This window comes from Nomascus leucogenys, chromosome 4 (assembly GCF_006542625.1).
Source record: "Nomascus leucogenys isolate Asia chromosome 4, Asia_NLE_v1, whole genome shotgun sequence".
Lineage (NCBI taxonomy): Eukaryota > Metazoa > Chordata > Mammalia > Primates > Hylobatidae > Nomascus > Nomascus leucogenys.
In genome coordinates this window covers 90,663,380-90,805,889 of record NC_044384.1, presented here as the reverse complement: position 1 = coordinate 90,805,889, position 142,510 = coordinate 90,663,380, and the positions used below count along the sequence as shown (strand labels likewise).

At 50.0% G+C, this 142,510-nt stretch overlaps 3 protein-coding genes and 2 pseudogenes across 6 annotated transcripts; 4 read left to right on the top strand and 1 right to left on the bottom strand.

The window, feature by feature from the left end:
* Positions 1–808: 808 nt before the first annotated feature.
* On the top strand, positions 809–5,203 carry LOC115834660 (annotated as a pseudogene).
* A 3,812-nt stretch (positions 5,204–9,015) lies between these two features.
* On the top strand, positions 9,016–10,510 carry LOC100601013 (zinc finger protein 195). Its single transcript, XM_030810158.1, has one exon. The coding sequence runs from the start codon at positions 9,037–9,039 to the stop codon at positions 10,480–10,482; it is 1,446 nt and encodes a 481-aa protein (XP_030666018.1). The 5' UTR covers positions 9,016–9,036; the 3' UTR covers positions 10,483–10,510.
* A 14,995-nt stretch (positions 10,511–25,505) lies between these two features.
* Positions 25,506–26,732, top strand: LOC115834659 (annotated as a pseudogene).
* A 5,023-nt stretch (positions 26,733–31,755) lies between these two features.
* Positions 31,756–80,444, bottom strand: NADSYN1 (NAD synthetase 1). Of its 3 annotated transcripts, none has more exons than XR_004029718.1 (21): positions 75,638–75,921; positions 73,882–73,942; positions 70,497–70,613; positions 65,292–65,345; positions 64,626–64,715; positions 60,984–61,035; positions 60,118–60,206; positions 59,804–59,921; positions 58,964–59,095; positions 54,667–54,741; positions 52,267–52,391; positions 51,745–51,793; positions 51,137–51,239; positions 50,254–50,422; positions 48,826–48,961; positions 47,614–47,720; positions 42,278–42,409; positions 41,349–41,418; positions 35,681–35,805; positions 34,760–34,936; positions 31,756–31,995 (listed from the first exon to the last, which is right to left on the bottom strand). XR_004029718.1 is itself a non-coding variant. In XM_030811438.1 (21 exons), coding segments are annotated over exons 3-21 (1,860 nt in total). In that variant the 5' UTR covers positions 70,499–70,613; positions 73,882–73,942; positions 80,165–80,444; the 3' UTR covers positions 31,756–31,944. The 3 variants fall into 3 exon arrangements, 2 of the variants coding, with proteins under 2 accessions (XP_030667298.1, XP_003278076.1); XM_030811438.1 differs by lacking the exon at positions 75,638–75,921 and adding an exon at positions 80,165–80,444 and having other exon boundaries at positions 35,681–35,809; XM_003278028.3 differs by having other exon boundaries at positions 35,681–35,809.
* A 193-nt stretch (positions 80,445–80,637) lies between these two features.
* DHCR7 (7-dehydrocholesterol reductase) lies at positions 80,638–94,754 on the top strand. 2 transcript variants are annotated; one of them, XM_030811437.1, is made up of 9 exons: positions 80,638–80,721; positions 81,310–81,434; positions 84,051–84,154; positions 84,790–85,012; positions 86,648–86,738; positions 87,558–87,771; positions 90,083–90,287; positions 91,223–91,354; positions 93,326–94,751. In XM_030811437.1, the coding sequence occupies exons 3-9, from the start codon at positions 84,057–84,059 to the stop codon at positions 93,788–93,790; spliced, it is 1,428 nt and encodes a 475-aa protein (XP_030667297.1). In that variant the 5' UTR covers positions 80,638–80,721; positions 81,310–81,434; positions 84,051–84,056; the 3' UTR covers positions 93,791–94,751. The 2 variants fall into 2 exon arrangements, with proteins under 2 accessions (XP_030667297.1, XP_003278078.1); XM_003278030.4 differs by having other exon boundaries at positions 80,651–80,731; positions 93,326–94,754.
* The last annotated feature ends 47,756 nt before the right edge of the window (positions 94,755–142,510 follow it).

Below are 142,510 nucleotides of genomic sequence, written 5' to 3'. Positions count from 1 at the left end.
ATGCTTGCAAAAAAAAAGAATGTAGGATTCTGTGATGTCACTGAAAGTGACGTTGGAGAACATCTGTTGGGAGCCAGGCAAGGACACCACAGTGAAGATCAGGCAGTTCACCCTGAAAGAGAAGCTGGCCAAGGAGACAAGATAGGGGCTTCCCAACGGGGTGAGTTGACCTCGAAGAGAGGCGTTCGTGAAGGATGAGAAGGAGCTCAGTTGTTTTTGCAACGTGACTCCCTTCAGCGTCATTCTGTAACGGCCAACTGTGAAATGAAGGATGTTGTAGCAGGCAATCCTATGATTTTATCAAAAAATTATGCATAAATTATCCAACTTGTGATTTTCTCTTTGTTGATTTCATGGAGAGTTACAACTATGTCCTAAATCTTGCTAACAATCATGTGACATCTGTTCATTTTTAGGGAAGTTTTTTTTTGTTGTTGTTTGTTTGTCTGTTTGACAGAGTCTTGCTGTGTCACCAGGCTGGAGTTCAGTGGCAGGATCTCGGCTCACTGCAACCACTGCCTTCCGGGTTCAAGCAATTCTCTTGCCTCAGCCTCCCAAGTAGCTGGGACTACAGGTGTGTGCTACCCCGCCTGGCTAGTTTTTGTATTTTTAGTATAGATGAGGTTTCACCATGTCGGCCAGGATGGTCTTGATCTCTTGACCTCATGATCCACCTGCCCCATCCTCCCAAAGTGCTGGGATTACAGGCATGAGCCACTGTGCCCGGCCGGTTTTGGGTTTCTTTTGATTTCTCTTCTACCCCCACAAGCACAGACAGCATTGGTTCTGTTGGGCCTGTTTCCAACTAATGGCCGGCAGCAGGCTTTTCTCTGGTGCCCATTACTGTGGTAGTGAGGCTGTCTTCGATCTGCAGGTCACTGGGTCCTGCCTGGGCCAAACACCTCCCCCTCTTCCCTGGAGAAACCTCTTCATCACACAGCAAGACATGAATTTACCCACAGGAGCCACAGGCCAAGCAAAGAGAATGCCCAATGAGCCAGTAGGGAGAAGTTTCTGGCGTCTTCTTCTGGATCCACTGACCCCACAGCAGCCCCTCCCGCCCCACTGGCCAGGCTGGATGCAGCCACTAACTCCCTACCTGCGGTGTGGTCCGCCTTCATGGAATCTTATCAAAGTGTACCCTTAAAAAGGGTTCCTTTCATTTCTGCTTTAATTGTCCTTTGCTGCTCAAAGGCCTTCTAAGTCTTACCACTTACCAGGTAGAACTGAGAACTCTGTAGCTCCCCAGGTTTCTCCAGGCTTTCTAGAACTTTCCTCCTGGCTGGCAAACCAGCCGGTTCTTTCAAGCTCACCCTGTTCTTGTAATGCTCTGATAAATGCCGCAGCAACGACCCACGCGGGAGTGGCATTGCGTTTTCTGAACTCTTCCCTCAGGGATACATGATCTGGGACAGTCTTACCAAATACATAATAATTACCTTTCTCGCCTCCGATAACTTTCCTTTCCACCCACCCCCTGACCAATAAACCAGGGCCACAATGCTATGTTTTTGTTCTGGTAGGTTTCTGGGTCAACCAGGATAGACCAATTACGCTGCCCACACAAGCCACCCCCACGTTTCAGTGACTTCACACGACACAGGCTTACTTCTTGTTCACATCACAGGCCACTGCATGTCAGCTGGTGACTCTGCTCTGTGCTTCATCACTCTGGGACTCAGTTGGAAGCAGCAGCCACTGCTTGGAAACGTTAGTGGTCATGGTGGGAGAAGAAGCAGAGAATGCAGAAAACTGCAGCAGGTGCTTCAAACTTCTTCCCACTGACTCAAGCAAATTACATGGCCACACCTGACTTAGAGAGGGCTCATGGAAGGGCCACCCTACCACCTGTCATCCAACCTGTTCTCAGAAGAAGAGGAGAACCAGGATGCCTATAAATAGCCGTAATTACCACCCCATTCTGTGCTCTGCATGGCAATGCTGCCAGTCCTATAGATAGGTTTTCGGCTAAATGAGCTTAAGTTTTTCATTTTTACTCTAACATATGCATTTAAGGCTATATATTTTCCACGGATTTGGCTGCATGCAGTAAATTTGATAGCCTCATTATTTCATTAGGGGTTACAAAATGGTGAGTTTCTAATTCTATGGTTTCTTCTTTATTTATAAACTGGAATACTACCTCTAATTTTGTTACCATAAGATAGAGTTTGTCTATCAGAGATAGAATAAGTGCCTGATTATTTTCCTTTACTTAGTCATCTTCAAAATAATGAATTGATTCCTAGAATCCTCTAAAGGCAACTAAGTTTTACATTTTGCATAGTATCTGTATTATTATTTTTTGTGTATGATTACTCACTCCTAGTTTAAACATACTTGATGTGTATCAGCCCATTTAAGAAACTGGTGTTCAGATTGTCCCAAGTCTGTCTACAGAGAATTTCTCCAGGTTTGCCTCTTACTTTTTTTTTTTTTTTTCTGAGACAGAGTTTTGCTCTTGCTGCTTAGGCTGGAGTGCAATGGTGCCATCTCAGCTCACTGCAATCTTTGCCTCCCAGGTTCAAAGGGTTCTCCTGCCTCAGCCTCCCAAGTAACTAGGATTACAGGCATGCACCACCACACCCAGCTAATTTTTTGTATTTAGTAGAGACAGGGTTTCACCATGTTAGTCAGGCTGGTCTCGAACTCCTGACCTCAAGTTATCCACTTGCCTCAGCCTCCCAAAGTGCTGGGATTACAGGCGTGAGCCACCTTGCCTGGCCGACTCTTTAGTTCTTTTGATGTGACTGCATTAGTCTTAGTTATCATCTCTGCTTTCTGGGATAACAAGATGTTCTAGATTTATCTTGTTCACTTCCAGCCCATTCACCAGAGAAGCCAGGTTTCAGGCAGATACAATAAATAACATTTAAAGACAATGGCCTTGGTGCTAGGAGTGTTCACTGCTCCAGGATGGTTCATTGTTTCTAAGTCTTTCAGTGGAGGAGGAAACTATTTTTATTTGGATAAAATATATCATGATTTCATATCGATATGTCTAATTCAAATTCAGGATGACAAGGTTTTTACTTAACCTCATCAGTTCCACGCTAAAAATTCTAGTTCTGATACCAACCTAATTATGCATTTGCTTTTTCCATACAGCATTCACAGCAGAATAACAACCGCACTATCACCACCACCACCGTGACTACTAAAAACAGCTTAGGAATTTTATTTTTGTGTTCTTTCTATGGACATATCCTACCAATAAATTGCTGTGTTTCCAAATAACTTGAAATAATTCAACTCTATTAGTATAGTTTCTCTCTCTCTCTTTTTTTTTTTTTTTGACAGAGTCTTGCTCTGTCGCCCAGGATGGAGTGCAGTGGCGCAATCTCAACTCATCACAACCTCCACCTCTCAGGTTGAAGCCATTCTCCTCCCTCAGCCTCCCAAGTAGCTGGGATTACAGACATGTGCCACCACACTCAGCTGATTTTTATATTTTTAGTAGAGACAGGGTTTCACCATGTTGGCCAGGCAGGTCTCAAACTCCTAACCTCAAGTGATCCGCCTGCCTTGGCCTCCCAAAGTGCTGGGATTATAGGCATGAGCCACCAGGCCGGCCCTTTCAAAATTCTTAAAGGCAATATTGGCTTGGTGCTAGGAGTGTTTATTTACAGAGGTAACAGGCTGTGTAACAACAAAGACAATCAGAGTAAGTTGGTTACAAAAACTTCCCAAAGGAAGAAGGCAGAGGCCTGACCAGGGAAAGGAGGCAAGTCTGAAATCCCCAGAGTTTTCAGCAGCGTCTTCTGCTTCTGTGGCCCTGGCCTGAGGAACAGTCCTGTCTCCATCATATCAATAGCTGGAAAGACCTAGGAAGACAGGGATTCTGAGAAAAGAGGGGTCAGCCAGGAAGGAGACGACAGGCAGAGGAGACAGCCAGCCCCATCTTAGCACCTTCCACCAACATCACCATCAGACCCACGCAGTCTGAAATACAACAAGAACAAGAAAACAATAGCCATAGCCATAGTAATGACCCCGAACAACACAGAAATCAGCAAGGCATGTGTTTCCATTTGTTGGCATGGTATTTTTATTAGTTTGCAACTTTTCATTTAAGATAAAGCAGAGCGTTGGACATGCAAAGCCACTCTGAGGAAGCCTCTTAAATGCCCACCTTGTTGCAGGTGGGACACTCATGCCCAGCTGCTCCAGCTGGAAAAGACAGGAATCCAAGTGGGTTCAGGAGCTCAGGCCTCTGAATAGACAAGCAAAGGCGAGGCTAGCGGGTGAGGGGTGATTCAGCCGCAGCTGCAGTTGACTTGGGAAGAGAATTTGTTAGGAGAGAATGGACATTAATTAGGGTGGACTCTCCTTAGGAAAAGGCAGGCAGATATGGCTTCATCTTATAGTAAGGAATGGATCTTGAGCAGTGGTTTGGGGCTCAACGATGAAGGACAGGTCACAGCTTTGGAAGATGGGGTAGCAGGGCTCACATGAGACCTGAGTCCAGAGCCTCAGATCTTGCACTGGCAGCACACGGGGACACAGCAGCTAGACTGGGAGCAGCAGGGCTTGCAGCAACTGGACTGGCAGCAGGATGACCCACAGCCTGAGGATGAGCAGCAGGGCTTACAGCAGCTGGACTGGCAACAGGAGGACCCACAGCCTGAGGATGAGCAGCAGGGCTTGCAGCAGCTGCTCTGGGAGCAGCCACAAGAACCACAGCCCCCCTTGGAGCCCCCACAGGAGCCACAGCCCCCCTTGGAGCCCCCACAAGAACCACAGCCCCCCTTGGAGCACCCACAGGAGCCACAGCCCCCCTTGGAGCCCCCACAAGAACCACAGCCCCCCTTGGAGCCCCCACAGGAGCCACAGCTGGAGCAGGAACAGGCTGGCACACAGCAGCACACGGGTTTGCAGCAGCAGACGGGCACACAGGAGCTGGAGCCACAGCCCCCACAGCCAGAGCCACAGCTTCCACAGCTGGAGCCACAGCCCCCACAGCTGGAGCCACAGCCTCCGGAACAGCCACAGCAGCCCATGGTTCTGGTGGATTGAGGGTGGAGTAGGTAGAGGAGCAGGTGAGAGGGAGGTGCAGGTGTGGAGCCCCCTGAGCCTGGGCTCTTTATATACCTGTCCAGAGGTGAGGCACCATACAGGGTCCCTTTCTTGTGACTGTTCACATTATTTTTCCAGAGCTCTGTTTTTTTCCTTTTTGCTAGCGACTTCCTCCTGGCTCAGTTGAGCATCTACTTTCTGTGTGTGCTAAATTTGTCTTTTTCCCCATTTGTTTTGGCTCCTGCAAATAACACCTCAGCTCCAGGCTGTCTGGTGCTTCCTGCAAAGCTCCAGGGTGCTGGTCACCTGCTCTCTGCTGACCACATGTGACCAATGGGCAACAGCCTCTGCCCATGTGCTCTCATCTTTCCTGTGTTGACTCCCCCAATAATATTAATTTTACATTTTTAGATTTCAAAAGTTATCCATGGTCTTTATATTTTACTCTTGCCAATCTCAGCTCTCCGGGTGTATTAGACCATTGTTTGCATTGCTCTAAAGAAATACTTGAGGCTGGGTAATTTATAAAGGAAAGAGGTTAGAATGGCTCATGGTTTTGCAGGCTGCACAAGCATGGCACCCACCCCTGCTCGGCTTCTGGGGAGGTCCTCAGGGAGCTTTTCCTCATGGTGGAAGGTGAAGTAGGAGCAGGCACGCCACGTGGTGAGACTGGGAGCAAGGGGTGAGGAGGGGCCACACACTTGTGAACAACCAGATCTGAGTGAACACACTCATCACCAAGGGGATGGTGCTAAATCAATCATGAGGGATCCACCCCCATAACCCAAACACCTCCCCGCAGGCCTCTCCTTCAACACTGGGGATTACATTTTGACAAGAGATTTGGAGGAGACATCCCAACTATAGCATTATCCCCCTGAACCCTCAAATCTCATGTCGTTACATCTCAAAATAGGATCATCTCTTCCCAGCAGTCCTCTCAATGTCTTGACTCATTCCAACATCAAGTCCAAAGTCCCAAGTCCAAGTTCCTTCCACCTATGAACCTGTGAAAATCAAAACACATTATTTACTTTGAAGATACAATGAGGGTAGAGACATTGGGTAAACACTCCCATTCCAAAAGGGAGAAGTCAGCCAAAAGGAAGGGGCTACAGATCCCACGCATGTCTGAAATCCAGCAGGGCAGCCATTAAATCTTAAAGCTCCAAAATAATGTCCTTGGACTCCCAGTCCCACATCCAGGGTACACTGGGGTGAGTGGTGGGCTCCTAAGGCCTTGGGGAACTCCACCCTTGTGGCTTTGCATGGTTCATCCCGGCAACTGTTCTCATGGGTTGGAGTTGAGTGCCTGCAGCTTCTCCATGCTCAAGATGCAAGCTGCCAGTGGCTCTACCATTCTGGGGCCTGGAGGATGGTGTCTTCCTTCCCACAGCTCAATTAAGCAGTGTCCCAGTGGGGACTCTATGTGGGCCTCCTACCCCACATTTCCCCTCTACACTGCCCTAGTATATATCCTCTGTGTGGGCTCTGCCCCTGCAGCAGGCTTTTGCCTGAGTGCCCAGGCTTTCTCGTAAATCCTCTGTAATCTAGGTAGAGGATCCCAAGCCTCCTTCACTCTTGTGCTCTACACACCTACAGGCTTAACACTACATGGGAGCTACCAAGGCTTATGGCTTGCACCCTCTGAAGGCAGAGTTACGTTTGGGGCCTTTTGAGCTGAGGCTGGAGCTGGAGCAGCCTATGTGTGGGGAGCAGTGCTCCAAGGCTGTGCAGGGCAGTGAGGGCCTGGGGTCAGTGATGAGAAGGGCTGTCTCAAACACCTTTGAAATGCATTTGAAGTCTTTTCCCATTGGGTTGGCTATTAGCACTTGGGTTTTTTTGTTTGTTTGTTTTTTATTTTTATACTTTAAGTTGTAGGGTACATGTGCACAACGTGCAGGTTTGTTACATATGTATACATGTGCCATGTTGGTTGGTTTGTTTTTTGAGTCATGCTAATATCTCTAGCAGGTGCTTGCTCTATAGCCTGCTTGGATTCCTCTCCTGATAATGCTTTTTCATCCTCTGCCACATGGCCGTGCTGCAAACTTTCCAAACTTTTACACTTTGATTCCCTTTTAAATATAAATTCCAACTTTAATTCATTTATGTGCTCTTGTGTGTGAGTATACGATGTTAGATTCAGTCAGGCCACAGCTTTAATGTTTTGCTGCTTAGAAATTTCTTCCACCAGATATCCTAAGTCATCACTCCTAAGTAGAAATTTTCAGAGCCCCCTAGGGCATGAAACACAATATGGTAAAGCTCTCCGCCAAGGCATAACACATGTGACCTTTGTTTTAGTTTTCAGTAAGTTCCTCATTTCCATCTGAGACCTCACCAGGCTGGACTTCATTGTTCTTATCATTGTAATTATTTTGGACACAACCATTTAACCAGTCTCAAAGGAGTTCCAACCTTTTCCTCATCTTGCTGTCTTCTTCTGAGCCCTCCAAAATCTTCCAGTCTCTGGCCATTACCCAGTTCCAAAGTCACTTCCATATTTTCAGGTGTCTTTATAGCAATATCTCACTCCTGGTACAATTTTCTGTATTAGGCTATTTTCTGTGTTGCTATAAAGAAATACCTGAGGCTGGGTAATTTATAAACCAAAAAGGTTTAATTGGCTCATGTCTCTGCAGGCTGTACAAGCATGGCACCAACATCTGCTCAGCTTCTGGTGAGGCCCTCCGGGAGCTTTTACTCATGGTGGAAGGCAAAGCGGGAGCAGGCATGCCACATGGGGACAGCTGAGAAAGAGACAGCCGGTGGAGGGAGAGGGGCCACACACATTTTTTTTTTTTTAGAGGGAGTTTTGCTCTTGTTGTCCAGGCTGGAGTACAATGGCATGATCCTGGCTCACCGCAACCTCTGCTTCCTAGGTTCAAGTGATTCTCCTGCCTCAGCCTCCCAAATAGCTGGGATTACAGGCATACACCACCATGCCTGGCTAATTTTGTATTTTTAGTAGAGACAGGGTTTCTCCCTGTTGGTCAGGCTGGTTGGTCTCAAACTCCTAACCTCAGGTGATCTGCCCATCTCAGCCTCCCAAAGTGTTGAGATTAAGGCATGAGCCACCATGCCCAGTAAGTGTTATACATTTTTAAACAACCAGATCTTGCTTGAACTTACTCATCACCAAGGAGATGGTGCTAAACCATTCATGAAAAATCTACACCCATGATCCAAACACCTCCTAGCAGGCCCCACCAACATAAGATTTGGAGGAGGCATCTGAACTATATTACTGGCGATCACTTTGTTAATGCTGAGATTCAGGCATTAACAAAAAGCCTCCTGCCACAACCTTTATAATGTGGCTTTCTCCTGGGGTTGTCTAAAACAAATTGGCCCAGATTCTAGAGGCTCTTAAGCCTGTTCTGGGTTGTGTCTTGTGTGGAATTGTGTGTGTATTTTTCAGTTTAAGATGGTTTCTCAGGTTTCTTTGTAGTGCCCTGTAATCACCCAATGCACCTGTTGCCTGGTGCTGCTGCTGCAGCCTTCCCACTGCTATCACGGGTATTTCCTTTCAGTCTCAGCAGACCCAACCTGTCACTCAGAGTACCACCATTTCTCTCAGCACTCTGTGTCATGGGGGGCAGAAACCATTCTTTGCCAAAGCTTCAAAAGGCCAAAAGTAAAAACACTTGTGCCAGTACTTTCTTTCTCTTTTGAAAGAGAACCCAGGAGTTGAGGGTGTACTCTTAAAGGCATTATGCTGTACTGCGGAGGAGCAGGGGCTGTGGGGGGTAAATGTAACAAACTTTTTTTCTTCTTATGTGGTTCCTAGCATTGTGCTCACCTGGAGTGCTGCAAAGTGTGAAGTGGTTTTTAGAGTTCAGATGCATTTTCTCACTAGGTATTGTTACACTTATATGTTTATAAAGAAAGTAGGGCCTGTGGTACTTTTTAATGCATTTTGCTAATGTACCCGGTATTATTTTATAGATTAGATTCATAAAGTGTATTCATCTGTGTCTAGTAGTCAGTTAACTTTTATTTATTTTTTTTTCAGCTATGTCTTCTCATTTTACCCAAGACGTTTTGCCAGAGCAGGGCATACAAGATGCATTCCCAAAAACAATACTGAGAGGATATGGAAATTGTGGCCTTGATAATTCACATTTAAGGAAAGACTGGAGAAGTTTAGATGAGTATAAGTTGCAAAAAGATTATAATGGACTTAACCAATGTTCATCAACCACCCATAGCAAAATCTTTCAATGTAATAAATATGTTAAAATCTTTGATAACTTTTCAAATGTACATAGACATAATATAAGTAATACTGGAGAGAAACGTTTCAAATGTCAAGAATGTGGCAAATCCTTTCAAATGTTCTCATTCCTAACTGAACATCAGAAAATTCATACTGGAAAAAAATTCCAAAAATGTGGAGAATGTGGCAAAACCTTTATCCAGTGCTCACACTTTACTGAACATGAGAACATTGACACTGGAGAGAAACCTTACAAGTGTCAAGAATGTGACAACGTCATTAAAACTTGCTCAGTCCTTACTAAAAATAGAATTTACACCGGAGGGGAACATTACAGATGTGAAGAATTTGGCAAAGTATTTAACCAGTGCTCCCACCTTACTGAACATGAGCATGGTGCTGAGGAAAAACCCTGCAAATATGAAGAGTGCAGCAGTGTCTTTATCTCTTGCTCAAGCCTTTCTAATCAACAGATGATTCTTGCTGGAGAGAAACTCTCCAAATGTGAAACATGGTACAAAGGTTTTAACCATGGCCCAAATCCTTCCAAACACCAGAGAAGTGAGATTGGAGGGAAACCTTTCAAATGTGAGGAATGTGACAGCATCTTCAAATGGTTCTCAGACCTTACTAAGCATAAGAGAATTCACACTGGTGAGAAACTATACAAATGTGACGAATGTGGGAAAACCTATACACAGTCCTCACACCTCAGTGAACACAGGAGGATTCACACCGGAGAGAAACCCTACCAATGTGAAGAATGTGGGAAAGTCTTCAGAACTTGCTCAAGCCTTTCTAACCATAAGAGAACTCATTCTGAAGAAAAACCCTACACGTGTGAAGAATGTGGCAACATCTTTAAGCAGTTATCAGACCTCACTAAGCATAAGAAAACCCATACTGGAGAGAAACCCTACAAATGCGACGAATGTGGAAAAAACTTTACCCAGTCCTCCAACCTTATTGTACACAAGAGAATTCATACTGGAGAGAAACCCTACAAATGTGAAGAATGTGGCAGAGTCTTTATGTGGTTCTCAGACATTACCAAGCATAAGAAAACCCATACTGGAGAGAAACCGTACAAATGTGAAGAATGTGGAAAGAACTTTACCCAGTCCTCAAACCTTATTGTACATAAGAGAATTCATACTGGAGAGAAACCCTACAAGTGTGAAAAGTGTGGCAAAGCCTTCACCCAGTTCTCACACCTGACTGTACACGAAAGCATTCATACTTGAGAAAAAAATTAACAAATATAAAAATAGGCAAAGCCGTTAGTATCTGCTCACATCCTACTTTACATCAGAGTTCAGACTTAATAAAGTTACTATAAATGTAATGACTGTTGAAAGACCTTTCATGAAATATAAGTTTCCAGAGGACCAAAGAGTATTTCTTCTGGAAAAAAACATTAGAAATATGTTTTATACTAGATGGAAGCCTTGCATCAGTTGCTTAAACTTTATTCAGATTCAGAGAATTTGTATTGTAGAGAAACCCTACAAATGTCATAAATGTGGAATAACATTTGTTCAAAAACTATAGCTTAGAAAACACCAGAGTTCAGGCCGGGCGCGGTGGCTCACGCTTGTAATCCCAGCACTTTGGGAGGCCGAGGCGGGCGGATCACGAGGTCAGGAGATCGAGACCACGGTGAAACCCCGTCTCTACTAAAAATACAAAAAAAATTAGCCGGGTGTGGTGGTGGGCGCCTGTAGTCCCAGCTACTCGGAGAGGCTGAGGCAGGAGAATGGCATGAACCCGGGAGGCGGAGCTTGCAGTGAGCCGAGATTGCGCCACTGCACTCCAGCCTGGGCGACAGAGCGAGACTCCGTCTCAAAAAAAAAAAAAAAAAAAAAAAAAGAAAACACCAGAGTTCATACTAAAAGATATTTTACAAATGCAGTAAGTGGGAAAAATAGGCAAAATCAAGTCTAAGGAAACACTGGAGGATTCAAGAGAGAAAGGAATAGGGCACGGACACACTCGGAAATGATGCTGAATCCCTGTGTTGAGTCTACAGAGTCATCTCGACTTAAAACAGATCATTCATCAGCTGGGCGTGTGCACCTGTAATTCCAGCTACTCCGGAGGCTGAGGCAGGAGAACTGCTTGAGCCTGGGAGGCGGAAGTTGCAGTGAGCTGAGATCATGTCACTGCACTCCAGTCTGAGTGACAGAGCTAGACTCTGTCTCCAAAAAAAAAAAAAAAAGGAGGATGAGATTGATCTTTAGTAGTTATAATTACATTCTAAATGTACTTTTTTGCATTGAAAGAATGTTAAGTATTTTGAAAAGTGCATATTGATGTAATTCAACTCTCAATTGATGCTATGTCTTCATTTCTAGTGCTGATGTGAAAACACATGGTCAATTCTTATTGTTGCATCAGAAATATGAGATATTCCTTTACATTAGGTGTGCATCACTGATACACTTGTCCATGAAAGGCGAAAGGCTCTGAAATGTAAGACGCATGAATAACATCTTGGTCAAGAGCCTCTTTGTGGTTGTCTTACATACTTGTATGTGGTGCATGAGGTAGGAAGATTCTTCTGCATTATAGGAAGAGGGAACCGTTTTGAATTTTATAAATCATTGGTTTCACCAGTATTTCATGAAGGTAATATACCATAAGTTTTTAAATGTTTTCTAAGATTCTGTGTGAACTTTGTTTTTTATTAAACACAATTGTGTTAAATGTGTTAAGTCTGGTGTTCATGAAATAAAGTGTTATCCTACCAAAAACCAATTCCATCTTACTTAAAGTTGTTGATAACAGGTGGTAACAATATGCTATTGGGTGGCATAGTGGAATAGCATCTCTGGTACTCTCTACTTCCAGTGACTTTTTAACTGCAAATAATTTGAAGAATATTGTTCCCATAGTTTTCTATACTTTTTTGTAACTACAGAGTCTTCATTATTGCTATAATAAAGATTATACAGGAATATAAATAAAATACATTCATTTCTGAGTATTTAAAATTTTTTGTCAGATGTACAACGATTCTGCCCTGAAAAACACACAGAGAGTTTTAGTTTTGATTTACATGGAGTTAAATATACAAATATATTACTGTAAAGATAAACTAGGCTGAGCATGGGGGCTCACATCTGTAATCCCAGCACTTTGGGAGGCCAAGACGGGAGGATCACTTGAGCTGAAAAGTTTGGGACCAGCCTGGGCAACATAGTAAGACCTTGTCACTACTATAGATTTTTTAAAAATTAGCTGGGTGTGGTGGTGCACACTTTCAGTCCCAGCTACTCAGGAGGCTGAGGTGGAAGGACCATGTGAGCCTGGGAGATCAAGGCTGCAGTGAGCTGTGATATGCCACTGCACTCCAGCCAGGCCAGCAAAGCGTGCACTTGTCTCAAAAAAATAGAACAAAGCAAACACAATAAAGATGAACTTTAGGTTTAAGAGAATTATGGAGCAAGTAATTGTGTTTGTATGAGTGTCGGTGTCTACATAGTTTGAAGGTACAGACAACAAAGAAAACAGCAAGATTGGATTAAAATAGTTAATTTTAATAGACATGATTATTTACTATAGAAAACTATAAACCTCAAAGATTTTGAAGGAAATCTCTGTTCTCTCCTTTTTATTGAATCCATTTCTGTAAAATATTCTGGCTCCTGGTTCAGAATCTCCTTATGCAAACCCTGTGTTTTTATTTGCCTCTTATTCATGCTGGACCTCACATTGAATGTTCCTATCCCATCGTTCATGAAGCACTGTTTCCATAACCTGCCCAGGGATAAGAAGAAGAATTTCCATAAAACTTAGTGATGCTCCCCAAATCATTTCCAGATGTCAGTAACTTGACAATGAGTGTATTAAGCACATTTTATATAACTAGTACATTTTATTTAGTTATTTCAATTAAAGCACCCAATTTAAGCCAATTTTTCTTTAGTTATTGTTCTTTTACTTTTTATAATTGATATCGTTGGTTTTATTTACATTATTGGGCCAGTTTGTTCAGGTAAACACTGGGGATGCTTCATAAGTTATTGGGCTGTTTTGATATATAAAAGAAATAAACAAATATAGTGCTATGTGAATAATATTCTTTATAATGAGAAGTAAATAATTCTGTTGAAGTGAGTTTGTGTCTTCAAGCTAGAGACTGAAAACATCCATGGTGAAGAAATGGTATTAATTTTGCATGTGGAGAGAGGACATCTGTTCCCAGGCTACACAACTGGCTTTCTCCAAATGTATGAAGAGGAATTCGCTTGTTTTATTTTCTAATAATCTTCAGCTTTCTGCTGTGTCTTTTTGTTCATCCCTAATTATGCACTGATCACAGCCCTTCTTTTCCTGTCTTACGGTGACAACTTTCTCACTGTTTTCCCCACCCCACATCACTCCACATAGCACTTTGCAGGTTCTGATGAGAGGTTTGGAATTTTCTAATGTGGTGAGAAATTGCTTTTCACTGGAGTGTTTGAGGACATTTATAGTCATGAATACAGCATTTGGATCACTTAATTGGGACAAGAGGTGTGCACCGTCTGCAGGCCAGAAAACTCAATCGGTCAGTTAGCATTGTCTGGATTTATTTGTAAAAGGTAGATGTTATCAAGTCCTAACACAGTGTGATTACTGTAACATTAGTTTGAATAGTAAAAGCATTAATACCAGTGGGTTGTATATGGTAAGCACTGTATTAAGAAACATCAAATTTTGAAATATCTTAAGACATGTCTTATATTTTGAAATAATTTTTAGGAGAGTTTATGGTAACTAAAAACTTTTACATTTTCTGTGAAATACTTACAGCATAATGTATGTTGTCATGCAAAATGTATTTCTGAGTGTGTGTAAGTGGAGCAATAAGAGAATGACCTCTGTGGATTTAAGATTTTGAATGGGTGGGGAGTGGTGGCTCACGCCTGTAATCCTAGCACTTTGGGAGGCCAAGGTGAGCAGATCACCTGAGGTCAGGAGTTTGAGACCAGCCTGGCCAACATGGTGAAACCCCGTCTCTACTAAAAATACAAAAATTAGCTGGGCATGGTCAGAGGGTGCCTGTACACCCAGCTTCTAGGGGGCTGAGTCACAAGAATTGCTTAAACCTGGGAGGTGAAGGTTGTAGTGAGCTGAGATCGCACCATGGCACTCCATCCTGGGCGACAGAGCAAGACTCTGTCTCAAAAATAAAAAAATAAAAATGAAATTTTGAATGACCTTTCCTTTCCAGATATTGGAATCACGGAGAATTTTTCAGTTTCACATCACAATATTTTCCTATAGTTCCTGTAGTTCACAGTTTATAGTCCTCATTCTTGGTTACCTAACTGTAGCTAACTCGTTGGTCATTCTTTCTAGATAAATTTCTGGGGTCATGGCAGCTTCTGAATTTAAATATTTCTCTGTGAGTTGGAATGTAAACCTGTTTTCTGTGTTCACAGCGTAGCTAGTGGTGGGACTGTTAATGCTACCTGCGTCTTTAGTATTTTCCATTCCATCAACATGAGTACCAGAAACTCTAGCAGTCCTTGGGTTAAAGGCGCCTACTCTTTTCTGTGCTCTGTGCTGGGTCCTGCATGTGCTGTAAAAATATAGAGTCCCTATGCTTATGGCTGACAAATGGCAGAGGAAATACTTCACAAGGCTGGGCGCCGTGGCTCATGCCTGTAATCTCAGCACTTTGGGGGGCCGAGGAGGGTGGATGACTTGAGGTTGGGAGTTCGAGACCAGCCTGGCCAACATGGCAAATCCCCGTCTCTACTAAAAATACAAAAATTAGCTGGGCGTGGTGGTGCACGCTTGTATGCCCAGCTACTCAGGAGGCTGAGCCACGAGAATCACTTGAACCTGGGAGGCAGAGGTTGCAGTGAGATGAGATCATGCCACTGCACTCCAGCCCGGGCGACTAAAAACAAAACAAAACAAAAACAAAAAAAACAAACAAAAAACCCAAACCTTCACAAAAACTATATATTTTTGATACTGTTTAGCTAAGCTTATGACTAAGAAAGTGATCCATTATTTGGAAGATTGCTAGCATTCTATAATGTTTATTTATTCTTTTAATTGACATACAAGTGTATGTATCATGTAAAACATGATGTTTTGAGGTACATACGTGTCAAATGCTTTATTCTGGTTAATTATCATACATTTTACCCCATATAATTATTTATTTGGTAAGAATAAACATTTGACTGTCTTCACATTTTAAAAAACACAATATATTCTAGTTAAGTATAGTCAACATGCTGTACAATAAATCTCTCAAATTTAGTTCTCCTATCTCACTGTAATTATGCCTTATTTGACAGTCATCTCCCCAAACCTTCTGCCATCCTAAAAACCCCCACCTCTGGTAACCATAATTCTACTCTCTACTTAAACAGGTGAACTTGTTTAGATGTCACATATGAGAGAGAACATATGGTATATTTCTTTCTTTGCCTGGTTTCTGTAAATTACCTCCCTTTCCTCCCTTCCCCTACCTTCCCCTCCCCAACTGCGATCCCGCCCCTATCCCCACCCCCTTCCCCTTCCCTCCCCCAGCCCAAAGCCACCCCCACCTCTGTCCTGGCCGCCTCAGGGCGCCCTGAGAGGACCAGGACACGCGGCTGCGGTGGCTGCCCTTTTAGCTCCTCGTGCTGGGGTTTCCCAGCCATCAGTCCAGCCATGTGAGTAGACAGTGGACCCGCGGGGTTCCTTCCTTTCGTTGGGCTGTCATGGGGCATGAAATGACACAGCTCACGCCTGTAATCCCAGCCCTTTAGGGGGACCAAGGTGGGCAGATCACTTGAGTCCAGGAGTTCGAGACCAGCCTGGGCATCATAGCGAAATCCCACCTCTACAAAAAATTTAAACAAAAAGAAATTAGTCGGACCTGGGGCGGGCGCCTGTAGTCCCAGCTACTGGAGAGGCTGAGGTGGGACGATCGCTTGAGCTCAGGAGGTAGAGGTTGCAGTGAGCTGAGATCGCCCCACTGCACTCCAGCCTCAGTGACAGAGTGAGACCTTGTCTCAAAACGAAGTGAAATGTCATTTGAGTTCTGTGTCATCTGGTTTGATGACTTTCTAGGAACTTCTGAGTCATCTGTGTCTTCTGCTCTCGGGAGCTGCCTCCAGGGAGTCCGTGTCCAATCAGAGGATGAAGCCCCAGAAGCCCATCAGATGGGAGAGAAAAGGGCTGCATCCTGCTGGGATGTTTGCAATGCGGAGTCACCAGGAGTGACATAACCAGGATGTGAATGAGGACTCTATTGTCCTTTGTTCTGTAAAATGTGTCTTGTGCAGATCGTTGATTTACCCAAAGCAGAAAGGGTCTTAAAGTCCCCATCTATGGTGGGGCCTTGTGGCTCTGGGGGCAGAAGAGGAGGTGCAGTGGGTGAAGTCAGAGAAGGCGCAGGGGCAGGTAGGAGCCTGGACAGAATCTCAGTCCCCCGCCAGCCTGAGGCTCGGGCTTGGAGGACAGCTGGCCCTGGCCCCAGGTCCTCTGGCATTAAAGGCTAGTGCCAGCCTCTGCCTAGAACCAACGGCCAGCACCCCAGGGAAGGAAATAGGGTGAGACTTGAACTTGGGAGGGCTGGGAGGTTTGAGACGGCAAAGGAGGAGGGGAGGCAGGGAGTGAGGGTGGGCTGAGCAAAGCTGGGAGGAGCACTGTCCACCCCTCCCAGAGAGGCACGGGATCTGCCCATCTTGGATTGGCTTGGAGCACAGCCTGGAGGCCAGCCTGGCCCTGGGGCATTTTCCAGGGGGATCGGTGGTCCCTGTAGGCTCTGGTGTCCCCAGGAAGCAGAGGGTAGTCTTGCTTCAGCAGGAGCTGGGAGGGACTCCACCATCAACTCTCTGGGTGGGAAATGGTGGGGAGCAAGGCTGGAAGGCCCTGGGGGAGGGGCCTGATTAGCTGTGAACAGAGGGGCTGAGTGCACCTTGGTCAACTGATGTAATGGAGCATATGAGTGGATTTCCCAATATTGAGTAGCTGGTACATTCCTAAAGGGATCCTCCACAGTCACAGCAAATTCTTCTCTTTTTGTTTTTGTTTTTTGAGACTTGCTGTGTCACACCAGCTGGAGTCCAGGTGCAGTCTCAGCTCACTGCAGCCTCGACCTTCTGGGCTCCAGATCCATCCACTTCTGCCTCCTGAGTAGTTGGGGCTACAGGTGCATACCACCATGCCCATCTAGTTTTTTGTCGTTGTTGTGTGTTTTTTTTTTTTTTTGAGACGGAGTCTCACTCTGTCACCCAGGCTGGAGTGCAGTGGCTCGATCTCTGCTCACTGCAAGCTCTGCCTCCTGGGTTCACGCCATTCTCCTGCCTCAGCCTCCTGAGTAGCTGGGACTACAGGCGCCCTCCACCACACCCGGCTAATTTTTTTTTTTTTTTTTTTGTATTTTTAGTAGAGACGGGGTAGTTTTAAAATTATTTTTAGAGAGGGGGATCTTACTATGTTGCCCAGCTGGTCTTGAACTCCTGGCCTCCAGCCTCCACCCGCCTCCACCTCCCAAAGTGCTGAGATTACAGACGTGAGCCATTATGCTCAGCCAAGTTCTTTTCTTAAGGTAGAGCTGGATTTGAGTTGTTAATATGTTATTTAAGAGCTCTGCCTGGACATGAGTAAGTGAGACTGGCCTATAGTTTTGCTTTTGTCTATCTATGACTGCCACATAAAACTACCTTGGAAGTTTTCCTCCCTCTTCTCTACTCTTTAACAGCTTTGGACCCTCCTGAGAGGTTTGGTAGAGTTCTCTTCTGAGACATCTGCGCCCAGTTCTTTCTATGGGGATATTTCCTTGAAAACTTAGTCTATTTCCCCTATGGAAATTGCTTAATTGGTTTATTTACTTTTTCTTTCTCCATTGGTGTCAATTTTGATTTTTTTTTCTAGAAAAATACCCATTTCATCTTGGTTTTCAAATTTCTTTGCATGAAGTTGTGCAAAGTGTTCTTTCATTTGTGTTTCCCCTGATCCAGTGGTATTTCCCTTGCTATTCTATTATTTTGCATATTGTGATTTCTTCCTGTTATCCTTGATTAGGTAAGCCAATTTTTTTGTCTTGCTTTATGTTTTTAAAGAGCCAGTGCTCTGTTCATTAGTTCTGTGGTTTTTTTTGACTGACTTTGTTATTTTTTCCGAAGCATTTCGAGTTCGTAACTTAACGCATTTGATTTTATTCTTTTATTTTACTGATACTGAGGCAGAAATTTAAAAATAATAATAAGTATCGCATTGATTCACTCCAAGGAAAGTAAAAGCTAAGGCCCAGAATGTGGCAAGGCAGGGGTTAAAAAGAAAAAGAAAAGAACAGGTTTTCCTCTTGCCTAGCAGCTCACTTCAAGGACAGTCAGAAGATAATGCTGTCCTAATAGCCAAGGCCAAAGGAATGGGCTCCAGACAGCCCCCCTCTTCCAGAGCAAGGTTGAAGCAAAAAAAAGAGAAAGATTCTTTTACTCTTTTCCCAGGCTTCTTAAGCATTATTATGTTTTACAAATGTCTGTATTTAGCCTGTTCTTGTTTTTCTTTCAAGGCAACTACAAGCCCACCAGCTATGCAAGGTCACAATTTATGTTATGCTATAGATTATGTGACCTGTCGCTGTATGATTAACTGCTTTTGTTTTGCTTCTGTAAGGCCGCTTATAAACACCCTGCTCTGTCTTTGTTTAATGCTCAGCTTTTTGGATACGAACCCACTGAGCCGGTGTGTACCGAAAATAAACGACAATCCTCCTGTGGTCTCATATTGGTCTCTCTGTTCCTCAGTTTACCACAACAATACTATCTACTGATATACATTTGCAAGGCCATGAATCTTCTTCTTCTCAACTTCTTTAAATGTATCCCACAGATTCTGACGTAGTGTTTTCATTTTTCTTGCTTTTCAGGAAGTATGAAATTTTGATGTGCATGTCTCATTTCACTTAACAGTTTAAGAGTTTTAAAATTTCTACATGGAAGAAGCTTTTTGAAGGTTGATTTTGTTGTAAAGTTATAGACTTCTTGGGTTGTGATCAATGTCCTGTCTATTTCTTCCTGATTTTAGGGAGAGTCCCTGGGAGTTTTAACCACGTGCTGTTTTCACTCTGTGCCAACTCTGGAAGCCCAGCCACTGTGAGATGGGACTCCACTGAATAACTCGTGTATACATAGCACTTTATACTGTTTTGGTGTTGTGATAGATAGTGTTTTTTGTCCATGGTTCCTAGCTGATAACTCCCACAGCCCTGGTGAGTCGTTTGTTATTACTTTGGTGCAAAAGTTATTGCAATTACTTTTGCAACAACCTAATAGACTATTGAGTGGGTTAAGCCTCGGGGCAGCCTCTGGCCTCCTCCTGCCCTCCTTCCAGTCTGATGCTCCCCCACCTTTGCTGACTGTGGGTCTTGAGACCCTCCCATGAGACAGTCCCCCCCAATACCCTAGGAAAAGGAATGGTGATGACACAAAGCTTCCATGAAAACCCAAGAGAGCCCGGGCGCAGTGGCTCACACCTGTAATCTCAGCACTTTGGGAGGCTGAGGCGGGCGGATCACAAGGTCAGGAGATCGAGACCATCCTGGCTAACATGGTGAAACCCCATCTCTACTAAAAATACAAAAAATCAGCTGGGTGTGGTGGCATGTGCCTGTAGTCCCAGCTACTCGGGAGGCTGGAGCAGGAGAATTGCTTGAACCCAGGAGGCAGAGGTTGCAGTGAGCCAAGATTGCATCACTGCACTCCAGCTTGGGCAACAGAGTGAGATTCCGGCTCAAAAAAAAAAAGAAAAAGAGAAAACCCAAGAAGACTGAGTTCAGAGAGCTTCTGGGTAGCTGAACACAGGGAGGGTCCTGGAGGGTGGCGCCTGGGGAGGGCATGGAAGCTCCGCACCCCTTCCCCTGTGCCTCACCCTACGTGGCTCTTCATCTGTATTCTTTGCAATATCCTTTATAATAAACGGCTAAACATAAGTAAGCATCTCCCTGAGTTCTGTGAGCTTAACGAGGGGGTCATGGGAACCCCAACTTGAAGCTGGAAGGTCAGAGCTTCTGGAGGCCCGGACTTGCAACTGGGGTGTGTGTGTGTGTGTGTGTGTGTGTGTGTGTGTCGCGGTGGGGGCGGGGTGGGGGGAGGGGGGACGGTGCAGTCTTGGGAACTGAGCTCTCAATGTGTGGGACCTGGTGCTATCTCTGGATAGATGGTGTCAGAACTGAATTAGAGGATACCCAGCTGGTGTCCGTTGCTTAGTGTGAGGGAAAAATAAAACCCACACGTTTGGTCACAGACATCTTGTGTCGATGATTGCCGTGGTGGGAGAGTAAAGGATAAAACACCGTGCCTGCCAATCTCTTCTTGGTTTCACCTCTTGTTACCGGTGGCAAATCCATACAGGTCTGCAGCAGCCTCTATTCTCATCTCCTCAGAAGACAGAATTCGACTGAGGGTCACGGGACTGAGGCAAGTTTTAGAGCAGGAGTGGAAGTTTATTAAAAAGCTTTGAAACAGGAATGTAAGGAAGGAAAGTAAATTTGGAAGAGGGCCAAGCAGGCTACTGGAGAGAGTCAGGTGTGTGGTTTGACCTTTTAACGTGGGGTTGGCATGCTTCCAGGTTCTTGCATTACTGTTACCTGGATTCCTCCCTGGGAGAGGGCTGTCCGCATGCACAGTGGCTGCCTGCGCTTGAGAAGGGAGCATGCGCAGTGTGTTTACTGGAGTTGTGCGCATGCTCACTTGAGGTGTTCGTCCCTCGCCTGTCTTAGCATTCCTAGAGGAAAGTCATACACCAGTTAGACTCCGCCATTTTGCCTCTCAGTGCGCATACCTAAGCCCACTCGCCCAACTCCTGAGATCTTATTGGGAAGCTTCTGGTCACCAGCTCCAGGTGTTTCTATCTACTGGGAGACTGCCTTTCCCTGACGCCGGCTGCGACCAATTATTATTTTAGAGGGACAGTTAACAACCGCCTGACCATCACCTGGCGGTCGCCTGACTTTACTTTCAGGGAGCCCTTTCCTGCCCTCCTCCTTTGTGACCAGCTGCCTACTGTAACACTCTGATTCCAGGTGCAGGCAGACTGAGTCTCTATGTGCCCCCAGTGCAGGAGCTCCACATCTTTACCTTCCTGCTGCAGGGCTTCTCTGACACTAGGAGAGGGAAGCCAGGAGCCCGCCAGGCACGCGAGGGCAGCCTGGTGTCATGGGAGGGTCAGTACTGCCAGGAAACCCTCCAGCAACATGCGATTGAGCCCCGTGGGTAAATATTTCTTCCCATCAGTCTCCTGGACAATTCTGAGAGGCTCTCATCTCACCCCTCAGAAGGTTCTTGTGAGACCCAGGCTGAATTTCCCACAGCAGTGACCACCTCGATGTCTCTCCCTTGTGTGGGCCACCTTGTTTCACTCTTCCGTGACCTCGTCTCTGCTACCTGGGATTATCTCCTAAATAAATCACTTCCACCCAAATCCTTGTTTCTGGATTTGCTTTCAGTAGGAAGCCAGGTTAAGATGCCCTTTACTTAGATGCAATCTTGGGGGCCGGGTTGCGGGGACTTAACCCTGAGACTGTCTCTAGGCACTCAGCAAGTATTTTCTGGGTCTGGAGGGTCCTGGTTCTCTTATGGACTCGGCGATGTGAAGTCATAGAATGCTGAGGTGTGGTTAAACTTTGGTTTGATCTCATCCTCAGCCCTAACACCTTCCCCTCACCCAAGGCAGCAGTGAAGGGATGGTTCATGGATACGACCTAGGGGAAGGAACAGGGACCCTGACAGTGTGTGCTTCCGGATTTCTGTCTCCAGGACTTGACTGCTCCTCACAACATGTAAGGCAAAAGATATCATACATATAAGGAAAGCATTTGCCACTGGAGGCTAGGGACTTCAGGCTGCCATGTTTTGAAGCCTCCTGAAAACTCTAAGGTGGACATCCACTTCTGGAAAAACAGTGAACCCGATATGTTTAAAACACTTCTGGCTATAATACGATTGAAAACTCTTGGTAAAAACAGACATCTGTTTAAGTGCATGACTGTGTTTCCTGTAGCATTAGAGAAATTCCACGAGATTAGGAAGCATGAAGCCAGGGTGAATGCTCTGAGGGATCTGGTAGTTCCAGGGACTTCGGGGCCTTGGATTTAAGGACTTCGTGGTGAGGACTAAATCAATTAAATCTCAGCATAAAGCTGAGACATCGAATGGCTTCTCACTCAGTGAAACAGTTGCCTCGAGAGGTTCCGTATGTTGTTAACAGCAGAGAGCATTAAAATGAGTCTCTCTTAGTCTGGGAGCTGGATGGGAAAAAAAATCATGCCTGAGATTTTGCACCCACGTGCCGCTGTCATCTGGGTGAGGAGTTTACATTTTAATTCTCACACTCCCCAGGACACCACTGTGCCTAGAGCCCTCAGGGTAATCCTTCCACTCTGGCTTTCTCCCCTCTATCTCTTTCTTGGGAAAATGTTTGCCCCGTATTGAGTCAACACTGGAAGATCCACATTGGTTCCTCTCTGATTTCCAACTTTTGAATTTGTCCTTACAATAAATTGAAGTTTCAGTGACCTTGGTGCTTCAGGGACCCGTCCCCACTCTTCCCAAGGAGACCAAACCATGGTCACCATTCAGTGCAATAGGTCACTAAAACATATTCCTCTGGTCTGAAACTTCATGCCCTTCTGTCAACATCTCCCGCTTGCCCCATCCCTGCTCCTCCCCACCTACCCACAGCCCCTGGTAACCACCTTTATACTTTTTCTATGAGACCAGCTTTTTAAGATTCCACATATAAGTGAGGTCATACAATATTTGTCTTTCTGTGCCTGTCTTCTTTCACTTAGCATAATGCCCCACTAGTTATATCCACATTGTCATGAATGACAAAAATTCCTCCTTTTAAAGGCTGTATAGTATTCCATTGTGTATATACACCACATTTTCTTTATCCATTCATCCATTGACAGACACTTAGGTTGCTTCCATATCTTTGCTATTGTGAATAATGCTGAAATAAATGTGGGAGTGAACACATCTCTTCAGCAAATCAATGTCAGTTCCTTTGGATATATACCCAGAAGTAGAATTGCCAGATAATATGGTAATTCTATTTTTAGTTTTTGAGGAACCCCCATACTACTTTTTAATGGCTGTACTAACTTACATTCCCATTAATAGTGTACAAGGGTTCCCTTTTTATCTACATCTTCATCAACACTTGTCTTTTGTCTTTTTGATAACAGTGATCCCAACAGGTGTGAGGTTATATCTCATTGTGGCTTTAATTTGCATTTTCCTGATTCTTAGAGATGCTGAGCATTTTTCATATATCTGTTGGCTATGTCATATCTATTCATTTGAGAAATGTTCAGATCCTTTGCTCATTTTTAATTGAATTGTTTTCTTGCTGTTAAGTTGGTTGAATTCCTTATATATTTTTGATATTCACACCTAATCAGATGTAAGGTTGAGAAATGATTGATGTCTATGTGTTGATCTAAATCCTCAGACCTTGCTGAACTCACTGTTATTAGTTCTTGGGTTTTTGTTGTAGATTCCTTGAGATTTTATACCTAGACTAATCTGGTGTGTGCAAATATTTCTTCATTTTTCATCTGTATATCTTCTAGTTCTCTTGCCTTATTGCCCTGGTTAGAACTTCCAGCATTATGTTGAAGAGCAGTGAGAGTGGACACTTGTAGTCACTCCTAATGTTAGGGGAAAACATTCAGTTGTCACCGTTAAGCCTAATACTGGCTATAGGTTTTTTTGTAGATGATGAAGTGACACTCTAATCCTAGTTTGCTGAGTTTCTTAAATTATGAATAGGCGGTAAAAATTTCTAAATGCTTTTTTTGTGTGCCAATTGATGCAATTGTGTGTTTTCTTCTACAGCCTGTTAGCACAGTGGATTACACTGATTGACTTCCAAATGTGGAGCTAGTCTTACATCGTTGGAATAAACTCCACTTGGTCATGGTTTGTAATTCTTTAATATATTGCTGGATTCTATTTGCTTTCTTTTGTTGAGGATTTTGTGTCTATGTTCATGAGGGGCATTGGTTATTTCTTTTTTTGTATTGTCGTTGTCTGGTTTTGCTATCAGGGTAATACTGGCCCCTTAAAATGAATTTGGAAGGGTTCTCTTCTCCACTATTTTCCGGAGATTATGTAGAATTGGTGTTCATTCTTTAAAAATTTGGTAATTCTCTGCATCTGAAAATTTTAAATTCCAAATTTCTTTTGGCATTTTAAAACCACACATTCAATTCCCTTAATAATTATAGAGCTATCCAAATTATCTATTTTGTCCTGGCTGAATGTTGGTAGTTTGTGCTTTTTGAGGAGTTGGTCTGTTTCACATAAGCTGTTGAATTTCTATGTGTAGAGTTGTTTGCACCATTTGCTCATTATCCATTTCATGTCTGTGGGGTCTGTAGTGATATCCCCAAACTTGGTATCTATTCCTGAAGCTGGTAGTTTGTATCCTTGTATCCTCTTTTTCTTTCTTTGTCGGTCTAGCAAGAGGTTTGTTAACTTTACTGATGTTTTTTAAAGAACTAGATTTTTGTCTCATTTATTCTATTTTTTGTCTCTAATTTCATTGATTTCTGTTCTTATCTGGATTTTTTTATTATTATTATTTTGGGTTTGATATTTTGAAGATATTTTTATAGATTTGTATGTGTTATGGTTTATATTACATTTTAGGTATATTTTTATAGAGTTCCTAGTGATCTTTTATTGAATACTGGATAAAGAGTATAAAAAACTGAGAAAGGTTTTGAGTGATGTTCTTTTCCTGCAGAGACCATTTATTTTCCTTCTGTGGAACAGTTAGATGAGCAGCAGATCACATTGATCCAGTGAAGCATTAAGATAAGAGGCCAGGCTTTATTCTTTGTGAAGCAGTCTCTATTTCTGGCCTGTACTTCTCCCAGGATATAGCCTTGAGGGGTTTCAATAGAAAGCCTTAAGTTTTTACCAAGCCCTTTCTTATTAATCCTAAAATTAAATATTTATTTTCCAGTGCTACAAAACTGCCATAAACTCTGTTTTGCTTTAAAGGCTCTTAGTTGATGCTTTTTGCTTAGCTCCTTGTCCTCTTTCCCCAGGCAGTTTCATAATCTTCAAGGGAAGAAGAGCTGCTGCACACTGGACTCAGTTCTCTGAGCTCTTCTTTTCCCTGGAACCTTTGCCATGCAAGCTATGGCTGCATATGTCAGCCTAAAGTCTGATTTTAGGAAGGAACCGCAGATGCCTCAGCTGCTTTCTGCTTGTGCTGTTGTTCTCTCTGCCACTAACGAATGGGCAGAGGCCCCATGGGAGGAGAGTGGAGCGCCGGTACCTGATGCATTTCCCTTCTCACCAGGATCCAGGCACCTCCTGTCCTGGATACCTGGGTTTCTCTCTAGTGCTTTCAACTGCTGTTTTGTGTAATTTTTTCTAGCTTTCCTACTTGTTCTCAGTGATTCTGTTGCTCAGATATGAGCTGTTCCATCAGAACGAGGAATCGCAATACATATTTGAAAAATACATGAGTAAATTATCTGCAAATTAAAAAAAAATCAGCCCTCCAGGAGTAGCTTCTATTGTGGGTGATGGCGACTGTCTGAGGCCGGTGTCACAGGGGTAAAAGAGTTTACCAAGAAAATTGGAAGTTAAAAAAAAAGGCAGACTTATTAAAGCAAGGAAGCAAGCACATTGCAAGAAGGCAATGGGCAGGCCAGGAGAAGAGGAGCTGACTACAAGGAGACAAAGGCTTGCAGGGGATTTTACACGATGGTTCCTGGGCCGTGTGCTGAAGAGGGCTGCATACAATACCTATAATGCCAAGGTTGCAGTGAGCTAACTTGCATTTTTCTATCAGCTGAGGGTCTGGTGATACCTGGGCATGGGAAGATTGTGAGTTATATGCACAGGAGGGCTGTGTGTGCTGGACTGTGAAGAAATGCAGACTTGTAGCTTATCTGCGTTCTCTTTTTGCTTTCCCTTGGTCCTGCCACCCTGGCTCCTTTTCCCTGATTAGGACTCCACAGCTTCCATGTGTTTTGATTTGTTAGCCCTGACATGGGCCAATGAATCTTTTTTCTTTAACTATATATAATCTTATTTTTCCCCTCATATAAGCCAATCCTAATTGAATAGAATCATCCTTTTCAAAAGCTTTTTACCAGAGCTCTCCACACCACTCCCAGGTACAGCCTCCCATGCCTCACTCAGCTACAACCTGGCAAAAATCTCCAGCCCTGCAGAGACTGAGTGGTGCATTGAGTCCCTGATTGCTGTTTTCCAGAAGGATCCTGGAGAGGATGGTTACAATTGCTCTCTCCAAGACAGAGTTCCTAAGCTTCATGAACACAGAAGAGGCTGCCGTCACAAAGAAGCAGAAGGACCTCAGTGTCCTTGACCGCATGACGAAGAGACTGGATGTCAACAGTTAACAGGCAGCTAGATTTCCAAGAATTTCTTCATTCAAAATTGGCAGCCTGGCTGTGCATTGCCATGACTCCCTCCTCAAGGCTGTCCCTCCCTAGAAGCAAACCTGAGGGCCCCTTCGGCCTGGCCTCCAAAGTCACCCCCTTTCCTTCCAGCTTCCTGTCACCATCTTCTCCTCACAGCCCACACGTCTCCTAAGCCCAGCACACCCCCCTCCTCAGGCAGGCCCCACCTGTGGGTAGAAATAAAAGAATGTCACTTTTTTTAAACATGAAAAAAAAGCTTTTTATTGTGAAAAAATTAAAGTATGTAAGTCTAGATAGAGCACCAAAATGATCCCCCATATATTCATCACCCTGCTGTAGCAATCATCAATTCACGGCGAATTTGCTTCCTCTATACCCCCACCCACTCCCTTCACACCTGTATTTCTCTGAAGCAACTTCCAGGTATAATGTGATTTAATTTCTACTGATTTCAGCATGCAAATCTAAGCAGCAAGGACTCCTTGAAAAACATACCATTATCACACCTGTCATACCTATCATACATTTGAACCTATTTATAATGGTTACTTTGAAGTCTTTGCCTATTAAAGGCAACATCTTGTATCTCTGGCAGGCAGTTGATATGGTTAGGCTTTGTGTCTCCATCCAAATCTCTTCTTGAAATGTAACTTCCATAATCCCTGAGTGTCAAGGGACAGACCAGGTGGAGGTAACTTAATCATGGGGGCTGTTTCCCCCATGCTGTTCTCGGGTCTCGTGATTGTGAATGAGTTCTCACAGTATCTGATGTTTTTTTTTTTTTTTTTTTTTTTTTTTTTTTTTTTTTTTTTTTGAGAAGGAGTCTCGCTCTGTCACCCAGGCTGGAGTATATTGGCATGATCTCGGCTCACTGCAAGCTCTGCCTCCTGGGTTCACGCCATTCTCCTGCCTCAGCCTCCCGAGTAGCTGGGACTACAGGCACCCACCACCACGCCCGGCTAATTTTTTGTATTTTTAGTAGAGACGGGGTTTCACCATGTTAGCCAGGATGGTCTCGATCTCCTGACCTTGTGATCTGCCTGCCTCAGCCTCCCAAAGTGTTGGGATCACAGGCGTGAGCCACTGCGCCTGGCCAGTATCTGATGGTTTTATAAGGAGCTCTTCCCCCTCTGCTGGGCACTTCTCCTTCCTGCCACCTTGTGAAGAAGGTGCCTTGCTTCCGTTCGCCTTCCACCATGACTGTAAGTGTCCTGAGGCCTCCCCAGGCATGCTGAACCGTAAGCCAATTCAACCTCTTTCCTTTACAGACTACCCAGTCTCAGGCAGCTCTTTATAGCAGCGTGAAAACGGACCAAATGGTTTCAGTTTTTTGTTGAAAACTGGGTATTTCAGACAATATATTGCAGGAGCTCTGGATACTGGTCCCCTCTCCTGGGCAGTTCTGAGCATCTATTTACTTTGCCCAAACATCCCTTATTTATTTCAAGTAAACGCTGAAGGTGTCTCTTCTCACATCATTAACTACTCTGCTTAATTCAACTCTTTACTTCATATGTAGAGTTGACGTAGCTGAATGCCTGCTGGATAAGTCAATAAAAGAAACCCTGACACTGCCACTTTGCAATGATCAAATAACTCATCGAATTGAAGATTTAACTGCAAACATAAAACCCAAGTAAACACAGTCTCTTCACATACATTTGGACAAATCTACAGACATCTCTGAACTTCTGGTATTGCTCTAGCACCAGCCCCAGCTAATTATTGGAAAAGGTCTTCTTTATAAGTGAATGGTTGGTAACAAACCAAAGTGCTGTCATCTCATAAGCCGGACACTGAAAAGATTTGCAAAACAAGTACAACAATGCCACTCTTCTCACTTAGATGTTTTGTTTCTAGAAAATTTATTTTTTCGTAAAAATACGCTATTTCATGTTAACATGCAATGGGCTTATTATTTTTAAGTGACTTCATAAAATAAATCTATTTTTAGATTTCTGTTTTAACTTCTCAGGTAGCAAATATCAACAGATAAAAGCCACATAAGCAAATGCTCTTTGGGGTTTTGAGACCAAAGTGTTTGAGAATCACTGTCCTAGAGTTCTAAAAGATTGGAAAGGGGAGGGGAATGCGTACCCCTGTCATTAACAGTATCCAGCTGAGAGGGAGGCTCGGGCTGGCTGACTCGAGGTTCTATTGGAACACAGCCAGGCCTGTTCATCGTGTACTGTCTGAGGCTGCTTCCTGCTATGATGGGAGAACCTTTGGGGTGGATGCTGCTGGGAGCCGGTCAGACTGGGCTGAGCAAAGGCAGAATGGATGAGAACAGGAGGATGAGAATGAGCAAAGGCACCCACGACGAGAACAGGAGGAAAACCCACGCGTTTGGTGGTGACGAGAAATGCGCAGTGAGACTTGGGGTCCCCTGTGCTGCCCTCAGGCTGCGTTTGCCTTGAGTGAAATGTTTTCGCCAAAAGGCAGAGGAGAGGACAAAGCCTCCTGTGCATCTCTGTTCTCCACAGCGTCCCCAGGATGACAGGAGGAGGTCCCCGACACCTGAACAAGCTGTGTTTGACGCAAGGGGACGTTTTCCTCTCGAGGAGGTTTGCTGGCTCATGTCAGTGATGAGGTTTCAGGACAGAGCCCGGGACCATCAGCAACCTGGATATGGCCAGACAGAGCTGGAAGCTTCTCACTGGCCGAGACTGAAGGGTCACTACCCTAACCTAATCTCAGCTGGACTCACGCCAGATGCAGCCCACTTAGGAGGACCCAGTACTAGACTATCCTACCACTGGGGGACACACTATCGTGTAACTGAGGGACACTAGGCTGTACCTGGGTGGACACTGCCCTGTAACTAACTGGGGGACACTGCCCTATAACTGGGGGACACTGCCCTGTTACTAGGGGACACTGGCAAGTAACTGGGGGACACTGCCCTGTACTGGGGAATGCTATCCTATTATCCTGTTCCTGGGGGACACCAGCTTATAACTTGGGGACACTATAATGGGGGGCATTGCCCTGCAATTGGGGGACATTATCCTGTTAATGGGGGACACTAGTAACTGGGGATACTACCTTATAATGGGGGGACAATATTGTATAACTGGGAGACACTATGAGGGGACATTGCCCTGTAATTGGGGGACACTACCCAGTAACTGGGGGGACATTGCCCTATAACTGGGGGACATCACCCTATAACTGGGGGACATCACCCTATAACTGTGGGGATATCACCCTATAACTGTGGGGACATTACCCTATAACTGGGGAGACACTCACCTATAACTGGGGGACATCACCCTATAACTAGGGGGATATCACCCTATAACTGGGGGGACATTACCCTATAACTGGGGACACTATAATGGGGGAACATTACCTTATAACTGGGGGACACTACCCTGTAACTTGGGGATACACTATGCTATGACTGGGGAGACACTGCCCTGTAACTGAGTGGATGCTATCCTGTAACCAGAAGATACTAACCTATAACTGAGGGACAGTATCCTATCACTGGGGACACTGCCTTATAACTGGGGGACACCACCCTATAACTTGAAGGTCGGGGGTCAGGGTCTGGTGCCCCTGAACTCAGCTCTTGCAGGTGGGGAGTTTTGGAGCCTCTGAGGATAATTCCACCGGATGGTGCTGTCTTCAGGGTCCCAGCCTCACCTGATCATCTTTCAGGGGACACACTCCCTACCCCGTTGCCACACATCTGGGGTGCAGAAAGAGGCCAGAAGCCTCCAGCTCCCATCCAAGGCCTAAGGAGAATCTCAGGTCTCCTGCTGGGTGCTCCCCGAGAAGGTGTGCGGTGCCGGCCACCCCAGTGCACTCAGACCTATCCAGGCAGGGGGCGTCCACGATGTGACGTGTGTAACATACTCTGGAGGAAGTGACGGAGAAGACAACGATGGTGGTGACCACTCAGCCCGACAGCACCTGCCGAGTGCCCCCCACTTTCTGCTATCCCGACAGCACCTGCTGAGTGCCCCCACTTTCTACTATCCCAACAGCACCTGCCGAGTGCCCCCCACTTTCTGCTATCACGCCACTTAGTACTGCTATGACCTAGAGATGGTCCTGTCCTCCAGGACAGACCAAGGAGGCCTCGGGCAGCAACCCCCTGGGGGTCGTCCCCAGTGGCAGCACACTGGGAGGGACAGGGGCTGCTGGGGGCCACCTCAGCCCCAGGCACATCACAGTTGGAAGGCTTCCTGGTGGCCCAGGACAGAGGGAAATCTACAGCCCTGGCTTAGGGAAAGCTGGACAGTGAGAGGAGACAGAGCGGGGACAGGGGAAGAAAGGCCGCGTGCAGACCCGCAGAGATGGCAAGGTGGGAGGATCACTCCCTGTACCCCAGCCCAGGGCCCCCCGTCGCTTCCTGGGAAATTCACCCTCGGCTGCGGTCCATGCCCCAGCCCGGGCCCTGGGTTTGGTGTGGGGCTCTAGGTGAGGCTGGGAAGCAGGAGTGTCCCAGGCAGAGGGGCCGGGCATGGGGGAGAGAAAGGGCGGACACCCGGTGGGCAGCACAGACCCCAAACCCACTCCACCCTCCTGGAGGCTCTGGCCTATGAACCCATCTTCGTCTCATCTTCACCCTGCAAGGATGGGAGGCTAAGACTCCCTGGGGCAACCCAGGAAAGAGGGTTCTAGGATCAAGGGGAGCTCTGGAGAGGATGGAAAAGTCGCTCCTCACCCCATTCCATAAACAGACAAAGGTGCCCAGAATGGCATGAAGATCAGCGGAAGGGGGACCCAGAGGGCCCCGCCCCTGCCCCACAACTGGCCCCACGCCTAGATGGGGTGGTTCTCCCACAGGACAGGAGTAAGGCCGACTGGTCCCCAGACTCCTAGGAAGAAAGCTCTGCAGGGACCATCTCCCCAGAACCTTCTGGAACCCAGGACAGGAAGGCGTATGTGGGTGGGAGAGGAGGTCTTCTCTCCTTCATTTTCTGCTCATGACACCCCTCCCTGCCCGGGAGCTACTGTTCTTGTTCCTGCAGTAAAGATGCCACATGGGGCGGCGGTTGGGCCCCTCCTACCCAGGCGGCTGCCGTCAGAGAGTGCTGGAGTTCGCGGGGAAGCGCACGCTGGAGGGAAGTCAAAATCATGTGCATTGGATTCCAGCCTCTTTTTAAGCCCAGGCTTTATTCCAGCCTCTTTTTGAGGAATTTGACTGAGAAGTTCCCTCCTTCTCGGCTGATGCGCCATGCCGTCCTGGGCTCCTAGTGCAGGGCTCCTACCCTTGGCTCCAGCAATGTTGATGACGAGGTGCTGGGGTCCCCGAGGAGAGGAGGCCTCCAGGAAGGAACCAGCCTCAGTCCACGCCGTCCAGGGACTGTGGCTCTGCCCTCTCGAGCTGTAGCACCTAGAAAGAGAGGCCTGTGACACCACAGCCCCACGAAGACGGACTGTGGGGCTGTCGAAACACTGGCACACACCAAAAGCGGGTCACAAGTCCCAGAGGTGAAAAAGTAAATTACCAGAGTCCCCACCAGATGCTGCGAGTGTGCGCTGGAAAAGCCTGGAGGGGCGGGTCCAGCACACGCATAGCTGTCACTGCAGATGACAGCAGTGTCTCCACCTTTACCTGCAGCTGTCTCTGATGTTCCCACATGCGTCATTCTTTTGGCTGCATAGTGTCTGAACCCCCTTCCGGATCTGGGGGAGCCCACCCCTGAGTACATCTTGGTGGGAGCCAAGCCCCCACCTCCCACTACAGAGGCCAGAGCTGGGGCAGCTCCCTCTCCTGCCCTGGGTGGCCGAATGACAGGGCCCGTCACCTGAGGCTTGGCCACTCCACTGCCTGGTGACCCAGGGACACTGGGACTCAGGGATGGCAGAGCAGGTTGGCATCCAGCCTAGGCCGGGTGTGGCACGTGGGCTCCGTCCAGCCACAGTAGGGGATATAGGGCAGCAGCCACCTGGCCTGAGTCCCAGCTTTCCAGACCCTGTGACCCCTGCCCTCGCTTCCACCCTCTAAGTCACTCTTTCAGCAAGTTCCATTCCACGGAATCAGCCAGACACAGTATCTCTTCCTTACAACCATGCAGCCCCAAACGTCTTCCAGTCCCAAATGTCAGCATTCCTCAACCTTGGCACCACCAACACGTGGAACGAAGAATTCTCTGCTGGGCGTGGGGTTGGGAGGGGCCCGTCCTGCACATGGTAGGACATTCAGCAGCATCCCTGGGCTCTACCCACAGGATGCTGGGAGCACAGACCCCCACCCAGTCGTGATAACCACAATCATCTCCAGTCATCGCCTAATGTCCCCTCGGGGGGGTCAATGGTCCCAGATGTAGAACCCCCGCCACTGATCCACCCTTGTTTTACACGCCACCTGCTCAGAGATGCTGTCATCGATCACGAGGTATAAAGTGGCACCTCGTGTCCTCTAGCTCAGCAGAGGAGGGTTTTCCTCATGTCCTTAAGGAAGAGGTCAAGACATCTTTCTGACTAGAAGGTGACTACTCTGTGGTCATACAGCACCTGTATGTGCCTCTGTTGTGCACTGATCACACCGTGCTATGGTCTCACAGGTGCTGGAAGGACACTAGGTGTCCTCTAGCTCAGTGTAGACTCCTCAGGATTTGTCATTGTTTTTAATTTTTTTAATTAAAATTTTGTTTTGCGACAGGCTCTGGCTCTGTCACCTAGGCTGGAGTGCAGTGGCACGATCACAGCTCACCGCAGCCTCCATCTCCTTGGCTCAGGCGATTCTCCCTCCTCAGCCTCCCAAGTAGCTGGAACCACAGGTGTGCACCACCAGGTTTGGCTAATTGTTGTATTTTTTGTAGAGATGGGGTTTTGCCATGCTGCCCAGGCTGGTCTCCAACTCCTGGGGTCAGGTGATCCTCTCAAAGTGCTGGGATGGCGGGCGTGAGCCATTGCAGCCGGCCTCTGATTTATCATTGTTGACAGTGACTCACTGGCCAGCTCTCTCCTCTCATCAGATGATCCCCTGCGCTAGGAAGGCCATGGCCAAGCTGCTCTGTCATGGGTCCCACCCTGGCTTTGGAAAAGGGAAGGGCCTATCCTTTTTCATTGATTGTATTGTCCTTCCTTGATTCTATTAATTAGAAAAAGAAAAGGAAAGCAGGGTGGGTTGGAAGCCATGACGCCATCTGGATACCCCGGCTGCTTAGAAACGACGGTGATTGTCACCATATTCATAGAGGGGTGTCCAGCTGCTAATTTTAGTTTATGTAATGCCGGCAAATAGAGCCCAGCCTAAAGGAGTGCACGCCAGACTCTAAACACACTCGGCAGTTAGTGTAGCCATTGTGGAAAGCAGTGCAGAGATTGCTCTGAAGATTACAAATAGAACCACCCTACGATCCAGCCACCCCACTACTGGGAATAACTGACAGGAAATGAACTCATCTGCTGACGAGACATCTGCATGCCCGTGTTCACCGCAGCGCCATTCCCAACTGCCCAGCTGTGGAATCAGCCTGAGCACCCACCGATGGATGAGTGGATAGAGAAAGTGTGGTGCACACACACAGTGGAGAACTATGCAGCCTTAGGAAAGAAGGAAATTCTGCCATTTGCAACAATATGGATGAACCTACACGAACATCTTAAGTGAAATAAGCCAGGCAGAGAAAGACAAATACTGCATGGTCTGAGTCGTCTGTGGAATCTCAAAAAGGTGATCTCGTGGAAGCAGAGAGTGCGACGGTGGCTACCGGGGGCTAGTGGGTGGGGAGATGTTGGTCAAAGGCCACAGAAGAAGTAAGGTCAACAGATCCAGTGCACGACATGGTGACTATAGTTAATATAGGAAAATTGCTAAGAGAGTAGATTTTAAGTGCTCTCACCACACACAGATAATAGGCATGTGGGGTAATGCATGCACATGTGAAATAGCTTGACTTAGCCATTCCACCGTGACACACATATCGAAACGTCATGTTGGACATCATCAATATATAGAACTTTTATTTGTCAACATGAAAAAAGTAAATTTAAAAAACGCTTTAAACATACTTGTCCCTTTGCAGAAAGGAGGACAGTAAAAAAGTCACTGTGCATATAAGAAAGTTTTTCAATCCTTCATGGAAATAACTTCACATTTCTTCTACAGACATGAAACATGGAGAGAGAAACATTCCTGCTGGATTTACCTGATTTTCTATGCACCGAAACTGCCAAGGCCAGCCCGTGTTGTACAGAAATGGTCGCAGATCAAACCTGTTGTCCTCAGGGCTGTAGTTCTCGGCGTGGTACGCGGGTGTGAGCGTGGTCATCTTGTGTCTGTTCATGGAGTACTTGGAGAAAAACCGCTTCACTTTGTCAGCGACCTGGTGGGCGTGCAACACACGCGAGCTTCATGTTACCAAAACTGGAGAGAGCCCAGGCTGGAACTCCCATGCTGGATCACACAAGCAAACGGCTAATGGGTTACTCCCCGCACAGGACCTTCCCCAGTGGCAGGTGTAGGGGATGCCCGTGCTCAGGCCGGGGGTGCTCGCCGAGCTATGAAACCGGGGTCCCCCTGCCTCTGATGCTATGAAACCAGGGTCCCCCTGCCTTTGATGTTATGAAACCGGGGTCCCCCTGCCTCTGATGCTATGAAACCGGGGTCCCCCTGCCTTTGATGCTGTGAAACGGGGTCTCCCTGCCTCTGATGCTATGGCATGCTGCCTTGGGAGATCTGAGATAAATCTCACGAAGATTTATTTCACAAGGCTTCCAGGAGGTTCCATGGGACTACCATGCTTGTGGGCTTCAGCCCCAGCAAGACTCACAACTAGCAGAAAAGCAATACTATTCTGACCCTGAAGTTTACACTCTGTCCTCAAAAAAAGGGAGGGCTTGTTTCATGTCGTGTTTACCTGGCTGTGGGTGAGCCTCACTCAGATTAACTTTGGGCCAGCAGAAGATCAGAGTGGGTAAAAATAACTGGAAAGTGTTACTGTGTGAGATACAGTTTTATTATGTTAGGGTCACACTGTTATCTACTCGTTCCTGCAGGTCAAACCAGCCTCTGCAAAGGGGACATTACCTAACTGGCCTCCCTCTGTGATGCGTCCCATGGGCTTTACCTGTCTTGGGGTGCAGATGTGTCTCCACATGCCGAGGAGTTTGCAGAACATGCTGTAGGGCCCCATCTTGGCCACCTTCCTGAGTTTCCCATAGACCGAGAGCTCCGCATACGTCATCCCCATATCTTCCTGTGCACAACAAAAATCCGTTCCACAGTGACAGCAAGTCACAGCGGGGGAAGAGAGCCTAAAGCTTCTTTTGGAGACGGGAACCAGAGACCAAGGAGGCGATACTTTCTCAGAGAGGCAGGAGCAGTGGTGGGCTTTACTCCCCAATACTGGTCAGCCAGTAAGGAGGTAGCATTTGGAAAACAGCAACGAAGAACTAGGCATTTGGTGTGGAGGACTGTAACGGGTGAACTGTGGGTCACCAAGAGCACTCATGTCTGAGGCCCAGTTCCTGCGGATGTGACTTTATTTGGAAGAAGAGTGTAGGCTGAGCATAGTGGCTCACACCTGTAATGCCAGCACTTTGGGAGGCCGAGGTGAGAGGACTGCTTGAGCCCAGGGGTTTAAGGCCAGCCTGGGCAACATGGCAAGACCTTGTCTCTAAAAAAAATTTAAAAAAACTAGCCGGGTGTGGTGGTGTGTGCACCTGCAGTCCCAGCTACTTAGGGGGCTGAGGTGGGAGGATCACCTGAGCCCGGGTCGTCGACGCTGCAGTGAGCCGAGATCGCGGCTCTGCACTCCAGCCTGGGTGACAGAGCCAGACCCTGTCTCTAAAAAAAAAAAAAAAGAAAAGAAAAGAAAAAGAAGAAAAGAGAAAAAGATAAAAGGTTATAATTAAGTAAAGAATCTGAAGGTGAGATGACACTGAATGTGGGGTGGGCCCTGCATCCAATGACATCCCTTATGAGGGCCAGGAGGACACGTGGAGAACAGGAGGAAGCCGTGGGAAGAAGGAAGCAAAGGATGGAGCGACGCAGCCACAAGCCAAGGAACACCTGGAGTCCCCAGAAGATGCAAGAGGCAAGAAAGGATCCCCTAGAGCAGGGGTCACCAACCCCCAGGCCATGGATAGGTACTGGGCCCTGGCCTGTCAGGATCTGGATCGCAGAGCAGGAGGTGAGTGGAGGGGCGAGTGAGCATCACCGCCTGAACTCCACCTCCCATCAGATCCTCAGTGGCATAGATTCTCGTAGAAGCGCGAGCCCTGTTGTGAACTGCACAAGTGAGGGATCTAGGTTGCACGCTCCTTATGAGAATCTACCACCTGATGATGTGAGGTGGAAGAGTCTCATCCCAAAGCCATCTCCCGCCCTCTGTTTGTGGAAAACATTGTCTTCCATGAAACCGGTCCCTGGTGCCAAGACTGGGGCCCACTGCCCCAGAGCCTTCGGAGGGACCAGGACTCTGCCAACACCTTGATTTCAGACCCTGGCCGCTGGAACTGTGAGGGAAGCAATTCCTGTGGTTTTAAGCCACTGGGTCATTAGTGACAGCAGCTCCACAAAATCATCCATGGAAGGCGTGGCACATAGAGCAGATGGAGCCTGTCTGCTGCCCTCCTGAGCCCGTGCCCTGAAGTGTGGGGTCTCAGAGAAGAGGGCTGGGGGCTCACTGAAATCTGGGCCATGTTGGAGGCCACAAGATGCCGCTGGTATCACTATCGCAGCGCCAGGCAACAAATGCTTCCAGCCAGGTTCAGAGGAGCCAATTTTACCCCGAGGCTCGTACAACCCAGGCCCTTTCCATTGTTCAAGACCTGCTCCGATTCCCTCTCGATTGCTACCACACCCCAAGGCCATCATCAGACAGTATGGCCAGAGCCATCGCTGGGCCTTCTTGTCCATCCCTCCAGGGGACGCTAAGTGTTTTCACTGCAGTGGCCACGTCTGTGTTGCCCACCACGGAGTCCCCAGCACCTGACGGGTGGTGCACAAGCGGCTGCTTCACTGATTTCTTTCCCATGAAGTGAGCATTTTCCAGTGTAACATTTACTTCCTTCAATTCAACTCTAATAGCTGGAGACTTCAATACCCCACTTTCAATATTGGACAGAACAACTAAGATGAAAAATCAACGAGGAAACAGAAGATACGAACAACTCTGTCAACCAGGGAGGCCTGGCACACGCCTGCAGGGCACTGCACCCAGCAGCGGCGGAACCCACCTTCCTCCCAAGGGCACACGGGATGCTTCCCAGGTCAGACCATCTGCTGGGCCACGAGAGAAGCCTCAGACAACTTTAAATGTTGAAGTCATACAAAGTTGCTTTCTCACCACAATGGAATAAAAGTACAAACTCAGTAACAGAAATTTTGGAAATTCACAGATATGTGGAAATTAAAGAGCATACTCCTAAATAATCAATGGATCAAGGAGGAAGTCACCAAGGGAATCAGAAAATACTTTGATAAATGAAATGAAGACACAACAGACCAAAACATGCGGGAGGCACTGAATGCAGTGCTAGGAGGGAAATTTGTAGCTGTAAACACCTACCTTAAAAAAGAAAAAAGATCTCAAATCAATAACCTAACTTTCTGCCTTGAGACACTAGAAAAAGAAGAGCAAATGAAACCCAAAGCCAGCACAAGGATGGAAATGACAGAGATCGGAGGGAAATTAATGAAAGACAATAGAGAAAATCAACAAAACAAAAAGTTATGCTTGGAAAGATTAAAAAAAAATTGACAAATCTTTAGCTAAAATGACCAAGAAAAAAGAGTGAAGACTCAACTAAAATCGGTAATGAAAGACAGACACCTTACTGACCTTATAGAAATCAATGGATTGGCCAGACACAGTGGCTCACACCTGTAGTCCCAGCACTTTGGGAGGCTGAGGTGGGTGGATCACCTGAGGTCGGGAGTTCGAGACCAGCCTGATCAACATGGAGAAACCCCATCTCTACTAAACATACAAAATTAGCCGGGCGTGGAGGCGCATGCCTGTAAATCCCAGCTACTTGGGAGGCTGAGGCAGGAGAATTGCTTGCTTGAACCCGGGAGGCGGAGGTTGCAGTGAGCCGAGATTGTGCCACTGCACTCCAGCCAGCCTGGGCAACAAGAGCAAAACTCCATCTCAAAAACAAAACAAAACAAAAGAAATCTTTGCATCATCAAGAAAGACAGGCGTGCATCACTTAATGACAGGGATACGTTCTGAGAAACACACAGCCAGGCCATTGCGTCGTGTGAACATCCTCAAGGCACTTACACACATTCAGATGGTCTAGCCTCCTATGCACCTATGCTCCATGGTACAGCTTGAGCTCCTAGGCTACACACGCGCACAGCATGTTGCTGTACTGAATACTCTGGGCCAGTCTAACACAATGCTAAGTATTTATGTATCTAAAAATGTAGAAAATGGATGGTAAAAATACAGTAGAAAGGATAAAAGATGGGACACCTGCATAGGGCACTTCCCAGAACTGGAGCTTGCAGGATTGGAAGCCGCTCTGGGTGAGTCAGGGAGTGAGTGGTGGGTGAATGGGAAGGCCTGGGACGCTACTGTGCTACTGTGGGCTTTCCAAGCACTGTAAACTTAGGCTAGAGTCAATTAATACAAATACATTTTTCTTCCTTCAATAATAAATTAACCTTAGCTTATTGTAACTTTTATACCTTGTAAACTTTTTGTGTTTGTTTTTTGTTTTGTTTTGTTTGTATTTTTTTGGTAGAGACAGGGTTTCACCATGTTGGCCAGGCTGGTCTTGGAAGTCCTGACCTCAGTGATTCACCCACCTCAGCCTCCCAAAGTGCTTGGCTTACAGGTGTGAGCCACCGTGCTCAGCCTTACCTTATAAACTTTTTAATTAAAAAAAATTTTTTGACTCTTATAACAGCTTAAAACACAAATACATTGTCAGCTGCCACATACAAAAGTTAACTCAACTGGCTCACAGACCTAAACATAAGGACTAAAACTATAAAACTCTTAGAAGAAATTGTAGGAGCAAATCCTTGTGACCTACGGAAGTTGGAGGGTCATGGATCTAATTATAAAAATATTTTTTCTTATTCTATAAGCTTTTTTCTATTAAAAAAATGATTTTTTTATTTTACTTTTTAACATTTTTTGTTAAAAACTAGAACACAGACACATCCATCAGCCTGGGCGTGCCCTGGGTTAGGATCATTAGGCCTGGCAGAAATTCTCTCTAGCTGCGATGGCATGACCCTGTAAATCGGAATCTTAAGGAGGTTACTAAAAAGCTCTGAGCACTAACACATGAGCTCAACAAGGTGCAGGGTATATGGTCAATATGCAAAAATCAATGGTGTTTCTCTATAAACTAGCAATGAACAATCTACACATGAAATTAATAAAACAATTCCATTCACCAGAGTATCAAAAACAATAAAATATTTTGAAATACATTTGGCAAAAGAAGTGCAACCTTAAATTCTGAAAACTAGAAAAAACATTGTGGAAAGACATTAGAGGCCCGGCGCAGTGGCTCATTCCTGTAATCCCAGCACTTTGGGAGGCCAAGGCGGGCGGGTTACTTGAGGCCAGGAGTTCGAGGCCTCATGTTCTGGCCAACATGGTGTAACCCCATCTCTACTTAGCAAGGCGTGGTGATGCACACCTATAATCCCAGCTACTCCAGAGGCTGAGGCAGGAGAATCGCTTGAGCCAGAGAGGCGGAGGTTGCAGTGAGCTGAGATTGTGCCACTGCAACTCCAGCCTGGGCAACAGAGTGAGACACTGTCTAAAAAAAAAAAAAAAAATTAGAGACAACTTAAATAAGTAAGACATTCCGTGTCTCATGTTCATGGACCTGAAGAGTTCTTATGATTAAGATGGCAAAACTCCCCAAACTCCAAACTGATCTACAGCGTCATGCAGTCCCCGTTAAAACGCAAAAGCTTTTTTTTTCTCCAGAGATTGACAAGCTGATCTCAAAATTCATATGGATATTCAAGAGGCTGAGAGTAGCCAAAATCCTTCCTACAAAGTTATAATAATCAGGACAGTGGTGGGACCAGCATAAGGAAAAACAGAAAAGATCTGTGGAACAGACTTGAGTGTCCAGAAATAAATCCTACATTTACAACAAGGGTGCCAAGATAAATCAATGGGGGAAAGAATCATCCTTTCAGCAAATGGTGCTGGGACCACTGGATATTCACAGGCAAAGGAATGAAACTGAACCCCTTCCTCATACCACACACAAAAGTAACCCAAGTAGGTCACAGACCTAAATAAATGTAAGGATGAAACCTAGAAAACGCTTGGAAGAAATCATAGCAGCAAGTCCTTGTGACCTAAGAGGCTGGAGTGGCATGGATTTTATCATAAAAAGCCCACAGCCACTTCCCCCAGCATCCACTAAGCTACAAACCACAGCCTGGGCCTCATCACGAAGGGCCAGCATGCAGTGGAGGAGTCCAGGGCGATTCTCCTCCTACATCGCTCTAAAGCAGAGACGCCCCTCCTGCCTGCGAGGGACTTGCGTTCCTCCGCCTGCCATCTGCTCTCCCTCCCCTCCCACCATGTCATCCCCTTTCTGGGGCCCCAACAATGAGGAAGTGAACTGAAGTGTCAAAGGCCAGCGATGTGACTGACACTGAGCCCTGAGCACCCAGGCCAGGGACCCAGTGACAGTGATGGAGCACAGATCCTGGGGTCAGGAGGGAGGTAGGAAGAGCCAGCACCACCATGCAGGAGGTGGGGAGGAGGGCAGGAAGTGCCATGACAAAGCCACCGCCATTACCTCGTCAGTCTGGGACACCTGTCCATCAGCCAAGGGCTCCAGCTCTGCGGTGGCTGGTGCCGACAGGATGCTGTGGCCAAAACACATAGAGGTCGGTCAGTGCAGCTGCGAGGGTGGTGTGAGCTCTGGGAGAGAATCCCCAGACTAAGTTTCCCGAGTACGCTGGCCCCGGTCACTCTGTTCACCGTGGGCAGGACGTCACCAAGGCTTGCAGTGCTGGTCTTGCCAGTGGGGGTGAGCACCCTGGGCTGAGGAGTGTGGGCACTGGTGTGGCCTCACGACTCCAGGAGGAGAGGCAGAGATGGAGGCACAGCGCAGGGCCAGTCCACCAGTCACCGTCCACACCCAGGTCGAGGGGACTCTGCTGTAGGGAACGTCAATGGCCTCTGCGCTGCACCACATTGAGGAGCACCTGGCCTCTACTTGCTAACACCCAGCACACCCCGTGTGGCAAAGCTGACTAAGCATGTATGCAGACGTTGCCTGATGTCCCCTGGGGAGCACAGTCACTCCAGTGAGGATAAGCAAAAAAGAAAACACATTCCCGTGGCAGGGAACCTCGGCAAAGGCCGAAGAAAGGTCCGGGCACTGATCCATCTGCAGTCACTGCTAAAGCACAGGCGCTCTGCTCAGATGTGGCGAGCCTCGGTCCGCCAAGCGTCGGCATGGGGACGGCGGGGAAGGGAGGCAGGGCAGGCGGGGAAGGCAGGAGGCCGCAGCTCTGTGATCTGGCCGGAGCCGGGGGGCTGTGGAGGCACCACAGGAAGAAAGGGAGGCTTGGTCGCAGGCCTCAAGTGCCAGCGCAGGGGCAGGACTTTTCAGTAGGCAACAGGAGCTACGAAGGAGCCTGAGCATGGGCTAGGGTGGCCGGGGCCGTGCTGGGAGAGGAGCCCCGTGGCTGCGGAGCCACAGCCCGTGAGCACACTCACCTCTGCAGGGCAGGAAGCTGGAAGCGCTCGATGCAGAACTGGACGAAGGCCCTCAGGTCCGTCTTGCTGATCCCGCCTATGGGGTTGACGTCCGCACTGGAGCAGTCGTACTTGGTCAGGTAGCCCAGGAGACTGCAGGGAGAGGGAGAGAGAGCGTGGGTTCCCGAGGGTCTGCAGACTCCATCAACCCTGGCCAGCCAGGGAGTCGCTTCTTCCAGGGGCCCTGAAGTCAGAAGTGTGGCAAATTCAAGGGTCCCGGAGAAGTCCCAGAGCAACCGGCAAAGGTGGCAGAGGCTGCAGAGGACCCAGGAGGGCCTTTGAGTGCACCAGAGGAGACGCCGGGGATGGCAGGCAGGTTTTGGGGGTCACCAGCACGGAGCTGGGAGCAGCCATCTGAACAGAGCTGAGGGACAGAGGTCTTGGGGCATCGGGAGTGAGCAGGGACTCGACACATGTGGACACTCTGCTGCCTGGGCGGCTGGGCCCCTCCCCTGCCTGTCAACTCTGAGGCCTGTGGTCGGCAGAAGAATCCATCCCTCACTAAGATGCCCACGTCCTAATCCCCAGAACCTGTGACTCTGTTACCTCAGAGGGCAAAAGGGACTTTGCAGATGGACTCAGTTGGGGACTTGAGATGTGGGGGTGTGCTGGATTGCAGGGTGGGCCCAAAATGCAATCACAGGGGTCCTTAAAAGAAGGGGGTGAAAGTGAGAGTCCAGGGAGCCCTGACTGCAGGGGAAAGGCAGAGATGCCAGGCCGCTGATGGTGAAGATGGAGGAGGGGTCGTGAGCCAAAGCAGGCGGGACTCCAGAGCCTGGAAACGGTGGGAAACAGATTCTCTCCGGGGCCTCCAGAAGGAAGCCACTGTGTCCACACCTTAACTTGAGCCAGGGGACCCATACTGGACCTGCGTCCTACAGAACTGAGGGACCATAAATGTGTGTTGTTGAAGGCACTAACTTTGTGGTCCTGGGTTACAGCCGTCCTTCTCCATCCTGCCCCGTTGCCAACGCTGGCACAGGCCTCTAGGTTCTCCATGGGACTCCTGGCTGACCACCCATCTCCTCCACACCAGGCCAGGCCAGGCCCTTCCACTGTCTGAATCCCCTCAACGGTGCCCTTGACCTTGCAAGGCCTTCCAGGCTGGCCCCTGCCTATCCCACCAGACACATTTCTTGACACTCCCAAACTCACACCTCCATGCCTTCTCACCCTTCCTGACCCTCACTGTGGTGCAATGTCGGGGTTGTAAGACCCCCAGCATCCCAACAGAGGGACAAGTGAGACCCTGTGCTGCCTTCAGTGAGGGCTGCTCCAGTCACCCCATCGCTCCCTGTCCTGTCCCATCCAAGGGTCCTTTAGCAGGAGCTGGGATATGGGCCAGACAGGCCAGGGGAGACAACAGTCTCCATCTTACCACTTTTTCTCTTCCATCCCCAGTAACTGCCAAGAACTGGGGAAATCCGCCTGGGCTGATGCAGAGAGCACAGCCAGGGGAAATCCCGCAGTGCAGAGCTCAGCTCAACCTGCAGACCCATGGGGCCAGGATGCTGCCTCGTCTTGGTGGAAGGAAACTCCGGCTGGGAGGTGGGGACCATGGGGATGGGGAGGCACAGTTATAGGGGGAAAATTGAGGCAGACTTTTTCTGGTGAAATCAAGACTGATTTGGTGGATTGGTGAGACTCTGACGCCAGCAACAGGTGTGGCCATAAATTTCAATACAGGACCACTGAGTTCCAGCAGCTGTCCCCTCCTCTTGCACTCTTTATTTTGTTTGTTTATTTTCTAAATGGCATTCCCCCAGGCTGGTCACTTCCATCAGCCGAAATCACGCTGTTAGATGCCCACCTTCAACACAGCCTCTCAGCTCTGCATTCCTGTGCTGACCCCAACTTAACCCCGCAGGGCTGACTTCACTCTCCCCTCCCCTCCTGCTCTCTCTGGAACCTTCTCCTGGGCTTGCCTCTGAACCCAACCCTGCTGCTGTGGGCATGCTGGCCGGACCCCTAGCAAAGCCACTCTTCTGCCTGGTCACCTGCTCTCATCTCCTTGCCAGCAACATCCCCACTGTCCGGCACCAGCAAGTCCACTCCCTCTCTACTGGTCTTGACAGCATCTTAAGGCAAGAAAACAAATGGAGATCACTCTGGGCAACAGAGCGGAAACAAAAAAAATTAGGCATGGTGGTGCGTGCCTACAGTCCCAGCTACTTGGGAGGCTAAGGTGGGAGGATTGTTTGAGCCCAGGAGGTCGAAGCTGCAGTGAGCTGTGACGGTGCCACTGTACTCCAGCCTGGGTGACAGAGCAAGACCTGTCTCTAATAATAAAGTAAACTCCTTTTCCTGTCCCCACTGATCTCTGCAGTGCCTATCCTGCACCTCCTCTCCCCCTCAAAGTGAAATTTCTGGAAACAGTTGTCTCTGACTTCTCACACCTCCCCCTGCCCCACACACTGCACACATTCCAAAACCAGCTCTGCGGGTCTTCCAGTCCCCACTCAAGACCAGGCCTTTCAGAGTGACAATGATGGGCTCTCAGTCCTGGGGGGGTCACAACTTAGGCCTTCACAGGCTCTTCTCCACCCCACCCTCGCCTCCTGCAGGCCTTTATGAAACCGACTTCTCAGTAGGGTCCTCCCTGGGCAAACTGCTTACAAACTCCCAGCTCTCCCTTCCCCTCCTTGAGCTCTCTCGGCAGACGTTTCCTACAATACACATGTTATCTGATGGGCTATCACTGTCTCCTCCCACTTGCAGAGAACAGGAATTGTTTCTGACTCATTCACACCACCGAGAAGAAAGCCTGATGGAGGACAGGTGTCCAACAGGCCCCTGATGAGCAGACAGGAATGCAACTGAACTAGAATCAGAAGCAATTCAACAACAGAATTATAGGGAAATTTAAAAAAGTCAACACTACACATTCGAGATTCTCGCCAGAACGCAGAGGAAGAGGACTGGCTGTGACCAGTGAGAAGAAGGCGGCAGAGGGGGATGCAGCATGGGAAACAGAGAGAAGGGCTTCACTACAACATCACGAGGGGAGTGTCCACAGCCACAGAGCCTTCTGTCCCGCAGCTGAGGGATTATGTTTGTTTATTTTCTTTCTTTTCTTTTTTTTCTTTTTCTTTTTTTTTTTAACGGAGTCTTGCTCTGTCACCCAGGCTGGAGTGCAGTGGCGCGATCTTGGCTCACTGCAAGCTCCGCCTCCCGGGTTCACGCCATTCTCCTGCTTCAGCCTCCTGAGTAGCTGGGACTACCAGCGCCTGCCACCAGGCCCGGCTTATTTTTTGTATTTTTAGTAGAGACGGGGTTTCACCGTGTTAGCCAGGATGGTCTCGATATCCTGACCTCGTGATCCACCCGCCTTGGCCTCCCAAAGTGCTGGGATTACAGACATGAGCCACCGCACCCGGCCCATTTGTTTATTTTGTAAATGGCATCTAGAGACCTTCCAGCTCCCAGAACCCAATCCCACCCTGGAAAAAATACTTGTTTCTTTGTTAACATTGTAAATACTAGAAAATGATGGACAAGAGTTGTGAGGGGGAACTGTTACAACACAATTTTCTAACAGATCAAATTCTTCCTCATCTACAAAAGCAATGCAGAGCCCAAAGCAAACATCAATCTCCTCAACTACACTAGAGCTCAGAATATACGCCAGCCAACACACCCCTCCTGAAAAATCAGTCCCTTATGAAGGCACCAGAGGCACCAGAAAAGCAATGGTCAAAATATGCATGAGGAGGATGAGAATTTTTACACAGTATCAGGTGTTAATTTCAAATTTCTGTAATTAGAAAAATAAAATAGGACTTAAAAGTAAAAAATAAGTTTTAAAAGAGAACACATCTGCAGACAGGCAAGGATGTAGAGTGATTAAGACACTCACACTCTTTGGGAGGCCGAGGTGGGCGGATCACGAGGTCAGGAGATTGAGACCATCCTGGCTAACACGGTAAAACCCCGTCTCTACTAAAAAGACAAAAGAAGTATCCGGGCATGGTGGCAGGAGCCTGTAGTCCCAGCTACTTGGGAGGCTGAGGCAGGAGAATGGCGTGAACCTGGGAGGAGGAGCTTGCAGTGAGCCGAGATCGCACCACTGCACTCCAGCCTGGGTGACAAAGTAAGACTCCGTCTCAAAAAAAAAAAGACACTCACACCATAGAAAAAAGGGAGGGATAGATGGATGGAAGGAAGGAAATGTGGACAGATGGGTGGATGGATGGACAAAGGGAGAGATGGGTGGATGGATGGGTGGGTGGACAGATGAAATGGTGAATGAATACATGGATAGATGAGTGGATAGATGGACAGATGGGTGGATGGACAGACACATGGGTGGATAAATGGATAGGTGTGTGGGTGGATGAATGCATGGAGGGACAGGTGGGTGGAGGGATGTGTGGGTAGATGGATGGATGGATGAATGCATAGACAGACAGATGGGTGAATGGATGGATAGATGAGTGGGTGAGTGGGTTGGTAGATGGATGAATAGATGGGTCATCAGTGGGTGGATGGACAGACAGATGGATGGGTTGGTGGATGGATGGATGAATGGATGGACAGACAGATGGGTGGATGAATGGACAGATGAGTGGGTATATGGATGGGTGGATGCATAGATGGATAGATGAATGGACAGATGGATGGATGGGTGGATAGATGGATGGCCCAACTGATGGATGGATAGATGGATGCATAGACAAACAAATGAATAAATGACAAATAGTTTTTGAAATCCCTCAGCTCCTAAGGAGCAACTAAGAACAGCACAGATGAGCTGAGAGGGGCAGAGGCTCACCTAAGGGAAGTGGGGAAACCAAGGCTGGAAAAGAATTTCTAGCAGCCTCCACTGCTGGGCTTGAGGGGCAGCTTGAATTTTATCTGGAAAACAACAGGGAAGCTCTGAGTTTTGTTGAACAAGGAAGCAATATGAGAAGGGGAGTATTTTCAGTCCACATAAAAAATGAACTCTGGTTTGGAGGTAAAAACTAGCTGCAAAGGAATGACTTAAGACGCAGTGGAACAGCCTAGAAGAATGAGGGGAGCCTGACCATGGCAGAGGGTGGTAGGAAGATGAATTTGAGGTGCAGTAGAGATGAAGAACCACAAGGCTGATGAAAGTGGTGAGCACCCAGAGCCACCTGCAGGAACGCGATGATATCCGCTCTGCCACTCAGGTTGGGTGAAATTCTAGAGGAATGATGTTGTTCCAGGCACCAAACCCGCCATGAGAGGCACAGGATGATAGAACCTCACAGCGTGTCACCTTCAGAGACCTGAGAGGTTCAGGGGCCCACGACCATGTGCCACTGGGCCACACTCACCTCTCATCCACGTTGGCGGATCCCAGCACGAGGAGTCCACCGCGGATGCCCCGAGACCAGAGGCTCAGCTGAGCAAACAGATAGGCGAGGACCATCCGTATTCGAGCCTGGAAAACACAACAGAGGAAATAACGGGTTCCCTTGCAAAGGAACACAGGGGAGACACACATCCGCAAACTCTTGAAAACAAGAAAATTAAAATAGCTTAGGAGCTCTCTAGTGTTCTGGGAACATCAGAGTCTCAGAGTCCCACAATGTCCCGAGGCCTTCCTCTCAGGGTGGTCCCACCGCCAGGAGGCTCACACAAGCTCAGCGGTGCCTTGCCTTCAAAGATGGGAGCACCCGGAGCCCAGGAGGGCAGAGGGAGCACTGGTGGCAGGACTGAGTCGTGGGGTCCCTGGGAGAAAGCTTGGCAACGGCATTTCCATCCTTTTACCACTGGCAGGAGGGGAGAGGCCACCCAGGCACAGCAGAAAGGGGACACAAGAGAGACAGGACAGATCCCAGAAGCCAGAGCCCCCAGCTATCTTTTCCTCCGCCCATCACGGAGCAGCCAGCCAAGTGCAGTAGCCCAGGAGGCAGACAGCGTCTGGGCTGTTCCCTGAGGATTAAAGAGACACACACACACACAGTCACGTGCACTCTCACACTCATGCACACCCACCCACCCACACGCTCACAGGCATGCTCGTGCACTCATGCAGACGCATTCATGTACACAATTGTGCACTCACGTTTGTGCACACTCACTCGCACATCCACACAAATGCTTGTGCAGAAGCACTCACAAGCACACCCACACTTGTGCATACATTCACATGCTTGTACTCTCATACACTCGTGTAACCTCTCACGCTCAGGCTCACGCTCAGGCTCACACTCAGGCTCAGACGCACCCTCTTGCTTTTGCACTCAGGCTCACGCACACACTCGAGCATGCACATCCTTACACCCCTGCTCTTGCTCTTACACATCACATGCTCACGCACCAACACACACGCAGACCCCCTCCTTGTTAACAAGGCTGCATGACCGACGTCTTCAGTGAGGCATGCAGGCTGTGACCACAGCACTGGTTGTCTCTCTAGGTAACCTGTGCCATGACCTTCATGGAGACGACGGCCCGGGTTGGGGCACCTGCACGTCCTGCACCAGCCATCCCAGGGCTCCCTGCACCCCCACCCCCAGGGGATGCCAGCTCAGGCAGGGCACCTGCACATTTTGCAGGGCCAGGTTTTCCCTGCTGCTTCCTCCATGAGCTGCGAACAGAGGGCTCTTCCCCGTCACCAGGCTGAAGATGCCCATGACGGCCTTCACGGCTGGATCGATGTTGAAACTGATGTGGTGGCTGGAAGGAGAAGGGTAGGCGTTGAAGGCAGAGTGTGCACATGTGTGCATGTGTGTGCGCATGTGCGGTGAAGCCCTGATGACCTAAAACTGACCATTGTAACCCGTTTAAAGCGTATGATTTGTGGTGTTTAGCAATCCACAGTGCTGTGCAGCCATCACCACCATCCAGCTCAGAACTTCTCATCACCAGAGGAGGAAACCCCATCTCAATGGCAGTCTGTCCCCACTCCCTCCTCCTCCAGCTCTGACAGCTGTGACAGTGACAGATGCAGAGAGTGACAGACACCCTCTCTCTCTATGCCGTGGCCTGTTCTGGACATTGCGTGGAAATGGAATGGAAATGGAATCAAACACCATGTGGCCTGGTGTGGCTGGCTCCACTCCCTTCATCCTCACCACGTCTTCAAGGTTTCTCCTCACTGTGTCATGTGATCGTGCTCCACTCCTTTTCGTGGGTGAATAATATTCCACCGTGTGAATGGACCACAGTTTCTTTCTCTATTCATCTGAGATGGACCTTGGGTTGTCCCTACCTCTTGGCTTCTGCGAATGGTGCTGCTATGGACTTTCCTGAACAAGTATCTGTTCGGGTCCCTCCTTCTGATTCCTCTGAGTACATATCTAGGAGGAGAATCACTGGAGGGCACGGGGACAGCTTTAGCTGAGCTCAACAAACAGGATGGGGAGCTGCTCATTTCCTCCTAGGAGCCATTATGGATGGAACATTCTAGATGGAACCCAGTCTCTCTTCTCTGGAAAGGTTCCCTCCCTCCACTGACCTCATGTAGAGAACTGCCCGCGGAAGAGGCAGTGAGGGTGGGGGAAGGGAAAGGAGGAGGGGTAGGAGCCAGCCTACAGCCAACTCCCAGGACCTGCCGCTCACCCTGGTGAGCACATATGACCTGCAGCCTGCACTGGGAATGCAAGGAGTGAGGGGACGGAAGGGCGGAAATCGCAGGCACCATCGAGACTGGCGTGGGTCAGATAGGGAGGACTCATACACAGCTTCCCTGAAATCTGGCTCAAACCAAGAGAAAGTAGAGCCTTGATAAGCTCCCAGGTGCACATTTAAGCAATTGCTGATGACTGGAGAAACAAACTGGTCTATCTGTACAGTGGAATATTATTCACCCACAAAAAGGGACGGAGCACTGACATGTTTATCCACATTGTGGATGATACGATGCAGAATGAATGAAGCCAGTCACCAATGCACTCACAGGCAGAGCTTCCAGCGGCTCTGAGCTCTGTCAGCCGCCTGCCATGCCCAACACCAGGAACCAACTCTACCTTCCAATCTGCTGGGCCAACTCTCTGGCCCTGGTGCACGTCTCCTGGGAGGAGTTCTTGCTGGCCATGTAGCAGGTGGTCAGTATGTGTCCGCAGAGGTCTCGGGGATCCTGGGGGGTGTAGCTGATCTGGTTCACGATGGTGCGGACATCAGCCAGCACTTCCTCATCTGAAAACCGCCAGGACAGAATGGGAGGACGTCACCTGAGTGTGTGGGGTGTTTACATAGTTCCACCCCAGTCTATGCCCCCAGATGCCCCTGCAGCTTCACCCCAGTCTACGGCCCCCAGGTGCCTGTGCGGCTCCACCCTGATCTATACCCCCAGGTGCCCGTGCGGCTCCACCCCAGTCTACGGCCCCAGGTGCCTGTGTGGCTCCACCCCGGTCTACACCCCCAGGTGCCCGTGCAGCTGCACCCCAGTCTACGGCCCCAGGTGCCCGTGTGGCTTCACCCAGGTCTACACCCCCAGATGCCTGTGCAGCGCCAGCCCACGCTATGGCCCACAGCCCCATCCGGCGGGCATCATCACCCCTGTTCTGCTGCATATGCTAAGGTGATGTCTGATACCATATCACATGGGGGAGGATGTGAACCTCCGACACCTGTGTTCTCTCCACCAGGCCACACCACGCACAGAGCAGGCAGGTGCAGCTCTGGAGACTGAGCCACATGGGCCCAAAGCTCCAGGAAGCTGCTGATGGCCTTGCTGCCTTGGCTGCAGGACTGGGATGTGACGCTGTGACATTTGTGTGTGGCCGCAAAGCCCCCTTCACCCTGATGTCCATGGCACGGGTGTTTCCTCTGCCTGCTCCTGGGTCCCCGACTCAGGCAAACCAAGGGCTGGACCCTGGAGCCTTCCTCAAGCCAACAGATGTCACCTACTTCCGCTCCTCACGGCCTCACAGACCTGGCAGCACATGGAGTAGATGAGGCAGGCGGTGGCTGCGCTGTCCACCCCGCCACTCAAGGGCAGCAAAAACCCTGCCTGGAATGGACCAACCAAACACAGTGTGAGCAGACCCTTGGAGAAGCGGCATGCCCACGGATCAGCCAAGCTCCACCCACAGACCTCAAGGAGGCGTCCACAGAAATGCACTTTCCATGGGGTCAGGACAAATACCCACACGTGGCAGGATGAATGGATTTTTCAGAGGGAAAAAGAGACGCTTCAGTGTGGGGCATGTCAGAGGCTGACTCCACCAGTGAACTGCAGATATGCGTGATTACAATGCTGGCGAGATGGTGAGCACGACCCTGAATGCCAACAGGCTGGGTTCCACTGAGCCTCCAAAGGTGGAGCCGACCCACCAGCCACTGTGCCCACCTTGCCTCTGACTAGTGCAGACTAAGCTCCCCATGGAGGCAGAGTGATGAAATGCTTTTTGTTGTTTGCATTAAAAAAAAAAAAAAATCCCTACCCTGCCCCAGAATAAAACCAGACCAACCAGCAGAACAAGCAAAGTGGGCTCACTAGAAACTGGAAGTCTTACCTGTTGGCTTCGTCTTAAAAAATCCCAGAGCCAGCAGGCAGGTCCAAGGCTGCAGGGCAATCAGAACATGGAGCCCGGAGGCAGCGGCCCCTGCCCACAGCACCTGACAACCCACCCAAGCAGGCCCCAGGAGGCTGCAGTGCCACAGTCAGTGCTGGGCTCTCAGGATGCCCGTCTCTGCTTTAGGCACCTCATGAGGAGGGACGCGTGTGATTCTGAAGACAGCCCCAGGATGTGGGTATTACCATCGTCCTCATTTTAAAATGGGGACACTGAGCCACAGAACTGACAGCACCTTGGGGCCCAAGGTCACAGCACGGGGAAGCAGCAGGGCTGGGGGTCACACCCAGGAGGTCTGGCTCCAGCATCCACACCCTCAACCCAGGGGAGGCACAGTTGCCTCTTGCCAAGTCCCCACCCAGGCAGGTTCTGAAAACCCACTGCGTGACCTCCAGGAGTCCCCACCCCAGAGGCGTGGCCACATGGACGCCAGGTCTCTCCCAGGGCTCAGGGGCCACACACCTTATCTCCTCCTCAGGGCTGTGGTATTTCCACTCGATGGGCTCAGAGATGGGTGCCAGCAAGTCCTCATGGCACGAGAGGGCAAAGTCCACCTTCACTCTGGGGTAGGGGCTTGCCCTGCTGGCCTGGCAATGGAGATTCAAGGCAGAATGACTCCCGGCTTCATGGAAACCCTCTGGGTCCCTGGGACCAGCAGACAAGCAGGACTCCATCAGCCACAGAAACGCATGTCAAAACCACAGCGAGGCCACGAGGATGGAGAGAAGCAAAACCACCATTGGCAACAGGTGCTGGTGAGGGGTGAGAAACCGGGATCCTCAAACCCGGCTGCCCGGAACCTACCATGGTGCAGCCGCATGGCAAATGCTCTGGCAGCTCCTCAAAAGGCTAAACAGAGCCAGGTGTGGTGGCTGACACCTGTAATCCCGGCACTTTGGGAGGCTGAGGCAGGTGGATCACCTGAGGTCCGGAGTTCGAGACCAGCCAGACCAATATGATGAAACCCTGTCTCTACTAAAAATACAAAAATTAGCCAGGCATGGTGGTGGGTGCCTGTAATCCCAGCTACTCGGGAGGCTGAGACAGGAGAATTGCTTAAACCTACGAGGCAGAGGTTGTGGTGAGCCAGGATTGTGCCATTGTACTCCAGCCTATGGTAGTTCACAACAAGGGCGAAACGCCGTCTCAAAAAACAAACAAACAAAAAAATAAAAAACAGCTAACAGAGTTACCATAAGACCCAGCCAATTCCACTCCTGGATAGACACACCCAAGAGAAATGAAAACATGTGTCCCCTCCAACAGAAGTACATGTATGTTTGTAGCAGAATTGTTCATGATAGACAGAAAGTGGCAACATTCCCGATGCCCATCAGTGGATGAGTGAATAAACACAACGTGTCCATCCCCGCTACGGAACACTCTCTGACCATACAAAGGGATGAGCTACAGCCACTCCCTGTATCTGTGGGTTCTACACCTGCAGATTCAACCGCACACAGATATAAGATACAGTAATTGCGGGATCTGAAGCCCATGGATACAGAGGGCTGAGTCTTCGTATAGTGAGTTTTGCAGGCGGGACTGTGGGACACCGGCATCCCCGCAGGGGATTGGTGCAGGCTCCTGGGTCCAATCCCTGTGGATACCAAGGGGTGGCTGCACCCGACACATAGATAAACCTTGAAAACAGCACAGTAAAGTGTGGGAAGCCATACACTGTGTGATTTCATCCCAATGAAACGTCGAGAATAGGCAAATCCATGAAGACGGAGAGTAGATTTGTGGTTGCCAGGGCCAGAGGAGGGGAATGGGGTACATAATAGGTACAGTTTCTTTTTGGGGTAATGGAAATGCACTACGACTGTGGCTGCATAACTCCATGAGTACATGAAAAACCACTGAATCAGGTGCTTAAATGGATACACTGGGTGGTATGGCAAATACAACTTAATAAAACTGCTATGAAAAAAAGGCTGGGCACGGTAGTTCACGCCTGTAACTCCAACACTTTGGGAGGCTGAGGGAAGGGGACTGCTTTAGCCCAGGAGTTCAAGACCATCCTAGGCAACAGAGTGAGACTCTGTCTCTACAAAAAAATAAAATAAAATAAATAAAAAAAATTAAAAAAAATTAAAAATTAGTTGGGCATGGTGGCGTGTGTCTGTTGTCTCAGCTACTCGGGAGGCTGAGGTGGGAGGATCACTTGAGCCCCAGAGGTCCAGGCTGTGGTGAGCTGTGATGGCACCACTGCACTCAAGCCTGGGCGATGGAACGAGACCCTGTCTCAATCAATCAATGGCAGAAGAGTCCACTCTGTTTATGAGCATCACACTTCTTCAATGTTTGCAAAAATCACTGTCTCATGACAGCTGCTCAGTTGGACATCCTATTTGTGATGACGTCCTGCAGAAACACAGAGCTCCAGTACCAGCAGCAGGACCTCGGGCTGCAGGACAGGCGTTACTTGCATCCCAGGGTCTCAGACTCAGACTCAGACTCAGACAAGGCTCGGTTGCGCCTTGGACCTTGCCTCCGACTGCCGAGGTGGGGACCAGCTTGCCACCCCCCACCTTGAGGCCTTCCTGGGCTCCATCCAAGGCTGTTCGGGTCTTCCTTGTGTGGCAGCCCCTAGCACACTGACTGTCTCGTCGGCCTCTCTGCCTGCCTGTCCCCAGCTCACCCCAGCTCAGGGCCTGGCCCAAGCAGAGGATGACGGGGAACAGATGGAAGCAGGTTCGGTCTGCAGCACCAGCCCTTTCCACCCTTGGTAAGTCCGGAACTTCCCCATCGGACTTTTCAGGCACTGCACCCTCACAGCCTCCACCAGGCCCGCACGAATGGGGCCACTTTCCATGTCTTTGATGATCATCTCACACAGGTGTCTACTAGAGCACTCACCGCCAGGTTTCGAGATGAAATCTCCGCCCTGTAGCTCCGGACGTCCTCCAGATCCAGCGTGGCCGTCAGGACTTCCTGGGGAAGGAAATTTCAAAGAGAACCCATGATTTCCCGTTTGTTCCACTCCCACATGTAATTTGGCCACTGTCAAAGGTGTTGTCACACTTTCTAAAGCAGGGGCTGAGACCCCTGGATTCCTGGGGGCCCAGGGATGGGGTGATGACATTGAGGCCGACCCACAGCCCTTCCCCCTCACTGTTGCCACCAGAACCTCCACTGCATTCAGACACTTGCCAGTGACCCACTAATCATAGCACAAGACACCACCGTGTCAGTAAGATACACCCTGTCAGTAAGACAGTAAGACACACCCCTGTCAGTAAGACACCGGCCTGTAAGACACACCCCTGTAAGACACACCCATCAGTAAGACACACCCATCAGTAAGACACATCCATCAGTAAGACACACCCCCATGTAAGACACCCGCCTGTCAGTAAGACACACCCCTGTAAGACACACCCCTGTCAGTAAGACACACCCCTGTAAGACACACCCCTGTCAGTAAGACACCCCCTGTAAGACACACCCGTCAGTAAGATGCCCTCATGTCAGTAAGACACACCCGTCAGTAAGACACACCCGTCAGTAAGACACCCCCATCAGTTAAGACACCCCCGTGTCAGTAAGACACACCCCTGTCAGTAAGACACCCCCATGTCAGTAAGACACACCCCTGTCAGTAAGACACACCCGTCAGTAAGACACCCCCATGTCAGTAAGCCTCTGCCAGCGACTTCTGGGAACAACCCAATCATCGAAAAGACACACAGGGACCCATGGCCCCTTCGCTGCCTCTGCATGTGGCTGTGTGAAGATGGGATGGCTGGAGCTGCTGCACACATACCATGCCCATGAGGAGAGGCAATCTGAGACAGGCCAACACAGAGGAGGGCGGAGCTGGGGGAGGGCAGAGGCAGAGCTGCAGCCCTGGCATCCAGACCAGGGTCCTGGCCTGGACATGCTGCCTGTGTCACAGGAGGTGACACTACCCTGCCTTAGAACCCGGCTATGGTAGGGGTTCTGCCAGTTGCGGTATATGCAGAAATGAGGTTTTAACTCATAGGGGTTATTCCTTCATGAAAACATATCTTTATCAAATTGTGTTCCTGAGTGTTGCCTTGCTGAACACAAGTGTGGGACAACGGGAGCAGCACCTGCACCACTGTGGCGGTTCACAGGATGGCCGTGGCCACCTTGCGCGCCCCTTGCTCCTACCGCTCTAACAGGGGGCCATACCTGGCTGGAGATGCCCATGAAGACAAGGAGACCGATTCACGCATCCTGTGGTTCTCTTGCTGCTTCCCAAAGTGATGGCACCATGGCCACCAAACTTCCACACAGAAAGCCATGGTAAGTGTGAAGCCATAAAACAATGGAGATGGGGGAAGGCAAGGATCGTTCCATGAGCAGGTGGCTCCATCCCACTCTCCCCAAGGCTAGGTTAACAGCCTTCCACACAGCAGCCTGACCCCAGGCACACGACAAGCCGGAAAGCCCGGCGGATTAGGAAGACCCTGAGAAACGCGGGCCTGACAGGGTGGGGGGGTCGGCAGGTCTGTTGCTCGAGCAGGAGGCAGAAGGGGGCGACTCTGAAATGATTCCACGTGTCACAAGACTTCTGTTGACCATTTCAGGTGCACCACGGAGGACCTGGTGGAGGGCGGCAGCCTGAGCCTGAGGACAGCACTGCCACTCTGAATGCCGCCGGCCTGTGGCTGCAGCCTACGACGGAGCTCTCAGGCAACATCAGGAATTCTAGAGACGCGTAAAGCAACGGCTCCCGGATTCTAGTGCATGAAACAACTGCCTGGTGCTCACTAAATATACAGACCCCCGAGGACTCCAATTTGGTGGCTTGATGTGGGGCTGGGAACCTGCAGGGGTCCTGGGGCAGGGGATTGATGGCCAACACACCTGCCAATCAACATGACCGCCAATGTGCCTGTGGTTGTGACGTGGGGAACAGGGAGAGGACCACACTTCCCGTCAGCAGGAACTTAATCCTTCTCTTCAAAGCCCTTCCAGCTCTGTCGTGGCTAACGATGAAGCGAAAGGAGGCCTCTGGGGACGCTGTCACGTGGACAGCAGGGCCTGGAGTGGAGATGGCCACACCCTTGCCTGCCCCCTGTGCGAGAAACCCCTGAAAAGACCGTGGAATTCTTGTTCAGGGTGAAGCTCACTGGGTCCACTATGAAACTGGTTTGGTTTCTTAACCGCCTCCGTGCTGACCACGCCTATGCTGTGCAGAAAGCACTAGACAGAATTGTGAGGATGGGAATGCAGGGGAAGCAAAGCAACGAACTGTTCAGACAGCCTCGCAGAGTTGGCGACACCAGGACACATGCTCGCCCTGCTCCTGCAAAGCTAACTGCAGAACTCGCCTCCCGTGCTACCGCCTACCTCGGTGAATCCGCTGCTCTAATGCCTGTCCCCCTGCCTCGGTGAATCCGCTGCTCTAATGCCTGTCCCCAAGAAGAGCAGAGTGGAAGGCCGTCGGGTCCAAAGGCGAGCCAGGCGACGCTGTGGGTGGGAGGGAGCGCTGTGGACCCGCGCGCAGTCTGAGCCCGAGAGTGGAGATGCTTCCACCCACGCCGGCTTGGGGCAGAACTAAAAGTTACTTTTTGTTGTATTTGTGCACTTGGGATTGATTTCCACTTGTGGCAATAACAGCCCATTTTTTCTCGTTTGCTTCAAAAACAGAAAGGGAGGGCGGGTGCGGTGGCTCACACCTGTAATCCCAGCACTTTGGGAGGCCGAGGCGGGTGGATTGCCTGAGCTCAGGAGTTTGCGACCAGCCTGGGCAACACACTGAAACCCCATCTCTACTAAGTAAATAAAAAAATTAGCCGGGCATGGCAGCATGCGTCTGTAGTCCCAGCTACTCAGGAGGCTGAGGCAGAATTGCTTTAACACGGGAGGCGGAGGTTGCAGTGAGCCAAGATTGCGCCACTGCACTCCAGCCTGGGAGACAGAGCAAGACGCCGTCTCAAAAACAAACAAACAAACAAACAAACAAACAAACAAACAACAGAAAGGGAGAGTGGCCCAAACCACTCCAAGGACTTTCCATCTGTGGTCCCTTCTCTGTGGAGGAAGTTTGCGTCCATGGCAATAACGATTACCTGGGAAGCCTTGCCCTGTGCTAATGCGCATCTTTAGCCACAGAATGTGCAGAGGTTTCATCAGCTTCCCAAAGGAATCTGGGGCCCCAACAAGGTCCTGAACCCCATTCCAAGTGGCAGCTCAGTTGCTGGTGGGGAATGTGCCAGGTAGGGTTCTTAGCTTTGTTCTCTGTCATCTCCTTCCTCGGAGCACCCACATATCTGTGTTGCTTCGGGATAGCGATGGCGCTTCCGGCCTGTAACTCACAGCTCCCCCGGGGCCATCCTGCACGCAGCTGGCCATTGTGTGCTCAGAGAGCCCCACAGAACAAAGCCTCCCTGACCAGAGTTCCTGGGGTCTCCACTCCTGCTTCCCAGGACTCGGGGCAGCGTGGCGTGAGGCCTCAGATGAGTATATGCGGCCTCGATGCCGGGGGAAGACAGACAGGGCCTCGAACGGCCTTACCATGAGCTCCCCTGACAGCTCTGCTCCCGTGGATAAGGCCCCCTCACCAAACATGGGATCCCTAGACCGTTCAAAGGAGCGGCTTTGGTTCCCTGCCAGCCTGCAAAATTCAAGCAAACCAATGACACCCTCTCTCAGGGGCCAGGCGGCACCCACCCTCTCGTCATCACAGAGCCCGCCTCCCACGGCGGGGGCTGTCCCCTCGGTTCCTGAGCGCACTCCCACCTGGCCCTGTGTGGCACGGAGCCCTCCTCCTGCACTGTGGGAACGCAGGACTCATAAGCTGCCCTCAACCTCATCCATCCAGTACCATGAGCGTGTGTCGGGGTTCAGCTGCTCCCAGACCCGAGGGCGGGAAGTCCCCCCTCACCAACCAGGTAAATCAGAGGCCATCGGAGCAGGCGGGACCTCCGGGGGCTTCTCCACAGGGGCCCTCACTAAGCACCCCGCTTACAGGGGAGAGCCAGGAGCAGGTGGGACCCCCGGGGGCTTCTTCACAGGGGCCCGCACTAAGCACCCGGCTTACAGGGGAAGCCAGGAGCAGGTGGGACCCCCGGGGGCTTCTTCACAGGGGCCCTCACTAAGCACCTGGCTTACAGGGGAGAGACAGGAGCTCAGCCCCTGCACAGGGAACCCTCCTCCAGGCACGTCCAGGCCCGCTCATTACCACGTCATCCAGAGAAAACTGGGATCCTTGAGCAAAGACACTTCCATTCATGGCGATCATGGCACAGCCGTCATAGTAGAGGCGGTCCCCATCACAGCCCTTCTGGTTGGCCAGCAAGTAAATCCCACCGTTCTGAAAACGAAGGAACCCACAGCAGAGTGGTCAGCTGTGGTCCACCACCCTCACCTGCCACCTGCCCAAGTACAGGAACCTCCCCTCAGTCCCGCTAGGTCACATGAGTGGCCCCCCCACCACAGAGAGAACGCACATGCATAGGGAAACACAGACCTGTGAAGCTGCGGCGAGCCTGGCCTTGCTAGGTGCCAGGCTCTACATAAAACATTTGTTTTTGCTTCACAACAACCCTACAAGGCAGACCCCGTCACCTCCCTCAGGCATGATGAGGTTCAGACAAGCCAAAGAAAGCTCCGTGTGATGAAGCCAAGACTCAAACGTGGCTCAGCTAGACCCACATCTGCACCGTGAAGGATGAACCAGCACCGCCCCTCGCACGTCTCGCTGCCCAAGAGCAGGAGCAGCACACGTACAGGTGTTCCCTACGCCCCGCCATGATGCCAAGGAACGAGGAGCATGTTCCAGTTCCTGGTCACGGCAGAGAGGGTGACAGGGCTGCTTCATTGGGTGGCTGCGTGGGTGAGATGGGCTGTGCCGGCGAAGCCCTGGAGGGCAGCAGGGCACACTTGTTGAGTCCAGGCCGTAATTACTAGCCCGGAACATTCATCGTGTGTGGGCCCAGCCCTGCGATGCGCAATGAGGATGCAGGAGTGCTTGAGATACAGCGCCTGCCCTGTGGTGCACGCTCCCTGGCCCAGCCCCTACCTTGCTGGTGGCCATAGTCACGAGATCCACCCTGGTGTTGGCTTTGCGCAGCACGTGGTGGCTGCCCGAGGCATTGGTGATGATCTCCACGCCATCCAGGCCCATGTCGATGTGCGGGCTGCAGGCAGAGGCAGGTGAAGAGAAGAGGTCACCAGACTCCTCCAACCCAGCCTCCCGGGAGGCCTCTCACACTCTCCCACGGCAGCTCCCAGCCCACGGCCACGGCCACGGCCCCAGGACATCTGCAGTCCCAGGTCCTCCCAGCTGGCCCATGTGAGGTGGACGACTGGACAGCACAGGGGCGTGGGACTGACCTGTGGGGTGTCCAGAGCTCCTCACAGATCTCACTTCCAATGCAGGTGTCCCACGTCACCAGCACCGCGTCTCCGAAGGGCACGGTTTCCTGTAGTTGGAAGAGAAGAGTGCATGAGACTCGCTGGCCACCCCTGTCTGGGCCACGCACTACCTAGGGCCACGGACGTCCTGCAGCCACAAGAGCTGGAGTGGGCTCTGGGCTCTTGTACATTCCGAAGAGGTGGGTGCCCTGCGGCTGCACATGAGACACCGGGTGGTGCCAGGCAGAGGTGCCTTTAGGAGCCTATGTGCAGAAGAAGGGGATGCCTGTACTCTGAGCAGCCAAGGGGCAGAATGTCACAGACACCGATGGGGCTGCCAATCGGGGCCAGCGGCTTCTGAAGTGACCCTGTCCTGTGATCACACTGAAGCAGCTGCTGCCCTGTGCTGATGAAGCCTGGCCCCCACTCCCAGCCACAAGGCAGTGGCTGAGAGGGGACACCAGGGCGCCTTCCCTTAGAATTCAAAATTGAGAGTAGAGCATTTTGCTGTCGGTCTAGATAACACTTAAATGTCAGAACATAGCCCCTGGGGGTGGAGAAGGCTGTCTTCTGCCACAAGGAGGAAATGAAGAGGAGGAAGCCAGTGTGAGCGGGGGAAGGGAGGAAAAGCAGCCCCAAGTCAAGGAGGAGCCGCCCTGGCTGCTGCCTGGCCCCACCGCCCCCCCCTGCTGTAGGAACCTGCCTCCTTTTCCTGTTTCGGACCTGTGCGCACTGTGGTGCCTTCCATTACCTGGATCCCAAAGGGTTCCCGCCCCACCCGGTCCACTGTTGGCCGAGAACAGCGACAACCGACTGAAAAACGGGCTTCACACCCAGGGACTCACCTGCTTCGTCAGGTCCTGTATCATCCGAGGCAGAAAGTACTCCTCTGTGTGCCTGGAGAGGCAAACATCAAGGACCTGAGGATGAGTGTCTCAAGACAAATGAGGAATGGCAGCTACATTTAAACAAAACTCTAACTGAACCCTCCCAACTGATGAACTGGCAAAGGAACTGCCAAGTGTTCCCCCCAATGCAATAAACAATCGCGTTCAGGTAAAAAGAAAAGAGTATGAAGGTGGCTTGAGGAGACTACGTGACATGGTGGTGGGCTGGGCTCTCCGAGCAGCAGGCTGCCTCAGTTTCCCCACACGCTCATGTTCTTTTCTGAGATGTGCCACAGGGGATTTGCTGAGAACTGGCCACACTGCCCCATGGAGAAATCCGGGTGGAATTCCTGATCGCTGTTACTGAATCAGAAAAATCGTGTGGCATTAACCCGAAACACAACGACAAACCTGTATCATCCCTGGAATAAAATGATGCTTTCAATTCAAGAAATCAGGAGGAGGGTTTAATACCAACTTTAGCGCAAGGTGTCCCAAGAAGCTCCACCAAGAGGTGGAATCTTCAAAATAGACGGTTCACGCATTTGACTTCCAAAAGGCTGTTACGAGATGCACCACTCAGACCTGCAAGTAACTCTGTTTCCTTTTTGTTTTCTTAGAATTCCCAGGAGCCTTCTGGGCATGGTTTTAGTAGTTCTCTTTACTTAAGAAATGTTAAAAGTTGAGAAACTGAGTCAATGATGTCTTTCCCCCTCATTCACTTAGGGAACGGGGACATGAAGATATCCTACAGAACTACAAGCTGCCTCGCCATCCCATATTGAGCACTCCATTCACCCTCTGTAGCCTGTTGACGGCGATGCTGCTGCACCGAAATGCATTTTAAATGCGGGAACCATCCAAACATCTCTCCCTTCATCTGCACCTTTCCCTCGACTCATGCAAAGATGCCCTGGGCACCAGACCAAAGACCCAGCAGCACAGGCATGCACCCGGCCTTGCTCCTCACTGCAGCTGTGCTCCACGGCCAGCGCACACCTTGAGGATGGCTCTCTGCGGGCAAGGACCAGGCCTTAGTTATGTTTTCCTAAGAGGACCTGGAACCTGGAATGGCTCCTTGAGCCTGCCAAGTACTCTTTACTAAAGCAGGGGCATGGTGAACATGATCATTTCTTGCCATCATTCGGCACAGCTCCCAGAGAACTAGAAACCTCAGCTTTATCTAAGTGAATCAAAATGTACAGTTGCTTCTGGTGGGCTCCAGCCTCACCTTCCTGCCACTCCTTCCATGGGGATGAAAGGAATACCGTCCCAGAGGGCCCAGTGTGACACCTGACACCGAGGCGTTCATGAGACGAATGGGGAAGAAGGAACAGGAGCCCCACACTTATGCTCTGAAATCCTAGAGACAACATCAACGGATAAAAGTTCTCAAAAAAGCACAAATAAGTAACAGGAGATAAGTTTACAACTAAGAAAAGAATTTGAAGTCTTAAAATACTTGCAGATAAGAAAAACAAAGCACAGGATAGAGCCCCGTGAAGAGCACTGCAGAGAAGACAAATTCAGGGGAATCAAACTGCCAGAAAAAAATGCAAATAAACGAAGACAGTGATGGTTAGAAAGAAGATGAAAGATAAGGCAGGCAGACACAGACATGTCACTTGCCAGCCATCGAGGTTCCTGAAGAACAGAATGGAGGCAAAAGAACGAAAGCCTTTGGAAGCAGAAAACAGGTAAACTTTCCTGAAAGAAGAAGCCCTGAATGTGAAGTCAAAAAACCTTCCCGGGTATCATAAAAAATGAGGAGAATCCCCAAGCCATTTGCTGGAGCTACTGAACCTCAAGAATGACAGAGACATCCCACAGGCACCTAAGCAGGAAAAGCTGGCTCCTGCAGAAGTGCTAAAATCTGGTTGGCCACAGACTTCCTTCGTGGATTCGTTTTATTGCAAAATATGTTATGCAAAAGAGTACAAAGGCACACGTGTAATTAAAGGATGTTAAAATAAGCCCAGTGCACACAGTACCCAGGTGAAGGAGCAGAGCATCGCCTGGACCTCCCAGCCCCCAGCGTGCGCTGCTCTCTCCTTGGAAGTGCTCCCCGCATCAAATCTTGCCTGTCTTTGTCCTTCAACCCAGGAACGTGTCCTTAAGGCACAGATCACTCATGCCCCCAGGTGCGCTGATGTGGTCTGGCTGTGTCCCCACCCAAATCTCATCTTGAATCATAGCTCCTGTAATTCCCACATGTTGTGGGAAGGACCTGGTGGGAGATAATTGAATCTTGTGGCAGATTCCCCCATACCGTTCTCACGGCAGTAAGTCTTAGGAGATCTGATGCTTTTACAATGGGTTTATCTTTTTGCTGGGCTCTCATTCTCTCTTGTCTGCCGCTATGTAAGACACGCCTTTCACTTTCTGCCGTGATTGTGAGGCCTCCCCAGCCACATGGAAGTGTGAGTTTATTAAAGCTCTTTTTCTTTACAAATTACCCAGTCTTGGGTATGTCTTTATCAGCTGCATGAAAACGGACTAACACACATCTTTTTTTTTTTTTTTTTTTTCTTTCCTGAGACAGGGTCTTGTTCTGTCGTCTGGGCTAGAGTGTAGTGGCACGATCACAGTTTGCTGCAGGCTCAACCTCATGGGCTCAAGTGATCCTCCCACTTCAGCATCCCAGGTAGCTGGTGTTGGGAACAGGCCCCCAAATCTATAAACAAAATCCTACAAAACCCCAAATCTATCAACAAAATCCCACAACTGTCTTGGTAAATTCCTTTACTGCCTGCACCATCGGCCCCAGCTAGTCACTATCTGTGACACTGCTGAGGTAGAATAGGGTCTGGGGGCAGGGAACCTTAGCACTTCCTAGAACTAAATCAACAGAAAAACCCAGCTCTTTTTTTTTTTTTTTTTTTTTTTTTTTTTTTTTGAGACGGAGTCTCGCTCTGTCGCCCAGGCTGGAGTGCAGTGGTGCAATCTCGGCTCACTGCAAGCTCTGCCTCCCGGGTTCACACCATTCTCCTGCCTCAGCCTCCCTAGTAGCTGGGACTACAGATGTCTGCCACCACGCCCGGCTAATTTTTTGTATTTTTAGTAGAGATGCGGTTTCACCCTGTTAGCCAGGATGGTCTCAATCTCCTGACATTGTGATCCGCCGGCCTCTGCCTCCCAAAGTGCTCGGATTACAGGCGTGAGCCACCGCGCCCAGCCCAAAACCCCAGCTTTCTAAGACCAAGTAAATAACTTTATAACTACTTCAGACAGAAAACACCCTCTTTATTTGCATAGTGCGTACACCAAGTAAATAACTTTGCAACTTCACTTCAGCCTCTTCATTTTCATGGGGCACACACCAAGTAACTGATGGGAGGCCTCTAGAGGATATTTAAACCCCAGAACATTGGGTAACCGTGCCCTGAGCCCCTGCTGGGGCCGCTCCCACCCTGTGGAGGAGAATTTCATTTTCAATCAGTTTCTGCTTTGGTTGCTTCATTCTTTTTTTGCTTTGTTTGTGCTTTTTGTCCCATTCTTTGTTCAAAATGTCAAGAACCTGAACACCCTCCACCGGTAGCACTCCCATGATCAGGACCCAAGGCCACACACATCCCAGGGGCGGTCAGGCACCCGACTCACCGACTCCTCGACCACGGGGTGAACCAGCGCAGCTCGCGGTAGTTGCCTTCGTTGGCCAAGGCCATCTTGGGTCTGATGAGCAGGATCTTCCTGCAGACAGGGGAACAGGGCCGTGCACACCAGGCTCCTGAGATGAACATGCCACTAGCGGTGGTCAGTGCCACCGAGGGACAAGGTGATGCCGTGCAGAGTCGGCTTGAGAATAGGGCCCCGAGCAAATCTTTTTCCTTCTCTGGGCTTCCGCTTTCTGTGACTCAGGTCCCCATGGCTGCATCCATTCGTGACCGTCAACGATGAAGCAGCTAAGCCCCAGCAGGTGTGCACCTCCCCAGCAGCTGGTGACCAGGCGCTCCAAGGGAACTTGCTCACCCAGACTGGCTCCCAGGCCACAAGGACCTGTGTCCCCACACCCCCACCCTCTGCATCTCTCTCTTTCTGATACCTGATGATGCCTGTCTCGGTGGTGGCTGAGACCCAGAGAAGCAAAGGCACCCAGATCACCTGCCTGGTGCATTGGCCCTCACTAAGCCCGAGCACTTCCAGAAGCAGCCTCCCAGCAACGGGTCCCCAGGGCACCAGCACAGGTCCTGGCAGCCCTCGGCTGACAGCCAGGGAGAGGCCCCAGTCACCTTCCCGGGGGGGGGGGAGCAGGGGCAGGGAGCCTACCTGTTGAGGAATATCACTCTGCAGTTGTAGCGGACGTTTCGATGCATTATAGGCCTGCAGGAGAGAGGAGATGTACACTCATGTCTGCCCGGTTATGAAAACACAGAGCATGTGGAGGCAGCGGCTGCAGCTCTGGAATCATGCATTTTACTTTAATATGAAGCTTCCTCCGATCCCTTCGAAGAACCGCAAGGCTCTTCTGTGACACCCTCAAATCAAAGCTAAAATGAGCCGAGATGGTTCTGCCACCCAGGCAGCACCGACTCTGAGTCTAGAGGAGCTTCTTCTCAATGAAGGGCAAATTCATTCCACCACAGGGTTCTTCCCTCTCCTCCTGGAATGTTCCAGCCTCTGCTGCCTCCTCCCCTTCCCCCTCCAAATTGCCTTGTGCTAACCTGAGGCATCCACTTTTCAGCACCTGTCTGCCCTGAGCTCATTTCCACCCCCCGCCCCCCACCCGCCCGCTGCTCCGGGCTGGCCCTTTCTCAGGACTGGGCCTTGGCTTCATGCTCCCATCACCTCGCTGACACCCTCAGCCTCCCCTTTATCATCTGGCACCCCTTTATCATCTCCCCCTGCAGATAAAGGGACCACAGCAGGAGAGGCCGGCCTGGCTCGGGGCACTCGAGTAGGGACCAGAGTGATCCGACAGGAGGCTTGGGTCAGAGCAGGGCAGCACAAGGGGAAGATGACCCTCATGGGGGTGCTGAGAGGACGCGCTGTTGGAGAGAAGCACAGGTGCCTGCCAGGGGTGTGGATCCGACAGCAAAAGTGTTTCAGGGGAAGAAAAACCAAACGTGGATGGTGTGGAGTTCCGATTCCAGCCTTGCCACTGGCTAAGTAACCGGTGTGAACCCAAAAGTATCTGAGACAGGTCTCAGTCCATTTAGAACATTTATTTTGCCCAGGTGAAGGACGCACTCCTGACACAGCCCGAGGAGGTCCTAACCACACGTGCCCATGGTTGTCAGGGCACAGCCTGCTTGTACACATTTCAGGGAGACAGAAGACGTCACTCAATACATACGAGATGGACACTGCTCGAACTGGAAACGTGGGACCAACTCGAGGGGGCCAGGGATGGGCTTCCAGGCCATAGGTGGATTTAAACAGTTCTGATTGGCAATTGGTTGAAAGAGTTATCAATAGAAAGGAATGCCTGGGTTATGATAGTGGGTTGTGGAGACCAAAGTTTTATGATGTAGATGAAACCTCCAAGTAGCAGGCTTCAGAGAGAACAGACTATAAATGTTTCTTATGAGACTTAAGGTCTGTGTTGATGCTCATGCTTGTCGGCTTTTCCAAAAGGGAGGAGGGTAAATGAGGCCTGTCCCACCCCCCATCACCCCCGACTCCCTGTCATGGCCTGAACCAGTCTTTCAGGTTAACCTTGGAGGGCCCCTCCAAGAGAAGCGATTCATTCAAAAGGTTGGGAGGGCCTTAGAATTTTATTTCTGGTTGACACCAGCCTTGATTCTTCCTCCCAAAAATGGGGATGAAAGGGCAAGATGCATGCAGGGGCACCACTGCCCACCCCGGTCCTGGCTGCAGCCACCACGAGTGACTCACTCCATCATGGCTTCTGTTCCTCTCTGATGTGTTCTGGATCCAGGACCCCACCAAATCTCATGTCCAGCTGTAATTCCCAGCATTGGAGGTGGGGCCTGGTAGGGGCAGAGTTCTTATGAATGGGTTGGCACCGTCCCCTTCGTGCTGTTCTCCTGACAGTTAGTGAGTGGGTTCTCATGAGATCTGGTCGTTTTAAGAGTGTGTAGTGACTGGGTACAGTGGCTCACGCCTGTAATCCCAGCACTTTGGGAGGCTGAGGCAGGCGGATCACAAGGTCAGGAGTTCAAGACCAGCTTGACCAATATGATGAAACCCCGTCTCTACTAAAAATACAAAAATTAGCCGGGTGTGGTGGTGCATGCCTGTAGTCTCAGCTACTTGGGAGGTTGAGGCAGGAGAATCACATTGAACCCGGGAGGCAGAGGTTGCAGTGAGCCAAGATCGCACCACTGCACTCCAGCCTGCGCGACAGAGCGAGACTCTGTCTCAAAAAGAAATAAATAAATAAAAATAAAAAAGTGTGTAGCACCTCACCCCTCTCTCTCTTGCTCCTGTTCTTGCCATGGAAGATGCCTGACGAACACAAACTTGTTCTCACTTAGACAAAGTGTGCCCAGAGTGTGCGAGAAATAGATGTTTTAAATAAAATACAGGCCCTCCATGAATATCTGATCTCTAAGTGGAGTAAGCCACTAGAACAAACTCAGAAACAAACTAAAGCAGATAGGGCAGCGCTTTCGCTACGTGACCATTTTACCACTGAACACATAAAACAAAGTCACACACCAAACAACGCACCAGGAAAAGGATTTTTACCTTATGTGGGAATGGACTGACATGTTTCACATATAAAGGACTCAAAATAAATGAGACACAAACAGTTATAGGCAAAAAACCAGGTAACTCTTGAAGAGTATTATAAATCACCAAGAAACAAAAAAAGTTCAACTCAGTAAGTGAGCAAAGCAAATAAATAAGACAGTCGTTTTTAAAAAATTATTCACCACTCTGTTTCTTTATTTTGTTTATAAAGGCAGACCCTCGTGGAGCAGAACTAAGGATGGTGCACCTCCAACCACAGAGGGCGGGGACCCAACTCAGCACCCTCTTCCTGGAGGACCGTTTGAAGAAACGATGCAGGATGGAAGTTATCAGTGACATTATGATAAAACTCTTGTTTTGTTCATTGGAGCCTCCAGTCCAGAAAAATGCTAGACTTGAAAAGAAAAAATACCTTCAAATATGATGGTTACCATTTTAAGTGTTAAAAAGTAGAAAAATGAAAAGAGGATGATAAATTCAAAGTCAGCAGAGGAAAAGTTTGAGCAAAAATGAACCAACAAAAAGACAAAACCCAAAAGAACCAGCCTGGGCAACATAGTGAGACCCTGTCTCTATGGAAAAAAAAAAAAAAAATTAGCCAGGTGTGCTGGTGTGCACCTGCAGTCCCAGGTAGTCAGGAGGCTGAGGCGGACGGATCACTTGAGCCCAGGAGGTCGAGGCTGCAGTGAGCCAGGACTGCACCATGGCACTCCAGCCTGGACAACAGAGTGAGAATCTGTCTCAAACAAACAAAAACAAAAACAAAAATGAACAAAAAAAAGAAACCCTAATGAGTAGAAAACGTGGTGAAGTGACTAGAGTAAGTCCTTGTGGTTGTCTGACTCTCAGCCCCTCAAAGATGTCCCCATCCTAACTGCTGGAGCCTGCGACTGTTATGATACCTGAGACGTTGCAGGGGTGATGAGGTGACAGGCCTTGAGATGGGAGATGATTCTGGACAATCTGGGCCAGCCAGCATAATGGCAAGGGTCCCCATAAGAGGGAGGGTCAGAGGAGGAGCTGCGACAACAGAAGTGGGGGTCGGGGTGACGTCACAGCTGGGAGGGGCCACAGGCCAGGGAAGCTAGAGAAGCAGGGACACAGATCCTCCTGGAGTGTCTCCGGAAGGAACTGGGCTTGCTGCTGACCCACTGACCCCTTGACTTCTGACCTTCACAACCATTAGATAAAAGACTGGTGTTGCTTGTGTGTTTTGTGTCCATGGAAATTCATCAGAGCAGCAAAAGGAAACTAAGAGAGTCCACAGGACCAATTAGCATCATCCATGTGAACAGAGCACTAAAATTCCCATCCATGTGCTGCTTAGAAGAGGCCCCACTCCACAAATGTCACGGTGAGGGTCGCACGCAAGCGGTGGGAGAATATGTGCCAGGCAGATGCCAAGGAAGAAGTGATGCCAGATGAGGTGGGGCTGAAGGAGATGTAAAGGACTCCATGCCAGGCTCAGTGACGGGGACGGTGACGCAGAGCATGGCAGACACTAGCAGAACATGTGCAGAGGCCTCCACAGGGGACGGCTATGCAGAGTGCGGCACAGACACCAGCAGAGCAGGTGCGGAGGCCTCCATAGGGGACCAGCTGTGTAGGGCACAGCACAGACACCAGCAGAGCGTGTGCAGAGGCCTCCATGGGGACAGCTATGCAGAGTGCGGCACAGACACCAGCACAGCACATGCAGAGTTCTCCATAGGGGATGGCTATGTAGAGTGCGGCACAGACACCAGCAGTGCGCACACAGAGGCCTCCATAGGGGACGGTTATGCAGGGCACAGCACAGACACCAGCACAGTGCACGCAGAGGCCTCCATAGGGGACCACCTATGAAGAGTGCAGCACAGACACCAGCACGGCATCCTCCACAGGGAGCCGGCTATTCAAAGCAGGGCGCAGACACCAGTGCAGCACGTGCAGAGGCCTCCACAGGGGACCGGTTATGCAGGGCACAGCACAGACACCAGCACAGCACACACAGAGGCCTTCATAGGGGCGGCTATGCAGGGACAGCAAAGACACCAGCACAGCATGAGCAGAGTCCTCCATAGGGGACCGGCTATGCATGGCACAGCACAGACACCAGCACAGAGCGTGCAGAGGCCTCCATAGGCGACAGCTATGTAGAGTGCACCACAGACACCAGCACAGTGCACACAGAGGCCTCCATGGGGGTGGCTATGCAGGGACAGCAAAGACACCAGCACAGCGCGAGCAGGGGCCTCCATAGGGACTGGCTATGCAGGGACAGCACAGACACCAGCACAGTGCGAGCAGAGTCCTCCATAGGGGACCGGCTATGCAGGGCACAGCACAGACACCAGCACAGCGTGTGCAGAGACCTCTATAGGGACTGGCTATGCAGGGCACAGCACAGACACCAGCATGGAACATGCAGAGGCCTTCCTTGTGGAGCTACACATATGCAGCCTAGGACATGGGAACCATGTGGCGACATGTGGACATGGAATGAGCCCCAGGGCTCCCCGTGATGTGAGTCAAGCTCTCCGCACGGGATGGGGTGAATGCTGCATTCCCCTTTGTGCAGAGTCTGCTGATGTGTGCACAGGACTTTCTGGAAGAACTGACACATCCTGCTTCCAGGAGCTCCCTCCTTGCAGGGGAAATGAGGTGGCTTATGGGGCTGAGATAGGAACAAAACCCACTTTTCAAGCATAAGGCCTTTGGTATCCCTGGACACGTGGACGTTCCACACCCTGGATGGAGGCCAGTTGGGTGGGTCACGCCCTTGAGCTTGCCTTTGTCCCGGGCTTGCCCTTCCACACTCACACTGGCACTTACATCCCCACGTCGCAGATGATGTCCTGAGTGACGGGAGACTCCAGAAGAGCCGCTAGGACTTGAAACGAGTGCAAGAGGGTGTCCGACTCGTAATAATGATCCCAACATCCGTAGCCACTGCAGAGACAGTGAGAAGGTGAGCTCTAGAAACAACTCAGGTGAGCGGGGAGGGGCAGGGCCTGTGGGCCAGTCCAGTCTGAACGTGTCTAGGGGCTGGGGCTCAGGTGTTTTCTCAAAGCCTTCCAGGTGATTCCAGTGAGCAGCCAGCATAAGATCCACTGCCACAGCCAGATGCGCTTTACTGAAAGTGAAGAGCACGGCCCCTGCTCCTCTCTCTGAGTTTTAAGTTACTACAAAAAAACTCTCTCTCATATGAGGAAGTGCCTGCCCTTGGGTTTCCTTGTAACTGTTAATGTGGTACCAATGACACTGATCTACAAGAGAAGAACCTCAAAGAAACAAAGCTGGACCCACAGAAATCCATTCTTCGGCAAAGAAGATCACTAATAACTATTCAGAAAAACCACCCACAAAGCTGCCCCTGCGTTTCTTGCTACAGATGTTTGTAGTCGGCTGAATGATAAACCCCAAAAAGGTCTGTCCACACCCCAACCTTAGAAACTTGCGAAGGTGACCTTATTTTAGAAGAAGAGTCTGCTGATGTAACTGAATTAAGTATCCCAAGATGAGATCACCCTGGCTTTTGCAGGTGGGCCTAAATCCAATGACAAGTGTCCTTGTAAGAGAAAGGAAAGGAGAGACAGGGAGAACAGAAGGAGGCAATGTGAGGATGGAGGCAGAGATGGGAGCAATGAGGCCACAAGCCAAGGAGCACCTGGAACCACCAGGAGCTGGGAAAGGCACGAGGGACCCTCCCCAAGAGCCTCTGGAGGAAGCCAGACCCTGCTGCCATCCTGATTTTGGACTTCTGGCTTCCTGAACTGTGGGAGAATAAATTTCTGTTGCTTTAAGCCTCTAGTTTGTTTCTATCTGTTTCGGCAGCCACAGGAATTAATTCAATAATCCGTGGTGTCATTAAATGCAAAGGTTGGGTTTCTTAGTATTGGGGTTCCCATAATAAAATATAGAGTATTTGTAGAACACTTATAACTCTTCAAGAAGTTCTCCTTTCTACTACACATCAGCCTGGATGGCACACTTCAAATGCCCAGCAAACCTCGCACACACCTGCATAAACGCCAAAACCAGCAATGGTGATTTTCAGTATCTGGGAAAGCACTGCTCTCTGCCTTGGCTCTGCGAAGAGGAAAAGCCCAGTTCTCAGATAGAAAAGGCATCCAAGAGATGCCTCAGTAGGGAACGGAGTCCTGAGATGTCCTTTCTCCTCCAACGGATCCGTTTCGTGGGTTTTCATGCCCTGTTGGCGTCCTGGCCCACAGGTGAAACCAAATAACGTTATAACACCACACGTCCCGCTGCATGGCATCCAGTGTCCAGGGGCCTCTCACCCCTTCGGCAGGTCAGCAGCTGGAGGAACAGTTTATCGCAGGGGCTGGTCCTGGGGCCATTTGGGTGGTAGCCTTCCCTTTCCAAAGCTTCCAGCACTGGCTCAAAGGAAACAGCTGACTTTTCTAGGTGAGAGGGTCTCTGGTCCATGAGTCAGCCTCCTCTAGGGCCACTGGGCCCTCCCTGTGTATCGGGTGCTGGACCTCTAACCAGTAAGAACAAGAGGCGGTGTGCTCAGTGATGTCCCTCCTCTCCTGCCTCGGTTTCCTCTCTGTAAGTTGTTGGAATATTTCACAGGAGCCTGCTCAGCAGGTTGTGAGCTATGTGGAGACCTGCTCAGCTGGGCCCCTGTCCCTGCTGGATGCAAATATTCCATCCCAGGGGCCTTTCGTTAGACATTCTCCCACTTTTAAAATGAAACAGGTCCATATTTGGAGGAAAGACAGAGGTGGATGTAACTTTTATAGAAGAGACAGACTAGGATGAAGAAAGAAAAGAAGACATCAACTCTAAGCATCTTGCAACATCAGGCAGGCCGGGGGACTGGGCTGTCACCACTGCAGCTCCTCCAGGGCGAGCAGCAGACAGGACATGAGGATCAGGCCCCCGACCAGCCCAGGAGAGGTCAGGCTCACGAGACGATCAGGCCTTGAGTCCAGCCCAGGAGAGGATCTGGCCACGGGGCCAGGGGAGGATCGAAGCTTTATGATCTCAGACAACCCAGAACCCTAGATCCCTTGGCACTTAGGTGAAGAATTTCTTAAAGAATCAATCAAATGAAGACAAATTAAAGAACAAAGTAAACATTCTTGGATATTATGGGAGAAACAGCCCTATCTGAAGGTGGTATTCTAAGGAGAGAAATCAACCTAATGAAGGAAAGGAACTTGGAAGGACTTAGAGAAAGATGCCTCTGGACTCACACAAAACCTCCTAAGAGAAGACAGTTCCTGCTTACTCTAAGTCCAGGAGCAAGAACACACACTAAGGCAGGGGGCAAAGACTGAAGAGGGACTTCCAGATTCCACTACGGGTCAGGGGCCTAAAGACCAAAGGGAAACTAGCAGAGCACAGATGGCAGCTGACATCCAAAATGAGGAAGGACTATCGCTTACAAGAGACTTATAATGTGGCTACTCATTGTGTTTTTTTTTTTTTTTTTTTTTTTTTGAAGGGACAAGAAGGGAAATAAGCAATCCGTTTTCCTGGTTTTTACAAAAAGGCATATAAAAAACGATGACCTATGCTTGCTTGTGGAAAGATTCTGAGATCACGGAATGAAAACCTGGGAAGATGTCTTGGTCCTTCAGGCTGCTATAACAAAACACCTTGGACTGGGTAATTTATAAACAGCAGAAATGTATTGCTCACAGTTCTGGAGGCTGGGAAGCCCACAATCAAGGTGCTGGCAGATTTGGTATCTGGTGAGGACTGGTTCTCTCCTTCTGTGTCCTCACATGGTAGAAGGGGCCAACAAGCTCCTTTGGGTCTCTCTTGTAAGGGCACTAATCCCATTCATGAAGGATCCACCCTCATGACCCAATCACCTGCCAAAGGCCTCATCTCTTAATTCCATCACCTGGGGGTTAGGTCTCAACATATGAATTTTGCGGGGACGCAAACATTCAGACCGCAGCAAAAGGGCAGTGGTAACACAGAAGCAGCCCAATTTTGAAATTGGCCTTAATCTGGTAAAAGTCAGTTCTTTTAATTACTTAACATGGGAATCTAGACTTATTCAGCCTCCCTGGGCCTGCCCTTGCTCAGGTGTTCAATGGCATTAACCAGGCCCAACAGTGGGTGTGGCATGTCCACAGCTCTCAGGGCTGTCCCTGCTCCTTCCTTGCCTTCTCAGCTGGGGAAAACTGATGCTGGCATCACTAGCTGACCACCCCAGGGTGTCTGTGTCTGTTCTCACCATATTTCCAGCTCTGGTCCAAGCCTGTATCTTGCTCCTCTGTTTTTGGCAATTTCAATACCTATAAGTACAGAGAGAAAAAGAAAATGGAGCAATTTCAGCACCTATACATTCAAAGACAGATGAAACAACCTGCTGCAGTAGGTAGGATAAAAACAAAAAAACAAACAACAAACAAAAATGCTCTGTGCCTTCTTGTTAACAGCCTGGCAGCAGGGGGCAGCATACACCTGTATACACCTGTATACACATGAGTATGCCTGCATCTGCTTATACTTGCATATACCTGCTTATATCTGCAGGAAATGAGAAACAGGGAGGGCTTACAGGGCTGACCCTTAGCACCATGGAGGAGGCGGAGGAAGAGGAAGAAGTCACACCCTGGTAGTTTATTAACAAGGAAATGCCCAACACCATCTAGAGGAAAAAGGACTTGGAGGATTACGATCCAGCAGTGGTGCCACTGTCAGGCACCATCAGCTTACTGGTCTTGGGCAGCAGCTTCTAACAAGCACCTAGGGAGGAGATGCTGGCAGAGTAGAGACTTAGCTCTGGCCACCCAGCCCTCTTCAGTCCAACTGGATTTGCTCTAAGCAAATGAGGTGAAAGCAGGTTGATATTAAAAAATAAAAAATAAAAAACCACCAGCTGCGGTGGCTCATGCCTGGAATCCCGGCACTTTGGGACGCCAAGGCAGGTGGATGACTTGAGGTCAGGAGTTCGAGGCCAGCCTGGCCAACATGGTGAAACCTCGTCTCTACTAAAAATACAGAAATTGGCCATGCATGGTGGCAGACGCCTGTAATCCCAGCTACTCAGGAGGCTGAAGCAGGAGAATCGCTTGAGCCCAGGAGGCAGAGACTACAGTAAGCCAAGACGGCACCACTGCACTCCAGCCTGGGCAACAGAGTGAGAGTCCACGTCAAATAATAATAATCAAAATAATCATCCACAGCACATACTGATTAGATACCATCTCTTGAAACATTCTGTTTCTATTGTTCCTGGCAAAGGCTCTTGCAGTCAGCAGACCAGTGCAAGACAAGCTGCAACCTGACTACACCTGCAGGCTTGCCCATTTAGGTGCAGGTATAATAGTTTAACTTTTCATCCTCCACGGTGCGTCCCTATGAACGAAAATTAGATGGTGACCTTTCAACAACCACACCCTATCTTCGAGGCCACCACGCCCAGCTGATTTTTGTATTTTTAGTAGAGACGGGGTTTCACCATGTTGGCCAGGCTGGTCTTGAACTCCTGACCTCAGGTGATTTCCAACCCCCGGCCCCCCCAAAGTGCTGGGATGACAGGCGTCTTTTTCTACTTCCCTTTCTGGGACGCCTTCTCCCAATGCCCACCCACCAGGAAGGCCCACGGGGCCAGAGACCATCAATCTCTGGTTTCTGCACACCATTCCCGCCAGTGGGCAGCCATTCTGTCCAACTTAGATATCTCTGAGAATGGGCAGCTCAGCCCCAGCCACGGGACCCCAGAGATATCAGAACACGGGTCCATCCCCAGGCCCCCCGCCTAAACCGCCAGACTTTTCTTAACCTTGCCTTGTATATCGCTTGTCCCCAGGAACTATAAACACTCACTTCCCGACGAGGACCTGAGCACGTACCATTGGCGGGGTCATTGCCCATTATCTCACCTGATCCCATGCCCAGGGCCGCGAGTTTCCCAGGGCAAGGCTGTGAGCACGCCACGGGCAAGCCTGGGCCCAGCCACAGTGCCCCCGCCGCCCCAGACTCACTCTTTAAAATCCTTTGCAAATTGCCCTCGAAGTCCAGGGCCCACTGGTTGAGTGCGCAGGTGGCCACGGTCACCTTCCGGCCCATCCTGGCCGCAGTCGCTTGGGCAGGAGGCCAGCGGGGGACAGCAAGACCCAGGTCCCAGCGAGGTAGGCGGCTCGGGCGCCGGACCTTCCGGGTTTCCTGGCCCCGCCCCCTCCCCGCCCCCTCCCCGCCCATCCGTTGAGGCTCCGGCCAAGGAGAACCGCGGCGTCAGGCCCTGCCTACAGATCGCCCCGCCCCGTCTGCGGAGCTCACGACCGCGCCTGCGCAGCGAGGTGGCCGCAGAGTTCGCGGCACCGCGAAGGGCCCCGCCCCCGCCCCGGCTCCACCCACGTCCCGGGCCCCGGCCCCGCCCCGGCCCTCGCGGGTAAACCCGTCTAGGCGCACAGGTGCAGGGGGCTCACCGCCCAGCTGCAGCACCCCTCCATTTTATCCCACACCGCCACCCCACAACCAGCTTAGCCATGTTTTATTTTAATACGGCATGAAACGTTCCAAATACACCAAAAGTGGAGAGTACGGTAGGAGCGCTCCATCGTGCCCGCGGGACAGCAGACGATAGCAATCGAGTCTCGGTGCTAGGAATCCCGCCTCCCTGGGCGGATGGCGCTGAATTCTTGGGAACCCTCTCCTGCCCCTTTCGCTCCTGTACCACGTGTGTAAGTAGCGCAGGTAGCGCACTGCTTGCCTTTTCTGAAACTACAGGAACTGCACTTGAATGTGCTTCTGCAACTTGATTTTTTCCCCTGTAATATGAGATACGTTCTTTTAATTATTTTTCTGCAGTTTGGTATTCCACTGTAGGAATAAAGCAGGTTTATTCAATAGCGGATGGGCATTGAAGTTATTAGCAGCGTTTTGCCAACAGACGCACGCACACAGGCACTGCTGCAATTTCCTTTCTGGCAAGGTTTCCTCCGTGGCCTCGTTCCGCCAGTTCCTGCAGCAGCTTTGCAGAGTAGTAGGGTTCGTGCTGTTTGACTTTACTAAATATTGCCAAGTCTCTTCTCCAGGGCGCTTGCACCGATTCACTACCAGCGGTTTCTCACTTTTTATTTTTTCACATTTCCTCTTTAGTCCACCCACGGTAGAATCCATTTTTCCCGCATATAAATAACTGCCTCACCATCCTTGCTTGAAGAGGCCATCCTTCCTTCTGTCATTCATGTTAGTTTAAAAACACACAATTTACAAATTTGGAAAAAGAGAAGGCTTTATTTCTTGTAAACGGTTGTAGCCTGCAAGGTGGCGGCCATCTGTCTGAGGCTGGGAATCTGTCTCCAGCCAAGGCCAGAGACAGGCACTTCCAAGGAGGAGGGGTTGGGGCAGGAGCGCTATGCTGAGGGGATTGGCTAAACATACATATTCAACAGGTTACAGGAGGAGCTATGAATATTCATGAAGGTGGTCCTGACACATGCCGTCTTATTGAGCAAAGCATGTAATATATGAACCATGTTCAGTTTGGGGTGGAGACTTAACATTTACACATCTTACAATTAGGGCCTTTATGGCAAAAGGTCTTTTCAGGACACAAAGGCATGCAGGTGCATCATCTCTCTCTATAAACGGGTCAGCTGGTCGGCAGGGTCAGCTGGTCGGCGGGGTCAGCTGGTCGGCGGGGTCAGCTGGTCGGTGGTCTCCTATCAGGAGAAAGTCACTGAAATCAGTCTCTTGTCCAATCACAGCTGTTATGGCTGGTGAAACAGTGTCAGTCGGCACCTAGTGGAGCTGCAATTGTTTTAATATTGCCTATTCCAAGGCTAGTGTGTGTTTGGCTAATAGAGAAACAGAAAGCCTTGTGGCCGTTAGAACATAGTTTATTCTCTAAGTGTGGGGCGCCTTACTTACCCTCGCCTAGCATGGCTTCGGGTCCTGTTTATAATTTGGTATCTTATTGCCACAGAGTCTGTTCTGTCAGTCTTACGATTTCTGTTTTAACATGAATGCTGGCCAGTTGTGGTGTCCAAACTCTAAAACAGGGGACTATTACCAGGCGCGTCTGACCTCCCATCCCGTCATGTCTGGGAACTCAGTGTTAAGGTTTTTCTGGTGTCCCCTTGGTCAGGAGAAGGTCCCTTTGGTCAATGGGGGCTTAGCATTGTATTTTTAGCTTATGTACATATACCCGTTTTCACATTTTGAATCACTTTTTTCCTGCCTATAAAGTAATGCTTGTTCATGACAATTTGGAAACTCCACAAAAGCACCAGAATGTTATACATGCTAACTTATTTAATCCTCACAGTAGTTTTCATGCTTCTGAAATCCACACCATCTGCTCAATTATCTCCTGCCAACAATGGCTGATGCTAGGACTGGGCAGAGAAGGGGAGGATCCTTGAACATCTGGTTGTCCCAGAAAATAAGTACTCAAAGGATGGTAGGGACATGTCATTTGAAAAAAGAAGCCAATTTGAAGGGGCTCCTGTTAGCCAAATACAGGACAATACAGTAAGGATCATAACTCAGTCAGCTAAATCCATTAGGGCATACTGATAAAAAATAAATCAAAGAGGAAATCCCTACAGAAGAATGCTTGCTAACAAATAAATTATTAATAAATGTTGAGGGAATGATAAAATTAGAAAATTGACACTTTGTCCAAAGAAATATGGGATTCATGCAAGAGTCCTCATTAAATGCTAGTTCACTGGGTGAAATGTCATTTGGGAACAGCATATTTACAGTCTCAAAGTATCACTGCACCAATTACTCATTAATAACAAAAGGAAAACTGGAGACTTCTGGCAGAAACCACTGAGCCCCACTATCAATCATGGAGCACAGTGATATGTTGCCTTAAAAAAGAAAATTTTAGGACTCTAGAAATTTATTATGTCAACTTGGGCAACAGCAAGATCTTGTCTTTAAATAAATAAATAAAAATAAATAAATTTATTATGTCAAGAGGGAAGTTAAGTCCTAGAAACTGGGTCACATAGCATGTTTGCAATTTTGTCTTTTAGATTATAGGCTAATGTTTTTCTTTATCATTTATTTATGTTTTATAAATGACTAGGAGAGACCACAGACCAGGCCTCCTCCCCTTTTAATTACTGATCTTTATTATAGATTGTCTCTTATTATCCCGTACTTAGACCAGACTCCTACATCTTTAGTGTAAAATGTTAAATATACCTTCCCCCCAAAAAAGACCACCTCAACTGGTCAGATTATAACTTTATGCATAAAAAGATGTTAAAATTCTGTTAAACTTCCCTAAAATTTGTCTACATAAATGATCCCAAACATCTACACTTTGAAACACTGATTTCCATTCTTTAAAATCTGTGCTTCCCAGGCAGCCTGTCCTCAAACTTTATACACTTAAATAAACTCTCTTTAAGCTAAATTCTGACCCGTTTGGTTATTTCAGGTTGACAGCCTTCTGACAAGATAAAACATGCTCTATGTAGTATATTATCCTGCCAAAAAAAGTGCATAGCCTGAATGCACAGTGTGGCTCCCTGATTAGATCGTGGGGTTTAAAAAAGGGCTGTAGGGCAGAGCTTCACACCTGTAGTCCCAGCACTGTGGGAGGCCAAGGTGGGTGGATCGCTTGAGCCCAGGAGTTCGAGACCAGCTTGGGTAACATAGTGAGACCCCCGCGTCGTCTCTACAAAAAAAAAAAAAAAAAAAAAAAGTAGCATGTGGTGGTGTGCTCCTGTAGTCCCAGCTACTCAGGAGGGTGAGGGAAGAGAATCACTTGAGCCCGGCAGTTCAAGGCTGCAGTGAGCTGCAATCGTGCCACTACATTCCAGCCTGTGTGACAGAGACCACGTCTCAAAAAAGCAAAACAAAACAACAATAACAAAAGGGCTGTGAAGGGCATTATTGGGACAACCGGGGAAAACCGGAGATGGAGAATAGATGACAGCATTGAACTGACGTGGTCATTGTATTTTGGTAGTATAGGAGGTTCTTGTTCTTAAGGAGTTGGATACCGAAGTATTTGGGAGGGGGGTATCACGGTATCTGCAGCTAATGGTGGGGGCTGAGTGGGGAGGAAAAAAGAAAAATACACATATATAAACAGAGAGGGAGAGAAATGAAACGTGGCCACCTGCTCACCCCTGCTGAATCTAGGAATCTGCGTGTTCACTTTACTTTCAACTCGTTTGTATGCTGAACATTTTTCAAAACAAAAAGGTGCAGGGAAAAAAGAAAACATGATATCTCTCTGAGGGCCACAGAGACGTGGCAACCAGATCGCTCTGCCAGTAAGTAAGGCCTGTTACCCGAGCAGACACCTTCAGCTGCCCCCACCTCCAGGGCTGCCTCGCCCCAGGTTATGCCCTCGCAACGTGGCCCGTGCGTCCGGCTCGCACTGTGGCTCAGCTTCTCCCTTTGCCCAGTCCTGCTGCTTCGTCCCCTCCCGTCCTCGCACAGGTGTGCCCCCCTAATAAGCAGGCCACCCAGACTCCATCTCGGGTCACTTTGGCGGTCTCCCAGCGGCGAGCCTTCCCTGACACCCATGTGTTTACCTGATCGTTTATGGAGGATCCTCTTCGCCCCGGGACGTGAGCCCTAGGACCAAGGACTGTCTATTTTGCTTGCGGTGCACCGGCGCCTGGACATACGCTCTATCAATGTGCGTCGCGAGCCGCTGAAGCCCCATTTGCGAGGGGGAAACTGAGGCACGATGATCCAGGTGATGAGCGTGGCGCGTTCTCCGCGCGGCCCACGTGGCCACTCCGTCCCGCCCCACCCCCAGCTGGTCCGCTCGGATCTCGAAGAAGCGCCGGAGGCTGCGCCCACCCACTAGGGCCGGGGCGGGGCGGTGGGGCGGCAGGGCGGGGCCTGGGCCTTCAATCTCGAGTCCGGCCGCTGCCGAGTGGCGGGCGCGGTGGGCCCGGAGTCAGCTCAGACTCCTCGGCCAATCGCGGGGCGCGGAGCCGCCGGGTGTGCAGGGTCCGCCTCTGATTGGCAGGCAATCGCTGACATCATCCGGGGGCGGGCGCCCCTGCCCTGCTGATGACTCCGGCCCCTGGCTAGAGGGTAGGCGGTGTGGAGCAGCGCGCGCAGGCGAGGCCAGGGCAAGGTGGGTGCAGGTGAGGGGCCGAGGTGTGCGCAGGTGAGGGGCCAAGGTGTCCGCAGGTGAGGCCAGGGGAAGGTGTGCGCAGTGGGAGGCGCGTGCCCAGGTGAGCAGGTGCCCACTCACAGGGCGAGGGTGGGGTCAGGGGTAGGGGGCGTGCGCGCAGGTGGGGAGAGGGTCCAGCTCACAGGCGAGGAGCCGCTGGGGCTCCGGGGAGGCGGGGCAGAGGTGTGGATAGTCCCCCTCCCCCACGAGCCGGCCCCTGAGGGATGCTCTGTCCCCGCGCTGTCTGGAACTCCCCCGGGCGAAGGCTACCTGGCTCCGGGGTCGGCTCCTGGTCCAGTGCCGCGCTCCGCGGTGGCGCTTTCTCCTGCTCCACCTGTTGTTCGCCTCCCTCTTTGTCAGTGCTGAGCCAGGCACGGCAGCTCTGCGATGGCACTGGCTTGTCCGCTGCCCTCCCTGACATGCAGCTGTTGAAGCCCTGAGCACTGGACCTTGTGCCTCTTGCTTGACTCCAACTGTGGGCCTCGAGGGTCTGCCCTCTCCTGAAATGTCAGCTGCCTAGGGTCTTATTCATTTTTGTGTTCCCTGCAGGACTTTAGCCGGTTGAGAAGGCTCAAGCAGGCATTTGGAGCACAGGTGTCTACAAACTTTTAAGGGGCAGGTTCAAGAAGGAAAACTTCCCTTCTGCTGTGAAACTATTTGGCAAGAGGCTGGAGGTAAGTGTGTCTCAGTGCCCTGAATCGTGGGCGCAGGCTATGGCTTCACAGCGTCGAAAGTACGGACAGACTGGTCCACCAGCTCTCGAGCGCCAACGACTGTCTGTGCCTCTTATGAGTAAAATACGACATACCAGGGCACCTCCCCTTTGTCTGTTCCCAGCCGTCTATTGGGAAGGATGTTACTTAGATGTTTATTGCAAAACTCAATGCTTGTGACTAAAGAGCTGACTCCTGAGTGAATGAATTCTGTAATAAGCTAAAAGTACTTCTTAGGTCTTGTTTTAATCCCTTTTGACAACATTCTCTCAGTGGCTTTTTCACACTTTAGTTCTGAGGTTACACATCCCCTGACCCTTTTGCAACTTCCCAGTATTTTACATAATTGATAATGTCGGTCAGGCATTGTCTCCTTGTAGCTTATCCATGACTTGGGGCAAGAAGAATGCCACCCCATTCTACTTAGCCTTTCTGTAAGGCAAGTGTGCATGTGGGTGGTCTGGATTAACACCAGTCAGTGTGGAAACTAGGGATCGGAGGGAGTGGGGGCACTGAGCTGGTAAGTTTTGGCTGGGAAGAAACTAAACTTGTGTCTTACCTTGATGAGGGCCTGGGAGAGAGGAACTGTCTAAAGCAAGCTGGCTTGTCCGGATGCCTGTGATCTTGAGATCAGACTCATTACCGTGTCACCTTTTCTCAGAAGTAGTTTTCTTTCATCCACTTTGATTTTATAGATATAAGGAGAGTGACTGGCACTCGCCAGGCTCTATATTCAGTATTTGGGCAGTAGAGAAACACGGTCTCTTCCCATCAAGAACTTTTCATCTTGTTTTGTACATCATAGGAACTTCATAAACTAACTTGTGTAAATTAAGTGCTGGTACTGAAGTTCTCACACTCCATAAGGAAAATGTCTTTTATTGTTGACATTTTTTAAATGAGTGTAAATTTTTATTAAAGTAATTCATGCTCACATTTTTAAAAAAATCAGTGTTAAAAGGCTTCAGAAGAAATAGTCTCTACCACATCCCACATCCAACAGTCTTGCTTGCCAGCAGCAAACACTTTTCATTCTTTTAGCTACTTTTGTGTTGTTGTTTGTACCTACTTGTTTCTAAGTAATTTCCTTTTAGTAACCCTAACTTTGCAAATTTCCTTCTGTGCATACAATAGTCAATCAATAGTCAGAGTATACATCGTTATGACAAAATTACCATTATTCACTGTTGAGCCAAGTAAGGTCCTATAATAATGGCTTGGTTTCTTTTTTTCCTTCCTTATATGACTTTTTATTTTTCCTGGAGTTAACAGTGGCCTTTTTTTTTTCCATTTGGTAAGGTTTCTATGCATCTCTCATTCATTTTTTTCTGGGTGCTCTAACCGAGCTGTCACACGTATCAATAGTTTTCCTACACATTCAGATGCAACAAAATTCATCATTTTCATTTCCTCTCTTTCCTAGCCATTCATCTTGTACCAATGTGGACTGGTTTCTGGCTAGACCTGCTGCATAGTCCTTGCCCATTCCCTTTTGTGGACATTGCTTCAGCAGCTCTCTTGGGTCTCCAGTTTCCTGGATCCTATGTTGTTGTCCTTGAGTAATAGTTCACATAGGAATAGAATTCTAGGTTGCAAAAAGTTTTCCTCAAAATTTTGAAGTTTTTCATCATTGTCTTCTAGAATCCAGCTTGCTGTTGAGAAATCTAAGGCTACCATGATTTTTACTCCTGTTTTTTCTCTAAAAGTTTTCAAGAGCATCTTTTAAAAAAATCTCTGATATTTTAAAGCTTCACAGTTATGAACTTGTTCTGGAAGTGGGGATGTCACTGCTTCCCCCAAATTATAACCATGTAGAGCAGCTGTGGGTACCTAGAGACATTCTGTGTTCTCTTCCCCTTTTTTTGAAGGCTGATTATTGAGGGTCCCGTATGGGCCACTGTTCTAGGCCCTGGTAGTAGAACAATGAAGAGCACACACAATTCCTGCCCTTGGGAAGCTTACATTCTAGTGAAGGGAGACAGACAATACACACACACAAATGAATACTTCTAGGCAATGGGGAGAGTTACTAAGAAAATAAAGTACCCAGTGGAGGGCCTTGGCAGGGAACCTGGGGAGCAGCTGCTTCAGACTGGCTGAGAGGGAAGATCTCCCCAGGAGGGGACATTTCACATGAGCCCTGAACAAGGACACCTGCAAACGTGCTCTAAGCAGAGGAAGTCCGTGCTGCGGACGACTTAAACTGTGTTCAAGGATGAGTGAAGACCCCTGTGTTCCTGGAGCCAAGGGAGAATAGGGGAGAGTGGTGTGTAGGAGGGAGGCAGGAGCCAACTTGTGCTGTAAGAGGGAGGGGCATTCTGCCATGTTTGGAGAATGAACTGAGACTAGCAAGAGCAGCCGTAGGAAGATCACGTGGGAGGTGATTGCAGGGTCCAGGGAAGACAGTCTAAGACAAGATGATCTCTTCCTTGCCTGGAATCTGCTGTCAGGGACAAGGTACCGGGAAGGGGTGCACAGGAGGCCAGACCTGCCAGGCGCAGAGCAGTGGTGGATGCAACAGGGAAAGGTGGTGTCTGTTATTTGAGGGAAACGTAAGCAAGGTTCTCCTTCTTGCAGGGCCCAATGGCTGCAAAATCACAACCCAACATTCCCAAAGCCAAGAGTCTAGATGGCGTCACCAATGACAGAACCGCATCTGAAGGGCAGTGGGGCCGTGCCTGGTAAGGATCTTGCCTGTTCTCCCAGCTAGAAAGTAAAGTGTGGTCTCAGAGCTTTCCAGCCTTTGGAATTGTATGGACCCAAAAGGAATGAAAGATCTATTTAAAAAATTTTTTTTTTTTTTGTCAAGACTAATGAAAGGTAAGCAGTTTTCCACTTTATAAAGTAAGGAATTAGAAAAAGGAACTAGAAATCATGGTCAGTCAACAACGTAGAAAAAAAGATAAAGGCTTAAAGGGCAGCTGGGGCCTTCCCACCACCCTGGAGTATGACCTGTTGTCACAGCTCCCATTTCGCCATAGAGCCATGGGGACTTCATGCCAGGCAAGTGTCCTCTCCGACCTGGAACTGGGGAAACCACTGGCCTTGGTAGTTGTGAAAGACCTACCTGCACTCATATTCTGAGCTCTGGGCCTTCCGTGGGGGCCACAGATTGTGCCACCAGTTAACCACAATAGAGCAGGCAGGTTGAGTGGCTTCCCTGGCTGCAAGGAGGGCCCGTGCTAGGAGCTAATCCCTTCTCTTATGGGGTGCTGGCGGGTTTGAGCAACAGGTCCCCCACATAGAGCCTCTTAGGGTCCTGGTGGGGCCCAGAGTGGATGGGCCCCAGTGTGACTGCCTGCATCCGTCCTCACAGGGAGGTAGACTGGTTTTCACTGGCAAGCGTCATCTTCCTACTGCTGTGTGCCCCGTTCATCGTCTACTACTTCATCATGGCATGTGACCAGTACAGCTGTGCCCTCACCGGCCCCGTGGTGGACATCGCCACCGGACGTGCTCGGCTCTCGGACATCTGGGCCAAGACTCCACCTATAACGAGGAAAGCTGCCCAGCTCTATACCTTGTGGGTCACCTTCCAGGTCAGCAGCCCCTGCCCTGGGGTAGGGGCACAGCAGGTGGGGAGCATGCCCTCCTGCTGGGTAGTCCTTCCATTTGTCTGATACATGGGATCCTGACTCAGGTTGACATCTGGGTTCCCAGGACCCAGCAGGGCATTCCCCGGACTCTGGCGTGTCCAGATTCTTCCTCAGATGTAAAGCAGGAGGCACCTGTCACATTAGTGTTTGATACACCTTCACAGCATGCTTGCATGCAGTTGCTGGGCACGCCCAGCTCTGCAGGGACAAGCTGAGGATAGGAGCAAAACCCCGTGGGAGGGCAGTGCTGGCCCAAGGAAGCCCCATAGTCAGCAGGAGTCACGCCTTGCACCAGGTCTGGAAAGGAGCATCTCAGTCCCCAAAGGGACACTCTCAGTCATGAGATGCCACTCACAGAAGCCAGGGCCGTGTTTCCCCACAGGCAGTCGAGGCAGGTCCAGGATGTCCTCAGCTCCATGGTATCCCCACTGGCCTCCCGGTCCAGAGGGAGTTCCAGGAAGGGGTTATTGTAAACCTGGCGCACACATGGATGGTGCTGATTGCCTGAACCCCGGAAAAGGTTTCCAGGGAAACAGTGCTAGAAAGAGACAGGCCTGGGTTTTCCTTCCTGGGAGAGAGGAAGGCTCAGATTGTGATTAGCTGTTTCTCCCCAGGGTCCAAGCTTTTGGGCTCCAGAGTACTTCTCAGTTCAGATCTCTTGGTCCCTTTGAGTGAAAAATGACAGGGGCAGTGTGAATCACAAATAGCCACAAAGCAGGAACCCCCATCTGTCCATCAGTAGATGAATGGACCCACAGAACAGAACACTGTGCCCACCATGGGACACTATTTGGCAGTAGAAGGGAATGAAGCTCTGATGCCACTAGGCGGATGACCCTTGAAGACACTGCTTAGCGAGAGAAGCCAGTCACAGCGGCTGCATGCTGTGTGGTTCCATTTATATGCAATACCCAGTACAGGCAAATCCACAGAGGCAGAAAGCTCAGTGGCAGCCAGGGGTGGCAGGGACAGGGAATTCAGAGTGACTGTAGATGGGAACAACATTTTCTTCTATGGTGATGAAAAGTTCTGGAATTAGCGATGATGGGTGTACAACCAACCATGTAAATGCACTAAATGCTGCTGAATTGTGCACTTTAAAAGGGTGAATTTTAGCCAGGTGTGGTGGTGCACACCTGTAATCCTGGCTACTTGGGAGGCTGAGGTGGAAGGATCACTTGAGCTCAGGAGGTCAACACTGCAGTGAGCTATGATTGCACCACTGCACTCCAGCCTGGGTGGTAGAACAAGACCTCATCTCAAAAATAGATTTATATATCAAAAAAAGGTGAATTTTGTGGGATTCTCCATTTTTAAAAGGTGACTGGGAGGGACCTGTGCACACTCCTGAGGGGCGAATGGAGCCCTGGGGGAGAACGCATTGGCACCTTCCCTGGTTGATGAGTTTATTGTCTCAGAACCCCCTTCAAAACCTACAGCCCAGCAGTTCGAGCTTCCAGGAGCCATAAGTGCTTCTAGAAGAAAAAGACTATGACTGTGATTCTCATGTTCCTGCTATGCGTCCCCCTTTGCAGGTGCCCTCCACGTGGGGGTGATCAGGCTGCTTGTGTGTTTCAGGTGCTTCTGTACACGTCTCTCCCTGACTTCTGCCATAAGTTTCTACCCGGCTACGTAGGAGGCATCCAGGAGGGGGCCGTGACTCCTGCAGGTAGCCCCCTCCCCTCCACCCTCCCCAGGCTCCCGTTCCCATCCCTTTCTCTCGGGGGCCAGTCCTCCCCAGCGCCGCTTTGTCCCTAAGACTTGTCACAGGATAGAAATCCATTTTGCTTGGAGTTTTCACAGCACCAGGCCTCAAAACCATTGAGGGCAGCTGGGGCCATCCCACACCCAGGTTAGAAATCACTTTCCTGGGTAAGGAGGGAATGGACGGCCCAGCTCCTTCCCAGCCCCATAGCAGGGGATGCACTCGGCCCATGGAGCTTCCTGCAGAGACCACCATGCAGAGACCACCATTTCTTGGGGCTGTCCATGGGAGACCTTGTCTGTTCATTCCTTGCCATCATTGAGAACCCATGAGGAGCCTGGCTTTGTGCCTCACACGTGGGTGCAGACTGGAACTGCACCCCGACTCTGCCCCCAGAAGCTCCCTGTTTTGGGGGGTGGATGGGCTGAGGTGCTCCCCAACAATTACAAAGGGGGCCAGGGGCACCCCAGGGGCATCCTCACTTGCTTCTGCCCCTCGGCTCTGACCTCCTTGTCAGACTGCGCACCTGTCACTCAGGCTATGGCCAGTTAACGAGATGCAGAACCAAAGGATGGACTCAGCCTCCTCTCCCTCTTCCCAGGAGCAGGCAGCTCCTTGGCCAAGGGTATAGGGGCCTCAGAGATGGTTCCTGGGGCCCCGGACGAGGGTCTGCAGCAGAGGCCCAGAAAGTGACCAGGGCCCCCGCCAGGCATGCTTCAGCCCAGCCAAGCTCCTCACTGCGGGCTGAGAAAGCGCCTTGATTTCTGAATCCTTCGTCTGCAGGGGTTGTGAACAAGTATCAGATCAACGGCCTGCAAGCCTGGATCCTCACGCACCTGCTCTGGTTTGCAAACGCTCATCTCCTGTCCTGGTTCTCGCCCACCATCATCTTCGACAACTGGATCCCGCTGCTGTGGTGCGCCAACATCCTTGGCTATGCCGTCTCCACCTTTGCCATGGTCAAGGGCTACTTCTTCCCCACCAGTGCCAGAGACTGGTATGTTCTTAGCAGCGGGTCCAGCCTGATGTGGAAAGTGGAAACTTCACCCCTGGCCTTTCTTGCTGCCTGGGGCAGGTGGTTGTAAAGCCCTGAGCACTGAGAATCCGTGGAAGAGGAGGAGGGGGATGGAACTTGCTTCACCCTGGGGAACATCCTTTCTGAAAGTTTGGTGGGTTCTCCAGCCTTGGCAAGAATGCAGCTGAAGATGACCAGGTCAGATGTGGTGGCCAAGTCATTGCCTTTAGGGCTGGTGTGGGGGTAGGGAAGCCAGGAAGAACTTCCGGCTTGGGGCACAGGCAGTCCGTTGCCTCTTTCTTTGGATTAGCTGGTCAGGCCCAAAACAACCTTAGTGAAGAGTCTTCTTGTCCCTGTGGCTTTAATGTAACAGCTTCCCAGGAGAGCCCTGCTGGCTTGTACCATTCCCATGGCTGGACAGTGGTCAGCCACTCATCTGTCTGTCCACTCATCTATTCACCTGCCCATTTCCGCACCCACCCACCCACCCATCTACCCATTCATCTACCTACTCACCCATCATCCATCCACTCATCACCCCATCCCATTCACCCACCCACCAATGCATCATCCATCCACCTATCCATTACCCACACCCACCCACCCATCATCCATCCATCTACCCTCCCATCACCCATTCGTCCATCTGCCCATCCATCTACCCACCCACCTACACATGTAGCCACCCACCCATCCACCTGCCCGTCATCCATCCACCTACCCACCCACCCGTCCATCATCCATCTCGTCTACCTGCCCATCCACCCTCCACCTCATCTGTCTACCCACCCGTCATCCATTTGTCCATCCACCCATCCACCTACCCACCCACCTACATATCCAGCCACCCACCCATCCACCTGCCCATCATCCATCCACCTACCCACCCACCCATCCATCATCCATCTCATCCACCTGCCCATCCACCCTCCACCTCATCTGTCTACCCACCCGTCATCCATTTGTCCATCCACCCATCCACCTACCCACCCACCTACACATCTAGCCACCCACCCATCCACCTGCCCGTCATCCATCCACCTACCCATCCATCCACTCTATCAGGGTCTGTAATGGCACGTGCCAAGGGGAAGGGATGCATTCATCCCATCCAGGTTAGCCTCCTGCCTGAGCAATGTCCGCAGCTCCTGACGGGCCTCCCTCACCCTCTCAGACCCTCCTAGCCGGCTCCCTCTGGCTCCCTGGGTGACACTTCTGAACATGCCTGATCCCTGCCACCCTGCACCCCAGCTCAACCCTGCCTATCATTTTTCCATCCACCTGCTCTCCCCATCCCATTCATCCATCCTTCCACCCACTCACCCTCTTATCTATCCAGCCATCCATCATAAACCAATGCTTGGTGGAGTTCTCTTGTGGACAGTTGTAGGCAGTGGGACTTACAGTTCAGTTTGGGGGATCCAAAAAACCACAGTGTGGTTTACACCTAGGCTCTTGGAAAATGTTTCCGGAGGATGACACTTTGTAGCTTGTGTGTTACCAGATAATGAGGCTGGCCTTCCATGGCTCCTGGAAATCATCCTCACCACCTTATAATCATGTCAATGGCTGTAGACTTGGTGTGTTTTGCTTCTTTCTACTTACCCCAGCTGAGGGAACTGGACATGGAAATAGGATTTTCTAGTTAACACAGAAATTGCTCTGTGTCCTCAGCCAGCTAGACCTAGTCAGGGTCTCCACAGGGGTTATCTCAGCTGATGCTCTGGCTCTCTGGGGATTGGGGGATTCAGGTAACTGGTCAAAGAACTTGTCCTGCACATGCTGGAAGCTGGGCCCAGGGTGTGTTTGTCATTCTCTATGTTGGCATGATTTATAATGTCACTCACCCATGAGGGCCCACGTGCCCCGAGTTGGCTTCAAACCACGTGCTTGGGTCCCAGAACGTAATCTCAGTGCAACTGAGCCAGTGCTTCGGCTCACCTGTGCCATGCGTCAAGGGCATCTGGAGAAGGGTAGAGAGAAACCCAGGTACCAGCCCGGGGCCAGTCTCCCACCCTTCCCGGGCGCAGAGCAGGTGCCCCGGGGCTTCTGCCTAAGGATGTCTCTGCTGAGCGGCAGCTGAACGCAAAGGAGAGCGAATGAGGGTGCTAGGAACCAGCCGACAAGCATTCCAGCCATGGGGGTCCCAGCGGCTCGTGGCCAGCCTATGCCTGGGCTGTCTCACGTTACCCTTTAGGACCCTGGGCCAGTGCTGGTCTCCCGCTAAGCAATGTGGCTTCATCTTGTGAGATATGCTCATCCACTCAATGTATCTTTCATTTATATTTTTCAGCAAATTCACAGGCAATTTCTTTTACAACTACATGATGGGCGTCGAGTTTAACCCTCGGATCGGGAAGTGGTTTGACTTCAAGCTGTTCTTCAATGGGCGCCCTGGCATCGTCGCCTGGACTCTCATCAACCTGTCCTTCGCAGCGAAGCAGCGGGAGCTCCACGGCCATGTAACCAATGCCATGGTCCTGGTCAACGTCCTGCAGGTGACTGTCATGGCTGGAGAGGGTGAAACGCCGATGCCGGCGGGCTCTGGGGAAACCCGCAAGCCAGAGTGTGTTCCCATGACCTTAATCTACCGCTTGTAAAAGAGAGTCAGCTGCCCTCCCCAGGTGTCGCCAGGAAGCGGCCGGCGAGCACTTGGTGAAGGAAGCCATCCTTGGGTGCCTGTCTCTGCCAGCCCTGAGAGGGGAGGAGGCAGGTTCTACGCAGCCAGGCATGGTCCAGGAAGGTCTCCCTTGGGGATTATACCTGGGTAGAATCTGGGGGTGTATGGGAGTTAACCTGGTGGAGTAGAGGCAAGAGTGCATGCTCCAGGAACCCCCTGTAGGGAGAGAGGGTAGCAAGTCTGGGACACTCAGGAACGTCCCGCATCCTGAGCAGAGAGCGTTCAGGAGTTCGGAGCCAGGTGAGGCTGGAGGCCTCATGGAAGTCTTCCTCTTTATCTTAAAAGCAGCAAGACCCGGAAAGTGTATGCTGAGCTGGGGTGCAGGGTGGCAGGGATCAGGTGCGTTCAGAAGCGTCACCCAGGGAGCTGGTGGGAGCTGGCGAGGAGGACCCGAGAGGGTGAGGGAGGCCCGTCAGGAGCTATGGACATTGCTCAGTCAGGAGGTTGACCTGGATGGGATAAATGTATCCCTTCCCCTCGGCACGCGCCATTGCAAGCCCTGAGAACCTGGGCTGGGAGAGACGCCAGGGCCATGGGCTCAAGGTGGTTCTGAGGACAAGGACGCCCTTACCCCTGCCCATGACCCAGGCAGCAACAGCCCCAGCTGCAGGGAAGGAACAGCCCCAGCATTGAGAAAGTTGCTGAGCAGCTCCCAAGCACCTCTTGCTGCATCCGCGTGGAGTGTGATTTCCCCAAGGCCCATGTGGGCCCCAGGAGGGCCGGGGGTGGTCAGCGGCTGCTTCTATCTTGCAGGCCATCTACGTGATTGACTTCTTCTGGAACGAAACCTGGTACCTGAAGACCATTGACATCTGCCATGACCACTTCGGGTGGTACCTGGGCTGGGGCGACTGTGTCTGGCTGCCCTACCTTTACACGCTGCAGGTGAGGAGGTGGGCAGGGCCGGCCCAGCGGGGCATTTGGCAGACACATGCTAAGCTCTCTCCTTGCAGAAGCGTCTGTCCTTGGGGGCGCCAAAGCTGCTCCCTGTTTCTAGGAAGAAGGGAAGGCCTCGTGTATTAGCCAGCTTGGCCAGCTTGGGCCAGCAGCCAGGGAGGTGGCCTTGAGTATGTCCCTAACATCTGCAAAGTAGGGCAGATGCTGGCTCAGGGCTGGTTGGGGCAGTGGAGGTGGAGGTGGGTCAGTGCGTGCGCTGGCAGCAGAGGTCCTCTTCATTCCTGCCTCCTAGGATGTGCTGGGCACTGGGGCAGGGCTGCCCTGGGAGTTCCAGAACAGTGGGGGGACAGCAAGTGGCCTTGTCATTGGCATCAAGCCCCCCACTTCCCTCCCAGCTCAATGAAAGCAGCCCTGCTCTGATTTAGGGGGAGTGCTGGGCTCCCAGGTAAGGTGGCTGCTTGACCAGATGCCACCCACCCATTTCAAGAGCAAGGAGCCCCCTGGGGACAGAAATAACTCACCCCAGGGCACTTGCTTAGCAGCACGGTGGGGTGGCCTGCCCCAAGAGGCTGTGCACAAGTGGAGAGAACCAACGTGGAGAGGATGTGTTCAGGATGTGACAGGCCCAGTGTCACCTGTGGCAGCCAGTCCTGTGAGATGGAGGCGCCGGTGTCCTGGAAAACCAGGACACTCACAGCAGAGAGGGCCAGTACCAGGTGGAGGGTGCAGAGCCCCAGCTGGCCCCACACTCACACCAGGTCCTTGGAGCCCCCACATGGCCCACCCAGCCCCATTTCTCCACCTGGCTGGCTGCAGGTCTGCTGGTTCCCTGGTTTTATAAACTCCATTTTCCAAGGATGTGAAAACGTAGCAATAGGTCCTACTATATAATAGCTCTTACTTGCTTTAGCCTCTGTATGTATCTCGAGATGTGTGTACATTTTTTATACTATATTTGTATTAGGCTTCTCCCGAGAAACAGAATCAATAGAGGGGTGGAGGGTATATGTGTAAGAAAGAGATGTATTTTTCATCTCATGTGATTGAAGGGTGACAAGTCCGAGATCTTCAGGGCAGCCTGGAGCCCCAGGGAAGAGTTGATGCTGCGCTTAATAGAAGGCCACTTTTTTTTTTTTGAGACAGAGTCTCGCTCTGTCGCACAGGCTAGAGTGCAGTGGTGTGATCTTGGCTCACTGCAACCTCCACCTCCTGGGTTCAAGTGATTCTCCTGCCTCAGCCTCCCGAGTAGCTGGGATTACAGGTGCATGCCACCACACCTGGCTGATTTTTGTATTTTTAGTAGAGATGGGGTTTCACCATGTTAGTCAGGCTGGTCTCAAACTCCTGACCTCGTGATCTGCCTGCCTTGGCCTCCCAAAGTGCTGGGATTACAGGTGTGAGCCACTGTGCGTGGCCAGAAGGCCACTTTTTAGCAGATTCCCTCTTGTTTGGGGAAGGTGGGTCTTCTGTCTCTTAAGGCCGTCAACTGATTGGATGAGGCCCACCCCCATTGTGAATGGTCGTCCGCTCTGCCTGGTTGACTGATTAACATGTGAACCCCATCTGAAAAATGCCTTTACAACTAGGTAGTGTTTGACCAAATATCTGGGAACAGTGGCCTGGCCAAGTAGACACATTAAATTGACCATCACAATATTAAATTCAGATTGTATTTTTCATACTGTTACATATTTGATGTTGATACTATATGTCATATATAGGGGGTATATACACACACACACACACACACAGACAGGTAGAAGGCAGGTAGAGTTACTCATTTAATGCCCACAACAGCCCTCGAGGTAGGTGCTTTTATTCACAGAAGAGAACACTGAGGCAAGGCATGTGTCAGAGGCACAGCTGGGGTTTGACCCCAGGCCTCCGGGCCCCCGAGCCCACGCTCCTGTCCTCTCCCTGGGCAAAGCACCGCTTGACCCCTTCCCCCTCGCCCCCCAGGGTCTGTACTTGGTGTACCACCCCGTGCAGCTGTCCACCCCGCACGCCGTGGGCGTCCTGCTGCTGGGCCTGGTGGGCTACTACATCTTCCGGGTGGCCAACCACCAGAAGGACCTGTTCCGCCGCATGGATGGGCGCTGCCTTATCTGGGGCAGGAAGCCCAAGGTCATCGAGTGCTCCTACACGTCCGCCAACGGGCAGAGGCACCACAGCAAGCTGCTGGTGTCGGGCTTCTGGGGCGTGGCCCGCCACTTCAACTATGTCGGCGACCTGATGGGCAGCCTGGCCTACTGCCTGGCCTGCGGTGGCGGCCACCTGCTGCCCTACTTCTACATCATCTACATGGCCATCCTGCTGACCCACCGCTGCCTCCGGGACGAGCACCGCTGCGCCAGCAAGTACGGCCGGGACTGGGAGCGCTACACCGCCGCGGTGCCTTACCGCCTGCTGCCTGGAATCTTCTAAGGGAGCGCCCTAGGGAGAAGCCCTGCAGGGCTGTCAAGAGCGTGTTCTGCCAGGTCCATGGGGGCTGGCATCCCAGCTCCAACTCTGGGAGCCTCAGTTTCCTCCTCTGTAAACTGGAGAGAGCCCGGCACTTGGCAGGTGTCCAGTACATAATAATGCTCTGTTCCTTGCTTTTGCCTTCAAGGGAATTCCAAGTGTCCACCACTGCCGTATTGCCAGCACAGACAGATTTACTCTAATCAGTGTCCCTGGGGCAGGAGGATGACCCGGTCACCTTTACTAGTCCTTTAGAGACAATTTACCTGTATTAGGAGCCCAGGCCGCGCTGCACTCTGCCCACACTGGTGAGCAGGAGTCTTCCCATGCCCTGTCATTAGGCTGCATTTACTCCTGCTAAATAAAAGTGGGAGTGGGGTGTGCGCGTTATCCATGTATTGCCTTTCAGCTCTAGATCCCCCCTCCCCTGCCTGCTGTGCAGTCGTGGGTGGGGCCCGTGCACTGTTTCTTCTTGGTAGCGTGCACAGTGTTGAACTGGGACGCTGGGGAGAAAGGGGCTTTCATATCGTTTCCTTCCTGCTCCGGCTGCATAGCTGCCAGGGGTGCTCTGCCTGGAGTGTGCAGACTTCAGAGAGGTCCCAGCACCGGCTGTGGCCTTTCAGGTGTAGGCGAGTGAGCTCTGCTCCCCAATTCCCTGTGAGCGCCCACCCTCTCGAAAGAATTTTCTGCTTGCCCGGTGACTGCACAGGCTCTGGCTCGAGCAACCCGGGGAACTTCACCCTCAGGGGCCTCCCACGCCTTCTCCAACAAGGAGGTCTCAGTCCCAGCCTTGGGGGGGCACCTCCTTTTCCGTGCTTTCTTACCTGAGGCATTCTCCCTCATCCCTAGGGTGTTGTGTAAAACTCTTTTTAAACTTTATGCTCCGAGTAGAGTTCATCTTTATATTAAACTTTCCCTGTTCAAATAAGTGGCTGTGTGGTTTCTGACTTGTGAATGGGCCTGACTCATGAATGGGCCTGACCACAGGTCTGACTGGTACACGTGGGCTCTGTTTCTGGTATGAGAAGGGATGTCTGAGAGAGACGCTTGGGTCTCGGCGTCAAAGCGTTGGGTGCCAGTGGGTGCGTGGCGCCACCCTGCCCCTCTCCCTCCCATGTCAGCCCTTTGCTGGGGCCATTTTTGGGTTGGATGTGGAGAGTGTTCCATTTCCCCAAGGAGATGAAACCAGGCTTGGCCACCTGCCCCCAGCAAGTGAACGAAGAAGCCAGAAAGAGTGCCAAGTTTGTCTTGCACCTGGAGAAACAAGAGAGTTTCACACAGGCAGCCCAGTGCCCACGCCAGTGCAGGGGGCCAAGCTCAGAGTGGCTTCATTGCTTCACATGAGAATTGGTCCCACAGCCAGGCCGCCTCCCAGACAGCCTGGAGGGTATCAGAACTGTGACCTGCCCAGGCTGACTGCTGAGCCCTGGTGTTTGTGCACTGGTGCCCCACCGCTACCTGTTTGAGGATATGGGCCTGAGGGGTCCCGGGCATCTGTGCTGGACACACACCACAAGAGTGATTCAAATGCTGGGGAGACAGGAGCACACTGCCCTGCATGGCTCTGAGCGGAGTGGACCCTGCCTTTTCTTCCCAGATATTGCGTAAATTCATTTCACAGAGGCTGGGGTGTGGTCGCCGTGAGCTCAGATCCGGGCCTCCCTGCCAGTGTTGGAATCCTGGCCCCAGCATTTAAGAGCTGTATGACCTTGAGGGGACCTACCCTCTTAGTGTCTCAGCTTCCTCTTTTGAAAGATGAGAGTCATTATTATCTTCCTGTCTTGATGTGAGAAGGGCTTTCCAGGCCAATTTGGTGGGAGAGCTCTCGGTTCAGATGTGGACCTGCCTCTCTGAATTGGCCAAGGTTTGCTTTTGGTTTGGTTTCTGTTTGAGCAGCTTTGCGCTGGGCTGCAAGTTCCTCTTCCATGCACTGTGCATTTGTTCAATGGGTTCTGCAGATGCAAGGCTATGGCCCAGGCTCTGTCCCACCAGACACGTCTGTCCTCACTCATCCCCAGATGGAGCGAGCTTCTCTCTGGGCGAGAACAGGGTGACTCAGGAGCTCAGATTAGACAGTGCCAGCCTCTCCCATTCTCCAGGTACAGAGAGCATTCTGTTCCCAGTGAAGCCACAGCGACTGATCCCTGGGAAGCTGGCCTGGCCTTTGCCCGCCTTCCAGAATGAAGGACGGCTCGGACCAATTGCCAGGGCCATCTGACCTGTGCATTACAGGGCATGGCGCTGCCCTCTGATAAGGGGCAGGCATCCAGTACCCCAGGAGAGGGTCAGTGCAGGAATCCAGTGGGCACATTCAGAGAGGCTGTTTTCCCATGAGTAGATTCAATCCTGATACACCCCACCCTCCCCAACCTCAGCCTTCGAAAGCAAGGCGAGGCCTTTCTCAGAAACCACGCTGCTTGCTGTTGGCTGCAGCAGATCTGCTTTCTGGTCCACATTTAACAATCAATTACTCAGCACATATCTCTGTCCTGGGAGGAGCTGGGCAGATTGCAGGCACTGTCTTTGATGGCACAGCTGACTTCTTGGGAAACTGAGGCCTGGGGTTTAAAGCAACTCACCCCAAATGACAGAACTAGCAACTGGTAGAGGCTAAATTTAAACCTAAGGAGGAGAGGTAAAGGGGCAATGTAGGTCACAGAGTACAATGTTTGGGTTAGACAGGAGAATAAGTTTCTGAGATCTGTGGCACAGCATGGTGGGTGACCATAGTTACGAATGTATTATATATTTCAAAATTGCTAAGAGTAAATTTTCAGTGTTCTCATCACGCCCACAAAAATACACAGGTGAAGTTATGGATATGTTAATTAGCTTGATTTACTCATTCTACAATTTACACATGTATCAAAACATCACATTGTACCCCATAAATATAAACAATTATTGTCAATTGCAAATACCAATAAAAAATATAAATGACCAATGAAGATCTGAAAAGCTATTCAATTTCCCTAGTAATTAGAGGGAGGAAAATTAACATCATGTGATCCTTTGGCAAACTTTATCGCAGCAGTAACTCCCAGCATCACCAAGGTCAACAAGAAGCCAGTGTTCTCCTGAACAGCACATAGGAGTTCCGTTCATTCAGGTCAAGAAATTTACCCTGAAGAAATCAAGGGAGGAGGAATATGTTTCGATAACAATGTTGGTACAAGTATGGTTGATAATAAAGTTTTCTGCTGGGTGCAGTGGCTCACGCCTGTAATCCCAGCACTTTGGGAGGCCAACGTGGGCAGATTGCTTGAGTTCAGGAGTTTGAAACCATCCTGGGCAACATGGTGAAACCCTATCTCTGTAAAAACCATTAAAAAATTAGTTGGGTGTGGTGGCAAATGCTTGTAGTCCCAGCTATTCAGGAGGCCGAGGCAGGAGGATCAGCTGAGCCTGGGGAGGTTGAGGCTGTAGTGGACCGTGATTGCGCCATTGCACTCCAGCCTGGGCCAATAAAGCAAGACCCTGTCTCAAAAAAAATTAATAAAGTTTTCATATGAAATCTATACATAAAAGGATATATACCAAAACATAAACATTAACACTATTCATAGCTGCACAGCGGAGGTAATAGTGTTTTTTTCTGTATTTTTGATGAATGTTATTTTTCAGTAACACTTCTGCAGGATTATAGTAGAGGTGAGGAAGGCCGCTTGCACCTGGACAGATACAATGCATTTGTTTTTAATAAACTAGACCTTCCTGCCCTAAGCAGGCCAAGGAGGAGGAGGAGGACTTCTGGCCAGGAGCAGGGTTTCCACGCAGGCACTGGTGCCACCGAGGGCCGACTGGGCTTGGTTTCACCGCGTTGCCTGCAGGGAGGGCTGTTTCAGGAGCAGGAGTCAGCCCTTCTTGTCTGGAGGACTGTCGGAGGTGGGCGTCAGTGATAGCGACAGGAGGCAGACAAATGCCCAGCAGACAGAGGCGGATCCCCGGTGAAGCCCCACCTCCAAGTTGAAGACAGTTTAAAGCCTGAAAGCCAAGCTATCCTTGGACCGGACTGACAACTTGTCTTGCTGTTTGGTGCACTTCCCTCTGATGGATCCCCACTCTTCACCTATTTTACATATACCCACCTTTTCCTAATTGGTTTCCCACACTGTCGTGTCCACCTTTGAGTGGCATCTTTGCTTTAACCTTTTTTTGTTTGTTTGTTTTTGAGACAGAGTCTCGCTCTGTCACCCAGGCTGGAGTGCAGTGGAAAAATCTCGGCTCACTGCAACCTCTGCCTCCCGGGTTCAAGTGATTCTCCTGCCTCAGCCTCCCAAGTAGCTGGGATTACAGGTGCACAGTTTTGTATTTTTAGTAGAGACGGGGTTTCTCCATGTTGGTCAGGCTGGTCTCGAATTCCTAACCTCAGGTGATCTGCCTGCCTTGGCCTCCCAAAGTGCTGAGATTACAGGTGTGAGCCACCATGCCCAGGCTAGTTTTAACCTTTTTCTGCATACTCACAAGCCAATCAGCATGCACTCCCCAACCTGTACCTATAAAGACTCCAGATTCAGTCAGTAGAGGGGAGATGGCCTGACTTCGGGGAAGATGACCTGCCCTTCCCGGCCCTTCTCTAGCTCCCCTCTCCACTGGGAGCTGTATTTGTTGCTCAGTAAAATTCTCAGCCTTCACCATCCTTCAAGTGTCCATATGACTTCATTCTTCTTAGATGCTGGGCAAGAGTGGGACCCACCTAGTGTGGGTACCCAGAAAGGCTGTCACACTAGCCCTTTTTCCTTGCCAGTGGAGGGCAGCCACCCCACATGACAAGGCAGGGGGACAACTGAGCTGCTAACACACCACCATCCACAAACGGCAGAACTAAAGGAGCACTGTAATGCTGCCTCTGGGGCTTTGGGGTCACAGGCACCCTCACCCGGGTGCTGCAACACGCCTAGTCTGGCCGCAGGTCCTGCATGGAGCTTGCTCCTGCGTCTGCACCTGGAATGGCCAGCCAGATCCGACACTCGCTTGCTCATGTGCTCCCTCCCACAAGGAGTTGAGCACAGTGAGCTGAGTAGACGGGGCGCCCCTTCTGTGAGTCCTGTGAAAGGACCAAGAAAAACCCTGCATTATCAGGAGAGGGAACATCAGGCCACAGCCTGGCCAGATTTTCTGGTCAAGAGGCCTCATTGAGGAGAACATTCCATGCAGACTTGAGATCTAAGTCCCCTCTGTGTGTTTATTTCATCAGGATGGGCAGATTATTCTCCCTGAGTGCCTCCTCAGCTCACGGATCACTCTTGCCCCTTTCCCGAACCTTGGTCTCCAAATGTGTTAGGAAATCTGGATGTTACCTGGGAAGACCAAGACCGCAGTGACTGGGAGCTGGGGACGGGATGGGTCTGGCTTTTGGAAACTCAATGCCCCACATTCAGCAATGACCCACAGATGTGGACCAGCTCTTTGTTGTCCCAGGAAGTGGGAAGGGGTGGGGGTTTGCACAGGGTCAGTGTGGTCACCTGGACACACAGGGAAGCTGCAAGATGGCTGTTAGCAAGAGGCAAGTACCAGGTGAGCCCACCTGGCTCACAGCTTTAAACACCTCCATGGCTTGGTGACTCCAAGGTTTCATCTCCAGCCATGCCTTTGTCCTGAATGCCGCTCATGAGTCCACATGCCCCCTCTGCACCTCACTCAGCATCTGAAAGGTGACTCGACTTCACACCTCAATCAGTCCTGACCTTTCCCCATAAATGTCAGTTGCTGTAACCGAGAACCAGGTATCATCCCTGACTCCCCTCTCTCACGCCACGTTCCATCAGAGGGCAAGCCTGTGGCTGTGCCCGCAAAATGTCCAGGATCTGACTGCTTTCCATTTACCAAGTGCCCCCATCCCAGCCTCTGTCCTCTCTCAGCCCCAGTGCATGTCTCCCTGCCTCCTGCCCCCCGCCCCCAGTCTGTTCTCGGCTCAACAGCCAGACTATCCCATCAAAATGTGAGTCACATGCTGTCACTCCACTGCTCAGAACTTTCCAAGGTCTTCTCATGTTGCTCAGAATAAAAGCCAGGGTCGTTCTGAGGGCTTCAGCGGCCCTGTGGACTCCCAGACCTCTCCTGCTGCTTCCTTCCACATTGACACAGCGATAGCCACGCCCGCCACCTCCCTGGGCCTCCGGCACTGCTCCACCTCAGTCAAAGCCCAGCTAGAATTATTGATGCAAATCCCTACAGCCAAGATCATCAAGATATCAACTGCCAAGCTTTCTGGCCAGGGATTTCAGTTGTAGAACTGTTTGCAACACTTAGCTGCAATGGAAGTGCCAATTCTGGAACTGGTTTCCGTGTTGTTGGCTCACTTCTTCTTACCCCTGAGCACACTTGGAAGGCTACAGACTTAGATAAGTGAGGAGGAGGCGAGAGGCATTTGAATTACATGGTTATTATTTTTTTCTTTACCTGGGAGTGAACTCTACTCTGTCTTGAGAAAGAATTCTTGACTTGCCTTGCAGATGAGAAATGCTGCCGTGGAGGCTGAGTAGAGGCAGGAACAGCTGCCTTCCCTTTAAGACATGGAGATGACCCTGGGGAGGGCAGCAAAGGCATCTGCAGAACCTTCCGGGCTGTTTCCCCCTGGACAGGAATGCAGGGAGCTGCAGGAAGGGTCACCATGGCCCTCTGTACCTTGGAATACACTAAGATCTCCAGGGTGTGGTGGTCCTATGCCCACACATCCCACTGTTAGGAGTGTCCTCACAGTTATATCCTGCCATGTGCAAAATGGCTGCAAGTTCAAGGCTGTGCATCGCAGTGTCCTGTGCAAAAAACCGTGAAAAGATCGGGAACAAGTTATGCAAATCAACAGGTGACTGGTTAATTAAGTGCATCCACATGATGGAATGTTATGGAGCTCTCAAAAAGAATAGGGCAGTCAACTGATGATGAATCACATTAACTTAATAAGGAAGAAAAACCACTTTATTATAGCAAATAGATGGAGAAAAAAGGACACTAATTCATGATAAAAAGTCAAAGACATCCTGAGAAAACCTACAGCTAGCTTCATATTTAATGATGAGATATTGGATTCTCTCCCAATAAGATCAAGAACATGGCAAGAATGTTCACTGCCACTTCTTCCAAATTACATTAGAGATCCTAGAGATTGCAATAAGGCAAGAAAAAAATTTAAAAAGACATAGATTGGGAAGAAATAAGTAAATTAGCACAATTCACAAGATTGTTATGTAGTAAAGAGTTAACACAACAGGCCCTAACTACTCTGTTTGGAAAGGCCTGCCTGCAAGGTAGGCCCTTGAGTGGCATCTGGGAATTTAGATTTGGGTAGGGTTCTCACCACTCTAATAGATAAGAGTAGCTCACTGTGCCTAGACTGTTGGTACAAATAGTATGCCTTTTGGTTCACTTGCTTTCCTTCTGGAGGTCTAGAATTTTGACACATGCCAAGCAGAGGCTGGATATGGTATAAGGCCAGCACTCCTGAAAAGTCCTGGCTGCTTAATCTCAAATGTGCTTCCTGATTGGTAACATGTCACACATATTGTCACAACTTGTTGCTGGGAAAATTAAGCATGTCCTGCATGACCCCACTGGGAGAAACCCTTTGAAGTTTATGCCTGGTCTCCCCCAGACTCTGCTCTCATGCACCTTTTCCCTCTGCTGATGTTGACTTTTATCCTTTCCCTGGAAGCCGCAGTTTTCTGAGCCTTCTTAGTGAATCATCAGACCTGAGGGTGGTCTTGACCGTCCCCCACAATAGTTATGCAGAAAATCCTAAGAAGTCTACAAAAAAAGCTACTAGAACTAATAAGTGAATTTAGTGAGGTTGCAGGATACAAGGTTAATATCAAAAATCTATTTTATTTCTATTCTTGCAAAAAAGTAATCGTACCAATTTTTTGATAACATTTACTATGTTGAAAACACAGCAGACTTAGAATGAAATTTTAATTAAAAATATGGAAGACTTACTGTATTTTAGAAACCACAATTATTTCTGAGAGAAATTAAAGAACAGCTAAATAAATAAATGGGTGTGCCACGTTTACATATTGGTGATGTGTTTACATGCTGGTTACGTATTGGACTGGTGATACAGCACCATTTCAACCAAGTGAGAAATGAAGAATCTTTTCAATGAAAAAATCAGCAGTTAAAAAAACAATAAAAACTTTTGAGTCGTATAGATACCCAAATGGAGAAAAATGAATTTTGACTCCAACTCGTATCATTTACAAAACTGAAATGGATTATTAACCTAAATGGAAAAGGCAAGCCAATAAAATCTTTAAAAAATATATAAGAAAATGATCTTGGTTAGGCAAAGATTTTCAAACAGGATGATAAAAATTACTAACCATTAAAAAAAAAGGAAAAAAGTGGACATTGATGAAATTATAACTTCTTTTCATCAAAAGAAAATACTACGAGAATGAAAAGGCAATTCACCAGGAGGGGAAAGTTATTTGCAATGACACTTTAATCCCCTGGAGGACTCACGTCCACATTATATTATGATGGTGCAAACGTAATTGCGGCTTTTGCTACTTCAATAACAAAAACTGCAGCTACTTTGGCACCAACCTAATATAAGGGGGTCTTACAAATCATGGAGAAAATGACTGGCACGCTGATGCTTTTAAGATGAGAAAGAGGCTTGGGCAAAATGACCAATGTATGTGAAAATATGCTCAACATCATTCGTCATCAGGAAAATGCAAATTAAAACCATAGGAGCTACTGCATCTCCACCAGAATGGCAAAGAAAAAGGCTGACAAGCCTGTTGTAGAGATGTGTTCTCTGGTTGCTGATGAGGTGCACGTGGGAGCAACCCCTTGGGGAGATTGGCAGCATCTCTTAAAGCCAAGCGTTCATGTACCCTATCAGCCAACAACCCTACTCCTGGGAGTGTTCCCAGGGATGCAACCTTCATGCTCACCAGAAGACATGTGCAAGAATATTAATAGTGACATTATTTGTAAATAGCTAAAAAAAGAAAAAAGAAACAGTTGGCAGTAGCCCAAATATCAATCAGCGGTAGAATGAATAATTTGAAGTACAGCCACACAGTGGAAAAATGCATGGCAACTGAAAGAAACCAAGAAAGCAGCAATGGCTACGTCCAGCAGCATGGCTGAGTCTGCACACAGGATGTTGAGCGAAGGAAGCAGACCTGAGACGAATGTGTGTACCGCGTGAGTCCCTCTATATGGTGGCCAAGGGCAGGAAGGACTTACTATTATAATTAAAGACAGAAGCGTGTTTACCTCCAGGGACCGTGGAGCTGGGTGGAGTAACCTAGCTGGAAGGGAACAGGGTGCTGCCTTGAGGGCTCATGAAATATTCTAGGCCTTGGTCCAGTTACTCAGGAGTAGGCAAATGTGAGTCATCCCTCTGCACCTGAAATGAATGCATTTCGTGTCTGTAGATGGTATCTTTTCATTAGGAAAGGAAGAAAGCCAGACAGCTCATGCAAATGCACCTGCCGAGGATGAGGCTGGGCTGGGACCAGAACCACAGGTGTGGATAGGGGCCTGTAACAAGAAAGCTGTAAGGGGGTCTCCTGGAGGGAGATGCTGATGGGAGAGCAGCGGCTGCAGTGGCTTTTGTAGATGCCCTCTGGGTGCAGAAGAAGCTGATGGAGGACAGAGCCCCTGAGCAGACGACAAAAGTGGGAGCTTGGAAACCTGGGCCCCTGTTGGTGACCAGCATTTACTGCCCCCTGACCAAGGGCGAGGCCCTCATCTCAATCCTTGCTGTACAGTGACTCAGACTCCCTAAGATAGGTGGGCCTCATGCTTGCCATTGCTCCCACTTAACAAGGAGGGGACAGCAGTGCCAGGTCTCAGTTTTGTCCAGTTCACAGCAAGTGCAGAGCCAACATCCTTATTGCCCAGCACTAGAGTCCTCATGCTTAAGCACAAAGCTGTTAAGTTCTGTTTCCCACCACACTCTTTCCTTTCTTTTTTTTATTTTTGAGATGGAGTCTTTCTCTGTCACCCAGGCTGGAATGCAATGGCATGATCTTGGCTCACTGCAACCTCCCCCTCCCAGGTTCAGGTGATTTTCCTGCCTCAGCCTCCTGAGTACCTGGGACTACAGGTGCATGCCACCACACCTGGCTATTTTATTTTTTAGTAGAGTTGGAGTTTCGCCATGTTGGCCAGGCTGGTCTCTAACTCCTGACCTCAGGTAATCCGCCTGCCTCATCCTCCGAAAGTGCTGGGATTACAGGCATGAACCACAGCACCCGGCCACTCTTTCCTTTCTTTATGAGGCAGGATCCTGCTCCATTGCCTAGGCTGGAGTGCAGTGGTGCGATCATGGCTCACTGCAGCCTTGGCCTCAAACTCCTGGGCTCAAGGGATCCTCCCACGTCAGCCTCCTGAGTAGCTTGGGCTACAGGTGTGTGCCACCACACTCAGATAACTTTTTAATTTTTTGTAGAATCAGGGTTTTGCTATGTTGCCCAGGCTGGTCTTGAATTCCTGGCTTCAAGGCATTCTCCTACCTTGGCCTCCCAAAGTGCTGGGATTACAGAAGTGAACCACTGCACCTGGCCCACACTCGTGCTTATAGCCTTCTGTCTCTTTTTTTCTGATAGAATTCTAACAGTCCCAAAGCTCTGTCCTCCAGACCCTTAGCACCTAGGGCAGCAAATTTGGAGGAAAAAGAGGGTTTCCCAGTTGAGTCCCAGTGACGACGGTCAACATCTGGTTGGCCATCACACGATGTTCATGGAGGTGGCCTTAGGAACTGGTCCCTGACATATGGAAGTGAGGATGTTAAAGTCCACTACTCCAGCAGGGTGTGGTGGCAGGCATCCATAGTCCCAGCTACTGGGGAGATTGAGGCAGGAGAATCGCTTGAGGCCAGGAGTTTGTGTACAGCCTGGGCAACATAGCAAGATTCCATCTCAAATTTGTTTTCATGTGAACGACTCCATGGAGGCCCCCTGCGTTCACCTGCCGACTGGCAGAGACAGTGCCATCATGCCCCTCAGTCAGGCTTCAGCAGTCCTGACTACCTTCTGTTTGCACAGCCTCAACTGTCAGGTTGAAATGTGTGGCATCTCCATGCTGAGCTGCCCCGTGTCCTTCCACAGCTGCCTGTTGCTGTCGTTTCAGCCCAGGTAAATGTCCCGCCCACATAAGTGAGCTGCATCTTCCTCTGCCCTTGCCTTGACCCAGCCAGACGACCTGGACCCTCCTTCTGCCTGCTCCACGTGTGCGGCTACCTCTCCTGTATCCCCAAGATACCTCCCACGCCTCCCCTGCTCAGAGCTGAGGGCAGGGATGCCCCATACTTCGAGCTCTCTCTTCAGCCTCCCTGTTTCTCAGCCATCCTGGCAAAAGTCTTAGGGCCTCTGTTGTCCTTGGTAGGACAGATCCCTGGAAGTTCTCACACTCCAAAACAACCATAAGGATGGAGATAGATAAAGTAGAAACATGAGCATAAAAGCAAAAAGGTAATATTCTGGGGCCGCTGCTGCCAGTGACTGATGCCCACACAGGGTGGGGCCCCTGAGGTCACGGTTGTGTTACAGCACAGTGGCATTATTGCACATGATGGTGGCCTGAGCCACCCAGAAGAGGCCACCTGACACCCAGCATCCCTGCTCAGTGAGGCAGGAAGGTTTGTAATGCCCTTTAGAGATCTTGGTGCATTTAAAAACATCCTGCTCTACCTAGTTTTTGTTAACTGGGTTATTCAGTTATAGAGAATGATTCATTCTCTAATGAAAAGAGCAGAAGGGTTGTGGGTGGGTTGCATTATAGGTGATTTTCAAACAGTTCTTTGTTTCAGTAGCTCTGGTTTGGCCTAGATGTTTTCACTGTTTAAGTCTTTCAGAATCTTTTTTTTTTTAATTTTTAAATAGGAAATGAGAACATCCCTGAACAAGACCAACAATTGCTGAATAAACACAAACCCCCTTGAGAATCACGCCAACAGGTGCTGCCTCTTCACCTGGGGACTGCAAAGGTGAGAGGGGAGGCGAGTGCCTCCCGGTGTCTGGAGAATCATATGGGGGTTGCTCTGGGAGTTTTAAGTTTCTCATGCGTGAAAGTTAGCGGTTTTACATTTTCTCTTGATGCTGGTTTTTACCTCTTCCTGCAGCTACTAAAAAAGGTTTCCTTGTAGGTGAAAATGGAACCGAATTAGTTCTGTGATCTTGTTCCATTCTAAAAGGGATTTGATTTTCCATTCATTCATCCCAAAACTGTTGCATACCTACTATGTGCCAGACTTTATTCTGGCCAGAAAAGATTCTTGATGTTACTGGTATTCAGTAATTTCTGTGGGCATGTACTCAAAAGCAGCCTGCAAAGTCCTGGAGCCAGGGGTCCTGGCAGAACCCTTAGGAGAGGGCTGGGTTTCTGTAACATGGCTGACACAGACCAGCAAGGCCACATTTAAACCAAGGCTGTGTGTGTGTGAGTTTTTTATTTTAATTTTAAGTTGCTGGGTACATGTGCAGGACATGCAGGTTTGTCACATAGGTAAACGTGTGCCATGGTGGTGTGTTGCACCTATCAAGCCATCACCTTGTTATTAAGCCCCACTTGCATTAGCTATTTATCCTGATGCTCTCCGTTCCCCCACCTCACCCCTGACAGGCGCCCGTGTGTGTTGCTCCCCTCCTTGTGTCCATGTGTTCTCACTGTTCAGCTCCCACTGATAAGTGAGAACATGCAGTGTTTGGTTTTCTGTTCCTGTGTTAGTTTACTGAGGATAATGGCTTCCAGCTCCATCCATCTCCCTGCAAAGGACATAATCTCATTCCTTTTCATGGCTGCGTAGTATTCCATGGTGTATATGTACCACATTTTCTTTATCCAGGTATGTTTATTAAGGGGAAGGCCCAACCATGCATTGTGTGTGGCCACCTGGTGAATGAAAAGCAGGTCGGGATTTTCTTCCAAATATACATATGTATATATAGGTATATGTATATTTACATAGGTAAATTGTATGTCGCAGGGGCATGGGGTACAGATTATTTCATCATCCAGGTAATAAGCATAGTACTCAATAGGTAGTTTTTTGATCCTCACCCTCCTCCCGTCCTCCACCCTCAAGGGGGCCCCACTCTCTATTGTTCCCCTCTTTGTGTCCGTGTGTACTCAATGCTTAGCTCTCACTTATAACTGAGAACATGTGGTATTTGGCTTTCTGTTCCTGCATATATATATATATATATATGTTTCAGTAGCTCTGGTTTGGCTTAGATGTTTTCACTGTTTAAGTCTTTCAGAATCTTTTTTTTTAATTTTTAAATAGGAAGTGAGAACATCCCCAAGCAAGACCAACAATTGCTGAATAAACACAAACCCCTTGAGAATCACGCCGACAGGTGCTGCCTCTTCACCTGGGGATTGCAAAGTTGAGAGGGGAGGCGAGTGCCTCCCGGTGTCTGGAGAATCATATGGGGGTGTGCTCCCTTTGGAGCACAAATATATATATATTTGAAATTCACAAACATTTGCATTTCTAGCCAGCGACACAAGCCGGCTATCACTGCTGAAAGTGAGGCAGCTTCCAGTCAAGGTCTAGGGACTTGACCTCGTTTGATCTGGCTACACTCCCACTGCTCGATTTAGACTCTGCCCAGACTAACAGCCAGAGTGTAGCCAGATCCAGACCTTACCAACACGCTCCTTCCTCCCCCATCCTACTAAGCTGGAATGCACTGTCAATATCCTTCATAGAAGACAGAGTTGGCTTCCAACAGTATCAGGGGATGCAGGCAAAGGGGATGATGGGGCCTGAGATAAGTTTCAGTTCAGTATAGAGGGGGCATCTGTGCCCAAATGACTAACCTTGGTAACTGGTACGACTTACTGTTCTCACTGAAAATACTATAGCTCTCCAAGTTTGAAAATAACATCAAGAATCTTTTCTGGCCAGAATAACATCCAGCACATAGTAAGTACGCAATAGTTTTGGGATGAATGAATGGAAAATCAAATCCTAAGAGGAAGCTTCCTTCCAGGCTGATCATACGTCATTGTCATAGGTGTCTCCATTGAAACACTCAATCAGGAGTGGGCAAACTGATTCTGAAAAGGGCCAGGGAGTAAATATTTGGGGCTTTATAGGCCATGAGGTCTCTGCTGCGATTACTCACCTCTGCCATTTCAGCGAGAAAACAACCGCAGACAATAAACACAGAATCAAATCAGCATGTTCCAATACAACTTTATTTACTAAAGCAGTCAGTTGGCCAGATTTGGCCTGCAGGCCATGGTTTGCCAACCCCTGCACTAGACACGCTCACCGCTCCTACAGGACAGAGACTGCGTCCCCCATCCCCTTAGGACCGAGAACTAGATGTTTTAATTAAGTACATACATATTAAAACTGCCTCTCCCTTTTACGATTCTGTTTTAAGAACTTTAAAAAATGTTGCAAAATTCTTAGGTATTATGTGAGGGGTAGGTTGAAAGGCTGAAGGTACCAACCTTGCTTCAGAGGGAATAGTGTGAAGCCATTTCCTTCCTGAAACTTGGATTTGGGACTGAGAGGCGTGAGAATTGTGCTCTAGGGAACAGCCACCAGGGGGAGCGCAGTGCACAGAGAAGTAACCTGCTTTGCACCCAGAAACCAGCGGTGAAATCTAGAGGCTCGAAGGTGCAGGCTACTCATGGGATGTGCTGCGTGCTCACTTGGGGTACAGGAGCTGGGATTCTGGGTGCAAATGAGGGAACAAGATGCTGTTTTCTCACACTCTACCCTTCCAAAGGTTTCGTGGTTTTGATTTGTGCACATATTACTTCTGCAAATATATGCTTAAGTATTGTACATGTGATGTCGTCAGGACTAGACCAAGATGCATGGAACCCAGGGGAACAAGCTTCAGCCCAAATTACTTACATAATTGACTGATATGTGTTTAGGGAAGGGGCTGAGTGCTATGAGGGGGAGCAGAGGGAGTTCAGCTTCACCCAGATCCCCCGAAATTCAGTTCAGGCTCCACCTGCACACCCCATCAAGCCCTCCAGGCAAAGCATGGTATCATCCACACAGGACCATTTTCCAGCTTTCTGTTGCTATCCAAATATATCCCTTGGCCCAAATGACCACATTTTCATCCAGTGGAACCAGGAATACTATAAAGCAGTGAAAAACAAACCACAGCTACACACATCAACATGGGTGCACCACCAGAGGACGAATACAATAAACAGGCCACAGGAGAAACATATGAGGTGGTTATTTTATTTGCAGAAAGCCCCAAATCAGGCAAAACCAATTATCTTCTCTAGGGATATATCCAGGTGTGGCAAAAGGGCTAAAAAGAGCAAGAGAATTATTAAGCAAAATGTTAGGGTGCTGGATATCTTTGGGAGGAAGACCTAAACAAGAAGTGTGAAGAATATGTGATGTCTTATACTGAGTAGCAGGTTATTAACTTATTTATTAAAACAAGGCCAGGTGAGGTGGCTTACACCTATAATCCCAGCATTTGGGAGCCTGAGGTGGGAGGTTAGCTTGAGGCCAGGAGTTCAGGACCAGCCTGGGTAATATAGCAAGACCCTGTCTCTACAAAAAAAAAAAAAAAAAAAAAAATTAGCCAGGCATGGTGTTGTGCACCTGTAGTCTCAGCTAATCGGGAGGCTGAGGTGGGAGGAGCATGTGATCCCCCAGGATGTGGAAGCTGCAGTGGGCTATGATCACGCCATTGCATTCTAGTCCAGCCTAGTGACATAGCAAGGCTCCGTCTGTTAGAAAAAAATAAGGCCAGGTGTGATGGCTCAGGCCTGTAATCCCAGCACTGTGGGAAGCTAAGGCTGAGGTTTGAGACCAGCTGGGGCAACATGGCGAAATCCTGTTTCTACTAGAAATACAAAATATTAGCCAGGTGTGGTGGTGCATGCTTGTAGTTCCAGCTACTCAGGATACTAAGGTGGGAGGATCGTTTCAGCCTGGAAGGTCGAGGCTATGGTGAGCTATGATGGTTCCACTGCACTCCAGCCTGGGCAACACAGCAAGACTCTGTCTCAAAAAAAAAAAAAGTCATCCCTAACATGTATATACATTACATATATCTTGTTTTACATCATAATAACATAGTATAAAATAAAAATAGAAATAATCCCTTCTGCATATGTATCTCAGGGTGCAGCCCTGGGGAGACAGAGAAGCTTAGATGTGGGGAAGCTCTCATCTGGCCATTAGGGTTTGCAGTGTGGCTTTCTAGAAGCTGTAAGGGTGAATGAACCGCAGATGCTCAGCCCCACCCAGAGAACTGCAGCTGGTGTGGAAAGTAGATTGGGAGGCATGACAAGCGACAGCTGTAGTGAGAGACATCGGGTCTGGAACACAGTGACTCAAGGCAGAGGACTGTCCCAGGGTACAGGATCCAGGCTGATGCCCATGTGCCACTGCACCGCTGGCTCAGATGCCCCCGTGACCCCTGCAGCTCCCGGGGCTCCTGGGAATGCCACTGGCGGTGCCCCACACTGGGTGGTAGCTGCCTTTGTATTTACCCAGCCATGCCTTGCCTCCCTGAGCACTGGGCTGCTTCCAGCTCTTCATTCTAGCACCTGTAGGAAGCATCTGTGGATGCTCCTGGGCGGGATCGGTTGCCATATTACCTGCTCTTTGCAGGAAAGCCTGGCCTTTTACGTCCCAGGCCTAGGACCTGTCCCAGTTTGACAAGGACTGAGAAGTTCTGGGGGACATGGCTTCTTCAATGTTGAAACTGGAAAAAACCAAACCAGGGTGAGTTGGTTATTTCACCCAGACTTTGGTACTCAAATATAAGGGCTTGGTTTGGCTAGCACTGATTTTATGTCACAGGAGAATGCCACATATCCTGTACACCTTCTGTAAACCCTCCATTTATTTTGGAAGGAACAGTCATCCCGCATCTCCCACTGCCAGCTCCTGGGGGCTGCCAGCGTTTTACTGAGTGGCTCTCAGCTGCCTCCAATCTTGCTAAGGGCAGATTAAACTAGTAAAATGAGACTTGAGAGCAATTCTTCCTCCTGAAAGGCTATAGTGAGGACACAAGAACACGCTTTTCAGACTGGGGAGTCAATAATCACAACAGATTTCCGTAGCTGAAGGTGGTGGTTTTCTTGTCTTATCTTCGACTGGCGGGCATCAGACTCACCTGGGGGTCTTCTTAGACTAAGATTGCTGGGCCCCCACCCAGTGTTCCTCATTCAGGGGATCTGGGATGAGGACTGAGGACTGCATTTCTAACAAATGAAGCTAATTCTGATGGTCTGGGGTCTGCACTTTGAGAACTGTTGTCACAGTGTTAAGGGATAAAGTCTAGATGAGGGGTTGTCAGACTTTTTCTACAAAGGGGCCACATAAGAAATATTTTAGGCTTTGTAGGTGATTTGGTTTTGATCTCTGTCCCCACCCAAATCTCATGTGGAATTGTAATCCCCAATGCTGGAGGTGGGGCCTGCTGGGAGGTGATTGGATCCTGGGGGTGGATTTCCCCGCTTTGGGGCTATTCCTGATAGAGTTCTCATGAGATCTGGTTGTTTAAAAGTGTGTGGTATCTCCTTCCCCTCTCTCCCTCCTGCTCTGGCCATGTAAGATGACCCTGCTTCCCCTTCACCTTCCACCATGATTGTAACTTTCCTGTGGCCTACCTGGAAGCCAGCACCACACTTCCTGTACAGCCCACAGAACCGCGAGCCAATTAAACCTCTTTTCTTTTCTTTTCTTTTTTTTTTTTTTTTTTTGAGAAAGAGTCTCAGTCACCCAGGCTGGAGTGCAGTGGTGCAATCTCGGCTCACTGCAACCTCCGCTTCCAGGGTTCAAGCAATTCTTTTGCCTCAGCCTCCCAAGTAGCTGGGACTATAGGTGCGTGCCATCACACCTGGCTAATTTTTTGTATTTTTAGTAGAGATGGAGTTTCACCATGTTAGCCAGGATGGTCTTGATCTCCTGACTTCGTGATCCGCCCGCCTCGGCCTCCAAAAGTGCTGGGATTACAGACGTGAGCCACTGCGCCTGGCCCGAAACCTCTTTTCTTTGTAAATTACCCAGCCTTAGGCATTTCTTTATAGCAGTGCGAGAACGGACTAGTATAGTGGGCCACAGGTTCTCAATTACTCAACTCTGCCATGGTAGCCCAAAAGCGGCTAGAGACAGGGTGCAAATGAGTGTGACTGAGTTCCAATAAAACTTTATTTACAAAGACAGTCAGTGGGCCAGAATTAGCCTCTGGGCTTTTGTTTGCCAGCCTCTGGTTCAGACCATTACAGTGTGATTTTCAATGATCCCCTTAGCATGTTTTCCATCTTTGTATTGGTGAGTGGATGACTTTGAGCCAGTTGAAAGCAGACCATGGAGTCTGGGAAGGACCACTTGTTTAGGGTACAGATGCAGGGCAGTGTAGCACAACCATACCAAGGCTTTATAGCTTTCAACAACCGTCATATTATACTCACCAGTCTGTGGGTCAGCTGGGGGTTCTTCTGGTCTGAGCTGGTTTGGCTGGTCTCTCTGAGCTGTCTTGTGCACCTGGGGGTGGGGGTCACCTCACAGGTCATCTGATGGTGGATTATCCAAGGTGGCCTCAGCCACATGTCTAGCAGGTGGTTGGCTGTTGGCTGGGCACCTTGGTTCTCTTCCACGTGGCCTCTCCTCCTCCAAGAGGCTAACTCCAGCTCCCACACCAGGGTGGTCTGAACATAGCAAGGGAGGAAGCTGCAGCTCCTCTGATGACTATGTTTGGAGCTCACACAATGTCACTTTCATCACACTGTATCCATCAAAGGAGTCACAAGACCAGTCCAGGTTTAAGCATGGGAAAATAGACTCCACCTTGTAACAAGGGCAGCTGCAAGAAATCTATGGCTGTTTGCAATTTACCACTCAGGTGGAAAGAAAGGATAGGGAATGAGGCGGCTTGGCATCGAAGTTTAGCTCTAGCTTTCATAGCTGGAGGTCTCACTTATCCCCCTGAGCCTGATCCCTCCACAGAAAAAATGAGACTGAGGCTACCCAGCCTCAGAAGGTTGCTGAGAAGCTAGCAGGATTAATCTAGAGAGTGTCTGGCACAAGAAAATCATCTCCGTGTGGCTGCTGTTATAAATGTCTCAGTGAACCCCTACAGATGTGACAGCACTGGGGGCGTAAAGAATTGAGGAAACCCAAGACCATTGGAGTGTCTCTTCACATACGTCTCCAAGGACTCCCTGCCCAGCTCTGGGCTTTTGCTTGTCCCTGCCTAGAATCTGCTCAAGGCTTCAAAAGTCAACTCACATTGTTGCCTCATTTTACAGCCCTTGTTGCATTGCATTAATTTCTTTTTTACAAATGTCTTTCTCCTATGAGTTGAGAGCTTTCTGAGAGTAGAAACAGGATTTTGCCCAGAGCCTGTGGTAGTGCCTTGGGGAACATCCTATCCCAGCCCCTTTAAATCATCTGGGGTTTGCTTCACCCTATTTTCCATCAGAAACATTGGAAGCCAACCTGCACAAATTCTCAAGAGAGGAAGGATGTAAGCAGTACACATTCTGCTCCCTTGCAGCTCTATGTGGTCTCTCTTCTGGGACATTGCCACATGGATCTTAGTATAATTTGCTTAAGAAAAACACAGTAGCCAAATTCTGTCAATCCTGTTTCCCATGAGAAGAACAGATCTCATCCACAGGGCATCAGGGATGTTCAGGCTCTTTGAGAAGAGAGGACAAAGGTGGGCCCCCCAAGGGCGTCTCTGTGCACTTGGAGAGATCCAAGAACTTGCTAAAGTAATATAATAAGTTAGTATTCAATGCACACTTGTAGGGTTGAACTATGCTTTGTTATAAAGGGATGCCAAGATCGTAGAAAGTTTGTGTAGGGAGTAGACAGATACATCATTTCTCTTTCTATAAGGCCTGTTTTGAAAGATTTCTTTCTAACAAATGGACTAGGTGAAGACATGGCTGTCTGAACTTAGAGAGGCATAAGAGATGCAAGGATAGAAATGACTACATTATGTATCCATCCATCCATCCATCCATCCATCCACGGACTTACCACCCATCATCCATCCATTCACCCACCCACCCATCCTCTCATTCATCCATCCATCCACCCATCCCTCCATCTATCCACCCACACATCCACCCATCCATCCATCCATCCACCCACCCATCCATCTATCCATTCATCCATCTACCTATCCATCCATCCATCATCCATCTACCCACCCATCTACTCATCCATCCACCCACCCATCCGTCCATCCATTCATCTATCCATCCGTCCAACATTCATTCATTCATCTACCCACCCATCCATCCACTCATCCATCCATCCACCCACCCATCCATCCATCTGTCCACCCACCCATCCACCCATCCATCCATCTATTCATTCATCCTTCTATCTATCCATCCATCCATCCATCATCCATCTACCCACCCATCCACCCACCTACCCATCCATCAATCCATTCATCCATTCATCTATCCATCCATCTATCATACATTCATTCATCTACCCACCCATCCATTTACTCATCTATCCATCCATCCTGGATCTCACACAACACTTTGCAAACACTTCAGTCTACCAACTTATTTTCCAATTCTAACCCTCTCTAACACTCTAACATCCCGTTCTCACAATCTCTCTCTCTCTCTCTCATTCTCTCTGTCCCTCCCCAACTTCTCTCTTTTGGGGAATTCAAATTGCCCAAAATATAATAGAGATAACTCCTTGATGTTATTATTGTGATCACCCTTAGGTATGTACAGCACTGTACAGTTTACTAAACACAAGTCTTCACATCAATCCTCTTCGCTGCAGCCACATGACTCAAGTAGGCACAGGACCCATCAGGAACACCAGAGTCCTGAGCAGGAAGAACGTCTCCTGTTGCAGCCATGGGGGGAGTCAGGCATGATGTGCCCGATGGTGCAGCAGGACATGATGATGTCAGGGCTGCCCCGGACGTATTGAACTTTCTGATTTTTGTCTTCTTGTGATGGAAGAAATGATTTTGGATTAAAATGGAGAGAAACAATGATAGTATCAGATCTGTTGTGATGGTTTCCCTGGTGAGGAAAGTATTTCATAAGCTTGGAAAATCTGGTTCTAACTGGCTCACCCCTTGGAATTGTCCTCCCACCCGGCTTCCACAGGTCTGCATCATGAAGGCCCTTCCCTTTCAGCCAGGACTGTTTTGTCCACCTCCCACTCCCTCTGCAGGCACACTTGGCAGAGCTTGGCCATTTTGGGTTGTCACAACTTGGAGGGTGCTACAGAGATCTAGTGGGTGGAAGCTGGGGGGGCGGCTACACATCCTATGAGGCACAGGACAGCCCACAGCGGAAAATGATCAAGACCAACATCTCCAGAGGACCGCGAGTCTGTGGCTTGGCTATGCATTGTCACCCAAATAGATCTGGTGGGCCCTGACCTACTTTGGCCCAGAAGTTTCTGGCACCTCCCCCCATCTTGTTACTGCTATTCTGAGACATTTGCACACTGCAGTCATAGATCAATGCTCCAGGCAGGACAAGTGATGTCACAAGACATGCATAGGCAGCCTCGATGGCACTGATCACAATTGAAAAATTACGAATGACTTTTTAATTTAAAAATAAATTATGGGCCAGGTGCAGTGGTTCATTCCTGTAATCCCAGCACTTTGGGAGTCTGAGGCAGGTGGATCACCTGAGGTCAGGAGTTCGAGACCAGCCTGGCCAACATGGTGAAACCCTGTCTCTACTAAAAATACAAAAATTAGCTGCATGTGGTGGTGCACGCCCGTGCCCGTAATCCCAATTACTCGGGAAGCTGAGGCAGGAGAATCACTTGAACCCAGGAGGCAGAGGTTGCAGTGAGCCTAGATGGTGCCATTGCACTCTGGCCTGGGCGACAAGAGTGAAACTCCAACTCAAATAAATAAATAAATAAATAAATTCCATATAATATCTGGCTTCCCAGGGAGACCAGCATGCTCATGGAGAAAGAAACTTGTCTGAATCCTCCTCACTGTCTCCTCATTCTAGAACAGCACTGTGCCCCTAGGAGGCAGTTGGTAAATATTTGCTGAATGAATACTGATAACCCTTGATTCAGAATTAAGCACCTCTGACCTAATCTACCTTAAGCTAAATCTACAAGAGCATTTTCAGAGGATAATCATATATCTCTAATTTCCAATGATTTTCTGGGCATTCCATCCAATGAAGCTCTAATGCCCAGGACCAAGGAAGCCCAATTGCTAAAAATCGGTCAGGACTGTCTTGGTTGCAAGTGACAGAAACCCAACTCTGACCCATTTGGCAGGAAAAAATTCTGTTGGTTCCCTGGGATGAACAGTGCAGGGCAGGCTGAGGTTTGTGCTCCAACGATATTGTAAAAATCCTGTTTCTCATGTCTCTCCACTGCTTCCTGCGGGCTGACTTCCTCCACAGGGAAGCTCTCGTTGTGGGGCTGCAAGGCAGCTGCAGGGGCAACTCCAGGCTCACTTCAGGTTCTCCCAGATCCTTAATTCAAGGGAAGAGAGTATCCTTCCTGAGAGTTGACCAAGATCCCAGGAAGAAACCATGGCTGGCATCACACGCTCACCCTGGTCAAGGGTAGCCATCACAAATCAACACAAACTTTGACCTAAGACAATTGAAAGGTATTCTGACAGTTTTGGAGGTCAGAAGTCTGAAATGGATTTCACTGGGCCAAAATCAAGGTGTCTACAGGGCCATTTTCCCTCTGGGGGCTCTAGGAACTGGGAGAACCCATTTCCTTGCCCTTTCCAGCTCCTGGAGGTGCCTGCATGACTTGGCTCACTGCAATAATAACATCTTCCAATCTCTCTGACTCTGACCTCCTGCTTCCTCTTACAAGGACCCTCATGATTACCTGGGGTCCACCCAGATGATACAGGGCAATCTCTTCATCTCAAGATCTATAACTTAACCACAACTATAAAGTCCTTTTTGCCATGGAAGGTCACATATACACAGGTTCTGGACATTAGGATGCGGTGTGAGGACAGGGACCATTATTTAGCCAATTGTAGTAGCCATGGAAGTTCACATATACACAGGTTCTGGACATTAGGATGTGGTGTGAGGACAGGGACCATTATTTAGCCAATTGTAGTAGCCAAGGAGTGGAATAATCTTACTGACCAGCATGGATCTTGTGAGCCCTTAGGGCCCACCTCATCCAAATCTTAAGACTGGAGCAGGATTAGAGTGGAAAGAGAGGCAGAGGCTCTAGGAGGCTGCTGGGCTAGCTTCCAGAAGCCCCAACTAGGTCAAGAGGCCATGACCTCTGCTAGGCACCTCACAGTGGCCTCATGCAGAAGCAATGACACAGAGGGACCCTGCCTGGACTACGGGTGGGCTCCACCTCTTACCTTTCTGCACCTGTTTGTCACCAGTTCTCTCCCTGGTATTAGTTATGTCCCCAGCACAGCACCTGAAACAGGGCAATGTCTTCTTTCCCTTCCTTTTCCATGTCAATGATGTGAACCAACAGTTTCTTTTCTCAGTAGCTGAGCAATCTTTTCTGATTTCTTTTCTTTTTCTTTTTTTTTTTTTTTTTAGAGACAGGGTTTTGCTCTGTTGCCCAGGCTGGAGTGCAGTGGCGCAATGTTGGCTCACTGCAGCCTCAAACTCCTGGGCTCAAGCAATCCTCGTGCCTCTGCCTCTCAAGTAGCTGGGACTACAGGTGCGTGCCACCACCATGCCCGGCTAATTTTTTAATTTGTTGTAGAGATGGGGTTTTTCTATGTTGCCTCGGCTGGTTTTGAACTCCTGGGCTCAGGCAATCCTCCTGCCTTGTCCTCCTGAAGTGCTAGAATTATAGGTGTGAGCCACCACAGCTGGCCTTTTCCAATTTCAGCCATGCTTTCGTTAGATTTTTACTTCTGTGCACTGATAGTCAATATTTAGATCCACAAGTAAGTTTCAGATCAATGAGGATTTGGAGTAAAGTAGAAGCGTGCTGCTTGGTTGGCCACACCATGCTGGGGCAAGCTCGGGGATTCAGCCCATTGGAGGCAAAAGCCTTCCCTGCACTGAACCAGTTTTTATTCCACTCAACACACCTCAGATGAAAATATTTGGCTCAAGAGAGCAGCTCAATTATTTATGGCCTCATTTCCCTCTTTCCGTGGGAGTGGAAGCCAACATCAGATGATTTAAAACAAAACGAAGGAAAAACCACATTTTTGACATCAGGGCTAATTTCCCTGAATGCAAATGCTATTGTACCAAAGGAAAAATGAAAACCGCTTGCCCAGCCCTGGAATCAATTTATTTCTGTGCCCTAAATGCATAGCACTTGGTAGAAAGAGGAAGGTATTTGGATGTCTGCTCCCACATTGGCTATTTGCTGATTTACGTGGGGGAAATGCCTTGTATATCAAGACAATCCATCATCATCATCATCATCATCATTGTTGTCACTGTCATTATTATCATTATTGTCATTATCATTGTCATCATAATCGTCATTGTCATCATCAGTGTCATCATTGTCATAATCATTGTCATTGTCATCATCATCACCATCATTGTCATCATTATCATCATTGTCATAGTCATCATCATAATTGTCATTATCATTATTTTCATCATCATTATCATTGTCATTGTTATCATTATTGTCGTCATTGTTATCACCATTGTCATCATCATCATTGTTATTGTCATCATTGTCAATGTCATCATCATCATTGTCATCATCATTGTCATAGTCATCATCATTGTCATCATCATCATTGTCATATGTCACAGCCATCATCATCATTGTCATATGTCACAGCCATCATCATCATTGTCACAGTCAGCACTGTCATCATCATTGTCATTGTTGTTATCATTATTGTCATCATCATCATCATTGTCATAGTGACCATCATCATTGTCATCATCATCACTATCAACACCATTGAGGCCATCACATCTGTCACGGCAGTGAGGGTCAGGTCAGGAAACGCACCCAAGGGTTTCCTGTGCTGTCAAGTGCCCCTCATGTCTCAGGCTCTACTGCAAACTAGAAAGCAAAAAGTCAAATTATTCTTATTTGCAGACAATATGATCTTATATATAGAAAATCCTAAGGACTCTACCAAAAATCTTTTAGAATTGATGAATGAATTTAGTAAAGATAAAAAATTAACATATAAAATCAGTAGCATTGCTATATATGGACAACGAATAGCTAAAAAGGAAATCAAGAAGATGATGCCATTTACAATAGCTATGAAAAATGAAATACCTAGGAATAAATTTAAGAAGTGACTGACAAAAAATAAAAACAAATGGAACGACATTCCATACTCGTGGATCCAAAAATATTGTTAAAATGATCATAGTACCTAAAGTAATCTACAGTTTAAACACAATCCCTACCAAAATACCAAGGACATTCTTCACAGAATTAGAAAAATCTTAAAATTTGTACAGAACTAGAAAAAACTCTGAATAGCCAAAACAATCCTGAGCAAAAGCACAAACCTGGCATTATGAGACTTCAAACTATACTACAAAACTGTAGTAACCAAAGCCTCCTCCATCCCTGCGTGTCGAGGACACACAGGAATTAACGGGCAGCTGATGCCTGGCCTTCCAGAAGCAACAGCCTGGCTGTAGATACACAGTCAGCATGCAGACAGATGGGACACCAGCAAACATTCCAGAGAGGAAGGTTATGAAGCCCCCACATGAGAGACCAGGTGGGTTCAAAAGCCATCCAGCCATATCAGCTGAGTATGCAGTATGCAGAGCGGGGGGCGTGGGCCTGACGTGGAGATGCGAGACAGGGGCCTGCAGAGATGACAGCAGCCCTGTGTGACGAGGGCCTGATGTGGCTGCGGCAAACTGACCGACGTTTCTGGACAGCAATTTGGCAAGATGTTTAAGGAGGCTTTAAAAATTCTTGCTCTTCCAACTAGTCATTTGAAGGAGGTGATGGAAAGGGGCTGATTCAAAATGCAGGAAAAAGAAGGATGACTAAGGAGATTATCCCAGGGTTGCTGACGGTGCCCAAAAAAAATAGGACCTACAGGCTCCACAGAGGATTCATAGCAGATGTGGTAGATGGTGTTAGAAGGAAAACGTTTCCATCGAATACTCCATAATGCCCAAATGGCTATAAGGTTCCACTGAAAAGTCTAACATAAAACCATACATACTGTAATATGTGTAGTGTGTATACCTAGCAACTTAGGGAGAGACGCCCTAGTGCCCCACTGAGTTGCACCTCACACAGCTGTTCACAGAGGCACTAGATGAACAGAGACCCCTCTGTTTTCTGTGACAACTGTCAGGGTAGATAGTTGAATATTGGCAAAGGTTACCTCTGATTAGCAGGATTTGGAAAGGGTTTTTTCTCTCTTCACAGTTTTCTCTATTTTCTACAATCAGCCTGTATTCTTTCTTTATCGAAAAAAGGTCCAAAAGTCACTTATAAAATGAAGAAAACATTTGTCATGATAAATATTTAATCACAATGCAATATTCAAAAAAGAAAATGGACTCATTCATTTTTGAGGGTAGTCGATTTTTTAAAAACCTATACAGTGCATAAAAGTAGGTTGAAAACAGGCTGGGCATGGTGACTCATGCCTGTAATCCCGGCACTTTGGGAGGCCGAGGCAGGCGGATCACCTGAGGTCAGGAGTTCGAGACCAGGCTGGTCAACATGGCGAAACCCCATCTCTACTAAAAATACAAAAAAGTGACCGGGTGTGGTGGCTCACACTTGCAATCCCAGCTACTCGGGAGGCTGAGACAGGAGAATCCCTTGAACTTGAGAGGTGGAGGTTGCAGTGAGCCAAGATCATGCCACTGCACTCCAGCCTGGGTGACAGAGTGAGACTTTGTCTAAAAAAAAAGTAGAAATGCCGAAATATCAGAGGGGTGACCACGGGCGGGGACCGCAGGTGATTTTGATGCTCTGTATCTTTCTGCGTGTTTTCTAAACATGCAAAAATATGGAAAACGTTCTCTAGTAGCAAAGCAGAGGGAGAGAATGGTTTCAACCTGGGCCAGGAGGCCAGTGAAGCCTCCTGGATGAGGCAGCGTTGGAGCTGGAAATCAAGAATCCGGCTGTGACCATAGCTTGCGGACCACCCAGGGCCCCAGCTCCTCTTGGGGTCTCCCCCTTCCACGAAGGGGAGAGGGGCTGCTTCAGATAAGTGGTGGCGAAGCAGGTCACAGAGTTTGCTGGAAACAGGTGGAGGCCAAAGCCTTAGTGCAGGGCCCCCCTAATCCTCCCTTCTCCAGGGCAGCCATGTGCGAATGGTCATCGGAAAGGACCCCCTTCCAGCAAACTGCACACAGCATCCTGGAAGTGGCTCTTGCCCGCCCAGGGCCCAGCTCTGGGTGTGGGGGCCACCCACACTGCTCTGAGCCCCCGGGCGCTATGAACCCTGAGCCTAATGCCCAGCACAGTGCCTGTCCCAGGGACCAGTGCCATGCAGTGGCGTGGGTAACCGTGTGTTCTCTCCCGCAGCCTCACCGCCATGAACAGTGTGCCCCTCATCTGTGACTACGGCTCTGGCTTCAGCAAGGTGGGATTTGCAGGAATGGAAAGCCCAATGGGCGTGTTCCCCACTGTCCTCGGGAAACTTCGGCACGATGTGAGTGACGTCGGGGTCCCCTCCCTGTGGGGTGCTGCTCATCCAGAGGTGGCCCGCTGGCCTGGTCAGCCCCATCCCTTCTCCCACAGGGTGGCCAAGGCAGTCCCCTGAGCAGGGCATGGTGGGAGCGAACGTGCCTCCACAAATCCACTTGGTACCACACAGATGGCCGGGCCACCTAGAGTCTCTGCCTCAGCTGGTCCGGGGTGGGAGATGGGGTGAGCAAGGCCTTGCCCCTCTCACCGCTCCCAGCATGCGGCCCACTCTGAGAACTGCAGGCTTAGAGGGAGCAGCGATGTGTAAATCAGTAAAGTAGATGCGTTGTGAAAAATCAGTCTTACTGCCCGTCTCCCATCTCTGGCTCTTCCCACATTCAGAGAGGTATGGACACAGAGAAGGAGCAATTCACCTTTAGGATAAACGGGAGTCCATTAGGGTGAGTGGCAACGGACACTCAGTCTCCATGACAGGAAGGCAGTAGGAGGGCGGGTGGGGAACCGGACACAGGCCCTCCAAGAGGCCTGTCTCTGACATGCCAGCAACTGGACCCCACATCACCAGATCTTCCTGTGTTTCAAGGGAATTTAGAAACACAGGTGTTTCTATTGTGGTAAAGTACACACAGTGTAAAGATGTGTTAACTGCACAGTTCAGTGGCATCAAGAACATTCACCACCATCTATCTCCAGAACATTCTCATCCTCCCAAACGGAAGCTCTGCCCCCTTTAAAAACCAGCTGCTCATCCCCCTCCCCTGGAAAACACAGTTGCATCATAACCGAAACTCGGCGAGTGGGTCTGAGCCTGGCCGCATGCCAGGTGGGGACAGAGATGCTCCTTCTCCCTGAAGAGGAACCACCTGCTCCGAGAGGTGACTTCTCGAATCCACGTGGTGACACAGTGGTGGGGGAAAGACCCCCCAGTGCATCTGCATCCCTAGCTCATGCTCTGGATCATGGCGCTCATCCTCCAAAAGTTCCAATCGTCTGTGGTAGGGAGCAGCGTCATGACACGGAAGATCTCAGATGTCGCAGGACCTCATGGCCATCACTCTTGCGCTTTGCAGCACTTGGAGCAAATTATTGGCAATGTTTCTAATTATCCAAGATACACTGGATCCCAGAGCTGTGACAGAGGAGAAAATCCCGTCTCCCTCTCTAAGAGGATAAAACGCACATGGATGCTGGGAGCCAGTGGATTTCCTCCTCGCTGTCCAAGTGGCAGGGATCATAGCAGGGACCACCCTGGCAAATTGCAGGGGCCTGCACTCAAGCTAGCCAACCAGCTTGCTGCTTGGAGATTGTGGAGCTCAGTTGTTAAGAGCTGGGGCTTCAGGGCAGGGGAGACTGAGGCTCCAATCTCAGCCCCGTCCACAGCACATGCATGACTCAGGGCAAGGGTGCTGCTGTGGCAGAGGCATCTCTTTTGCATAATGCGATTGTCCAAAGTATGTATCTCATAGATTCGGCCTGAAGGTTAAATGAGATGAGTAAACGTATGTTTGGTGCAGTTTCTGGACCATAGGGAGTGTTTAGCAATGATGACGATGGCAGTGATGATAACAATGACTAGTATATTCATGTATTCACTTAAAACAACAGAAATGTGGCCATGTGCGGTGGCTCACACCTGTAATCCCAGCACTTTGGGAGGCCGAGGTGGGTGGATCACCTGAGGTCAGGAGTTTGAGACCAGCCTGGCCAACATGGCAAAACCCCGTCTCTACTAAAAATACAAAAATTAGCTGGGCATGGTGGCGGGCGCCTGTAATTCCAGCTACTCTGGAGGTTGAGGCAGGAGAATCGCTTGAACCCAGGAGGCAGAGGCTGCAGTGAGCTGAGATCGCGCCACTGCACTCCAGCCCGGGCGATAGAGTGAGACTTCATCTAAAAAAAAAAACCAGAAATGTATTTCCTCATAGTTCTGGGGACCTGGAGTCTGAAAGCAAGGTGTCAGCAGGGCTGGCTTCCTCCCAGGGCTCTCACAGCTGATCTTTCCTGCCTCTTCCAGCTCCTGGGGGCTCCAGGGATCCCTTGGCTGCCTCGGTCTTCACATGACCTCCTTCTCTTTTTCCTTTTCTGTCTCAAATCTCCTCCTGCCTCTCTCTTAGAAGGAGACTTGTCATTGGATTTGGGGCCCATCCAGGTAATCCAAGGTGATTCTCATCTTGAGATTCTTTTTTTTTTTTTTTTTTTTTTTTTTTGAGACGGAGTCTCGCTCTGTTGCCCAGGCTGGAGTGCAGTGGCGCGATCTCGGCTCACTGCAAGCTCCGCCTCCCGGGTTCACGCCATTCTCCTGCCTCAGCCTCTCCGAGTAGCTGGGACTACAGGCGCCCGCCACCACGCCCGGCTAATTTTTTGTATTTTTAGTAGAGACGGGTTTTCACCGTGGTCTGGATCTCCTGACCTCGTGATCTGCCCGCCTAGGCCTCCCAAAGTGCTGGGATTACAAGCGTGAGCCACCGCGCCCGGCCGAGATTCTTAACTATCACTTCTGCAAAGACACTTGATGCAGATAAAGTCACCTGAGACTCCAGGTGGACATAATGATAGGGGGGTGGGCATCATTCAACCCACTGCAGTTACAGTGTGGAATTTCATCTCAGCTCTCAGCCCCTCCTCCAGGGAAGGGGCCTTATACTTGGAGTATGAATTGACTTAGAGGGGGTGCATTAAGGAGCATCTGCTGAGAGTCAGGCTCTCCCCTCCGAATCCACCCCAGCTAGGCTGTAGGCACTGTCACTGTCTCCCATCACCCCCATGTGGGACTGTCCTAGTTGCAGGAAAACAAGCTCAGGGACGCACACAATAAATGTAATGCACTTGAATCATCCTGAAACCATCCCCTGCCCTGCTCAGTGCAAAAATTGTCTTCCATGAAACTGGTCCCTGGTGCCAAAAAGGTTGGGGAACGCTGACCTAGATGGCGAAACACAAGATCACAGCAAGAGGAAAATTCTTTGCCAAAACAGAATAAGTGACCAAGATGAATTATGGGGCAGCAGACTGCTTCACTCAACCACAGCAGATTGGGCTCTTGATTTGATTTTATTTTCATGGGCAGCTGGGAGTAAGTTTCTGTCTCTGAGAGAGGTCACCTTTTTTTCTAGATCTAAGCTCCATGTCCCTTCCCACAAGCTCAATGCAGTGCCCTTAACTCCCAAGTCAAGAAGTCACAGCCACGGAGACCCAGGGTGTCCCTCGGGGCTCCGCCACCCCCACGCCCCTTCTAAGGCTTAAGTCTGGCAGCCAAGATGGCAGTGAGACCCCTTGTAGGAGAACTTGTGAGAACAGAGAGGCAGGATGAAGGCATTGCCCAAAGTCATTGGGTCCCTTCCAAGTAGAGCAGCCGTTCTGACCCACAGGCCTCCTGACGAAAGGACATCAGGCCCAGCACTGTCCATCTTTTTACTCAAACAGCAACTTCGAACTGGAGAAAACATTGTTCCTTCTGCACACCCGTGACTTTGTCCCTCCTACCCACTACACTTAGATGTGGGTGGCTAAGAAACGTTCGAGGAGGTGGCAGCAGTGACAATCCCTCCTGCCATGATGTCAGCTTATGAAATGCATTCCTGCTGGTGGGCTTAATCGACTTGATCCTCCAGCAGCGCCATGGTGAGGTGTGAGGAAGAGAGGTCATTGTTCCCACCGGACAGAGAAGAAGATAGAGGCTCAGAGAAGAAGATGGAGGCTCAGAGAAAAAGATGGAGGCCCAGAGAAGAAGATGGAGGCTCAGAGAAGGAGATGGAGGCTCAGAGAAGAAGATGGAGGCTCAGAGAAAAAGTGGAGGCCCAGAGAAGAAGATGGAGGCTCAGAGAAGAAGATGGAGGCTCGGAGAAGAAGATGGAGGCTCGGAGAAGGAGATGGAGGCTCGGAGAGGGAGATGGAGGCTCAGAGAGGGAGACGGAGGCTCAGAGAGGGAGATGGAGGCTCAGAGAGGGAGATGGAGGCTCTGAGAAGAAGATGGAGGCTCGGAGAGGGAGATGGAGGCTCGGAGAGGGAGATGGAGGCTCGGAGAGGGAGATGGAGGCTCTGAGAGGGAGATGGAGGCTCAGAGAAGAAGATGGAGGCTCAGAGAAGGAGTTGGAGGCTCTGAGAGGGAGATGGAGGCTCAGAGAAGGCGATGGAGGCTCCAAGAAGAAGATGGAGGCTCCGAGAGGGAGATGGAGGCTCAGAGAAGAAGATGGAGGCTCAGAGGAGATGGAGGCTCAGAGAGGGAGATGGAGGCTCAGAGAAGGAGATGGAGGCTCAGAGAGGGAGATGGAGGCTCAGAGAGGGAGATGGAGGCTCCAAGAGGGAGATGGAGGCTCAGAGAAGAAGAGAGAGGCTCAGAGAAGGAGATGGAGGCTCCAAGAGGGAGATGAAGGCTCAGAGAAGGATATGGAGGCTCTGAGAAGAAGATGGAGGCTCCAAGAGGGAGATGGAGGCTCAAAGAAGAAGATGGAGGCTCAGAGAAGGAGATGGAGGCTCCGAGAGGGAGATGGGGGCTCAGAGAAGGAGATGGAGGCTCTGAGAAGGAGATGGAGGCTCCGAGAAGAAGATGGAGGCTCTGAGAGGGAGATGGAGGCTCCAAGAAGGAGATGGAGGCTCCAAGAAGGAGATGGAGGCTCAGAGAAGGAGATGGAGGCTCCAAGAGGGAGATGGAGGCTCAGAGAAGAAGATGGAGGCTCAGAGAAGGGACACGACTTTCCCCAGGTCTCATAGCTGGTGATTCTCATCCCAAATCCAAACCTCTTCTGCTAAGAGACAAACTCCTAAGATAGAAAAGCTCTGAGCAGGTGAGCTGTGGCAGCCTGGAGAGGGGGCCTCACCCTGAAATCACTGCTCCATTGCATCTCTGCAGCATTGCACTCTTGCACTTGGCATCATGGCACCATTGAGCCACTGCACCATGGCATGGTTGTTCCACCACATGCACCATTGCACCATGGCACCATGACATCATTGCACCATGGCACTATGACGTCACTGCACCATAGCACCATGAGGTCATTGCAGCATGGCACCATTATGTCATTGCAGCACAGCACCACAACGTCATTGCAGCACAGCACCATGGCGTCATTGCAGCATGGCACCATTATGTCACTGCAGCACAGCACCATGACGTCACTGCACCATGGCACCATGACATCACTGCACCGTGGCACCATGGCCTCATTGCAGCATGGCACCATTATGTCACTGCAGCATGGCACCATGACGTCATTGCACCGTGGCACCATGATGTCACTGCACCATGGCACCATGGCCTCATTGCAGCATGGCACCAGTATGTCACTGTGGCACAGCACCATTGCACTGAGGCCATCCTTCCTACCTGCCGCTCCCAGCCAATGACTGAGGATGGCAGTGACACCAAGGCAAGTCAAGCCCATTTTCGGGAAACGCAGCACTCCTGTAATAATTGAGCCTGGCTCAAGAGCTCTCCAACAACCTTGCAAAGCCTTCCCTTAGACGGCATGGTGGCTAAGGTCACCCACCCAATCTGCTTCCCTGTTTCCTGCACCCAGGCTCAGACTTGGACAGCAGCCTGTTGTCTCTTCGATCTTTGTCCTGCCGTCTCCCCATTGTCCCCGACGTGTGCGTATTCCCTAATCACATCCTTGCACCTTTCATTCCATCCTGGTGTCTGTTTCTCAGTGGACCCACATGAACACATGGGCCATCAAGTAAAATCACCTCTGAATGACGGAACAGATAGCTTAATCTGCCATGAAAGTAGCCAGGTTTATCTTCCTAAAAAATAACATAAGTTGAATTACATCACAGACCCTTTTCCGGTCAACCTTCCGAAGCAAATGTGGAAGCAGTGACGATCCCTCCTACCACGATGTCAGCTTATGGAATGCATTCCTGCCAGTGGGCTTAATCGATTTGATCCTCTAGCAGCACCGTGGCATTCCTGGTGCATCTCCCCTCACCTCTCCTTCCTCAGCAGCATCTCTCCTTGCTGTCCCCAGTTTCCTCATCTACGAAGTGGACAGGACAAATGTCCTAGGAACGACTCCTTGGGCACACTCTTACCTTGCAGGTAGTTTGCTAAAACCTCTTAGTGGCCGTTTCCGAAATAGCTCACAGGGCTCGGGGAGGTCGTGGATGCCGGTGCTGTGATTTGGAGTCTCCCACGAAGGCCACTGTGGCCTGCCAGCCACTGCTCACTGGGTCTCCACAAATGAAAGCCAGCTGCAGGGGAGTCCAACCCCAGTCACCCCTAGAAGCTGATCTGTCCTGGCCTGTGTCTTTCAGAACGTATTAGTGGGGATGGAAGAGGAAGACTGGTTCATTGGAGAGGAGGTTCAGAAAAAACGAGAGAAACTCAACGTGCAATATCCCATTTCTCGGGCAATGACAACCAACTGGGACAACATGGAGAAGGTGGGCACAGCTTCTGCCAGGCAGGACGTGTTCATAGGCCTCCCTAGCTAGGTCCAGCTATGAGACAGGGGTGCAGGCCTTCCTAACACAGACGCTGCTGTGAGGGCTGAGGGGGATGATGGATAAAAAGTCCTCAGTCCTGGCCGGGCGTAGTGGCTCATGCCTGTAATTCCAGCACTTTGGGAGGCCGAGGCAGGTGGACAGATTGAGTGCAGGAGTTTGAGTCCAACCTGGGAAACATAGTGAGAATCCATGTCTACAAAAAATTAAAAAATAATCTGGCTGTGGTGGTGTGCCACTGTAGTCCCGGCTACTGGGGAGGCTGAGGTGGGAGGATTGCTTGAGCCTGGGAGGTGGAGGCTGCAGTGAGCTGTGATTGCAACCCTGTGCTCCAGCTTGGGCAACAGAAGGAGACCCTGTCTCAAAGAAGACAAACAAATGGCAAAAAAGTCTTCAGTCCCAAACAGTAAGAAGTGTAAGTATGGTGAACTTGCAGCTCCCTCATTTAGTAACTGAGGTTCTGGCTAGGACCTCCATGTGCATCTGGACAGGCAGTGCACTGCCTTAGAGGATGTACCTGTTTGTTACTATGTCCCTGTCCCAGCCACAGACAAGGCGGCTTCAACAGCAGGAATTCATTGCCTCACCATCCTGGAGGCTGGAAGTCCAAGGTCAAGGTGTGGGCCAAGCTGGTTCCTTGCAGGGCCGTGCTGGAGCCTGTGTCCTGGGCCTTTCCCCTGGTGGCTGTCAGTCTTTGGCTCCCCTTGGCTCACAGATGTGTCACCCCGATGTCTGCCTTCAGGTTCACGTGGCATTCTCTGTGTCTGTGTCCACATTTCCTCCTTCCTATGGGATTGGGGACCCAGCCTCCTCTTAAGTGATGGCATCTGCAACAACCCTGTTTCCAAATAAGGTCCCATTCAGATGTAGGGGGGCTAAGACTTCAAAATATGAATTTTGGGGAGACACAATTCAACTTATCACAATGTTCTAATGCTGGCTTCACACATTAGCCCCAAATGCAGAGGCTGAAAATGCCAATGGTCATCTCTCGCAGTTTTGTGGGTCAGGAATCTGGGAGTGACTCCTCAGGCTGGTTCTGGCTCAGGGTCTCAAGTGGCTGCCACAGCTCAGGGGCTGTGTCGGCTGCAGGCTTGACTGGGGCCGGAGGAGCCCCTTCCAAGGCGGCAGTATCAGGTGGCCATGGGGTGCTTCCTCTGCATGGGGTTCTCCCCCCATGGCTGCTCGATGTCCTGCCAGCCTGGCGGTTGGCTTCCCCCACGGGGAACTATGGAAAAGGCCAAGGTGGAGGCACCAGGCCACCGTGGCACAGCCCGGGCCGTTGCACTGTTACTTCTGCCACATTCTGTTGGTCACAAGCCAGTCCTGATTCCATGTGGGAAAGGTCTGCACAGGGCGTGACTTCCAGGGGCTGAGGGCCGTGGGGCCATCTTGGCGGGGGCAGTGGGAGCACCATTCACAAGCATTTTCTTCTGCACAGCTGTGGCTGTGGCTCCAGGTGTGACAGGGAATGCAGAAACATGGGCAACGTAAACAGGTCTTGGAAAGCACGGCTTCAGCTATGGGCCCCAGGGGCCCCCCGCCCTCTGCTGCCTTGTTGGGGGCTCACCTGCCTGAGGGAGCCCAAGGTGCTGGCTCCTGCGTGGCTTCAGGGGTCCTGGCTCCTGGCTTCACCATCTTCCCTGAATTGCCAGCATCACGCAGTGACCCTCCTCTGTGCCCACGCCTCCCACCTCCTCCCTCTCATCACCCCGCCCCATCTTCAGGAGACTCTTCCAAGCTCATGTCTGGCTGTGTCCCTTTCCTGCCTCAGGCTGGTCATCTGTGGATGGGCCACACCTGCAGCTGACGCTTGGCTCTTGCTCTTTCACGGGGATTGTGGCCTCATGCTTCCAGGTTCTGTGCCTGCCTGCAGGAGGCCGCCCCTTTACACTGCCCTCCCCCAGGGGCACATCCCCCCACAGGGACAGGCAGCCGACTCACACCTGATAACCAACCATGGTGTACTGAGCCCCTGCTGTACCGGGTGTGAGGGGCTGAATTGTGTCCCCCAACATTTACACGTGAAACCCTAGCCTCCAATGCCTCAGAGTGTGACTGTGCTTGGAGATAGCGGCTTTAAAGCAGCAAGTAGGTTAAGAAGAGATCATTAGGGTGGGCCCTAATTCGGTGTGATTGGGGCCTTATCAGAAGAGGAAGTTAGATGCAGACACACAGCGGGGGACCCTGTGAGGACACCACCAGAAGAAGACAGTGCCTGCAAGCCGAGGAGAGAGGCCTCGGGAGGAACCAGCCCTGTGGCACCTTCATCTGGGACTCCAGCCTCCAGAATGGGAGACAATGAGTGTCTGTGGTACGAGGTGCCTGTCTCTGGGGCTTTGTGATGGCAGCCGTGGGACATGAATGCACCAGACTTCTCGGTGAGGCCACCATTTCACTGTCACACTCCTCTGTGAGGCAGGGAACATTTCCTGTTTTGAGGATGAGGAATGAGGTTCAACAGAGTCAGGTCCCTTGTCCAGGGCTGGCCTGGTGTGTGGTGGAGCTTCCGTTCATGCTGGGCTTATACCTACACTCTCTCCCTGTGCAGCATCCACCCGTCTGAGTCCCAGTCTATGTCACACCCTTGAAGTCCTGGTGGTGGTATCTGACCCTATCAGACCATGAGATGCTCTAGCCAAGCTCTGGGCCTCACTGGCCTCAGCCCCACGTCCTAGCCCCAGGCATGGTGACCGAGTGGAGGTTCTGCGTCTTGCTGAAGCCACGCTGTCCCCCTGCTGCTCCCTGAGATCAGGATGCCCTCTCTGTCACTCAGCCATCGCAAGTGCTATTTACAATGCTGCTTTGACGGCTGGGTGCAGTGGCTCACACCTGTAATCCCAGCATTTTTGGAGGCTGAGGTGGGTGCATCACCCGAGGTCAGGAGTTCAAGACCAGCCTGGCCAACATGGCAAAACCCTATCTCTACTGAAAATACAAAAATTAGCTGGATGTGATGGCACGTGCCTGTAGTCCCAGCTACTTGGGAGGCTGAGGCAGGAGAATCACTCGAACCGGGGAGGTGGAGGTTGCAGTGAGCCGAGATTGCGCCACTACACTCCAGCCTGGGCAACAGAGTGAGACTCTGTCTCAGAACAATAGAAATAGTAAAATAAAAATAAAACACTGCTTTGTCAAACGTATAACATAAAATAAGATAATATAAAATAATAAAACCTAAAGCCCTGCCTGGTCCTGCGGCCAGGCCCTGCCCCGTTTTCAAAAGCCTGGCCTTGGCCCCAGGAAGCTGCTGACTCTGCATCCCATCTCCTCCCAGATTTGGCATCACTCCTTCTACCAGGTGCTCCACGTCGCCCCAGAGCAGCACCCCATGTTGGTGACGGAGCCGCCTTTGAACCCAACACCCAGCAAAGAGAAAGTCACACAGGTACCGGGGCCAGCAGTGGTGAGGGCCTCAGGGGCTCAACATCTGGTCTCCCCTGAGTGGGGGGCAACCTCGGCCTCACTTGCTCCTTGCTTGGGAAGAGGAGGACGCTGGTCAGGGGACGCCCCTTGACACTCACGCCAAGGTGCTGGCCAGGGGCTGGGCACTGCATACACATGACTTCAGGCAGGCCCTCCAACCAGTGGTGGGGTAGTCGACCATCCTCCCCTTTGTACATATGAATAGCCTGAGGCAGCAGGGAGCTTAAGCAATTTGGCTAAGTTCATGCTGAGTGTCGCTGGCGGTCTTGCCTAGACCCTGGTGGTCTCATCCTGCAACTCCACTCTCAGCCACAATTCAGTTGTCCTAGGTGCAGGTCTGACTCCGGCCTCTGATTCTGGTTTAAAAGCTCCCGGGTCTCTTCTCTGAGCTTCCCCTTGGGCCTGCCCACCAGGCAGGAGGCACTGGTGTGTGTTGACAGGGTGGCCCTGATGGGGCTGGGCAGTGGGGCCTGGCAGGGGCCCCGGCTGGAGAAGAGAGGAAGGTGTGGCACTCTCCTTAAGGCTGGGGTGGGGACTGCAGGGCTGCGGCTGGCCACCATGTTCCCATCACATCATTAGCTGCTCCTAATGAGGACATCGGTGAGCTCATTAAGCAAGTTGCACAGGTCCATCACCTGGCCCAGAGTCCCTGGAGCCCAGCGGTGTCTCCCGCAGTGAGCCGTGACCCACAGACAGGCCCAGGGCTTGAGGCGCCACCTGCTCACTACAGAGGCACACGCAGCGGCCCAGAAATGGCAGCTCCATCTGTCACCGTGCAGGCATGAGCTGCCGCCTCATTTAAGACAAAGCCCTGAGCGGACCCTTCAGTCCTCCTCGGCTTGTGGACAGGTGGATCACAGGAGTGGGCCACAGCTGGGCTGCCTGGTCGGGGCGCAGCAGGCTCCCACTTTCAGACTGTCGAGTGTCCGTGAGGCAGTGGGGAGCTGGAGAAGGAGCGGGACGGCCCTCTCCGCAGGGGACATCTCGCTCCCTAGCAGGGGCGGCAAAGTTCTCTGGAGACACAGAACGGTGGGATGAGCGTAGACATGGAGAGGGATTCAGGATGAGGGCCTGGCTCACACAGTGATGGAGGCTGGCAAGTTCCAAGTTCTGCCGTCAGGAAGCTGGAGCCCCAGGAGGGCCCGTGCTGTGGCTCCAGTCTGGAGGCCGGCAGGCTCTAGACCCGAAGAGCCAACGTTCACTCCGAGTCTGAGGGCAGGAAAGGGTTGGCGTCTGGGTGCAGGCAGTCGAGCCAGAGGGGCTACCTCTTACTCCGTCCTTTTGATCAAATCAGGTCTGCAACTGATTGGATGAGGCCCACCCACACCCAGGAGGGCCGTCTGCTTTACACAGCCCCGATCTATGTGTTGGTCTCACTCAGAGACACCCCACAGACACACGCTGAAGAACACTTGGCGAAATCCCAGGTGCCCCGTGGTCCAGTTTGGTTGGCCTGTGGGATAAGCCAGGGCTCCAGCCGTGGGGTTGGCGTCCAGCCTGCCTCTGCGGCTTCCCACCCGCTGGGTTCACTGCCTGCCTTTCTGCCCTGGTCCTCTCCAAATTCACCCTCTAACTGTATCAGGGACCCAGCAGGAAGTCAAAGGTACACTCACGTGGGGCATGTTTAGTGAGAGTGTCATAAAGAGATTATACACAAAGGTGAACGTGAGTTTTAGAAAAAAGCCCCATGAGAGGGTGCAGTATCCGGGGGTGTCCTGGGGCGGCTGCTACCACCCCTAAGCCTGAAAGAGCAGTGGATGGTTATCAGTTCCCAGGGAGGGCTATCGTCCAGGCGCTGTGGCCTTCAGAAGAGGGACCCAGCAGGGAGGGAGCTGGGACATCAGCAAGCCCTCCCCCTCCCCTCCCTGGATCTCCTTCTGGAGCCCCATGGGCAGAACCTGATGGGCAACCCAAGAAAGACGAGCCCAGGGCAGACATCACGAGGAAGGCGGGGGCTTCTGCAGGCCACAGGCAACCGCCAGCCCACCCACATGGGGCTTTGCCTCACTGTGGGCAAAGGGATATTTCTACATCTGTGGGCCCTGCTTTGAACTCTCCATCCTGCGCCCCGCCCCAGCAGGCCTCAAAAAATCCCTGCAAAGACAAAAGCCAGCCTCGGCTCCTGCGGGCCTGCTGTGGGGCCAGAAGGTTACAGAGCTCGCATGGTCTTCAGGGTCCTTCCCTGTGGTCCCATTCCCATTTTACAGATAAGAAAACTGAGGCCTGGGACCAGCAAGTGATGGCATTTGCAGAATGCTCAGTATACACTAAGCACTGTGGCATGGGCTTTATGGGTGTTAACTCATGTTGTCCTCAGCGCCATCCCCAGGGAGCTACCACCACTCTCCTTCTGATGAGGAAACTGAGGCACAGTGAGGAGCAGTCATCTCCCAAGGTCACACATGCTGGAAGAGCCAGGCCTAGAATCCAGGGGTCCCGCTGCCAGGCCAGGCCCTTCCCTGAACTCTGGGCTGCTCCCAGTGTCCACACCCCAACACTTCACACCCTGGGGCCACTGTGCACCTGTCCTAATCACCCTGAGCCAGGTACCAGACATCGATGGACAGCCCCTATGCCCAGGACCCCATCTGTAGGGAGTCCGCAATCTAATCCAAGTCTCCCCACAGCCCTAAGAGGTGGCTAGGATGGGTGTGAGCCCATTTTACAGACTGGGAAACTGAGAGTGTCCCGGAGCTCATTGGAGCAAAGCTGGGATAAAGAGGAATGTGTTTCTGTGCCCGTGGTCTGGGTCTCTCTTGGGTTGTGTGGGGAACAAAGTGCCTCTTGCAGGTGGGACTCATGTTGCCTGGGTAGTTAAGGGGAAGCCCACCTCCTCCTCATCTGTGGGCCTGGCTGCCAGGGGTGGTTGATGTTTCTCCCTAGGTGCTGTTTGAGACTTTCAACATACCTGCCCTGTATTTAGCTAACCAAGGAGTCCTTTCTCTGTATGCCTCTGGCCAGACCTCCGGTGAGTAGTCCTGTGGGAGCCCCATACCCTCCCCCTCCCTCCAGCTGAGACACTCACCACTGTGCACAGCCCACTCCCTCCCTGACCAGTAACGAAAGACAAAGACCCACACAGCTCACACTCTCCAGCCCCTTTCATCCCTCCTGGTTAAACGATTCGCTCCCAGGTTTTAACAGTTTACTTTACTCACTTTTTTTTCTTAATAGCTTTCTTGAGGTGTAATTGATATACAATAAACTGCATGTGTTTAAAGTGTACAATTTGCTAAGTTTTAACACATGGGTCTACTCTTGAAGCCTTCAGAACCAAGATAATGAATGTATCTGTCATCCCTAATCTTTTCCCTGGCACCACACACTCTGCCCCCCCAGTCTGTCCCCAGACAGCCACCAGCTGCCTTGGAGTCTGCATTTTCTAGAATTTTGTATGAATGGACCAGGAGGTCGGCACTCTTTTTGGGTTTCTTTTTTTTTTTTTTCACGCAGCGTAATTACTTGAAGATTTATCCTCGTGTGTGGGTTGAGAGTTCATGTCTTCTGATTGCTGGATAGTAGCCCATCATATGAATACATTGTACTTTATCCACTTGTGAACGAATATTTGAGTTGTCAGTTTGGGGCTATTGTAAATAAAGCTGCTATGGGCCAGGTGCGGTGGCTCACGCCTGTAATCCCAGCACTTTGGGAGGCTGAGGAGCACGGATCACGAGGTCAGGAGATCAGGACCATCCTGGCTAACACGGTGAAACCCCGTCTATACTAAAAGTACAAAAAATTAGCCAGGCATGGTGGTGGGCGCCTATAGTCCCAGCTACTCGGGAGGCTGAGGCATGAGAATGGCGTGAACCTGGGAGGCAGAGCTTGCAGTGAGCCCAGATCACGCCACTGCACTCCAGCCTGAGTGACAGCACAAGACTCCGTCTCAAAAAAAAAACAAAAAACAAAACACAAAAAAGCTGCTATGGGCATTTGCGTACAGTATAAGTACTGTACAAGTATTATTTGTCAATTCAAACAATAAAAGGAAAAGATCCCTGGTATGATTTTTCCTCTTTTACCTTTCGGACCACTACTGTGAAACCTGCATGTGTGGCATCATAAGAAAACTTGTGGGCCACCATCCACAACAGCCAGCCCTTTTGTTCCTCCTTGTACACTCACCTTTGGGGGAAGAAAGCTGGCTCCTCAGAATCTTTGTCTTCTCCTCCATTAGCTCCCCTCTGCCTTCTCTCCCTGCAGATGTAACAATTGTATGGGATGTCATTGGCCCTGCATTATGATGCCAACATGTTCTCTTGTCTAGGCATGACTGTTGAATCTGGAGAAGGAATGACACACTTCGTGCCCATCGCTGATGGTTGTCCTTTGCATCAGTCAACCTTCCAGGTGGACATAGCTGGCCAGGACCTAACCTTGTACCTCCTGCAACTGTTGAAAGACAATGGGCAATTATTGGTGGGCACAGGTAGGAAATTGCTATTCTTGGCTGGGTAAACTAGTCTCTGGGGTATAATAGCCTTCTTTGCTAGCTCAACCTACAGCCCTCAGTGTGTAAAGCTAAGACTACTTGACCATCATTCGAGTTCTAAAAACAACTTTATTTATATTTAGGGACATTTAGTGGATTGATGATGATGATAAGGGTAATGATAATGATGATAATGATTATGGTGGTGGTGATGATGGTGATAGTGATGGTGACCATGATGGTGATGGTCATATTGTGATTGATGGTGATAATGTTGATGGTAGTGATGGTGATGGTGATGATGGTGATGGTCATATGGTAATTGGTGGTGATGGTGATGATGATGGTGGTGATGATGGTGATGCTGACAATGATGGTGATGGTGATGATGATGGTGATGATGATGGGTGATGATGGTGACGGTGATGATGATGGTTATAGTAATGGTAACAATGATTGTGATGATGGTGGTGGTGGTGGTAATGATGGTGATGGTGATGATAGTTATGATGACAATTGTTAAGATGATGATGAGCTAAGCTTTATAAAGAACTTATCCATTATAAAGCACCGGGCCAAGTAAACATCTCACATGCATTTTCTCATTGCTTCTCACTGTAACCCTATGAGAGGGAACAATTATTTCTATTATAAGAGGAAGATGCAGCCAGGTTCAATGTCTCATGTCTGTAATCCCAGCAATTTGGGAGGCTGGGGTGGGAGGACAACTTGAGCCTAGGAGTTTGCGATCAGCCTGGGCAACGTGGCAAGACCCAGTCTCTACAAAAAGATTAAAAAATTAGCAGGGTGTGGTGATGAGCAACCTGTAGTCCCAGCTACTTAGGAGGCTGAGGCAAGAGGACACTTGAGCCCAGGAGTCAGAGGTTATAGTGAGCTATGATGACACTACTGCATGCCAGCCTGGGTAACAGAGCAAAGCAACACCCTGTCTCTTAAAAAAAAAAATAGAAAGAGGCCTAGGAAGGTTATTAGAAGATTTGCCCAACATTCCATAAATGATAAATGGTATAGCAGCTGGGATATGAACCCAAGGCTCCAGGCAAGGTGCCTGTCCTTCTCTGCACCCAGTTCCTGGACTAGATTCCCAGCCTGTATAACCTGCATGACACCCATTCCCAGTGAGCCTACAATCTTGCATCCCAGGGTCTTCCTTGCAGACCAAGAGGTCTGTGTCAAAAGTGATGCAAAGCACGGAACCTTAAAGAATAACAGCAATTAGAGGGAAAGTGAGAAGGATTGCAGGGTAAAGTCATAGCATGTTATTGATGCGTCACACCTGGTGAGCTCTTGGTGAGCATCATTGCCTCTCGTCCTTCCAACAGTCCTGCGAATGACCATTTATCCCATTCTTGCAGATAAGGAAAGGGAAGGTTTAAGAGGTTAATGAAGTTGCCTAAAGCCAGGCATTGGGTCAATGGCAGAGATGGGATTTGAACCCAAATTTGCCCCACCAAAGCCCCAACTACATGAAGAAAGGAACAAATATCAGGAGAGTGCAGCCTCCCGGGGGCCAAGGAAAGAAGGGAGTGATTGACAACCTCAGCTGCCAAGGGAAAGAGGTCAGGAAAGAACCAAAGAGTGTCCTCAGGTTTTCGGACCTAGGAGTACAGAACAGACCCAGGCAACAGCAGGTTAGGTGGAGCGAGTGAAGGTAGAAGGCAGACGTCAGGGTGTTGAAGAGCACGTGACATTTCCAGGTGGGCAGTGCAGAATTCCCCTGATCCAACTCAAAAAGAGTGATAGAAAAAGTGTAAAACCATAAGCGAGAAGACACAGCTGGGTTTAAAGCCTGTTGTCAGTCATGCAGAAAGAGAAGGAGTGTATGTAACCTTCCAGATATTTCTGGGTGGGGATTTTGATCCACTGTGGGCAATTCTCCAGAGAAGAGGGCAGCTGTGAGCAGGTGGCAGCTGGGGGATGGGGCACCAATCGCACTGCTCATAGCAGTGGATAAGAAAGTCCGGTTTGCTTTTCCAGCTCCCCCCAACCCTCCTCCAAACATACACCATATGTAGAAGGAGATCAACTTCTGAAACACTAAAATTTCCTAATCCCTTTTATCTTAGTTCAAGACATACTTATTCTACTCTTCCACAAACTCAGGCTCAACGCATGGCACAAACAAGAGCGCCAGGAGTGTGAGATGGAAATAGAAATGACAGCTCCAGTGGTGCAGCATCAACCTCACCAAAGGCGCTTCTGTGAACTCATCTCATTTTCATGCCTTTTTCTGTTTGGCACTTTTCCTTTGTCCCACAGGGGATCGAGAGTACATCCGGGACATGAAGGAGAAATGCTGCTATGTGGCTTTGGACTTTGACAAGGAAAAGATGAAAACCGATTCACCTTCCTGCCAACGGAAATATCAGCTGCCTGACGGCCAAGAGATCACCGTCGGGCAGGAGAGCTTCTTCTGCCCCGAGGTGCTCTTCCAGACAAAACTCATAGGTGAATCCGCAGGAAGGGGACAGAAATTAGCCTGGACATGAGCAAGTGAACACCGTGTAAGAAAGAAGGGGCCAGGCGTGGTGCCTCACGCCTGTAATCCCAGCACTTTGGGAAGCTGAGGCGGGTGGATCACCTGAGGTCAGGAGTTTAAGACCAGCCTGGCCAACATGGTGAAATCCCGTCTCTACTAAAAATACAAAAATTAGCCAGGCAGGGTGGCACATTACCTGTAGTCCCAGCTACTCAGGAGGCTGAGGCAGGGAAATCGCTTGAACCTGGGAGGTGGGGGTTGCAGTGAGCCGAGATCACACCACTGCACTCCAGCCTGGGCAACAGAGTGAGACTCCATCTGAAAAAAGGAAAGAAAGAAGGAAAGGAAGGAAGGAAGGAAGGAAGGAAGGAAGGAAGGAAGGAAGGAAGGAAGGAAGGAAGTAGGGCTGCTAGGAGGGGGTCTGGTTTGAGTAGCAAACAGGCATGCTGTTTCAAAATCTCCTCTGACACCAGCTAACACTCACTAGGCACTTACAGTCTGCCTGTCACTTCACTGACCATTGTATGTGTTAGATCCTTGAATCCACCCCCAAACCCACCTCTGTAAAATTATCCCATTTTACAGAGAAGGAAACTCACCAAAAAGGTCTTCTCTTTCATAATGTATGGTTTATACTCTGCCTGTTTACAAAATAATCTGAAATACACAAATCAAGACAATTTAAGACAGACATGTAATCACTCTGGATTTGGAGGGAGCTTTACAAATGTGGCTGATCTAGAGACTTTGAGTTAGCATGGAGCTGCCTAAATGCTCCAGCTGGTACATTTGTCCTGGTGGAATGGGAAAAATGACAGAGGGTGAAATCCCTACTGATGGGGAAGATGGAATCTCCCTGGTCAACATGGAAAAGCAGGTATTCCCCAGAGTCCAATTCTTCATTTGTCACCTTCATAAAGGACAAAGGGGAATTAAGGGTGGGGAAGTAACCATTTCCCCAGGATGAGGACCCAGTGAGTACCTGGCACTTAGAATCTTCTGTAAGTTAGTTGGTTTATCTCTGTGTTCCCCTGTTCAACTGTGCAGGGGATGGCCTGGTCACGTGCACCACCAATGTGAAGTAGAGAAGAAATTGAGGTTCTTCACCCACAGTAGGGAAGTTCTCCCCAGGGTCTGGCTGGGTCCCAGTGAACGGGAGCACCATCCCAGAACGGTGAAGCTAGCAGGGCCTTCCTGCCAGGCTCCTCTTAAATGCCCCTTGGGGCCTTTCGTCATGAGTCCAAGGTTATTCATCAGTTTTACCTCACAGGCAAGAGGCACAGAGGGCACCACACAGCCTTCCCAGGGGCTCACAATGTTGAACAGAAAATATCAGGTTGGTGCAAAAGTAATCGATTACATTTGCACCAACCTAGTAATACAAGGCACACATCTCTTCAGGGCGGTTCTCATTATATTTGAGTTTATTCATGTGGCCAAATGATGAGCCAAGAAAGGAGGGATCAGTGTCATTTCTCAAAGGCTGCCGGAAGGAGGATGGTGCCTCGACAGGAATCTTTTTATACAATCGATACCAGGGCATTACATGTTAAGAACTGTCAATAACAGTTGAATATAAATTCTCCTGGAGGAGAGTGGAGCATTCCTATTTATTTCCTCAACCAAGAGCAGCCGAGTCCTGTCATCTGGCCAGGTGGCTCCCGGCATTCCCTGGTGGGAGCCCAGCTAAGCTAAGGTTTGCCTACCTTGCTGGGTGCTACCTAAGGCTCAGGGAGGTTTCCAGCACCCAAGGCCTTCCGCTGGGAGGCAGGGGCCCAGGTGTGCAGCCGCCAAGCCTCTGACTTCCAACATTCTTTCTCCCTCTGCCTGTCCTGACAGGGAAAAACACCCCTGGCATCCACACGATGGCCATCCAGAGCATCACTTCCTGCAACCCCGACCTCCAGAAGGTTCTCTTCGGCCACATGCTACTGTCCGGAGGGACGGGCTCCTGCCCCGGCTTGCGATTCCGGATGCAGAGAGAAATATCTGAGCTGGTGTCCCCTACAGTTTATGTGAAGGTGAGGCTTCCCCAACCCATCCCCTCTGGGAGTGCTCCAAGTTCATTCCACAGATGTATATTGAACGCAACAGATATGCTGGGCATGGCTCCTGGCACCTGGGAAGTCCTTGGAGCTTTCACTCTAGTTGCCGGGGGAAGCAATAAATGTCACAAATAAACATGAAGGGGACATGATTGGCATGTCAGGAGGGCTGTGATCCATGGGGAAAGTGCAGCAAAGGACGGGGTGGGACAGAGTGCGGGCAGGGCCGGGGTGGGCCAGAGTGGGCCTCCTCAAGAAGGGGACATTGGGTAAGCACTTGAGGTAAGGGTGAGCCATGTGGATATCTGAGGAAGAGCGTTCAGCCGTGGAGGGGAAGAGCCCATGCAGTGGCTCAGAGGCTTGCTTCCTGGAGGAAGGGCAAGGTGGGGTTGGCTGGGGCCGAGTGAGCAAAGGCAATGGGAAAGCAAAGTCAGAGATGCCGCAGAAAGACATCCATTTCAAGAGGGGCTGAAAACCCCCAGCAGGGTTTAGCAGAGGAGAGATATTGTCCAAGTAGGCTCTGGAGAACTGCTCAGGCTCCTGTGCAGAGAGTAGATGTCATAGGGACACAAGGTGTGGACAGTCAGAACACTAGGACTGTTGGGATGTTGGGAATGTCAGGACATTGAGACTGTTGGAATGTTAGGACTGCCAGGATTTGGGGACTGCTGAGATGTCAGGACTGTTGGGATATCGGGACTGTTGGAATGTTGGGACTGTTGGAATATTGGGACTGTAGAGATGTCGGGACTGTTGAGATGTCAGGACTGTTGGGATGTTGGGACTGTTGGGATGTCGGGACTGTTCGGATGTCGGGACTGTCGGGATGTCAGGACTGTTGGAATGTCAGGACTGTTGGGAAGTTGGACTGTGAGGATGTCAGGATGTTGGGACTGTTGGGATGTTGGGACTGTCGGGATGTTGGGACTGTCGGGATGTTGGAACTGTCGGGATGTTGGGGCTGTCGGGATGTCAGGACTATCAGGATGTCGGGACTGTTGGGATGTCGGGACTGTTGGGATGTCGGGACTGTCGGGATGTTGGGACTGTTGGAATGTCGGGACTGTCAGGATGTCAGGACTGTTGGAATGTTGGGACTGTTGGGATGTTGGGACTGTTGGGATGTTGGGACTGTTGGGATGTTGGGACTGTTGGAATATTGGGACTGTTGGGATGTTGGGACTGTTGGGATGTTGGGACTGTCGGGATGTTGGGACTGTTGGAATATTGGGACTGTTGGGATGTCGGGACTGTCAGGATGTTGGGACTGTTTGAATGTTGGGACTGTTGGGATGTTGGGACTGTTGGAATGTCGGGACTGTTGGGATGTTGCGACTGTCAGGATGTTGGGACTGTGAGAATGTTGGGAGTGTTTCGATGTCAGGACTGTTGCGATGTCGGGACTGTTGGGATGTTGGGACTGTCAGGATGTTGGGATGTTGGGACTGTCAGGATGTCAGGACTGCTGGGATGTCGGACTGTCAGGATGTCGGGACTGCTGGGATGTGGGACACACCTGGCCTGGCTGGCTGGGGCCGGAGGGGCAAGGTCACTCACTCATTTCCAGTTGAGCTCAGCAGCTGTCCCATGAATGCAGCCCCCTTTGGTTAAATGAAAGCACTCTTCCCCCATGGGGGCCCTACCCAGGGGTGTCCCCAGTGGACACTTTCTCTGGCTTCCTCTATGTCTGCGTCTGGCCTCACAGCCTCTGCTGTGGGGCCTCTGGGGGCTGTCACTGCAGGGCGTCCCTGTCGAGCTCTCCCTGAATCCTTCCCATCTCACCAGCTGGCCCTTGAGCTGGCTGCAAATCCCACTGGCCAACCGTAGGGCACTCTGTGATGGGGTCTCCTGCAGGTGCACAAGTGACTCTCACCAGAGCGACACCACCACTCCCCTCGGGCTTGTCACCAGGGTTCATGGCCACCCTTTGTATGCTCTGTGGGGGCGGGGCAGGGGGCGGGATCTTCCAGACACCAGGGTGGGCAGGGGCATGAGTGGCCGTCTCAGCACTTCTTGTCCTCCCTAGACCTGTCTTACTGCCCTTGTCTCCTCCACTCCAGCCGCCAGCTTTGGAACAGGACACTGCAAGGTGACTTCCTCCAGAGTCTGGAGGCAAGAGGCATGGACTTACTCCCTTTTGCCCACAGCCCCCAAAACTTTTCTTGAAGATTATATCACCCTATCACCCATCACTGTCACCCCCAACCCTAGGGGCCTCAGGTCTGGTTGCAGGCAGACGCGCTCAGAGGGAAGGGTCCGGAACGTGTCCTCAGAGCATCTTCAGCTGCCTCTGAGACTCTCCTTGCCC

What these genes read in the sequence shown, in the direction of transcription:
- LOC100601013 (XM_030810158.1), top strand. Translation starts at nt 9,037, where the DNA reads ATGTCTTCTCATTTTACCCAAGACGTTTTGCCAGAGCAGGGCATACAA.
- NADSYN1 (XM_003278028.3), bottom strand. Translation starts at nt 75,854, where the DNA reads ATGGGCGGGGAGGGGGCGGGGAGGGGGCGGGGCCAGGAAACCCGGAAG. An exon ending in AGAGTGATATTCCTCAACAG is followed by an intron (nt 64,716 to 65,291) that starts GTAGGCTCCCTG and finishes CCCTGTCTGCAG; the next exon opens with GAAGATCCTGCTCATCAGAC. An exon ending in TACAGGACCTGACGAAGCAG is followed by an intron (nt 60,207 to 60,983) that starts GTGAGTCCCTGG and finishes TTCCAACTACAG; the next exon opens with GAAACCGTGCCCTTCGGAGA.
- DHCR7 (XM_003278030.4), top strand. Translation starts at nt 84,057, where the DNA reads ATGGCTGCAAAATCACAACCCAACATTCCCAAAGCCAAGAGTCTAGAT. An exon ending in GGGGGCCGTGACTCCTGCAG is followed by an intron (nt 86,739 to 87,557) that starts GTAGCCCCCTCC and finishes CTTCGTCTGCAG; the next exon opens with GGGTTGTGAACAAGTATCAG. An exon ending in CCTACCTTTACACGCTGCAG is followed by an intron (nt 91,355 to 93,325) that starts GTGAGGAGGTGG and finishes CTCGCCCCCCAG; the next exon opens with GGTCTGTACTTGGTGTACCA.